Consider the following 122,952-nt stretch of genomic DNA (forward strand, 5'->3'; position numbering starts at 1 on the left):
TAAGTCATTCGTGAAATTTAATTGTGCTTTATAAAATGTTTTGCATTTAATTTTAAAGATAGGCCTATGTTTAAAAAAAACTGTGTTAAAAGTTCATATTTGTAATAAAACTTACGATCCAAATTAAGGGATTTTATAGTCACTTGCGGGGTTTAGGCTACTGAAGTTTGTTTATTCTTCAGTGATGCACATTCCGTCTATGTGCATCTATTCTGTTTATATGATAAACTTTCACTGTTGGTCCTCAGGTCTTTGTTTCTTTTCTTGCTGTGCTCGTTAGAGGAAGATATGTTATATGAGTAACGTGATATGTTAAGAGAAAATGTCCCGATGCTGAAAACAAATGTTGTGTAAGGTGTGCACATGTAGCCTATGTTTGTAATGCACACTGAGGTCCACTGAGGTGGGTTCGGTACGAGCCCAAGAGGATAATCGAGTATGATTAGGCCTATAATAATTAATGATCAGCCAATTGATCCCTATAATGGACATGTGATATGATCCGTGTGAGAAATGATGAGCTGAGCTGAAATGCAGAGCTGCTACAAAACGGTGTTGCAAAAATGAAAATTACATTTAGGTTAAATCAAACGAATTCGATTTTTCAATACAATATACTTGAATAGTAATTCAATACTGTGTTGATTTAGCCTACTTGATTCATGCATTATGATTGATCAAATAAACTTAATGAAAAAATACGTAGGCTATCAACCCAAATGTTTAAGAAGAGTCATTCCTACAATTGCTAACTTTATCCTTATTATTATTGGATGTAATACTGGATTGCATGTTGCAAAAGAAAATCTAAATTTCTGAGGCAATAATAATAATTTAGTTCCATTATTTACTTTATTGTCAATAAACAAACCAAACTGTTCACTGTCCAAACTATATCTCTCTGTCTATTGCTATCATTTATTTAATTATCTTACCTTATTATAATATTTATAATATATATCGTTTTATTATATTAATGGTGGTTGTTTTCGAATATGCGATTTTCATTTTATTCAGCTGTAAATCTGTATTTGTTTTCCAATTATTCTGGGTTACAAGCTCAAAGCAATAATGCGGGTGACGACTTACTACAAACTGGACAAAACATTTCCGTTTTTTTTGATTTCTAGAATGCGGATGAAAGATCGTAATGATCATCTCAATTTATAGTCAGCTGTTGCTGTCAGTGCAGATCATTCCCACATGACCTTTATTTCTTACACCTTCTCAATAATAAATGCAGGCAACTGTCCTCAAAATAAACTAATACAGTTCATTTATAAATGTCATTATTTTCCTATGCAAACATTTAGGCCAAATGTTTTATATCGTTCCAGGGTATTATTCTTTTTAGCTACTTTATCCAGTTCATTTTACAATTTTACTCTCTTTTATTGCCTGCTTTTCGGGGAAAACTATAGAGGTTGCTAGACGTTGACTTTTTATAATGTAATTTTGTTTTAGGTTTTTTTTTTTTTTTTTTTTTTGTAATATTTAGATTATTCTTAAGCCTTGCTCATAAAGAAAAACATGTTAACGGAGGCTGATTAAAACTTTTCTCCTATATGGGCCTAGTTTTGCATTCCTCAAAGAGGCAAGAACTTTCATTCTTCACAAAGATTCAAGGTTTCGATATGTGGCAGATTTATGGGCAGAGTAAAATAATAATAAAAGCAAAGCTGCGCGCTGGCACAGAGCAGCGAGCTGGGCTTCGAGGGAGAAATGGGATCTTGGGGGAAAACTAATGATGAAGAAAGATCTCCTCAATCCAAGCTCCTTAATTAAATGCACGGAAAGAACGAGAGAGGCACTGCACATCTGGATTCAATCTGCGCCCCTTTGATGGCATCAAGTGTTCTTTTCCCAGACCTAGGAGGCTGACGGAGGCTGCTTGGAGCCTGAACTCATGTCATTGCGACACATGCAGACCTCGAACCCCTCCTGTCGAGAGACTCTTTAAAAGCGCACGCAACGCTTCGATCATCTGTAAACCGAGTTTCTTCATCATCATGAACTGACACCAATACAGAACGCACGACACCCATATTATCCAAGAGCTTTGCTAGTGTGTAACTTTGATCATTTTGAGTGCTCGTGTTAACATCAGTTAAGCTTAACAAGACCGTTGCCCCTTTATTCAAGCTTGTCTTTAAGACCACAGTATATAAATTGGTGACAATTTTATTCAGCATGGAAAAAATAATAATAGTTTTTTTAAAACGAAGAAAAATAAAGCAAATATTTTTTAATGTAATACTTTCAGACAACAGGAAAAAAAAAAGGTTTTATCTAAAAAGATTTAAAGAATTACTTAATGACTTTGACAAATTCACGAGGATCTTCTGTTTTCTGGCTTTCTTGTCACATGACAACACAATGGCTTTCTAAAAGTTGGTTACGGCATTGGTTGAGTTTGACTATAAAAAATATTCACTGCTTACTTTTTAATAATAATAATAGTAGCATGGGAAACTATAGCAAATTTTCATTAGACATATTTTTTAAACTATATACTTTAAAGTTTAAACTACTACAGGCCCTTTATTATGGCTATAGCCTTAATATATATTTTTTAAACCCCAAATATCAGTGAGTTTTAATTCGGAAACTGCTACAATTCTGTTAATATAGGCTAAGAGTTGTATTCAAGTCTGTTTCTGTATGAATCGCATTTTAATGTAGCCTATTTCTGAATAACTTCATAGATCAGGACAAAAAAAATAAATAAATAGCGTAAATCACATCACGTCACTTTGACCCATTAATTATTGAGTATGTCAATGGGATGTTATGGGTGGATATAAGAGATATGACTTCGTTAAACTTTAGAAACGCCGACAAAAAAAAACAAAAAAAACATTTGTTTTGCCACGTAATTAGCTTCTTGTATGTCTATCATCCCTCTCCAGGGCTTCAAATGCTCGTGTAGCCTGTTTTGCTCTCAGGCTCCCCCCTCAGCGCCAGTGTGTGCCGTTTGAAGTACCGGAGAAAGACGCTGAGAGAAGCTCGCCCGACCTCCTACTACTGGGCGTAAGTCGTTCATCTGTGACATCAAACCTTCCTCGCAAGCTAACTCATTCCCTCACTCTCTGAACGAGAGGAGAAAGTCTCTGTTACAGAAACTAAAAGGGAGTCATCGGGTAAAAGGCGAAGACTTTGGAGTTCTTGAACTGGAGATGTGTTTCGGTGATGCCTTTTTTCCATAAAGACTCATGATTGTCCAGTAAAAGAGCGGTAATTACGCCTGTTTGGATCCACATGACACTGAACTACGGATGAAGAAATCAAAATCGATCTATCTGTCGAGCATAGAGTGATTGTTCATGGTCAAGACTTAACCCATGTTGGTTATGGTTAGAGAATATCTTTGGTTTCGTCAGTTTGCGTCATGACTTCCAGCTATGCTCATGTAATGGACAGACAAGCCACGCTACCTAACCGACTAGAGAGTCCGATCAGCGCAAATCAGGATCATTTACAGGCTAAGAAGAACTTTTCCGTGAGCCACCTGTTGGATCTGGAGGAGGCGCGGGAGATGGTGGGAGCTCAAGCGGAGGAGAGCGCAGGAGAGGCGGCCAGGAGTATGCTGGAGTCTCCGGGACTGACCAGCGGCAGCGACACCACACAGCACGAGAGTAAGTATCCTCGTGTCCCATAGATTCTTTTAATAGCTAAAACGTTAGTGGCATTTAAGTATCAGGATGATAGGCTAACGATTTTTTCCTAATTTAATAAGAAATGATTATAACTAAGATTTCAACTTTAAAAGACGTAGGGAAAAAATAAGCTAGTTACTTCATGAAAATGAGTTCTGTTTAGGGTCTCCCAGTTATAAAAGTAAATGCAATTAAACTGTTCATTCTAGTAATCTTTAGGCCTACACACTCTAGAAAGAACACAACACATGAACTAATAGATGTGATTAGCACCTTATCTAAACTGTCACGTTAGCAGATGTGTGACAGAAGGCCGTATATTAGGCGCTATAAGAGGCACGATTGCGTTCTGATTCATTTACTCCATATGCGTTTAGTTAGCAATTAAGATACTCAATTGTAGTGTGTAAAACTGTTGCTTAGTAATCCCGAACTGCCTCTCCAATGAAAATATATTTTTCATTGATATTAAGGTATGTTCGAATAAATCAAAATAAAATTTTAATATTTATTTATATTTATAATATATACATAGGCCTATTTTTTCTTTTTTTCTTTTCTTCTCAGTGAAGCCAAAAAAAAAACAAGAGATCTAGCTATAGAATCTGCAAAATTCATACGAAATAGATATTTTTAAAATTCTAAGGCTATTTAAAGATTTAAAGACTTAATCCAAAGTTGCAGTGAATTAATTATTTTATGAATGGGTCACTAGGTTAATAGTCCATTTCAAATAGTAAATTAAACATAAAAATTAGGCCGTCTACATTAAGACTGAACGAATGTATTTTGTATTTTGTTAGGCATCATCCGAAATTTGCAATTTAAAACATTACGAAAACTCTTGATAAAGCCACCATTACATTCTTTTATGTTTTGCGAAAGCTATATTTGTCTACATGATAGGCTTTATTTATTTATTTTATTGCACATATATTTTAAATCTGTCCCTTTGACTCAGCCAAGACACTAAGATTAAAATTAAATGAATTTTAATATGTAACAAAATAAACGTAAATAATAAATAAATAAATAAATAAAGTTAATAGGTTAGCGAGTGTTCAGCCTACCTCACGATCCATAGCATCACGATTTAAGGCTCGTGTGAGGGCATTTAGGCCTATGTAAACATTTTTATTAATATTTTGTGAACAATTTATTCAACATTTCAGATATGAGTTCAGCATTATTTTAAGAGAAATGACTTCTGAATAAGCATGACTGAAGTGAAGATAAATCTCGAGTAGGCCTAAGCGCATAGTTAATAAAAGACGATTTTAGTTCTCGCTAAAAGCACATCTGTGACGTGTAGAGCTGTTCATGCTCCAGGCCCGGCACTGATAACCTCTTCTTTCAACTTTGTTTTGAGTTTATGGCCTTTGAGGAATTGGGGCAAATCAATTCGTCACTGGGGTATTTTCTCCCTCATGGGAAGTTTTACAGAGCGATTTAAGAACTGATTGATGAATCCAAAGAGGAGTGAGTCTGCAACGATCTGCTTTTTCCCGGACCAAAACAGGCCCAAACATTATAATGGGCATTTTACTACTAGAAGAGGCCAGAATCATTTTAGAAATAAAGAAAGAACAAAAAAAAAAAAAAAGAAGAAGATGACAGAAATTTATATTATTTTTATATATATATATATATATATATATATATATATATATATATATATATATATATATATATATATATATATATATATATTTATATGAATAAATAATTTAAGTGGGAAACTGATAAATGTAGTTTTATTTCATAATACAATTTGGCTGATGGGGAGCTAATTCTACAAAACCTGATGACCACATATTATTTATAGTTTTATGTTCTGTATTATATTTCTGTAGGTGTAATATAATTTAACATGATCATATAACATGACTGGATGACATAAAATATTACAGAATGAATCATTTTCTTTATTTGATAATATTTTCCTAGCCTATAACTTAAATTGTCAAAAAGGCCAAGGATTTTTTTTTTTAAGTTATAAATAGCAGAGAAACAGTCAAAATCACATTTCTCAAAAGATCTAAAGAAATCATGAGGAAAAGTCATTAAATGTTAGGGAAAAAAATGTGCATCAAATAAATTATAGTGAATAAAAAAAAATTATTAATGGTCTGGAGTCATATTGACCTCAAAAATGATATTATTGTAGGCTGGGTTATTCACCTAAGATGTGTTTGTTGAAAATGTATATTATACAATAAAATTTTCAGATTTTTTTAATAAATAAAGATATCAGGTGTCCTGCTTACACAATCTTTAAGCTTTGATTGAGATATGGTTTTAGTAAGTTTCATCACTTTTGACTGAAGTATAATCAAACTGGAAAAATCTGTATTAACTCTCTGCAGCTCCTTTCCATTGAGCCGACTGTTATTAAACAGTTATAAATTTCCAGTTCTTAATATTAAAAAAAGCATCTTTGTTTATAATTCCATGACAAAAACTGTTTGACTAGTTTGATTAACTGTAACCCTATGAATGTAATGTCCTTTTTCAGGGTAAGGCTATTGAATGGGTACAGACCTACTATAATGGAGATATTCATGTCATCCTTATATCTGAGTGTGTGTGCTTGTGTTTGTCCCCCATAGATGAGCAACTCAACTCAGAGGAGAAGAAAAAGCGTAAACAGAGGCGGAATAGGACTACGTTCAACAGCAGTCAACTGCAGGCTTTAGAGAGAGTGTTTGAGAGGACGCACTACCCTGATGCTTTTGTCAGGGAGGATTTAGCACGCCGGGTCAACCTCACTGAAGCTCGAGTGCAGGTTAGCATTTCATTTTATCCTGAAATGGTCTAATCATGCTCAATGTCGTCACATCATGTGGATGCAGTAGTGGCACATCCCTGTACTTGACCTTCACACAGTGCTCCATTCTGATGGTAAGGCTGTTCTACACACTGTATATGTCGAACTGAGCACTGTTCATGATTTTCTAGGTGTGGTTTCAAAATCGGCGGGCTAAGTTTCGGCGAAATGAACGTGCAATGCTGGCCAGTAAAAACGCCTCATTGCTCAAGTCTTTCTCAGGAGAAGTAACAGCCGTAGAGCAGCCCATTGTCCCACGACCTGCTCCCAGACCCAATGACTACCTGTCCTGGGGCAGCTCACCATCGTACAGGTTAGATATCACCACATTTTTTATACCTCTGCATGCATTACCATTACAACTGCTGCTGTTTCTGTTAGTGTGGATGTTAATTGGGCAGAAGTTATAAGAATATTCCGGGTTATTTACAAATGAATGACAATGGACAGCATCTGCGGCATGAATGTTGTCATCCCTCATTTAACTAAAACTGTAAATGAAAGTAATTTACTTGTGAATTAATGTTTCAAATATTCAACTATAGCAAAAGTATAACCATGAGATTTAAATTTTAAACGTGTTAGTCTAAATTACAAATGTTACTTCTGACCTGATGGGATGCATGATTTAGACAAAATCTATACAATAATTGGTAACACTTTAGAAGAAAGTTCCATTTATTAACATTAGTTACCAAAGAATGAGCAATGAAAAACTATTTTAATGCATTCATTAATGTTAGTTAATTTCATCATATACTAATGTATTATTCAAAAACAAAAGTTGTATCTGTTAATATTATTTAATTGACATGCACTATAATGAACTGTTTAACTAATGTTAACAAAAATTAATAAATGTATTAATAAATTAATACTTATTGTTAGTTAATGCATTATCAAATGTTAACAAATGGGACCTTAATGTAAATTGCTACACAAATATTTGCAATGCAAGTAGCTTTGGATAAAAGCATATATATATATAAATCTATGTAACTATCCATAGAGCACTATTTACATGGACCTAAATTGCACAAACTCCACCTGCAGAAATTACATCAGTGATACATAACCATAAATTTGAAAAGTATATTGGATGATTTAGACAACCTAACAGCTTGGGCATTTTAGGGAAGATTTCATGAAAGTGCTTTAATCAAAATACCACCATACATATCTGTATTTCCTTTACTGTAAACATGTTTTTTTTTTTCAAAATAATTAAAAGTATTAAACTAATTATTTAAAGATATTAAATTATTTTCTAGAAATCAGAAATTTTGTGCCACAAATGCTATCCATACGAATGTAGTTTTGAGCATTTTTGTTTAAGTAAATAAAATGAACAGAGACAGAGCATGCATTTCAGATCATCAATATTATTGAATTCTTCTTTATTATTAACAAAAAGTGTGAAATCTCATCCTGACAACTTAACCCTTTCCTTACAGTGCCATGGCAACTTATTCTCCATCATGCGCTGCCAACAACACAGCCCAAGGCATGAATATGGCCAATAGTATCGCCAACCTGAGACTGAAGGCCAAAGAATACAGCCTGAACCAAGTGCCCACCGTCAACTGAAGTGGACAGCAGGGCTGTCAGAGACTCTGAGCCACATGTCAGAGAACAATCGCAATGTCCTGACAAAACCGTCCCCGTACTATTGACATTAATGTTGTTTTCTGTCCTCTTATATGTGTTGTACTCTTATCCATCAAGGAAAAGAGGCAAAGGAGAATTTCTTCAAGGTACAGAGCTTTCCTAAACCAATGATTTACATAAGGCTGTCATGTTCTTGGTATGTGGGAAAATGACATGTGGGAAAATTCAGTTTTGGAAAGCACAAAATGGAATCTTTCTCTGTTCACACTCACTGTGGCAGCATGAGTGTGGTCATCCCCGTCTGAAGACCGCGGCTTACTATAGATTGCTTTCTCGAGACTGTTGCCAACCACAGAGATTTGATGACCTCTGCGGAATCCATAAACTACAATCTTGTGGACATCAGGGAAGTTTTTAGGATTTCCCCTTGATTTTTCCTTGGAACTCATAAATATGCACTGAGGCCACAAAGTGGGATTTGGATATTTTGATTATTTGGAACCGGGTGAAATTTGGCTTCCTTGTTACCGTCCTCTAAAATCACTTTTCACTGTTTTCAGTTTAAAACATGCCGGGGTTATTTGTTCATTTTGGCATACACAGAACTCTAGCCATGTATGCAAGTAATGAATTTGGAGCCTAGTTGATTTTACCCATTTATATTGTCTAAATATATCTAAACATGTAATATTCCTTTGCAATAAAGATGTCCAAGCAGTGTAACAGCATTATGTTTCAGGGTTAGAGTGTCCTCGAATGTTTTCATGGCCTTCTTCAATTTATGCTGCCCATGTTTTTACCACAAATGTGCTCACTATTGAACATAGACTGCTCTTAATCTCTGATTTGTTCTGTTGCTGGCAACAGTTCCACATATCAGATATTAAATCCTGTTACATTATGCACTCGTATAGCCTTGGAGGAAGTGTTTTAGAATAAAGAACTAGATGAAAAGCATACTCCCACTATTGGCCCATTTAATTTACAGTATTACGCAATAGAAGGCAGGTGAAATCCTTCAGAAACCCAAGAGTAGTGAGAGTTAGAGACGCGAGTGCAGATGTTACGTGTGCTTTTCCAAAGCTAAACTTCTCAAAGTGTGTTTGTAGGCTCCCATAGATGATCGTTACTCTTTCCTCCTCTCTGTGTGAACATTTACCTTTAAACTGTAAAATAACTCTTCGTCAGGACTCCCGGGGGCTTCGTGAGAAGCAGCAGAAAGCTTTGCAAAAATTCCTGCGGCTCTTTTCTTCTCCACCCCGTTTTCCACTCCACTTCGCTCTTTTGTAAGGTATACAAGGCAAAGCAAGGAAATGACAAAATTTCGCTAATCAAACTGGCCATTTACAATGAGATCCAAACACTTCTAGCGCTGTTGTTCTTCCCCTGCCAGCTATCGTTCCATTAAAGTGCTTGTGTATTTGCTTTGGATTTGAAATCGTTTTAAAGGTTGACGAGAAAAATCAGCTGAAAAACAGCCTGTGCGTTTTACTGCCTGATGATGGAGTCTTTGGTGTCGCGTGGTGAACTTTGATTCCTTTAAGCAGTCTTCAGGGTCGGCGCTGTTAATTTTTTGTTGAACAGGAATGTTTACTTTCAAAACAGTCTGTTTATGGCACAGGAAGCGATCGTTTGAGTTTAAGTGGCCGCGGGCTGTTTTTGAATGGCTGACACTGGCTTGTTTATGTACCTGATGGCTCCCTTGGTCTGCTGATTACATGTGACCTTGAGTGACCTTAGAGACCATCAATTGGAGGAAGGGGGTGAGCCGGTGAGTTGTTTTTCTTTTCATCTGTCTTTCAGCTCCGTGAAAGAAATCTGTTGGCTGTCATCACTGTAATGTTACTCTTTAAATATGGCCCAGTGATTTGTTTACATCATGTTTTTGTCTAAGAATTGATGAAATTTTTAGACGTTATTGCACTAGGATACTTGCTTTTCATGTACTTAAGATTGTTTTTTTTAAATATCTGACTGCTATCATCTGCTATATTTGTCAAAAATATTGCAATGTACAATATATCAATACCGCATTGGTCATCAGAGGGTTTAGAGCATAGAGGGTTTTTTTATTGGTCAATATTATTGTTCATGCTCATTTTTTTTTACATTTAGACTACCTTTGCAGTCATCTAAAGGTTAATCAAGTTAATCTACACTACTGTTCAAAAGTTTGGGGTCAGTAAGATTTTATTTTTTAAGAAATTAGACAGAACAGCTTCAATCAGATGAGTTTGAACATTCCAACAAGTTTTAACATTCATTCCAACTGTTAAAAAACAGATGAAAAAGTAGCTTTACATTAAATAAATTGTTCTGTTGCTTTCCAAATACAGTTGGCAGCAGCCTCTTTGCATCCAATAAGTCCAGATTAGGTCTGTGTACTTTCCTGATTGGTTGACCTCTCTCAAGTTAACATTGATGGACAAGAAGCGTGTTTATCAACGATCCCAGTTTGAGCTTTTTCTAAAATTATGCATCTATATTAAAATTCCAGTCATTATTCCAATTGTGATGCCTTTAATGTGGCTTCTCCCCACAAGCTGGGCTCGTTCCATCCAATTTACAGCGGAATCTTTATGATCCAAGCAGTTCATGAGTCAAACCATTCCCAAATACAGCCGTACTCTAAGGACCTGCAATATACTGGATGTTCACTTTGGAGAGGGAGCCATTTCCTATTATTTCGAAGTTTTTTTTTGACTTGACACAGCCCTCTTTGAACCATTTATATCAAGGTCAATGGGCCTTGAAGGTTTCTTAACAAAGTGAGTCTCTGGTTGGAGGATTTTTAATGGCACATGCAGAAAACTGGACGGAATTGCTACTGTCCTCAAGCCAACATCAACCTAACACCTAAGAATGAATTTATGACTTGAAAAGTTTTCTCCTGTAATGTTCTCAGGTGGGCTTCTATGCTCATATATGTTTGCTCACACTTTTGATCCTATAAATAATAAAAAGCTTTGCTCATGTCCCTAGGAGAGTTGTTTGAGGAAGCCACTAGAAAAGAAAGAAAAAACAACTTTCATGTTGTCTCCTCTGTCCCCCTGCCTGGGCGTCCATCTTACCTTTCACAGCCTGGGCTCAGTGACCCCAAATGCTTCCAGATGTCTGGAACTCTGACCTGAGCCCCAGCGGCCCAGATCATACATCCACCCCACCCCCACATCCCTCTGCACCCTGCAGCCCACTGACAGAGCCTCCCCACGGACAGACAGCTCACCACCATCAACCTCCACATCTGGAGCCCATTAGGAAGGAGACAGTCAGAGAGAGAGAGAGCGCTAAAGAGAATGGGGTGGGGGTTCAGTTAAACTAGAGTTTGGCTGGAATTGCGGTTTGATCTCTCCTCATGCCATTACCTTTTATAAAAGACACTTTTCTTATGAATAGCCCTGTATAGTAATAATCACTGTGCTCTTGTGTTGATAATCTCAGAGGGAATGATAATAAAAAAAATAAAAAGTTATTAGAGTTATGGCCACATGGGTTATAGTCTCATGTATATATTATATATCATAGTCTCATGGGTTATAGACTTGTACAGATAACATAACATTTTAATGGAATAATTAAAAAAAGGAGTTCTTGCCATATAGCAATTTATTGTAATCATGGGCTGTCAAACAAAAACCCCATCTAGATGCACCACAGTGCAAAAATAGACTTCTTAATGCCTTTTTTAAAGACTTATATTCTAGCAAAAATGTCTAAAAATCATAAAAAATTACTTGAGAAGAAACACTGCATAACATGGAAAAAATCTGCCAGTTCAGTAAGACAGAAAACATTTATATTAAAGATCTAAAACAAGTTTTAATATCTTATGTAGTTTTGTTCTCAATTAAATTTATATTGTTTCAAAGATATTTAAATATTTAAATAAATAATGAAATATTCAAAATTAATGTCAGTTCTTTTTCTAACAGGTATTTTGATTATATATTTTAAAAGGAAAGACAAAGGACATAAGACATACTCATTGAGGTATGGAGTTTTTTGGAGTTCATGAAAGAATCATAAAAATAGTCAATTCACCCCCCACTACAGTTTTAGTTGACATCAACGTCCAGATTGAAAAATGGTGTGTAAATATCACTGACAGCAACCAAACTGTAGTGTAGTTTTAGTTAACCAGAACATGACACCTTTTCTGAATTCTGGGTGCATCGTAACATGGGTTACATGCAATTTAAAATAACAGCATGGAACAGTTTGGAACGATGATGATGACAGTTTTACAACTTCAGGAAAATTGTTTGGAATATAATTGAGCTTGGCCCATTCAGAAATAAAATAAAATGTAAATAATAAAATGTAAATGATAAAATCTGCTTTTCAAATGAATTATATGTCAGAATACAGAAAAAAAATAACTTGTTTTTTGAAGACGGCTTTCCAGATCATGTGAGTTATGAGTCTTTGAACGTTGTTATGAATTTTTCAAGGATGACGAATGCTGGAGATGATGAATGCAGGCCTGAAAATGACCCTGAAGATTCTTAAGCGTTGAAAAATATTCTCTGAGAGCCTCGAAAGTAGCCACTCCTGACCTCACGAGATATGCTGACCCGGCAACAGTCATGTCTGATCAATATGTTGTAGTCTAGAGAATATTTAATTGAATTTCAATTCTTTTTCTAATGGTCTGTCCTCAAACAACCTCTCCTTTCCTTGATGGAAGTTTTCCAAACTGCCTTCAGGAGAAGTTAGTTGAAAAGGACATCTCCAGTTGATAATAATAATGCCTACTGGAACAGTTCAAACCCAGAAATCATCAAAGCAAACAATCCCAACATTCTCTGCTCGGTCTCTGTTCTCTCTCAGAGGAGGAAACCTTTTGAAGCACACAAACCTGTCTGACTCTCATTTCCTCACCTTGAGTGAAGAGTGACGCTGCTCTTTGTCACGGTTCATTACTGATCACTCTCAGATACACAGGCGTTCAGGGCGAGAGAGTGAGCCAGATTTGAGGTGAAACTATAATTGTTCCATATTGGAGGAAATATGTCTGAAATGATTCAATAGCTGTAAGGAGCACAAGTTAACTAAGACATTTCAATCTCTCTCCATTTTGGATCTTGTGTATCTGAAGTAGTTGGATTAATGAATAATTATGAGAATAAACAGGTCGGCCATTTTTTTTTAATAATAATTAACATCCAGAGGTATCAGACGTGAGATTCAATTTCAATGGATAATGTGATGGCACTCTATAGTTCAGTGGGTCAAAGATTTTATTATGGATCTATGTATTACAGACCATTTGTATATCATATTATTATTATTATAGATCATTTATTTATCATTATAATTTACATAATTATTATAGATATTTTATTTATCATTATAATTTACATATTATTATTATAATTATTATAGATTTTTTTTATCATTATAACTTACATATTATTATTATTATTATTATTATTATAGATCTTTTATTTATCATTATAATTTGCAGTACATGTTATTATTAATAGTAATAGAAATAGTAATAATAATAATATAGATGTTATGTGGGTTTGCCATTTTGGGCTGTAACAATATATTATATATTATAGATTTTTTTAATATAGCATTATTAGTTGTTATTAATATGATGACTATTATAATAGATTATAAATAAATAAATATAATTATAATAAAATATATATTATATATTATAGCTCTTTTATTATAATGTATGTATATATGTATGTATGTATTATTATTATAGAGCATTTCTAAATTATTATAATTTACATATTATTATTATTATAGCTTATTTATATATCATTATATTTTATATATTATTATCAATATTTTATTTATAATTGTAACTTACATATTATTAATTATTATTGTAATTTTGTATAATTCTTTAATTTTTTTCCTCATTCCATCTTTCTCCGCCCACCACATTTTACACTTTTATTTTTATTAAATAGTAGCCTAATAATTTTGTTTTTTGTTTTTTGTTTTTACATTGACCGGGTCACCTCATGTTAGCCTCCATACTAAGATCACATGGCATGTCAAAAATGCTCACTTTATCTCCGTAACTGACTTTTGCCTTAAAACATATGCTTTTGTGTGATGCTGCATCCACCACACTAGATGCCTAGTCTAAATGATGGTACTGTAAATGGGCCAGTACAACATAAACAAAAAATACTGAGTATACCAAATGAACTTCGCCTTTCATTTTCTTCTATGTTGCTTTAAAGGCAACTCCCTCTTTCCCCAAGTGAAGGAAACAACACTACACTAAAACTCCAGGAGAAGGAAAACAGGTTGGGGCGGAAGACGGCATGAGAGAGTTTTTCTAACAAAGTAGCCACACCATAAATCTGCAGCACGGGCTTATGGAAGGAAGTAGTGATATTATACATCTGTCCCAGAGGCTTTGCACCTTCCTCCCCCGGCTGATTAAGTGGGCTCATTCATAAAGGCCAGAAACAGGCCTGCTATTGTGCTACCTTATCATAACTCATCCGTATATTCAATACAATCAGCCCCCTGCTGCAGGTAAAAAATTCCACTGATTTACACGCTTAATTACAGACCTAACTGGACCAAAGAACCTCACTGTTACTAAAAGGATTTGGGGAAAACTAGCACGTTATCACTTTCTTTTGAAAAATGCATTGACAGCAAATGATCATATTATGTAAAGTTATTAACAAGCAGACCCTGGAAAATGCCCCTGACTGAGATATGTTGAATCACAATCTTTAGAAGGTCTGTAATACAACTGAGGATTCATTTCAGATTCATTTTAATCGTCTGGTAGTTTGTGCATTATATTACTTTGTTCGATCTTGTTTTGTACCAGATGAATACTACTTTAAAGAAATTAATACTTTTATTCAGCAAAGATGCATTAAAAGGATTAAAAGTGTTGTTTGATCCAAAATAAGTACATCTGATAAAACGTTATTTTACAGTGTCCCTGTTACACGTTGGTTATAACAATAAATTATGCACAATTACATGCAACTAACCTCATCCTAACCCTAACCATACAGTAAGTACATGCAGTTAATTAACATTACTCAGTAATTAAAAGTAGAATTACACTGTAACAAGGACACCGTGAAATAAAGTGTAACCAGACTAAAATTTCTAATTCAACCAATGTTCTTTTAAACCTTGTATTCACTGAAGAATCCTGACTAAAATGAATGGTTCAACATTGACAATAATAAGAGTTGTTTCTCGAGCATCAAATTAGCATTTAAGAATGATTTCTGAAGGATCGTGTGACACTGAAAACTGGAATAATGATGCCGAAAATTCATCACAGTAATAAATGACATTTTAAAAATATTTAAACAGATTTTGCTTAAGCCTTAGTGAGCATAAGAGACCTCTTTCAAAAAAAATTCAAACAATTTTAACTTTTAAACAATATATAATTTGCCCCCTTAGGTTAATAATAATAGTTGTTATTTTAGTGTAAGAGCAACTTGACTGAAGTCGAGCTATTTTAATTCATGAGTATCTTGACAAGCTTTAAAAGTAACTTCCTGGATATGAAATCCATTTTAGGTTTCAGTCATACTAATGAGATATTTAATTATATAACATCCCGTGTATGTGAGTGTTCTCTCCAAACAGGGTCTGGTCAGGAGGCCGCGGAAAATCTGCCTTCAATTTCCTGTCTGGCAGCAAACTGACAGCACGTGGAAGTGAACCGTGATGTTTAGTTTTCCAATTACCAATTATGACTCATTGGCAGTGTGGCGAGAAGATCTCCATGATACTAAATGCTATTATCAAGCACTTTAGATCTGATAACACTAGCATGTTTGTAGATGCTGATAGCAGTCAGAGCTGATTTGCATCTTGTTTGGTTTTGCAGCAGTTTCCCTTTATTCAGCAAGTCTGATGTAGTGATTTTCCCATATTAAAATAAAAAAAGATTTTTTTTTTTTTTTTAATTATTATAGTCTTATAGTCTTTTTGAGTTTTTAAGGATTTAATGAATTTAAGAAAAGTTTCCTAAACTAGTATTCATAGTATGCAAACTTCTTTGTCATATGACTTACAGACTGTTACATCATAATAACAGTATCTTTGATGATTTACAGTTTTCATTCACTTTTATCATAATCAGATGGGAAGCAATTAGAAAGCCTGTGTAAACAAAAAAAAAATGTGTAGAAATTAATCTGGTTGATCTGGTAAGACGAAAACATGCTTGTGTCATCTGTTTTAAATCTGCTAGTAATTGAGTTGGATAGTATTTTAATGATGTTCACTCTCCCTTTCTCTTTCTCTCCTTGCTTTTTCTCACTCTCCATCTCTCTCTCTCTCTCATTTGGTTTTGATTAGGGTTGATCAGGATCTCTGCCAGAGTGTTTCACAAACACACTGGTGGGCAACCGCGGCAAGCCCTGCAACTAGATTCCAATGTGTGTTTTATTTACATGCTAGATTTACAAGATTCCCTAATTCATTTCCCAGTCCTCCCTAATTAGGGATAAAACTTTGGGTCCTCAAGCCCTTGATGGGGATGTCAGTGTCAGATCGAGTACTTTTCATGAAGTGTAAAGTTACACATAAAAAAATTGTAGTGAAATATAACACAAAATTCATTTATGAAATTAATGAAATAATTTAGAATAAGGAAAAGTTATTAATTAGAATTTTATGATAGAATGCAACACACACACAGACAAATTTTACATTTTCCTCCAAAGGGTGGAACACATTCAAATGTTTTTCTTTTCCTGAAAATTTGTGTTATTTGTTGCCAGTGTTTGTCTCAATCTAATTCAAAATGTTGCTTGTTATTGATGCTCATAAATGGACAATCCATCCAAAAAAATCTCTCATCATTTATTCTCCCTCATGCTGTCCCAGATGTATAAGAATTAAATGGACAATCCATCCAAAAAAATCTCTCATCATTTATTCTCCCTCATGCTGTATAATGTGTGTGTGAATTTTCTCCAATGCTAACCCTTCAAAAACCACACAAAGTGAACACAACAGTAACAACCTATTTTAATGTTTATATTTTGTGTTATGAAGATAAAGGTAAGGAAAATGGCGTAACACTGCGGTACACAGAAGGAAACCAGAGAGTTTTTTTTAATGGATGTCAGTGGAGTAGCTTTTCTGGAAAAACAGCTTATCAGCTAATCTTCAACATGTTTGCCATTAAGCAATCATTAACAAAAAAATAAATAAAAATAAAAATTTTTTTTTTTAAGTTAAGTGTATTTTTATTTTATGATGATTAAAATGATGTGATGTATGTGTTTGTGGTTGGTTATCATGGCACACATGATCCACGTTGACTGTTACACTTTCTCCATTGGTAGAGCGCCCCCCCAAAAAAAGACTTTTTTTTTACAGGTAGGATTTTTTTTTTAGAAGGGATGATGTGTATGTGTAATGTAATTGAGTGATTGAAAATGTCTACTGTTGGTGTGCCTCCAGGATCAGTTTTGGGAAACACTGGTAAGGTTTACCGTTGTGTCTGCTTTGTGTGGTTTTTGAAGTGTCAGATTTGGAGGTCCCATATACTTGCATTATATGAACTCACAGAGATAGTTTATTTCTCTAAAAAATATTCGCTTCGTTCATCTGAAGAAAGAAGGTTATACAAAGCTGGGATGGCACAAGGGTAGGTAAACGATGAGAGAATATTCTTTTTTGGGTGTATTATCCCTTTAAGAAACACACACACACACACACACGCACACACACACACACACACACACATATACACGCAGCTTTGGTCTCTCCACACAAATGCAGCCCCATTGCAAATCCTAACTACCACTATTGTTGATTTAAATTGCTAAGAAATTCATACTGACTCTTGACTCAGTGTGGAAAGAATTCCCTCCTTAAATCTGGAAACTCTGACTACAATGTCAAGGGGAATAGCTGAAAGACCACTTCAAGGGTGGAGAGTGAAGGCGTGGGTTTTTGTTTTCCATCACCATGCGAGTCCAAAGAATGACTAAAGAGTGGGATCAGTTATCCTTCGCCGCCACTGCACAGGAGAGGAGGTGTGAGGGAACTATTATTTATCCCACACTACAAATGCTAACAAACACTCTTCCATGCCTTAAGTCTTTAACAAACTGACTTGATATGTGCCACATGGTTTCTGACACATTAAAACACCACACACAAATGTGTACACAAACAAACGCACAGCGCTTCAGAGGTGTGGGTGCTTTGAACAGAACTGGGCTAAATACAGTTTAGACAAATATCATTTGGCTAAACCATTAATCTGAAGCCCAAATTCCAACTTTGAAGTTCATATAAATACAATTAACTCTGCATAGCAATTTAAAGTTAAACTGAATTAAGAAAAATGATGTTAGTGGTAGAGAGTGATTCTGAATCGCTCTTTCGTGCCGTGCTGTTTGAATCTGGCCCTTGTAACCATGCCGTGCGCTGTACATCAGTACTATCAGTTTTCAGCCAGTCCTCAGTAGGGATCGTTGAGGAATGCTGTGCATTTCCCCTCTCCGAGCCCAGCCTGGCTTCAGCCTCGTGTCACATGATCAGCTCCTCATCAGCCTCACAAACTCCAGCCAATGACAAATGATCTAAAATGAGGCAAATATTAACACACCGGAGCGAGCTGCTGGGTGACTCTTAAGAATACATTGGTGTTCTGTGGGATGATCAGACAGTATACACACACACAAACGAAGCGCAGAAAATGACACACACACACACACACACACACACACACACACACACACACACACTACTACTACTACTTAGTATATACTTAGTATATAAGTACTGTACAGCACCATCTTTTTAGTATTTAGCTACTATTTATAATGCTGTGTAACCTCAAAATCGGGCAGCAAGTGACCCATGTTTTAAGCATGCAGTAATGCTAAATACTGTTCGGTATGACAGGAATTGCATGTCCTTTTGAAATAATTCCTACTCCACTTTCAACATACAAATGTGGTTTAATTTTTTTTTTCTCTCCAAAATAGCACTTTTTACTATTAATAAACTGCTTAATATCATGCTGTTAGTTCAGCCAGTAGCTTAAAGACCCCACCCATCTTGACGATTATTTTTTCCTTTGTTCGTACGTAATTTAGTCATTTTTTTTACAATCACATAACTCTATTACATTTATCTTCTTTGTCTTCTGTCTCTTTTCTCAAATGATTAACTGAATCCAAAACAAACCTCTATAACAGTCCAGTTTGAGCACAGGAAAAACATCAACACACCCAGTATGTTCACATCCACCACGTTATTGACATCATTCATTTTTATATTAAGAGACAATGTACAGGTACTTGTTTATTATACACCTAGGCCAGGACAAAACGTAACTTTTTGTGGGACCTGGGGGCGCCGTGAAGCTTTTGCTGAGCTTTTGCGGGTGGGATGTTTGGCATACTCTTTTCAACATTCTATGCTTTGAGACACTTACTCTAATCTCACATACTATTTAGGATGGATAGTATGTACACTGGGACACTGAATCATTTACTCAACTGATTCATTCAGAAACTGATTCATTCAGTAGTAAAACACCAGTGCTGTGTGTTGCTTCTGCTGCTGTGCCTTTGTTTCGAAATATTTTTGCAGAGATAAAAAATGAAAATTTCAGTTACTTATCAAGGACATGTTTATTGAACTGTTGTGTAAAAGCAATTTCACGCTTGAAATAATGCTGTTGGTTTGAACATCAGTACTGAAAAAACTTAAGCGCCTAGAGAGGTGTCAAACAAACCAATCCAGTGAGGTATGGCTGCATGTCAAAGCATAACATGGTACTATACTTTAAAGAGACAATTATTATTCTGTAAGTGTTCTACAGAGATCTCTGTAAGCTTAACCAACTCCATAATAGAGATGATTTACGGCTATGTGGAGTGCATGTTTCTTGTCCACAGGCAGGTCATTTGAATAGCAGCTGTCTAAACACAACACACGTGGTGGATGTGACGATCCAGTGGCAGCATGCTCTCTTCCACTCTTCTCCGTCTCTCACTCGTTTTATTTCCCCGCCGCAGCAACAGTGAATAAAACATGTCAATTCCAACCAGGACTGATACTAAATCACATCAACAGAGACGTCAGATGACACAGATATGCGCGACCAAATCCAAACCTCCCTTCTCGAAACTCTACCGAGTTAGATAAATATGCAAAGTTTAAAAAGACTTACTTCATGACTAATAAAACAATTGTGTAGTTATCCATGGATAAGTTCCAGTTAATTTCCCTGTTTTTGTTTGTAGCATATTTTAGAACTGAATGTTGAATTCTGGCTTCAATTTGTAACATATGGCACCAACATGGTCCAAAGAGATTCTCCGGAATCAGCCATTGGAAATATGACCATGTTACTCATTGATAATCAGGCCTTGGGGTCTGAATCATGTTTAAGAAGGGGGATGAATACATGTCATTCTTGGAAAGCACCACTAAGTTCATGTTTTTCCCAGGCCCTGGTGGTTAGAGGTCCAGTATGATGAGATATCTAGAGGAGAGAGCTGCCTCCCTCTATAACAACTGATGATGGCATTGACAGCTTGTTTTCTATAGGGTCTGTCAATGCCAATTACATCTAATTTAAAAAAAAAAAAGCTACTGTCATATTCGAACATACTACAGAAGGGAGACTTTAAATGTAAATAATGTAAATAGCCTATCAAAGCCCATGATTGGTTCCTTGGAGTATGGTGAATCTCAGTTAAGTTGCAGTTGCGTTTTAGCCCAAACCAGTGCTGTTTTACACATTAGGATGCTGAAATGTGCACTTGCAGAGTGATTTTTGGAAACTGACCCATGGTGTTCCTCCTGGATCGGTACTACATCCACACCGGTTGTCTTTGGATGGAACAACAAGCTTTTATAGCCCTGGACAAAGTAGCTTGATGGATAATAAATAGATATATTTCTAAAGTGCAAGATGATGTAATATGATGAAAAATGAATATAGCCATATTTTAAATAGTAATTAAAGCATTGAAAGCTCTGAGCGAACCAATCAATACACCACAGAACAATAAATGAAGATGATTAACTCATTCATTACATGAATTCAAGTACAAGGCTAAATGTGAAGCCAAAGTTGAGTCCTTCTATATTTGCAAAGCTGAAACTATGAAACATTCAGTTTATTTGAACGTTAAACTATGAAACATTCCGATTATTTAAACTTTGAAACATTCTATTTATTTGAACTCCAAACTGTGAAGCATTCGTTAAACTATGAAACATTCCGATTATTTAAACTTTGAAACATTCTATTTATTTGAACTCCAAACTATGAAGCTGTATGTTGCTAAAGCACAAGTAAATTAAGCAGAGGTTGTATGTTCTCTCTCCACTTCAATACCATGACTGCCCTTGAGCAAGGCATCGAAAACTGCTCCCGGGCACCGCAGCATAAAAAATGGCTGCCCACTGCTCCGGGTGTTTGTTCACAGTTTAACAGTGTGTGTGTTCACTGCTCTGTGTGTGTGCACTTTCGGATGGGTTTAAATGCAGAGCACGAATTCTGAGTATGGGTCACCATACTTGGCTGAATGTCACGTCACTTTCACTTTCACTAAATGCTTGATCAGAAGAAACTGACATTATTTTAAAATTGAACAGAACAGAGAAAAAAAAAACTGTAAAGTTTCCTGCTGTTTTAGGCTAATTATTATCATTAATTTAGGCCATTTGTTGCAAAAGCCTCTCTTTTTTTACTTTCTGGACAACTTTGTTGATTTCAGTTTCATTCTAACTGCCAGACTGATCATGTTCTTCAACAGCTGGATTTTTTAATTTTTTATTTTTTTTAACAGCACCAACTGTTTCTATTTCCTGTTGTTGTTTTCAATTAGGCTATGAAGTCTTTAAATGTCCCTCACCATTTAAACCTGTCTGATCTGTTCCCCGTGATGTTTTTAACCATCTTTAATGAGTGTGTGCAGTAAATGTTTAGGACCTGCTACATGTTTGATTGCTGCCAATATGGATGTGATTGTGGCCTCTGGGATTCCCCCAAATAAAAACCATACCAGCATTATTATCTCTCTGAGGTTTCACCTCCCGGATTTTTCTCTTGCTTAACCAACAGGGCATTTGTTTGCCATCTGACTAAAAGGCTTTAAAGTGTTGTGTTCTAACAGGGGAGGAAAGAACAGGCCCTTTCTTGTCAGCTGTGAGAATATGCCGAAGGTTAAATGCTTGAATTCCAATAGCACACAATCAAGAAAACACCATTATTTAAGGGGTGTGAGCCTATATTACAAAGACTGAGATTATATACCTTACGATAAAACCAACTCACTATAAAGATGTCTTTTGTAGACTTTAGATGCACGCAAACCAGTATTATTTTAGTATAATTATAGTTTTTATTAATATTTTATATATATATATATATATATATATATATATATACTATATATATATATATATATATATATATATATATATATATATATATAATTACTAATACAGTTTATTTCAAATAATGTATGGTTTTAGTTTTAGTTAACTATAATAACCCTGATGCAATCCCCATCCAATTTGGCTTTACAAATATATAATATTCAAAATTTGGTCCAATTTTCCTGAATTCACCCATATTTGCAGTGGACCTGGACAGTGCACTGATTGACTAAAACATTTTAATCATGTTCTGGTATTTGCAAAATTTGCAAAAGTTGAAATCAGGATATGGCACCCTTCATAAACAAGCAGTTTTGGCACCACCCAAAGGCCATTAAGAGAAAGTTCATCTATCCCTTTCACAGGCACAGAGGGCAGGAGAAAATAAATGCTGGATAAAGACAGAAAACCTACTTAATCATATATTACACAACAGCAAGTTTAAGTGTAAACTCAGATCACAATGTTGCTTCCGCTTTCAACATAATAATAAATGAAATGCTCAGTAAACTTGGCTAAATAAGAAAAGAATAAAACCTCTACTGTATATTTGCCATTAAGTGACAGTATATCTTGAAAAGTAGGGTGAAAGGAAAAAAAGCAGTAATTAATAGCATCATTAGTAGTTTACTTTATAGAGTGTTCCAGGTCTTCAGTAGTCTAGTATTATTTCACAACGCATATTAGAAATACACTGGCTGACCGGCAAAGCAATATACAAATAAAGCAAATTAAAAGAATGGCTTGCCAGTAGATTTTGGTCTTCATTGCAAACAGATTTGTGCCCTAATGAGAAGCAGATTATCCCATGATTCTTGTGTAAATTAAACAGCAGGTGTAAGGGCTGCGGGAGGCACAAACTAATGTATTTTGTATAGATGTTTTTTAATGTGTATCAACAGTACTGCACTTAAAGCAAAAGTTCAGACACAAAAACTAAATAAATAAAAATAAATAAATAAATGAAAAATTGCTGAAAATGTACTCCTCAATCCTCAAACCATCCGAGATGTAGATGAGTTTGTTTCTTCATCAGAACAAATTTGGAGAAATTTTGCATTATATGACTTGCTCACCACTGGATCCTCTGTAGTTAATGGGTACCGTCAGAATGAGAGTTCAGAAAGCTGATAAAACAACACAATAATCCACATGACTCCAGTCCATCAGTCAACGTCTTGTGAAGTAAAAAGCTGCGTGGTTTGTAATAAACAAAACCATCAAGGCATTTTAACTTTAAACTGATGCTTCTAGCCAAAATATCCATGAGTCCATAATCCACAACAATGATTTCTCAATGATTTTGTAATTTCATATCATGATTTTCCTATTTATTTGTTCAGAATTGTTTTGGAATGTTTTATTTTTTCAGAAGTGTTTTGATCTGAGCGTATTTCTTTCCTGATTCAGACAAGATGACTTTCACTGGAGAAAGTGACAATAGATATTATAAATAATAGATAAAGGACTAATTTTAAGCTAAAAAAAAAAAAAAAAAAAACTAGAAAAAATTAATTTATTAAAAACATGCAGCTTTTCGATCACTGTAACAAGACATTAACTGATGGACTGGAGTCGTGTAGATTATTGTGATGTTTTTTAATTAGCTGTTTGAACTCTCATTCTGACGGCACCCATTCACTGCATTGGATCCTTTGGTGAGCAAGTGATATAATGCTAAATTTCTCCAAATCTGTTGTGATGAAGAAACAAACTCATCTTGGAAAGCCTGAGGGTGAGTAAATTTTCAGCAAATTTTCATTTTTGGGTGAACTATTTCTTTATAATGCAATGGGAAAACTAAATGTTTTCACAAATGATCCACAGATCAGAGATCAGTCCAAAAATACTGAAGGTTTCTCTGAAAGTACTAATAAAATGCTTGAAAAGGCAGAAAATAGGCTACATCTGTACTGACATGTAACTTCTACACAGCACTGTTGTTGTTTAAAGCTCAAAGAGAAGAAAAGTGACCACTTGTGTGCTGTGCCGTACAGCGTCTCTCAAACAATCTATTGTTACACAATAACATAATGGATAATTCACAGTGGTTTCTATAAATGCTGTTCCAATTAGTGATAATTGCCCCTTAATAGGATACAGCTGAAGGCATGGTTTTGATTTGTTTCCTTCACTTCAAAACAAAGATGTTATTAATAAATATTTGGTTGGATTTTCCCGTGGGCAATTTTGAGTAGTGTTGTACATGACAGGAGATGAATAGTTCAGGTGTAACTTGAAATGCTTTTCACATTAACAAACAAATAAACTCCGGTTTTGGATAAATAACCAAAAATCTCATGCCGCTTACTTCTCATTTTTTTGAAAGCAATACACACTACCCACACGGTTTTATAAAGAGAAATTACTCTTGTATACTGTCACAATACTCATACTTTTAAAGGGATACTCCATCCCAAAATTAAAACTTTTGTCATTAATCACTTACCCCACGTCGTTCCAAACCCATAAAATCTTCATTCATCTTCGGAGAACAATGTAAGATATTTTGGATGAAAACAGGTAGGCTTTAGACTGTCCCATAGACTGCCAAATAAATAACAGTGTCAAGATCCAGTGTTGAATCACTGATGACAGATGGAGTATTGTGACGATGCTTTTCATACTTTCCTGGATCTTGACACTGCTATTTATTTGGCAGTCTATGGGACAGTCTCAAGCCTAGCTGTTTTCATCCAAAATATCTTAAATTGTGTTCCGAAGACGAGCAAAGCTTTTACGGGTTTGGAACAACATGGGGGTAAGTGAATAATGACAAAATTTTCATTTTGCGGTAGAGTAACCCTTTAAGCAAACTTTCATTACTATTATTACAGTAATGCGTGAACAATATTAAAATAAATGAATGAGTCCATTTTATAATATGTGTAATAATGTTTGGAGCATCAGGAAATTAATGCAGTCACATAGCCAGCACACAACAGGCATTATTTAACATTTTAAACATGAGACCTTGTATCCACCTCTCGGACTCTTTCGCCACCTTGTGGACAAAAGCAACATATCAGGTACATACAGGATGTCACACTCCTCAAGGCTGCATGTATTTGATCAGAATGCAGCAAAAACAGTAATATTTTGCAATATTATTACAGATTCAAAATGATTGTTTTCTATTTGAATATGTTTTAAAATTTAATTTATTCTTGTGCTGGCAAAGCTGTATTTTCAGCAAGCATTACTCCAGTCTTCATTGGCACATACAGTAATTATTCTAATATGCTGGTTTGGTGGTCAAATAAGATTTATTATAATTTTTTTTAATCAATTATTATTTATTATCAATGTTGAAAAGAGTTGTGCTGTGAAATATTTTTTTCTGGAAACAGTTATAATTTTTTATTTTTATTTTTTTTAGATTTTATGAAGAATGGAAAGAGCAAAACATCATTTGGAAGAGAAATCTTTAATGTCACGTTTGACCAATTTAATGATTCCCTGCTGAATAAAAGTATTTTTAATGAAAACACTGTGTAATTTTAAAAACTCTTTTATTTAAAATTAGTTTTGAACAAGACAAAAAAACAAAACAAATGCAATTGTATGTAACAAACAATGATTTTGTCGATTGATTCCACTACAGTTGACTATTTAATTCATTCCAGTTACATTTGAGTGTCAGCCTTTATGGTTTATTTTAAGTGTTAAAAGTCTTGAGCAACACGCAAGATCAGCTGACCAGATGTTGAAACTACTCACACTGACACTGCATTCCTGCTAAACAGTAACTAGTTACAAAGACAGGTTACAATGTATCAACTCTAGATACAGAAATGTCTGTTCATAAAGAACATTTATTCTGTTCAGTAAATTATATGAGCAGAAAACATGTCAGACACAAATGTCTCACATATGAAAACATAATTATGCATATAAAGTTTTTTGGAAAGAAAACAAAGCTAGTGGATATGAGGTAAAATGCTCATTATTGACTCTCTGGTCCCTAACATGGATAACCCACGTATCTCAGAGCTGAAAATATGCCTCGAAATGACAAAACATGGCTTCATGTCCCCTGATTTAAAATAGCAATTCTTCCCTTTTCATGAATTTCCTTATGAAACATCAATATCATCCAAAATGCTGCATCCATAACAACATGTGCATCTTGCATTAACTTCATGGTAGCGTCAATAGTTTTGCAGAGTACTTAATTAAATTCCCTTATTTTTATGGATTCGATTTAAAAAACTGAACTAAATTTATAATCATAAATAAAAACAAACTGTAAATGATAAAAAAAAAAAGTGCTTAAGAAAAATAGTCCCTTCAGAAAAAAAAAAAGTGTCTGTCTATGGTGGGTTATGTGAGAACTATGTAATGAGAAGCCACAGTAGAACACATGAGTGTTATCAACTACTCAGGTCTAAAAATTCACCACATCTTTGGGTCTCAGTGAAATCCTATCGTGTGTCAAGATGTGGCCGCCCTATAGCAAATACTGACCTGTGTGAACCTGCTTTGAATTCTAACCTTCACCACTGTGAAGTAAGTGTCAACCAAGAGCTCTCTGCATCAGAACTGACGAATCTCTGCAGCTGCTGTGTGTTCAGTCGACTGACGGCTGCTCAGAGCTCTCCGAGTCCTCTCTATCACTCCCCAAAAGACCAGCCACCTCAGGCAGATCTGCAAAACAATACACACATTAGATATATTACATGTACAAATTCATGTACAGTGTACCATCGTTCAAATGTTTTGGGGTCAGTACTATTTTATTTTTATTTTTTTCAAAGAAACTGACATACTTATTCAGCAAGGGCACATTAAATTGATAGTAAAGATACTTATATTGTTACAAAAGTTCTGTTGTTTTGAGCTTTCTATTCATTAATGAATATTGAAAAAAATGTATCACCGTTTGCACAAAAATACTAAGTAGTGCAATTGTTTACAGTATTGATGATAATAATAAGAAACATTTCTTGAGCAGCAAATCAGTGCATTAGAATGTTTTCTGGATGTTTATGTGGCACTGATGTATTAAATGTTTCTTGAGCAGGATAAAGTTTTGTTGTAACTGTATTAAATTACATTTTAACATATTAAAATAAACTGTAATATTTCACAATAAATATGACTGACCCTAAACTTTTAAAAGGTAGTTAAAAAAATTAGTTTAAACCTATGGAATCAACCTTTTATTATCTGAAAAAAAAATAATAAATAAACCACTTTTAAAGGTGTCATAATTTAGTTTATCATGACCATTTTCCACCTTCTTCACCTTCAGAAGCACAAGGTTTGGCAAACGTTCCCACATTTTATCACTAGTTCTTCTGGGGTTTTTAACAGACGTGCTTAGAATAACTGTGTCAAAGTATTTAGAATAAATCTGGTTTATATGAATTCACACTGATTCACCTGAAATTTCTTACAATCCATAATCTCAAAACATTAAGGAAAATTTGCCTCATGGTTTGGCCGCTTCAAATTAAAGGTGGATGATTGAGGTTTCTGATTGTTTTGATGTTTCTGACATGTGGCCCTCACCCTTAAAGTCTTTGCTGTTTATTGAACAATTCATATGATTTTGCTTAGATACTGTAATACAAAACATCACGTCAGCCATGAGGTGAAGGGGTTATAGAGTAACACTATTAAAAAGAGTAAGTCAAAGAGGAAGTACATGTTTAAAAGTGAGAAAGACAGGAACTGTTGAGTTTCTTACACCGCACAATCTTTATAGGCCAGATAAGAATCGTGCAGAGGCTCAGTGCTGCTAAAACGCCCACTCCACCAGTGACGATGACCATGATATAGTGATAATACCACACGCAGCCTGGACAGCATACCATTGTGCTATAAGAGAGAAATCACATGTAAATATATTTATATTTAAATATTCATATTTAAAAAAATATGTTTTTCAATTTTTTTATTTGACTTATTTGACCATTAAGAGTCTTTCTCACTCACTTTAAATTCTAGTATGCATCCATGCAAGCATGTGCACACTTACCGGCAGGGGTGTAGCGTCTGAATAATCATAACTCCCAGCCCATTAGCCACCTTGTCTGTGAAGCTCATAGCTCCATAAACAAAAGCCCCACTTTGCTGTCAGGAGGACAAGAAAAGTCTTATTAGAACACTTCTTTAAAAGCATATTTTTAGTTCTCTGTGACTTTTTTACACGTTTGAGATGAGTCACTCTGAAGCATGTGTCTTTTTCACTTGTGCTGATGTTTGCATATCTTACTGGTTCAATCACGCGTTACTGTTGAAGCTGTTAGCGCTGAATAAGCTTAATAAAACATTTGCTTGAAGCGGTTCCTGCTCATTTTCAGTTCCCCAACACTGACTGATATCTGCACTTACTGTTTGGTCTCCTATGAGCTCAGCCGTCATGGCAAGTGACATCACCAGGATGGTAGCAGACCCCACCCCCAGCAAGACCGCTGTGCCGTACACCTTTTCTCCCATGTGTGGGTCCAGCAGCACCCAAAAGGAGAATGCCAGAATCAGCAACAGTCCCAAAAAATAGGTCATCTATCGATAAGGGACAATGAAACTTAAATGAAAACAAAATCCTTCTATCATACTGTATTAGCTTCCAATACTGTATTAAATATAAATGCATTTAAATAAAAATTTAATATCTAGTGAACGGTTTTTTCTTTAGTTTTCAGATGGTTCTTTAAATACTGGATGGGGAGCACCAGGTGGCCTTCAGAGGGCTTACAATGATTTAGAACAAGCTTTAAATAAGCTAAAACAACTACTGAGAATGACTACACAAGATATTTCTTATTTTAATTGACCCCCTCAACAGCTTTTTTTTTTTTTTTTTTTTTTGTGGAAGAATCAGGGTTCTTGAAAAACCTGCAAACTTATTTGGCAGTTACAAAATCAGTTGATTAAGAATAGAAGGGAAGTATTGCAACATGATCTAACAGTTATATTGGCCAGAATAAAATTGGCTTAATAGGCAATTTCCTATTTTGTTCTCTTTTTCACCTCTTAACGAAGAAAAGAAGATTTGTAGCACTAATGCAACATCATGTGTGTTTTTAAAATCTATAATTGACATACCTCCAACTCAAGCTTGGGCTCAAAGAGAAAAAATAAAAAATAAAATCACACATTTCCCCACTGGTAATTACAGCTTTATAGTGGTGTTTGTGTCTGCTCAACTCATAACTTTGATCACACGTATATGACGCAGCAAAACTGACTGTTAATCACTTCCAACAATGGGAAGAGGTATTTTAGCTTACATTTCAATCAAAAGACACATATGCAAACTCATACTCACACATTTGCCTATTAGCTTGCTGAGAGGCTTCATGATAAATGAGGAAGCAAAGCCACTTAGAAACATGACCAGGGGAATGGTGGCTATGTACTTCTGCAAGAAAGAGGTCCAAACAAAGATCACTGCCTTTTTTCTTCGATGCTTTTGTTGATGAACTGGGTGCAAACTAAGTGTAGTATTACTATAGTTGTTTTACCTTTGGCAGCAGTAGTGTGTAGGTGAGATACATGGATATGTATGTTTGCGACAGATTCACAATCAGTCTAGTGGACATATAAAGCACAGCCACCTGAATAACAGAGCAGGGTTTAGAGAGGTTATTAACTTTCTGATTCTCAGTTATAACAGACAGTTACTAAATAAAGTTCTGAACGTTTTCACTCCACTGTGATTAAGTGATAACATTTCAAGCCACTATTCAGATTAATCACAAAAGCTGAGAATTACATTACATGCCACTAAGGAGTAACACGGGTACTGGCTGCTAACCTGGTAGAATGATGGCTGTCGCAGCCAGTGCTTCCACTGCAGTAGACTTGTGGGAGGAGCAACAGTGGTCTTGTTAAGAAGAGGCTGGCACTCCCCAGGACTAGACCCCTCCTCCTCCTGACGGGGACGTGCCCCCTTCTCCCGTGTGCCCAGGTGAAAGAGCAGCGAGAACAGAGCTCCAATGCCCACTACTGTAAGACTTAGACCCTGAGTGTGAACAGATATTACCAGAGTCCCTTTAAGACAAGTCATGTCACTCGGTGGCCATCTCTGAAACGCCTCTCGGGCATGCAAGTGCAGCTCTTATCTCTTTGACTGGGGAACATCAAATTCTCCAAAACCGTTCGCCAACCTTTACGATTAAATTTCAAATTTGAAATCACCAATGAAATCTGACAACTGTCTCATAAATGTTGTTTCTTATGCTCCAATAGCGTTAAAAAAAGCGTATTTGTCAGGCGAGACCAGCCAATGTGCAGTCCTAAGCGTGCATCTCCAGAACGTTGACTGTTTCTATAGCAACCGGGACACTTCTAACGGCCATTCAAAACTATACGAGTGACACGTCTTGGGTATTCTATAGTCTTTGATATCACTGCATGAAACTTGTCAGAGCTGTTTTGACCAGGCCTAGATTATGCAACATGGTAGGTTAACATCAACATAAGCAAAGACTGAAAAGGTTGGTCTATAAAAAAATAAAAATTAATCAGCTGAAAACCATAAACTGCTGTTAAAATATTTAACTACTGATATAAAGAAACATCTGAGAGAAATTTGCTGGCTCATACAAGGTTCAGGGAAAATATGTGTCTTTCTGTCACTTTTGATCAGTTTTATTTCTTTTCATTTTTCTTTAAAAAATAAACTTTGCATGGTAGTGTGTGTAACAGAATGTAATTGTAAATATATTTATTTGATCAAATATAATTTAGGCTGGCCGCACACTAGACGATTTTAAGCCCGATTTTTATTATTAGGCCTGTTATTACTATTAAGTTACTTTTATTATTAAATTACATGAAATTATTGCCCCGCAATAATTTCATAGCACATCACTGCATGACACGCTGTGAGGATAATTAGGCTATTAGCTTACTCCTCATTAAAATTTTTTTTTTTTTTTTTTTTACAGGTCTATTAATTTATACAATGAATTATAGGCCTATAATTAAAATTATTAACACTGCGGTCACCAATGAAAATTAAGAGCAGCTTTATTTCGTGCACTGATTTTCAGAATCAACCTGTTTAACGCAAAATACGTTTCTTCATGTTTTTCATTATACGGGCCACAAGACAAATATTAAGGGAATGATTTAAGACGGTTATATACCGTAATCAGCATGTGTTGAAGTAGTTTCCTCTCTCGTTTCAGAGAATATGCAAAGTTAATGCAGCATTTAGAAAGCTCTATCAGTTTTTTTACTTTCACTTTCTAGTGAACATTCACCTGCATAATTCTTGCACAGTTTGCGCGTTGCTTGCTTGTGTTGCTTGACCCCTCCCCCATAATATCTATTGTTTATAGGCCACATATTAGGCACTTTTTTTTTTTAGGTTTTCAATGTTAATGAAAGTGACACCAAAAAACAGGAACATCATTAGGAAATCCTTGGGGGGCTGTGCCGGGGCTAAGCAAGTTTCTGATGGGGCTATAGCCCCATCAAGCCCCGCCCTAACGCCGCCACTGGTTGTAAACTATTTTTTTGTCCATGGTGTCATTATGATTATTTATCTGCTTCAGATCGAGACGGAGTGTCGCTGAACTCAAATCGTAAATATCAAACATGTTTGATATTTACGACTCTTGATCGGGCTGCCTCTGACGTGATCCCCACGATAGCCAATGAGAGCGAGCAAGCGTCACCTACCGGATGTTGCATGCATAGTTGCCAAGTCTTTGGGCTTCTTTTTTTGTAAAGTTGCGTGAAAAAATTCCTGGGTTGCGTTTTTTTGGGCTTATTTAAAAAAAATATGGTTGCTTGTTAGGAAAACCTGACAAGCAACTTTGTTTCTTTTAATTTATGTTCACTGTATTCTCCAATGCATGGATTGAGACTCTGTCTGCTCACAGTTAATAGCCAATCAGTGCAAAAATATAAGCGCTGTAGCGTAATTTGCCAAATATTCCGCCCTCTCCTCACGCGCCTTTTTTAACGTGATTTTTCTTCAATGAGGAATTGGAGAAAAATCTCTTTCAAAAAGAAGGTGTGATGCTGTAATCCAAGCAATGATAGTAGTAGACGTAGAGTGGGATGACTTTTTTCCTGCAGGCTCATTTATTGGTAATAAATAATTGATAAATTATATTGATGATAATAAATTATCAAAAAATATTGGGCTTGTTTTTGAAGCTGCGGTTGCTTATTTGTCTCGCGAGAGTTGGCAACAGTAGCCGAAACTTGGCAGCCACAAACTTGGCATGAAAGCAGAGAACATCACCCATATTCTTTTTTTATACTTTGTTTTTCAGTGTGAAACAGAACGTGCGCCAGGAGAGCCAGCTGACAGCGTTGATTGTCCTCTATTTGTTTTTCCTCTCTAGTCACGTTTGATCTCGCGAGTCCCTGTGAGATTAAGTTTCAGTGTGAAATCGTTCCTACAGTCATCAAGTGTGTGGTCTCATGGTCTGGTCAAATCGTCTAGTGTGTGCATTCAGAGGATTATAAGGCTAAAAATCTGTTGAACTGTCTTCTTGTCTGTGGTCTCCCATGGTTTTAAATCGGTTAAGATTTGAAAATTGTCTAGTGTGCAGCCAGCTTAAGGAGTACACTAGCACACACAGTCACAAAAATCTTAAAATCATGGGGTCTTTAAATTGCACTATTTTTAATGCAGGATGAAATGACAAAGCACAATGAGTTCAGCACTCACTTTGAAAACAGGGATGTCAACCAGGCCAAGGTTTTCCGTAATGGCAGGATCATCTCCTTCCTGAGTCTGAAAATGAAACATCAGCCAGGCCACTGCATACACTGTGATGTTGGCTATCACAGTAAAGGCATACCTAACGGATACAACCAAAATACAATAAAAAGCTAAGACATCATTCCGGTCACTACAGACAAAGTCCTCCAAACAAGCGTCACGAGAATAGTTGATCATTACACGCACACATCTGCACCAGTTTACCTGTACGCAGTGAGCTCCACTTTTTCATGTTCACAAGTCACCAGCTCGGGAATGAGGGAGAGATGGGAAATCTGGGTGGCCGCCCATCCAAACTGGAAGATGACGATGAAGGGGGTGAAGTAAGTGAGACTGACCCACTGTGGAGTGTCCAGATTACAGCCCAGGCACTGGTTAAATATAAAGGGGAACGACAGGAGGACGCTAATAGTTCCTAAATGAAGTAAAAAGAGAGTAAATGAGAATAATATATCATACATTAATATGCAAAAGATAAACCTTAAAGAGACAATTTACCCAAAAACAAATGGTGTCATAATTTACTAAAGACATAACACGAAAATTAAAGTGAATTCATCCTTGAAATCTTTTTTTGAAAGTCATACAGGTCTAGAACAACATGGTTATGACAGACTCATTTTTGTCTGAACTGTCCCTTTAAGTTCCTCGTCACTCACCGACTAAATGCCATGTTTTTCTCTTCCCATATGATCCACAGCCGGGTGTCTTATCAGACTCATAACCGATGAGCGGTGTACACACGCCATCCGCTATCTGTCCCACTAGCAGCAACACACCAGCATATGTGTTCTCAAAGCCCAGCACTGAGTGATAAAACACCAGCAGGTATGTGAACCACATAGAGGCGCACAGGTCGTTGAGAAAATGCCCCACTGAGTAACTCAAGCGCCTGAACGCGGGTAAAGAGGCTTCTGAGGAGTCCGGCATGATTAACGCGATACAGTCAACCCTCAGTCAGCTAAAAATGCGTTTTCCTTCTTAGCAACCTCAGCATATTGTCCTCTCCAGCGCCGGCTTCCACGCTGCAGGGAGAACGAGTCTGGTGTGAAGTTCAAGGCTCTTGGTCCATCGCTGTAGAAAAAGAGTCGGTTCCCTAAGGATTTGGTCAGCTGACTTCGTAAATGAATCACGATGGAGGAGCCGCGAATTTAAACTGTAACATTCTCTTTCATGGATCGAGGATTACAGTTTTAAATGTCATGTTGGTATATATTAATGCAACATGGTTAATGTTGAATTTGTTTAGTGCGAAAAACGTAGTATAGCGTAGCGCCTTATTTCTTGATTCGTGTTGTCATGACGTGTTTATTAGGCCACGCCCTCTCTCATCCGGCGTGTTGCCATATCCTCTTTAATACGAGCGACTGTGGTGGTCGCAAAATATGAGCAGTCATGGTTTTAAAAGTAATTTCCACAACACGCGGTGTTTAAGCTTATTTCCATAATACAGTCGCGTATTTTTTTGGAGTACTACTGTATGAGCCACATAACACAGTAATGTAGCAGTTGTCAAATCCTCATCTGCTGTTCAATCAGCTCTCTACATGTACTAGTATATTTCTTCCGTGTTTCTGCTTTGCTTTCCTCATCTCGTGCGCTCGAGAGATTTTTATAATTTATTTTAGTTGATTTAGGTTATTTTATTTTTAGGGAAATCTGGCAACACTGCATCCATTGATTCACACACACGAAATTTACTTATTGCGACTCAGCAACACTACATTCAGTGCGTATTTAGTTCATTTAATTTAATTCTCTAGTGTCACAACTTTAACCCCAAAATAAAAATTACTCAACTTCATGTTATTGCAGACCTGTATGACTTTTGGTTCCTGTTGACTTCCATTGATTCGTAAAAAAAATAAAAAATAAAAAAAATAAAAATAGAGAAACCTGGATTATGAGGTAGCCTGATTTTAAAAGCATGATTTCTATACCCCTTCTAGTCATGTAAATTATCATTAAGGTTCACAGACATTTTTGTAAAGAATACATATTTTTCTAGCTATTTCAAGCTCTAAAATATTTTATCAAAAAAAAAAAAACTTTTTCATGAATAACTGATTGAGAACCACTGCTCTACACTATATCTAAGAACAACCCATTCATGTTTCATGACATTGTTATAAAAAGGTTAATGATTGAATAATCACAGGATGTCATAATTGGTTGGCTTTTCTGGGGGGGGGGGGGGGGGTTTGAGTCATTTGGAAGTGAAACAATGTTCTGCTCTAGAAGGGTATGACACATACTAGCATGTGCACTAAAAGTTAAGGCACTTGCCCTGCAGCTCCATTTATATTTTATGACACCGCATCTGTTTCTGTATGTCACATGATGTTGACTGTATTGAAATAACTGTTGGCAGAAATAACTGCAATAATTAACCACAACCATAACTTCAAAACAGTGATTGTGCTCAGACACAACATGTAACATCTTATGAGGCATAGAAGAAAAGCAACATTTAATAGGCATGTAAATCAATACACATCCTCATTCTGAACCTCTGTTACTGCGTATAAACCCACAGACTCATGTCTTCATGGAGCTTTGCTGTGATGCACTTTACAACAGTGAAAAAGAAATCTAAGAAATGCCAACAGGCTCCATTAGACTGGCATGGAGCGCACAGTAGAGAACAAACAATCTGAGAGGGCCATGGTCACTTCACCTGGATAGGAATCGTAGAGAGGGACACATTAGTGTTAAATGTTTTACTTGGAAAGGCACAAACTATGATTCCCAGGTAAATTAATCTAAAGCGAAAAACAAAGAAAAAGCACAATTTTGACTGAGAGAATCACTTCTGTCCCTTTGGGAGAGACCAGCCTGCTGTATAAATGATCCAACGTCTGCCTTTATTTCTTTTGCTTTCTGTTAATTTCAATGCCAACCGGTTTGCTTTTCTCCCCCCAAAAGTGCAATTCACATAGGAGAGATCCAATGCATTTTTTTCTCTCCATCTCCCACAGTACCTGAGACCAGCCACTGTGCTACAACAACATCATCCACATCGACAGGAAAAAAGAGAGCAAGTAAAAAAAAAAAAGAAAAAAAGAAGAGAAAATAAAGAAACACTAAGAGCGGTTAAAAAAAATGTTCACACATTCTACAACATGAGTAAACCTGGGAAAGAAGATCTTCAAAACAACTTTTTAAATTACAAAACAAAAAGGAAAGACAGAATTTACATTTGTTGTCTGAATCGGTGTACTTTTCTCCATACGTCAGTCAACAACAAGTCTTTCCCCACCTATTTTGATCCCATAAAAAACAAAAACACCATGGAGCACATCACTCACTCATCCAGCCAGTGTCAAAGTGAACGGATGTCTGTGTGTAAGTGTGAGTCTGGTTGCCTTTTAGTTCTCAAATAACAGGTTTGCGTGTCATCTAAAATACAAGATTAAACAGTCCATCTGGGTTTAAGTCACATAACATATATCATCTTATTTCTGACCACTGAAGTCTCTTCTGGTGTCCCACATTGTACAAATATATTTATTTGTTCCACTGAATTGTTTCCTTACAAAGAGTGTCAGAGCCCGGAGTACTGATGTGTGTCCTCTCTGAGCAGATGCCAAAAGTGAGGCAGTGAGTTTCTGTTCTGAGGTGGAGCAGAGACAGAAAGGGAGAGAACTCCACGTTTCAGCTCAAGTCCTTTGCTTTTGTTTTTTACTTTAAACGCACCAGTGACTCTTAATGTTTCAAAGATGTTTTTTCTCCTCACTTGTGCCGCTGGAGCGTTTTCCTCTTCCTCCTCTTGAAAAAACAACAGCACCTGAAAAGAGCGAATGAGATGAGGACCGTTTTGTAATCTCCTTCCATCATTCTCAAACAGTCTTAGTTAGGCAGTTGAAAGCAAATTTAAAAAACCCACTAGGACAAAAACAGGCCCAAATTTCTCCTAATGTTAGCATGGATCAGACTGCACAATTGTGTAAAACTGCATTTTAGTCATTTTACTACTTAAGCTTATTATAGTTCAGTTAGTTGTCAAGGAATCATTTTAAATATTTTTTTAAACTTTAAAGTGTTGTTTAATCTAATATTTATATTTCAGCTTTATTTCAATTAGAAAAAAAATTAATTGACAATAAAACACAGATTTAATATAATAATGAATAAACTGATAATTGATTCCTAGCAATGAAACCAAAATCTTTATTTTTCTTTGACTGTACACTCCAACCTTAGTGGCTGGTGGGCAAATCTTTGCCATTTCTTTATCTTTATTGAATACACTTAAATAAGGGAAAGAAAACAGCACTGTATGGAAGATTAATTTAATAATAATAGAATAATTTAAAAGAAAACATTTGTATGGTTTTGTAAAAACTGTACTTACTTTGTATCATCAGCCACCTCTACTTCAGCAGGGGCAGTTATGGGAGCGTTGGAGTGTCCCGCCGTGGGATCGTCTGTATTCACTTCTCCATTGGTTGAGCTCATAACCTGAACATTAATTTAAAGCAGCAGGCAGTGAGTTTTTAATACAGATTGGCAAAGATGAGTAACAACACAAAACCACAGTACACACTGGAATTTATTTAATCTAAGGGTGCTCTCACACTAGCACTTTTGGTGCGCTCCCGGGTTCGATTGATGTCAGAGTTCGGTTCGTTTGGATGATGTGAACGCTGTCTTCCGAACTCGGGTTTGTAAGCTTTGTAAACAAAAGGAACGGTTCAAAAACTTAAATATATAAAAGTGCAAAGTCCAATGTGATGCATTTGCTGCCTTCTCCTGCGCCGTCATTACTATGCAAGGGAGTAAACAGCTTCTGGCTTGATGACGCAAACAAACCGCGGTTCGGACCAGAATAAAATAATACAAACGCAGTCCAGCGGGGGCAGGGGGGAGAAATCGAACACGGGTTCGGACAAGGCAAGCGAACCAAGTGTGAAAGCACCCTAATATACACTTCATATTTATCAGTTCATGTAACTTGGGTTGGGGCTTAGTAACCTATTAAGGACACTTTTTTAAAATAATTAAATGATTCAAATTCAGGTTGCTTAGCACCAACCAGGGAGGGTTAAGAAGAAAGTGGGGAAATGTAAAATGAAGGAACAGCACTTAGATAACGGAAACACGCTGACACAGAAAATGAGCATGTTTATTTGGAAATCTACTATATTTTAAATTAAAATGTACACTATGGATAACTAGAAGTACATAACCAAACATCCATTTGTCTTGCTTAGCTACTTATTTATAATCCAAGCAGTATTTTCACACTGAAGTCACCAGATCCCAAGCCTAACCATCAAGAGCGTGCAAGTGACGTGTGTTAGACAAAGGCAAGAGGAAAAGACCATTTAAGTGTTCACAGCTGGAAAATGGATAGAGGTGTCTCAAGTAAACGCGGATGACAGGAAACGAGAACAAGAACAGAGAAAGGAGGAGATCGACACTAACGGCATGCAGTACTGCGCAAACACCCAGTACCTGGACAGAGCCCCCCAGCCTATCGGCCGTGAGGTGCGACCCCAGGAGCTCCCTGTTGGTCACAGGAGTGGGCTGGGACTCACTTCCTTTAGGTTCTGGAGACTGGCATGACAGCGATGGGGGAAAGGGGTGGGGGGGTGGCAAAGGGCATAAGAGATGTTTTTGAAAAGAGGTGAGGGTGTGAAGAAAAAAAGAACAGAACGAGTTTAAAGAGGAACGCCTTCCATGCACAAGCAGACTACTCTAGCTAACAGGATAGAGGTGGAAATAAAAGTGAGTGAAAAAACAAGAGATCACGCGACATGCAGAGATGGAGAGGGAAGCTAAGCTCTTATCTTTCACAAAAAGCTCTAGCCAATCATATCAAAACTTAGAATGTAATGGGCATTTATCTAAGGGACTGTGACCAAGACATGGAAATACCACCGTCTAAAAGAATGACCGCATTTAAGGGAATTACAGATCTTCAGACTAGCAAAAACTACTCTGGCTGCAGGAAGCTTTCTTGGGATTCTTGATGAGTAAAACAAAAAGATACTGTCGACATGATTTAAAAGAGAATCATAAAACACTGAGATTACATTTCAAAAATTACACTGCATAAAGTAATGTTTCTCCAAAAATAACCAAAGAAAATAAAAAAGGGAAGCTGGTACTTAAAAGTAGTAACTGTGGCCGATTCTTCCTCTTTTACATCAACAAGGATTTGACCATAAAACTGAAAGTGAAGTATGTCAAATATATGTTAAATATAATTATTATTATCATATAAAATAAAGAAATAAATACTAAAATGTAAACTAAAATTACTTTGTCAAATTGACAAATAAATATATTTAAATTGGTTAATGTTTAAAAATAAAGTTAAATTAACAATAAATAAATTATTTTAAAATTATTTTAAAAAAAAAACTTTATGCAGTTTATGCATGAGTACAATAGTAAATTAGATTACAAAATAGAAATTATTTATTACAAAATAATAATGGTTAAATTAACAGTTTTAAATATGGATATTAGTCAATTTGAAGAGTTTTTTTCATTATTTAATTCCTTAACTTTATTTTAAAGTGGCACTCAAAGCAATTAAACTACAAATTATCGCTTGACCATATACTATAAAATTGCACAAAAAAGGGATGTGTGTAATTTATAATAGCATAAAAGTATAGTGACTTATCCCACCTGGTTTTTGGTCTGGGGTTGTGCTTTGTCTCTGCTGCTGGGCTGCAGAGGTGTGTCACTAGGCATGGGTCCTATTGGAGTCGGCTGTATAGACACAAAGAAAACTCAACATCCATGTACTTTTTTACATCATATACAAGCGGTTTACGATATGACATCCAATTAGACTTACCAGCGGCTTGCCGACCCAGTCATACTCATAGTCAAAGACATAACCATTTCTGTCAAAGAGGTCTGTAAAGAGCTTTCTCAAGTAGTCGTAATCCGGTTTTTCAAAGAAATCCAGTCTCCGGACGTAGCGCAGGTAGGTGGCCATTTCTCTGTGGAAGGATGTCAAAGTTAAGGCAGTGCACTGGAGATGAGACAGCACAAGTTATGTGGCCATTTAAAAAAGAACCTGCTTACCAGGGAAGCTCTCACAGAGCACTTCTATAGGGGTTGCCCTTTTGGTATCTCCAATTTTCTGATAGCGCTCCTTCAGTGTGTCAGCCTTAATGAACGAAGCAGGACACAACAAAAATAAGAACATTTTGGGAATCCATGAAGACATTTGTCCAGTAAATTGCTATCTTTTAAACTATTAGCATTAACTTTATTTCACAGTCCTGTTCAGCATGTACATATTATGCACTTATTACAGTAACTGCTAGGACTGTGTGATATGACGATATATATCGGATGAGCCAAATAAAAAGTCTATCGTTTCATATTATGCTCTGTTGTTTATTTCGTGGTGTCGCAAAATACATTATTTACGGAAATACTTTTGCATCATTTGGATGACAGCGATATTTACACGCCACCACGGGGCGTGAAGGGGAGACAGAACCAAGTGGAGAACAACCAGCCAGGACAAAACGAGGGGCCCGTTCTTAAACGGGGGACTACATCTGTAGCATGGACACGTGTTTTAAGCACTGCAGTTTTAAAACAACTTATATGCGTGCGCCGTCTCTGTTTCTGTGTGAGAGTAGCGAACATTTTTTTTTTTGCCGCTTTATTTGCTTTGTACGATTACATAAACACACATATATGCGTCAGAATCCCCGTCTTTGCAAGTATCCTCATAAACACAGTGATTTGGGTCTTAAGAGGGAGTAAACAGCTGAAAAAGAAAACGCATATGTAAAAGTATATTGGATCTTTTCTTCATTTTTATAGTGAATGGGGTCCTATGTTGGTTTCGTCTCTCATTCATAACAATCAAACAACAGTGAGAGAAAACCTCTCACTGCTCTTGACTAAATCACTTTTGTAACATTAATAAGAAGTTAAAAAATAATAATAATAATATATTTATATAGATGTATAGAATCTTTACATAACACACGTTAATTATATCTATCTATCCATCTATCTATAGATTAACACAGTGAAGACTAATTAATTTACACAATGCATGTAGCATGTCTTATTTTAGTTTTTGACCTATTGCTTGCAATTAGTTTCTTATCCTTATTTCATCACTGACTGTGAGCTTGAACTTTTTTTGGCTCTTTTTAGGCTTATATTAGTTTGATATTGACATTGGTGATAAGGATTATGAAGATTCTATGGTATCAAAGATTTGAATATATTATAAAAACCTTTTGTTTAGCCATTATTAAACAAGGATTAGATTGTGCAGTAAAGTGTAAAAACAACTGTCAGGCTGTTGGCGCCCTCTGCAGTCATTTGTTATAAAGCGTAACGTACATTAGTTCTATTGTTTATAAGACATTATGTATTTTAACAGTTTTGTTCAATTAAACCATAAGATCACTTGCTTTTGATACTTTATTTGAACTAATTATTTTTGCATCATTGCTATTATATGTGTATTTAAAGTCATTTTAAATGCTATTGTTCACTTGGGTCTATTTTTATTACCACAAAGAAATTAATATAATTATCTGATTAATTGTCAGAATAATCAACCGTTTACTCGATTACCAAAATAATCATTAGTGACAGCCCTACTCTAATATATACAAAAAACTGTGGTTTAAGATATTTAAAGCAATGTAACAGAATAAAACAAACTGCATTTTTCTAAAATGGTATGATTTTCACAGTTGATTTTTGTTTATGAAACAAACCCCTAAATCAAAGTGCATGAAGGCAGCAAACATTTCTTTCACTCCACCTACAACACTACCTTTAAACCTTGCCAGGGCAGACTGCCTCGTAGGAAGTACATAAACATATGACCCAGCGCCTCCAAATCGTCCCGTCTGCTTTGCTCTGCAAGATAAAAAGACATGCAAAATTGAAACTGCAGTCAGTCGGACAAGAAACTTAATTCAATGTGCAAAATTATTTTTTTTGCATTTAGCATAAATAAACAAAAAAGGCAAAATCTTACCAATGCATCATGATTAAATCTAAGTGCTGTGCCTGAGCATGTAGAGATTTGTCACTAACAGATAAGCTAGGTTTTAAGGCGTACTTTAGTCTTTATCCCCCCATGAAATTCTAATAACCCTAAGCCCTGACAGAGTGAATCTTCCCCGTGTGTGTGGCTCTTACCCTTCCCCAGGTGTGTGTTGATGCTCATATAGCGAGCTGTCCCTGTTAAGCTCTTGTGCTCCCTGTAAGGGATGTGTTTTTTGGTCTCAGGGTCAATGTATTCTTTGGCAAGCCCAAAGTCGATGATGTGGATTGTATGTTGCCTCTTGGTCCCTGGCCGGCCCACCAAAAAGTTCTCGGGCTTAACGTCCCTGTAGATCAGACTTCTTGTGTGCACATACTCCATCCGTGTGATCTATGATAGAGGTGTTATGTTTTATTTTTTGTTATCTTATGTTTTTTTTTGTTATGTTGTGTTATGTTGTGTTGTGTGTTATGTAATCGAAATTGCGTTCCTCTCAGACCCCCGGTGCATACAGATAACACGAACAGTAGAGTAAAAATCTAGATCAAATATAAAATATAAGATAAAACTATACAATAAGGGAATGTAAAAAAAGACATGATATAGAAAAAAATCCAAAATATAAAATAAGGTTAAATAGAAGCAGGGCAAGGCACATGGCAGATAGAGTGCAAACCAGTGAACAAACAGTGCAGATAAAAATATTTTTTAGCATAAAAAATATAGCTTATTCAGTCTGATTAAAAGTGACAAAGTGACAAAGGGCTCAAGAGCAGTTATATTATTAAACTGACTGATGAGGTGGTAGAATGATGTCAGTTCCATGGTGAATGAGTGAATGAGGTAGTGAGCAGACCACTGCTGCACAAAGTGACTGGTGCATGTCATCGTATGTTAGAGGGAGGGGGGGGTGGAAGGACCTGGGATGTGGGACCGGGGGGGGGGGGGGGGTGGTGGTTCATAGTTTTCAGTGGTGCCTGAGGCAGAAGAGGGACGGGGGGGCAAGTTCGGGAGCGAGTTCAGCTTCCTGACAGCCTGATGGATGAAGCTGTCCTTCAGTCTGCTGGTCCTGGCCTGGAGACTCCGCAGTCTCCTCCCTGATGGCAGCAGACTGAAGAAGCTGTGTGACGGGTGAGTGGGATCACCTGCAATGCAGAGGGCTTTGCGAGTGAGACGGGTTCCATAAATGTCCTGGAGGGAGGGGAGAGAGACACCAATGATCTTCTCAGCTGCTCTCACTATGCGTTGCAGAGTCTTCCGGCAGGACACGTTGCAGGCGCCATACCACACAGTGATGCAGCTGGTCAGAATGCTCTCGATGGGTGCCTCTGTAGAAGGTGTACATGATGGGGGGTGGGGCTCTGGCTCTCCTCAGTTTGCGGAGGAAGTAGAGACGCTGTTGTGATTTCTTGGCCAGTGCTGCAGTGTTGTCGGTCCAGGAGAGGTCCTCTGTGATGTGCACACCCAGGAAACTTGGTGCTGCTCACTCTCTCCACAGTCGCACCGTTGATGGTCAGAGGAACATGCTGAGTGTGCGCTCTCCTGAAGTCAACAACAATCTCCTTCGTCTTCTCCCCACGTTCAGAGAGAGATTGTTGTCACTGCACCACCCGGCCAGGCGGCTCACCTCGCTCCTGTAGTTTGTCTCATCTCTGTGTGTTCCGTGTGATCTATGATAGAGGTATGTGTCATGTTAGGGGTGGGTGCAATACCGGTATGAACATTACAACCGGTATTATGTTGTTCCATGATATGGATTTTTCTATACCGTGGATACAGTTATATATTCATGAATACAAATGTTACATTTATATCGTTTTGTTTAATTTGGTACCATTGCAAATTTTAACACAAATGATGATAAAGAGTCAAGGCTGAATGTTTTTGTCCTCTGTGTGCAACTCCGTACTACACAGGCATTAGTAATCAAACACATAGAGCATCATAACAGACCAAATTAAGAGAACAAATGGCCTACTCCAGTGGTTCCCAAACTGGGGAGGGCAAGGCTGAGGGATAGTGTACAGTCAGCAGATTATTTTGCAAAAGAAACCTCTGCAGGGTGATAAAGACTACACTGTGTAATTTTCCCACTTATGCGGCCACTTGCCTGATAAGTAAATAACGGAGTGCAAAATATTCAATTGACATATTTTCAATTACCTCAACATGACTCCCAGTCACCGCTTGAGCGCTCTGTTATCAGTTGTAGCAGTTATCAATAACAGACCACTAGATGGCGCGACTAAAGAATCTGAGTTGTACTGAAGGCAGCCATGTAGAAATATAAATTAATGATGCATGGTTTTGCTCTTAGCATGCAAGTTACAAGTTTGTTAAAGGAGTTTCAGTGCCAGGTAGACGTAAAGCAGATGATGAATATACCTAAGATTCACAAATACCAAAACAACGTGTCTACATCAGACACGAGCGGCGCAATGTGACAAAAGCAAAAAGAACCCAGTGATGTTCTCTTGAAACTGATGCCCCCGTTCAATTTCTGACAAACTCCAGCACTCTGACACAATGGACCATTTCAAATATTCATAAGAGAATCGTGAAAAAATTGTTTCCTCAAAAATACTAAGCAGCACAATGTTTACAACATTGATAATAATCAGAAATGTTTATTGGGCAGCTAATCAGCATATTAGAATGATTTCTGAAGGATCATGTGACACTGAAGACTGGAGTAATGATGCTGAAAATTCAGCTTTGATCACAGGAATACAGTAGTCTATATGTTAAAACATTTAATTTTTTAATTTAGGTTTACATTATTTTTTAATATTACAGTGTTTACTGTATTTTTAATAAATAAATGTAGCCTTGGTGAGCATGAGACTTTCCCAAAAAAAAAAAAAAAAAAGACAGGGTGGGGGGGCCTTGAAAATATTTTTCTCTACAAAAGAGGGGCCCGTCAGAAGAAGTTTGGGAAGCACTGGCCTGCTCAAACACACAAACAGTGGAAAACCAATGGCACAATAAAAAAAAGACTTTTCAGGTCTATATCCTATCCCTCATTTTGTCTATTTCTATAAGGTTTAAATATCTTACCTGTAATTTTTTTTTCTCATATCACAATATAATATAGATATCGCCTGGACAGTGTAAAATATTGTGATATGAATTTTTGGCTCATATCGCCCACCCCATGTCATGTTGAAACAAATAAATTCATTTTTTTAACATCTTTGTCCCATATAAGTGAGAGATCACACTGACCAGCTGAATTGCGATCATGAGGACGGTCTTGAGGGAAAAGGTTCTGTCGCAGAGGTCAAACAGGTCCTCCAGACTGGGACCCAGCAGCTCCAGCACCATGGCATTGTACTTCCCACAAGGCCCAAAGTAGTACACCTGAGGAACACCCTCTGAAAACATATATATGCAGTTAGAAAACAGATCCACAGAGCTCTGAAATGTAATTACAAACTGGTAAACTTAGCACAGCATTAACTAAAATGAGGTTACATAAGATTACATAAAGATAAGGAACGATAATCTTTTGTTAAGTGGTGTTCGGCATTCTTAGATTTTAGGAGTAATTATTAGGTCATATGAGGTAGACATGAATCTATTTTGATGTTTGCTACATTTTTGTAGATTTAAGGTACAGACTCTGAATGGGCTGGGAAATCTATTAGGTTTCTTGCACACTAGTGTTAAAAGTACCCATGTCGGTACCAGTCGGTGCTGACATTTAAAAAGTGATGATGCCAGCATTTCTGGTAGGGCTGCACGATATATAGAAATTACCTAAATATCGCAATTGTAAATATCGCAATATGCATATCTGAAAGGCATGTGATATCTGAATCATTTTAATAATAGGCTACCTCTCTATAAGTCGACGCATATAGCAGAGAATTGCTTGACGTTAAAAAGTGTTATTAAGTGCAATAAGTTACAGAAAACAACTCTTTGCCGTCTCGTCTTGCTATCTGACACACACCTGAAGCGTATGCACAAGCCGTATCTCGGACAGCGTCTCTTCTGTTTTCTGTGCGCATAGTCGCCGCACACACAGACGCGTTTCAGACAGCACCCGAACACAGAGTTGATTTGTCTTTTGCATCTCCTCATGTTTGAACAGACACATACACACAGAACTATGTCAATAGTACCCATCTCGACAAGCATTCTCATAAACGCAGCCAGTTAGGTTTAAAATGAATGTAAACAGCTGAGAAAGAAATCGGACGTGTATGCTCATACTGGATCCATGCAGTCAGTCTATAAAAAAGGGACAGCAGCCTATAAATACCTGCTGCTGAATAGGTCACTAACGTTAATCAAACAACAAAACACAGCTATAGCAAAGATTAATCTAAATTTAATTCATACAGTGAACACTATGCTGTGTTATTTTACACTTAATTATTAAATTTCTGTTCCTGAAAACTACTGTTTATCTATGCTTGTAAATTGTATTTGTTCTTTTTTTTTTTTTACTGACTGTTTACTTGCCTTTAATCATGTTTGAACTTTCTTGAACTTTCTTGCAGTGGTATATGAAGACGTAGGCTACGTAAAGTGTATTTTAAGTAATAAACAGAAAACAAAGTTACTACAGCTCCTTTCGCACTCCACGTTGGTCCCGGAAAATTGCCAGATCGTTATCGAGCGACTCTTTTACGGGTTGTTTTGAAGGCAGATCAAAGTTTGTGACGAAAAAATATGTGCAAACCCTAATGAAGCAGAGATCAGTAAGCTCCAATCGTGCTTAAGCTGAGATCGTTCACCAGCTTAAATGAAAGTTAACGTGCCTAGCATTTTCGACTCACATCCTGATGTCACGTGTCATTACGGGACCTTTACGGGTTGTGTGTGAATGTACCCACATATTCCGGGAAATCACTGGCAGTGTGAAAGGGGCAAAATCTAGCGACCCGGGAACAATTGCTGGGACACATTTCCCGTGTATTTTCCGGAATCGCAGTGTGAAAGGGGCTATTGATATAAAATTAGTGGCATTAATTTTTTTGTTTGTTTGTTGATGTTTGATTGATGTTAAAATTACATTTTCAGATTTGTGACATTACTTTTTATGTAAAACACTGCTGGTCACTTTCAGAAGTTGTCGTGATTCTCTCTTTTCCAAGAAAGAATGTGAAACATATATTGGTTGTATAATTTTCATTTTTAAATATAATTTAAATTGATTTTACACACTTTAAGCAATATCTTATCGCATATCGAATATCGCATTATTTATCAAGGTATTGCATTTTTTATTTTTTTTTTGATGTTTCAAATTTTTTTTTTATGTTTAGAATTTTTAGTTTTGTTGTGTGGTTTTTAGAGATGTTTTTGTTTGTTCATTGTGTTCTCGTGCTCAACAGATTTGTCTGTGATTGGCTACAATGATCAACGCTCCATGTCTTCATGCTTCAGTTGAGCATGTGAACACAATGGTCAATCAGAGCAGTTTAAGAATTCGCTCACCAGTGCTCAAAATGCTAGAGGGAAATGCTGACATTGTCACATTTTTTCAATTTCAGTACCGAATGGTAATGACAACACTATTTCACACACACTTTTTGTGCCTCATGAATACAGCGTGACAGTGTTAAACAAAAGCTATTTAAATATCTCTCATTTTCCTCAGGAGCAAAAACAGAGTCGGGAAGTTTAAATTGTTTAGGCTAACCATTTCTTTCAAACTGTCCATTTCAATGAATCAGTTGAACACATCATTTGCATCAACACTCAATGTTCACAGAAGTGAAGACATTGCCTAATAAATCAATTATCAAAAAAATGAATCTAGTTTAAAATGAAATCTAGTTTACAATAATGGCTGTTTGGTACAAAACGGTGGCTTCTTTAAAAAAAAAAAAAAAGAACTTTAAAGCAAATATTTAAACAGATACATATCAAACATTGTTAGAATGCTGAAAAATACCAAGTCATGATTTTTATCAATATCTCTGAGCCCTAGACGGGCTTGACACTTGAGTCAATCTCACAGTACCTTCGACAACAATCACAAAAACACAATACCTGAGAAACCACAAACACACACAAACAGATTCACAATACAACTTCAGCACAAAGGAAAGACTGAATATGAAAGTGTACAGTGTCATGATTTTCTAAAGCTCTCCTCATGAAAAATGCATAGCAGAATAAAAAGGGTCTGAGGCCTTAATGCTGGGAACAGAGATCTCTGGCTCAACAGCAGTGAAAGATGAGTGCTTTAACCTGCAACTGTAGGCTTTATTTAATCTGAGCCTTAATAGGCATTCTTTGTCTGAAAAAGCTATAGGTTAACCTTTCACATCTCTGAATATAAGTTAGCCTCTATCTGTCCTGCAAGTCTTATCAAAAGTTGTCTGAAAAGAACACACCAAGTAGAGCAATCGATGCACAGAAACCACAGCTTGTGCTGATTAAATTCGTCATCTGTGCTGAAAAGAGGATGTGGACAGGATAGGCTTAAAGCAACTCACAAATGTAAATAGGATGTGGACAGCATATGCATTGAAACAAAGAAAATTGCCCCAAACTGTGGTCTGAATATGCTAAATAATCTAATATGCTAAACAGAATGTTTTAAAGTGGATGTAATGTGTGTTGGATAATATGAGAAAAACAGACAGAAGATAAAAGACAGAAGTACTGCTTATTGCTTACCTGAGTTCCCCAGCTGTTTGTAAAACCTGTACTCGAGATGGAGCTGGGGTGCTCTGGATTTGATTGGCTCCTATAAAAGAGAAAAATTAACATAATTAGTTTTGGTGACCTGCTTAGGTAGCAACAAGAATCCAGTTATTAACGTTGTTTCAGCATAAAAGCAGTAAAACATAGATGGATAACTTGACATGGTACAAATTCTGTGTAAATATACTGTTGTGAATCTTCATATTTATGCAAACATCCAGTGGACAAGATAACTAATATGTGACTTCTGTCATAAGGATAATGCTAGGCATGGAAGACTCAGGTTATGCCATCACTAAGCAATCAATGTGAGGTGGTCCATTTAGCTGAATGCCATTATTTTACATAAATAATGTAAGTGAGAGAATGTGTGTGAGTGCGTTCAGATTAGTGCAGGATCCAGGGTTGAGTCATCTGTGGCACCAACAGCTCTGAACATGCGAAAGAAAAGCGCTACTAAGCAGGAAGCAGAATGGAAGAGCTAAATAAATATATAAAAACCAACAAACAGATTGCATAAAGACCACAGGATGTATTAAATACCCAGCAGAGGAGAGTGAGGAAGACAACAGGTTTACTCTTTTAGCACATATCTCCAGCAGGAGTTTACACTGATAAATAGTCAAATCAGAGCAACATCAAGACCTCTATTTAGTACCAGTAATTGGGTAATGCAGCTTCTCCAGAGAAGATATTTGTCTTGTTTAACAGAGTCAACACCATCAGGCAGACATGTATCTCGATCAGCACGTCATAGCAGAATGAAGAGCTCAAAATCAGTGTTGTAGCATCTCTATGATACTGTGTTTTCAACAGACCCATACTTCAATTGCTTCACTCTTATCAACAAATGTATTGGTACTTTTTATGTAAGTGTGATTAAGCATCTCTGTAAACGTGAGACCAAGAAGCTTAACAACATAAAAGTGACAATGTCTCACTTACATGATCACAGTCACATTTCTTTTAAAGCAGAGCAGTTGGCAACATGCTAAAAGTAATAAGGAGAGAAGTGAATTTGAGACTTCTGTAATACTAAAATATCCCTAGATAATATTCTAATCACTAATTCATCTTTCCCTGTGTATTTTTGGATATTCAGGCTTGAAACCAAATTCAATTAAAATATTGCTATGGAAGAACAGTTTTTAAATTGTTTTTGCATGGCTTGCACAGCAACTAACCACAAAAAAGTGGACGTTTTTCTAACCAAGAGGGTAAGACACCATTTCCAGAATATGACATTGACCAATCGTAAAACACATATTTACACTACTATTCAAAAGGTTGGGATCTGTAAGATCTCATATGCTTACCAAGGCTACACTATTTGATCAAAAAAAGTATTTAAATATTAAAAAATATATATATATATATTTGAACATAATTTATATTATTATAAAGAAATATACATAACACCAAATTTGGCAGTAGAATGGTAGTTTTATTTGTTATATATATATATATATATATATATATATATATATATATATATATATATATATATATATATATATATATATATATATATATATATAAATCTGTTTTTATTGTTTATTAAATCTAATTTGCTATTGAATTTCATCTACCAACAGAAGTGTAGCACTCATACATAGCATCCATTACACATTTTACTACATTGTCCTCAAATTCCCCCCAAAAATAACTGCAGAAATTATGATAAAAAGTATAAAGATCACATTTGGGCCTGCAAATCACTGATCAGATATGTGATCAGCAAAGGAGAAATACATCTTGCAGCATAAAAGTATGTCATAAAAGTAGGTAAAAAAAAAAAAAGAAGAAAAAATGTAAGTCATAGGATTCCAATTCAGCATGTTTTACATGCGTATTTGAGCATTCATACACTTGTATGATAAACTGTTATTGCATGGAAATATGCATTTTATCTCAAAGTCAATCTTTTGTTCATTAAGAGTATATTCCACACCACAGGTTAGGAAATAATTGTGTGTTGTGAAGAAAATATATATTGATGTTCAGCATATAGGTTTTTTAAGCTATATCTGTGGAATCTGTAAAATAAAAGGTACAAGGTAAAAAGATTTTTCTTCCAAATGGAACTGGGTGCACAAAAGCGAACACAAGCAATTAAATTAATCTAATGTGGTTTAGATGTTTTAAAATACTGTGTGTTTGTTTTGTAACCCAAAGGTTGCAGGTTCCGGCAGGGATTGTAGGTGGGGGGATGTGAATGACCAGAACTCTTCCACCTTCAATACCACGAGAGACTCTTGAGCGAGGCACCGAACCCCCAACTGCTCCTCGGGCGCCGAAGCAAAAATGTCTGCCCACTGTTCCGGGTGTGTGTGTGTTCGCTACTCACTGCTGTGTGTGTGCACTCGGACGGGTTAAATGCAGAGCAAAAACTCCAAGTATGGGACACCACACTTGGCTACACGTCACTTTTTTTTATGTTTAACAGCACACACGTACACTACAGGCAGCAGTTGAATTTCAGTGTGCATTAACTTCTAATATAAACACAATTTCAACTGTTTTTGTGAGGAACTTACCAGTTTAATGGCCACATATTCATTGGTGTAAAGATTTTTCCCGAGTCGAAGCTCGCCAAAGTTCCCGCAGCCGATCTTCTTTCCCACTCGGAAATTAGGGCCAACCATAAGCACCCCAGAGTTGGACCCAGAGCCTCGGCCACCCCCATGCCCTGTCCTGCTCCCACCAGTCTTAGACATTCTCTTTCCTTCCTCCGCCTCTCCTTTTCCTCCACCTCCTACTCCTCTCTTATCAAAATCCATAAGCTTGTGATACCCCGGCCTCTCCACGATTACTCCACTGCCATAAAATCACAGAGGCGCCAAAACAACTAACAACAGGGGCACGGGGAATGGGATGGAGGAGAGGAATTTAGAGAGAAAGAGAGTGGAGGGAATGGCTTATCCACAACACGGCTTTACACATATAGATTAAACTAGACATTAACTGCTTTTATAGACAGGGAAGGTATAGCAGACAATCCAAGGGTGATACAATTCAGGACGAAGACATCATATGGAAATCTTCCTTAAATCCAAGCATAGAGGAGCACGTTCCTTGAGAGAAAGACAGATGCACACGACCCTAGCTGGTAAAACTGAGGCGGTGTCTGGCATCGGTTTCCATCCTTTGCGTCCACTCCAGGTGGTTTTGCAGAGATATGTCAGGCATTCCTTGAGTCCAAGTATGAATGCAGAGCATATCAAAGTTTGCGTTGAGAGGAAACAGGCAGAACATCAGCTGCTTATCACTTTAGAATATCTGGGGCAGAGAAAATGCACAATTAGCACTAAATAGACTGCTTAAAAGTACAAACAGAGAACTGCATTGGAACATGTTCTACTATGGAGGTGAGGAACCCACATTGTACTTCCCATTTAAAGGGACAGTTCAGTCAAAAATAAATTCTCTCATTACGAAAGACAGACAGGTAGGGTTGCAAACGGGTGGAAAATTTCCAGAAACTTTCCAAAAGTTCCAGAAATTTTCCACCTTTTTGCAACCCTACATACAGGTTTGGATAGAAATATTATTCCTAGGTGAACTATCCCATTAATGTATTAATGATTTAAAATACACCTTAACAACTCTTAAATAGAAATATAATGAAAGAAACCCCCAAAAATAACCAAATTTTTTTTAGAGGCCAGGGCTAAATAAGAAAGCTTTCGTGTTACCAATTAAAACTTCTAAATCTATTACAGCTATGAACACAGCAGCTTTTAACACACTGTGTTTTAAAGCCTCAATCTCTTGTAAGACCTCAAATAAAACAGAACACATACAATAAATAACGCAGGGAGAAAACTGCACCATCACTGCCTCTATGAAACTCATAAGTCTGAACATTTGAGAGACACGAAACCGGAGACCATCTCCCTACAGGAAATGTTATCTAGCGTTTCTGACTTCCAGCTCTAAAAATACATCCCTCAGGAGCTCGAGATGAGGCCTGAGGTCATGTGAAGACAAGCCAAGCCGGAGTCATCTTGGATAGAGTGTCTCGGTTGTGTTGTTATTGGAGGGAGGCACGTCACCAGATGTTACAGATGATGCCATCCATGGTTTTTATTTTTCCTTTGATAGACATACAAAACTAGCCACTTAACCTGTATTATATTATAGCTGTATACTACTGACATACAGATACTACTCTGACACACTCATCTCTAAAAAAAAAAAAATAGATGTTGTCCTGATTGTACCACTGAAAATCATTTGATACCATTAATACACTTTCAGCAAATCTACTTTGAAAGAATATGTATTGTGAAATGCACTATACAAATAAAATTTTTAACAGAGAATGTCCCTTGAAAGAATTCATGCCCAGAAAACACATTCTTAACATTAAAATAGAGACAGGCAGATAGATAGATAGATAGATAGATATGTTACACTGGTGTCTTTACATCAAAACATTTTATGATGCACATTTGATATCAGTCTAAAAAAAAATCAATGTTTTTACTTTCTGCCTGTGGACTTGTAGCATTAATTCCACTTCCAATAACAAGGTATAAGTATCCTAAACTATGATTAAATGTTATAAAATCTATAAAGTTAACCATCCAGCTAAGACTATAATCCATCGTCTCATGTCGGATCAGGCCAGATCTACAGGCATCGACAACAAAACGGTTTTACAACGACAACAAATGTGATATCAGGCCTGCACAGTGGCCTTCCCTCTAGATTCAGAAGACTGTCTTATCTATGACCGATTCTTAGTACGCTCGAGAAATGAAAACTCGCTACACTGTCCGATATTTATTTCGAAACGATATCTAAAAGGCTAACTTACTGGCGGAAAATAAACTAGAAAATGTGCCTGCTAGCCTAATTCAGCTCGCCACCAAAGTATGAGAAACAAACTTGAGTTGCTAAGATGAACTCCGAACATGTTTTGGTACATTGTGTTCCCTTTGTAAAAGTACATTATACGAACGTAAAGACAGCAAAGAAGAGGCGTTCTTGTGAATCCTCGAGTGCTGAAGAGCTAATGTTGTCAGTTAGCCACTGAGTTGCCAACTAAGCAGCAGAAATGAGTGAACACGGCTAACGCGCTAACTAACGTTAGCCCAAAGAAGCTAACGATATGTGGCCTGCGCTCCAGCGAGCTAACGAGTTATTAAACCCGCGTAACAACACCAGCGGGGTGATGGAAAATAAAAGACAGCTTGTTATTGTCTACAACCACATTATACATCCGTCAAAGCAATATTTGTTGACAAGCATATAGATTTTGTTGACAGCCATTAACCGGGCAACTCCTTAATCCCAAACAGTCGAAATTGGTTTAAATTACGTGCACGGAATTTCCCATAAATCGTCCAGGGAGGAAGACGTATCAACAGATTAGACACTTTTACCTAGATCTCTGTATTATAAGTCGATGACAGTTCCCATTTTGTCGGTTTTAATGCTCTTTCCTTGAAGCCATTATCATTTTTTCTCCCTCTTCGCTGATGTCTCTTTAAGCCTCTCCGTACAGCTGGCGCGTTTCCTCCGCTGTCGTCGATCACATTACTAGGGCTAAGTTGAAAATCTCGCGTAGTTGGGTTTGGAGAATACCGGGTCATAAAATTCCGCGCTCTTCGGAAAAAATAATGCGCAGTTTCATTCAACGTAAAACAACGTGAGAAACTGAACCGGATGACGTAGAAACTAGTGTAGACCAATTTTACAGTACTGAAAATGTTTGTACTGTACGTGGATATTATGCACAATATTTTCATGTCCCCAGTATTGTCTTAGTATGATGGATAAAATACTGAACTCACTCAAATTATGTTAATTTGGTGTTTTTCGGTAATTTTAGACCGGAAAAAAATGTTTTGAAATTTTAAAAATCGCTACTTCATCAGAATGGAACCGCAAAATAAATAAATAAATAAAAGAAAGAAAGAAATGACTTAATTCGAAAAAGCTAAATGGTCGTAAAAAAATAGTAAAAAAGTGACTGCCATTAGAAATGAATGGGAAATACGCAAAAATAAGTAATTACAGAGAATTGTTTGTGTGCGTGCTACAAATCATTTACGTTGCCGAAAAAAGTGCACAGCAATGAAGGGGTTACACTCTATCAGGAGTGCAAAATAGATACACTGTAGGTTTGACTCGGTTTGACTGTAGTAAAATTATTGCAAGAACTGACATTTTAAATAAACATAAAAAAAAATCTAAACCTTTACAAAAAGTTGTCTTTGAGAATGTCTAAATACGTATATCTAAATCCACAACTTAATAAAATATGTATTTATGTCTTAAAAAAATTAATGGGAAAAAAATTATCATAATTATTGCTTAGATATTAATTAGTATCATGTAATTCTCTCAAAATACTAAATAAAAAAACAAATATTATTGAATAAAATATATTACATTGATTTCACTGAAAATAACAAAAGTTACATTTCAGGTGTTCTGTCACTTTTAACAGCGCACAACACAAGTGTGGCCATTTCTATTTTAAATAAATGCTGTTCTTTTTAACTTTTTATTCACTAAAGAATCCTGGAAAAGTATCACAGTTTCCAAAAAACAGACAGCACAACTATTTCCAACACTGACAATAAATCAGCATATTAGAATTATTTCTGAAGGATCATGTGACACTGAAGACTGGAATAATGGCTGCTGAAAATTCAGCTTTGCATCACAAGAATAAATTATATTTGAAAGTATATTAAATAGAAATATGTTATTTTTAATTGTAGTAATATTTCATAGTACTGTTTTTTCTGTATTTTTGATCAGATTAATGCAGCTTTATAAGAAAATTCTTTTTAAAAAACATTAAAAATCTTACTGATCACAAGCTTTTGAATGACAGTGTCTATATTAGTATGTCTACATAACGATAATTAATCATTAGCCTAAATTTAATAATCACAGCTGGTATGACAAGATGTTTTGTATGAATTGTGAATACATATACAAGTATTGAGATGTTTGTTTTTACATGTGATTTGTAAATTAGATGACCTTTTCATTAAAACCTGAAATTCTGAGGGATTTTTATTGCTTAATCTATCTCATGGCTAATCAGCTGATAAAACAAAGCCACAAGGTCATTTGTTCATGGCGTGTAAGTTCCTGTCTCTCTGTAGAGTCTGTTTCTACTCAAACCTCAATGGTCACACACAATTTATTTTGCTGCTGTTGATTCCATCACATACAAGTGATAAGATTTTAAAATATGTATGTAGTAAACTCTTTTTTACTCGGATGTATTTGGAGAGCTACACGTCTATCGTTGTTTCTTTTAGGTGGCTATCAGCCCAGCATCATGTGACTGGAGAACCAAGTGTTTGCTCCGCTCAAAACTTTACCATCACATGTCAGTTTGATTGCCGTGGACCATCAAACCATGTAAAACTGGTGAAAGAAGAACAAATTAAGCATAGTCTAGAATCTTCGAATAACTTCAATAATATTTGGTTTTTTTATTTAGTTATTCTGTGAATCTTAGAGCTACAAATTTATTTCTAGTGAGTTTCACAAATAAATCTCCATTGTCTTGTAACTGAATGTGTGTGTGTGTGTGTGTGTGTGTGTGTGTGTGTGTGTGTGTGTGTGTGTTCTTAGTTGTGTGTTGTGTGTGTGCTGAAGTGTGTGTGTGTGTGTGTGTGTGTGTGTGTGTGTCTGTGTGTGCTTCTGTCTTCATAAGGGGTGTTGGAACCAGTGCTGATATGGTACATTCTGTTCAAGACAGAGTTTTTTGTCATCGGATCATTAACTGCAGCACTGATATTTGTGTGCCAGAAGCACTGAAAAACGACCTGAATTTCTGTCATCTAAATTAAAAACTATGCTTCTAATAAATCATGTTCTCCATGCATCTTCTCTTGCATGATGTTATACAGAATTCAATATTCTTCTTGGGCTGAATTTTTAAATGTCATATAAATGCTACACTCTAAAAAATGCTGGGATGTTTCAACCCAACCTTGGGTCTAATATGGATTAAAATATTGGGTAATAAATGTAATTTAAAAACATTATTATTCTTAAGTCTTATGTCAGGTGCTCTTGTGGATCTTGACCTTGTTTCTGGACTAGTTCTTGACTTCTGAACAGTTACAGATGATGATGTATATTAAAAATGTTTTTTTTTTTTCACAGCTACAGCTTTGTGTATTTGATCATGTCCTCTCAGCATTTTTACTAACAACTAACAACTAAAATAAAACCATGTGTATAAATTCTCACAAGTCTCATCTCAAGGAGAACCTTTTATATTGATCTATTATATCCTCTCCATGATTCATTTCAACAACTCCCATTTGGTTAAAAAGAGTTTGTATAAGAAAATGTTTGTTCCATTTACTATTTGTATCAGATTTGTATTTTTTTGTTTGTTTTGTTTTGTTTTTGCATAATTGTCAAATTGTCAAAGACAATTTAGCAGCCTTCTATGATAGACAATAATGCTTTTTTTGTTTGAATTTTGAACTGAGCTTACCGCATCTCACATTTGCAACGAAAAAAAAAAGTTAAATGTTGTCCCTTTCCTTGCTGTAAATTTTATAGTATCGAAATAAGCTGTTTAGACAAAATAATGACGGGATTTCAACACTTGGGGGAGCTCGTGCTTAATTTCAACCCAACAGATTTATCAGATTGTGCTGTTTGTGTTTTAACTCTGATCAACATGAGGACGTAATATGAGCTATTCTGTTTTAATAGTCGCTCATCTTTAGAAAATATTCAGGTAAATCACATTCTGTAGTCTTGCCAACACGTCCTGCAGTATCAGTGACTACCTTTATGCTTATGGGGGAAAATATTTTAATAACATTCTATTTAATTAATTTTTGTAACACCATAATATACTACAATAATGGTAATCACCATTGAGAATAATGACCCAAAAAGGTAAAAGTAAAACATTTGGATATTTTACACTTGGGTCTATAGCCTATATTTTCCCTCGTTTACCCGACAGTAAATAAATCCATGTGCTGTTATTCAGAAACGTTCTCTCAAGTCAACATATTGAACGTAAGTGAAGGTCTCGCTGATATGCAGGCAGTAAGCATTACATTTGCAAGTTTGTGACCTGCATGCTCTGCATGTGAACTATGGGATAATGAAATGTTTACCAAAGCTGTGACATGAGTAGTTATCTTATCCACAATGTACGTAAAAAGGACGTCCGAGTGTGTTTACATGAAGGACAGAAGTTCAGTGATATAGAGACAAATGAACACAAGCATGTATATAAAGAGAGAAAAATGTAAACAAAAAGTCACTTGACAAGTTCCAGGAACATCACAGTGAGTTGCTACTTGGGGGAGAAAACAACACCAACCAACAACTCTTTCTATAAATCTTTAACTATTTATATTTATATGAAATGTGGAAAAAAGGCTGATCATTAAAACATCTTTATAAATGCAGATTTTATCTTTGAATACAAATTAAATAAAGGCTTTAAGGCCTTTATGACATGGATGCTGTTGGGGTCTAAGCAAACACAAAAAGTATGGCTGACAGTAAAACACACCCACATTGGAGAATTTATTTACACACACACACAGAAATAAACAAATGAAATTGTTAAACTATTATATTAATACTCATTAGGCATACTTACACGCACACACACACTTGCACATACATTTTGTTGCAGTTATAGATATTAGAAATAAATGATAGGCAACTTGCTTACTGTTCTTCTTCTTTTTGTAATAATTTATATATAATTTTCATGTTTAACTGTAAACATAATGTGGCTTAATAAAAAAAAAACTGATATGTCTGTATAAATTGGAAAACTTTGACTAAATGTGATTTTAAATCCTATAACAGTGATTTTATACTGTGTAAATGTAAATTGAAAAGTAAAACTTATGAAAAGCACTATATTAGTGAGTTGAATGAGCCCATTAGTGGTCGTCTGCTAGTGGTTATAAATGCAAATTCAGGGGAACTTACCAAAGAAATATAGGGCCTTATTTTAACATCTAAGCGCATGGTCTAACCCCTCGTCCAAATACCTACACTTGCGGCCTTTGCACTTGACTACTTATATGACTTATTTCCTGTGTTTGGTTCAAGTGTTCAAGTGAGCATGAAGACCACAAGTGTGTGTAGAACTTTTCATTACCTGATGGGACACACTTATAGTGTTGTAAAAATGCAAGTGTTTACAGAGCTTTATTTTCAGTGCTTTGCATTTAAAAATCAACTTTTAAATGTCTGTTCAGTAGTCCTTATATGTCAAATGACACAATTTAATTATGTGGTGCTTCTAATTAAGTGATAAAAAGCAGTTGCAATTTGCAAATGTTGTACAAAATAAGTATCACCACTACTAATTTGGACCTATAAAATGTGCAACTCTTTGTTTTACTACCAAATTTTATGTAATATCCAGTAATTGTTAATATTTTACATACACTCTCACGAGATCTCTGCAAAAAAAGTCTCATGATTTATTTCCACAACATGATGCATGATGGCATACACTAAGCCTCGAATACCACTCCAGAACGGTATTCAAGATTGTGTGGATTTAGTTTGCATAAAAAGCACTGTGCTTTGGCATTTTTAAGACCTGGGACAGTCTTGCGCACTTACTTCCTGTTGTGTGCACGTGCTCTCAAGTGGCCAAGACTGAAGGTGTGGGTATTTAGTCAAGGGGGCGGAATACCAATTTTCAAGTCAGGACTAAAGGATGCATACTTAGAGCTGTTTTTAAGCTTTTTCCCTGTTATAGCGCCACCAAGTGGCCAAACTCCACATTTTTAAAACTGAGCTCAAATTGTGCTCTTACATATGTGTTCTGAGTTTGGTGAAGATATCTCATTCTGTTCCATAGTAAAAGCCATTTCAGTAAAAGTAGCCCCTCGTCCTTCAAATGTTTTGGCCTCCCTTTGCAATGGGGAATCAAAAGTTCAACTTTTTTTGGATAATTATTGATATTCACTCTCCAGAGAATTTTTATGCACTGGTTTGGTTCTGATAGGCCAAAAAACCTAGGACTGGTTTGCAGAAGTAAGTTTTACAAAAAAAAAAATTCAAAAATTTTTGATCGAATTGAATTTGATGATTGTTGTGAGCCAAGGATTCCAATGACATAAGACACTTGAGTCTGCAACTAACGGTTTAAAAGCGATTTCATACTTTTGATTGCTGTAGTTCCCCCGTCAGGCCAACTGGGTCTTGGTGACGTTGAAGATGGTGTGAATATTATCATCCCTCCAAATTTCAAGTTTCTACAACTTATGGTTTGGTCTGCCCGATCAGTTTTATGTGGAGACTGCTGATCCTTGGCCATTCTAACAACTACATGCTTGAACCCCTAATAATAATAATAATAATAATAATAATAATAATAATAATAATAATAATAATCCCCTGATTTAAGGTAGTCAATTATGAGAGTGTTTTTACAAGAAAGCTGTGACCACTCTAGCTGAACAATTTTCCATGTTCTTTATTTTGGCCCCCCTGGGTCAGATGACAAACAATTGGTACAACCACATGAAAATACAAGATAAACATGAACGCTACACCACTGGCCCTTAAAATAAGTGTAGACTAGTAATTTTCACGTATAAGGGGGGTTCAAAAATTAAATGAAAATGCAATTGCACGTAAAAAAAATAAAAAATAATAACAAACATTATGTCTTTCTCAGAAAGAAAGACTAAACTCAGCATATTCCAAGGTGGTTTCCATCAGAAAAAGAGGAATCAACAGTATATGCATTTCAAGATCAAACCACTTGCAAACTTTATATAAAAAAAAAAAAAAAAAAAAAAAAAAAAAAACAACAATGACAGGCTTTGCTTCACTCAGAGTGAGTAGGAGCACTTGGTTTTGTTGCTGGTTGATCTGCATATTTACTGGTGACACTGTATGAGAAAAAAATTGATCAAACATTAAAAAGTGTCTACAGTCACCTTAGAAAGAAACTGCGGAAAAACAGTTTGCATCACTGAGGAGAAAAAAAAAAAAAAAGAAAAAAAAGGGGAGGGGGGGAATTCCTCACATTCTCTCATACAAGTTCAACATCCTTAAATTTTTAAAAAACAAATAAACAAGACACTTTAAAAAAGGAAGATGCAAAATCTCCCTTTCCAGCACACACACACACAAAAATTAATACAATAAAATCAAATGTAAAAAAGGGTGGGGGGCAAAATAAAATAGCAGTATGGCACATTGGTATGTCTGGAGGTTTCTTGCATATCTGAGCTTCACCTTTTGATTAGATATCGGCCTACAAGTACAAAATTGAGGCTAACAGAGAACTTAAGGTCTTTTCAAGGAATAATCACCTTTATTCAAGCAGTGAACAGAGTCATTGACAGAGATCGTGTTCACGAAACATTCAATGACTAACTGAATAAATGGTGAAAATGGTAGAGAATTTCTAAGAATTCGCTGCAGAACCTTGAAATGCACCTCTGGCAGTTCCTTAAACCCCCCATGGCATGGCATTTCAGGTCAAAAGGGGGAGGCAGCATGAGGAAATGAAAAGGGGGAGGAAATATGATTATACAACCAATTCCTGCTTTCCTGAGTGGCCAAGTACAAAAGTTGCACTGCACTGCTCGGTCTCCCTGAAAAGGGCAAAACTTTCCAGTGCGAGAACAAAACGTAGAACACCAATGAACTGACATAGTATAAGTCTCTCTGCTTTAAAATCTGCTTTGGTTTCTCATTCAGAGAGAGATCCTGAGGTTTCTGATGAAAACATTGATGAGATTTGCTTTTGGCAGAAAATAAGTGTTAACACAGCGGAGTTAAATTGGTAAATGAGGTCCTTGATAAATGAATTCAGACTAGAGAAACCCCACACAGCATGGCTGCAATTTCTGCCCTGGATAACTTGAATAAAATTAAATAATCATTTGCCACTTTAGTCCCAGCACTAGTTACATAGCCTTAGTCTGCCATCAATATCACCTTGTGAGTGACTGAAAGAGAAATAAGTCTCAAAGTGGCATAAGTACATATCAAATGTTTCGGCCGCTGGGAGTCCCATGTAAGCTCAAAAGGCAAAGAGCAAAAATGTTTTTCCTGATGCTTAGAAATTAAATAGCTTAGGTGGGGTCCAGTTTTAGATGAATGGAAGCAACTTGAGTCCTTTGGTTCCCAAAGTTTTTCATAAACATTGTTATATCGACAGATTTCTGGGACTCTCAGACGTCAACAAATCTTTTTCCTGGCCACAACAAGGTTTTTATCCAATCAATTATGTTTGCAGGGGGCCTTTGAGGTGCTTTAAGTGCTACAAACATCAGAGACCTTTCCACAAGAGCTTAGAGCCCACAAAGTAAGTGGGCAAAGAGGTCAGAGGTCAACACACTGCCTAGTTGAAGATTCCGATAGAGGTCGTCAGTGGAGAGCAGAGGCTGGAGAATGTGGTAGAGATCAGGCACAGTCGCCCACAATCACGAGTGGGCTGAGGAGCTGGCGTAGTTCAGCAGCACACACTGCCCCTCGGTGCTGGCTGCCTGCGGTCTTCCTGCGGTGGGCCAGCTTGGACCTGGAGGAAGGAGCCAACAGCATGGAGCCAGAGCTAGAGGAGAGGAGAAGTGGGGAGGAGAGCTCATTCTCTAGCTGCTGCTGCTCCTCACTCTCTTCCCTCTCAGCCAGCTGCCGGTTCATGGCTACAGCCTGCCCCGCAAAGAACGTCAGGTCCTGAGCGCTCCCACCCCTGGAGAAAGAACATTGAAGGTCAGGTAAGCATGATTAATGGTCTGCTATTTATGGTCCAAACTATTGCTGCTGGAACTTATAAATGTATCACTAAGCCCCCAATATACTTCAAACAAAGTTTAAGAAAACACTGGCATTGCGCAATTTCCAACAACATCAGGAGAAAACAAAGGTTCGCAAACTTTCCATAGAAAGTTTGCTCTGGCTGGTAAACAATTTTGAACTACAGTACCATTGCTCCAAGACTGTTAGGTGTGCTCAGGTATTTCAAACATTTTTCTATCCCCCTAGCAAAGAATGAAAAATAACTTTGCTGCAAGTATATCAGGACATTAGTATGCAATATACTCACCTCTGATGTAATATGGATGCAGACACAGTGTTGGGTGCACACTAAGGTGAAGAACAGAAATGGGTCACAAAACATGATTTACAGTCAAAGCAGTAAATAATTAATTGGGTTAAATAAAGTGTTAGAAGTCCTAGAGCTGGGAGGGAATGGACATACCCCCTTGACCCAAGGGTGCCGTAGAACTTGGGCAGCACTGAGGCGGTCTTTGGCATCCCGCACCAACAGCTTGGTGATGAGGTCTTTGGCTGCAGGGGAGATGTGTGCCCAGTCCTTCTCTGGAAACTCATACTTGCCTTCCTGAATACTCTCAAACAGCATGCACTGAGGACACATTGTGATGAATGGTATTAAACATCAATTTGCAGAAGTGATATCACTTTTTGGGGTCAACCCCAAGTTTTTTTTTTTTTTTTTTTTTACATTTTTTAAATTGGCAAACCTGTGTAAAAAAAATAACTTGGGTCACAACGCAACCCAATAGGGCTAGTGATGATTTTAGTCCTTACTGTCAAACCCTGATTATGAAACCAGATGGCTAGACCAGGTCATTCCTGCTATGATTCAATGGAAAGTTTTGAACTTTCAGTACTTTCGATACTGAACACTTTCCCAGAAAACTATGCATCTTGGCCAAGTAAGTGGTGTACCTGGCAGGCTTGACAGGGCTCTCCCCAGTCCCAACCACAGTCTGTTCCACAGCGACCCACAAAGGGTGGGTATCCACTCAGCATGATGTAGAGGATGACGCCAAGGCTCCACAAGTCACAGCGCTTGTCGTAGATGCTAGCTTCTTCACTAAAGGCCTCCACCACCTCAGGGGCCATGTATTCAGCTGAGCCACACTGTAAAAATAAAATAAACTTTTTATTACTGTTAAAGTCCTCAGACACGCGAGGAAAAGTCCACAAATCTCCCCGTGGGTTTTAAAGGCCACAAGGACTCGTGGGTAGAGCTAAGAGGAACAATCCTGGTTTCACTTCATGTTTACTACATACATGCTCATTATTGTCCCATCACCATGTCACCAGAGTGAAAGACGCTCAGGACAGTTGATGCCTTGAACGGGCAAATACATACAGAAGCATGTTAAAATACCCATTTTGGTGAGTAACGGTGTAGCTTTAACAATGAGTAATCAATATATAATTTATACAGTGTAGTACACATTTTTTATTTTATTTCATACCTACTCTGTTCCGTGCTTGCACACAAACTGCTTTGCAATAATTTTCCAAAATGTCACTTGTGTGGAAATATTACAAAGTCTGTAAACAGCCGTTAACAGAGACGCTGAAAACTGAAGCAAAGAGGACAAAATAGTGTAGCAGGCAGAGCAAACTCACTATTCATGATGCACGCAATATTGGAAAAAAAACCTTTTGAATTAGGTGGGGGTTTATATGAATGCATCTCTGAGGGGAACTGAATGTCATCAGAAAAGTTTACATGGCGCTTTTCATCTTGCATCTGTGATGCATACTGAAGTAGCATTTATAAGCTCAGTGCTGCTGTATTTACAGCAGTTACCAAGGAAACACTATTACTGCTGTTCCAGAAGCGCCACCTGCTGCCAGAGAGTGCATTTTCAGAACATCTGCTGTTTGTTTCATCCAGATGTGTTTTGTGTGCTATAATTTCACAAAGCTAATGTCAGACTATTCTGTTTTTGCTTCAGATTTTCAAATTATACAAATTAATTTGAATCAAAAACCACACGTTACGCATGTAGCATGCGTGACTAAAATGCAGTGGTTGCCTAATTTCAAATGGCTTTAGACATTTTCATTCTTTCTGGTTTATTGCTTAAAATAATTAAATAAATAGGACAATTTGTTTGTAAAAAAAAAGAAAAAAAAAGAAAAAAACTCATCAGCCATGAAAAATCAAGACTGGTGCGTCACTAAGTGAAGAATATGCCATGTTATTTTACATGTCATTATTCAGTTTCTGTCCCCAACCACCTACAAACCTAAAGCACTGTTTAATTTGTATCTCTGTTCCATCTACTTAATTGTGCGATTGCTTGTAATTTGTTCATTTGTTCTTATTAACTAACTGTTCAATTGTCTTTAATAATGTTTAAATAATTGTTTGGCTAGTAGTTTTTGCTGTGGTATCGAATTGTAAAATTTAACTGGCGTCTAAAACTTTGGTGTCATAAGCTTATTTATTAGAATAAAAGATAAAAGATCAAAAACAGTGATAACAGCAACCATTTTATTAGTTTTTTTTTGTGGCAGGGCCAGTTAAAATGTTCCCAGGGCAAGTAAATAAAAATAAATAAATAAATAAATAAAAATAATACTATATTTTCTCTACTGGCCCGATCAGGCCAGTGCTTCAATATATATATATATATATATATAGAAGCACAGCACTCCCTCGGCTTGGCCTCTCCTGTTTGTTTTCACCTGCAGGGCATTATCAAGTTCATTGTTCTGAGTTAAGCTGGGGTGGCCTGATCCGATTCAGACCTGAACGCATCAGCGGACAACTGTTCCAGCAGGGCCCACAGGCTGCTGCTGCGGTCTGCACTGCGTCATGTGGAAACTAGGCCAAAAGGTTGCTGCTTCTGGGGGGAAAAAAGGATTTAAGCCGCTCTACACCGGCTGGGGATAAACGAGTCCCAACCCTGTTCGAGTGTTACATAATGCACACACACGAATGGACACCCTGAATGGTGCACTAATACTTAATGCAACGAACAAAACCACGCAGTGAGAGCAAACCGTGGAGGTTAGCAGTTTAGCGGGACACGAGCAAACCCATTTATTTTTATTTTATATAAGTGCAGCTGTCTAGTAAATGACGGTTATACAACTAATGTATGAGTCACTGATGCAAACGGAGGAAGCTGATGATGTTATGCTGATGTTTCTGTGCAGACCGTAGGGAGGAGACTACATATCCTCAAATGACACTCCAAAAAACAAGCCAGGACTGCAATCTCTCCGACCCTGACAAATCAATGGCCAAGCCTCAGTAACCTCGCAAGCACACGCCACGTTCCCTCAAACCATCCAAGCTCTGTAAATGTGTCAGCGGCATCACTTTATAGGAAATGCAATAACCAACAATAATAGAGTGTGCTATAATAAAATGTGACTGTGTGGTTTTACCGTAAGTGGCCCTTGTAATCTGAAGTAAGATCTCTTGGCTAACCAATCAAAGCGAATACAAGATCACCTGATTGTGGGAGCACAATTGGAACTCTTCCACTAGGCACATAACTATAGTACTTGTCCCACATCAGGAAAAGTAGTACACTGTGATTCAACAAATCACAGACAGTCCAGCAATGATCCCCAATTGTCAGTTTATTGCCGGCTGGTTTTGCTTTCAGCATGACTGGGCTCTTACAGAACGCCACACCCACTTCCTCTCATCATTAGAAAGGAAAAACAGTGTTTCCAGACAACATGTAGATTACAGAGTAAGGATTTGCAAATAATTTGCTGGGCACAAGAGTGTAGCGGTGCTCAGAGCAAAAGACGGAAAGCCTGAATAAATGTACACTATGTACAACTTGTTTATGTCAGTGACTTCAGCCAATGCAAGTTGGCTTTGGCATTGAGTCACTCTCAATAACTATGTTCTTGGATGTTTATGAAGCAAATGTTATCATAGCAAGACAGGACTTTAGCTCTGGCAAAACCAGGGAGTTTCCCTGGTCACTATTCTAGCAAGCAAAACCACAATTGTGGGTGAAAATGCAACAGTATTCAAAGTGACCGTTCACCCAAAAATGAAAACTGTGTCATCTGTTATTCAATGTTCAAAACCCTTAAGACATTCATCAAACACGTTTAAGCTTCCATTGACCATATTTGATGCCTGTTGATAAAGTTTTAAATATGACTTAATGTCTAAATTAAATTGGTCCTCATACAAAGTGAGTGTACCTCTTTCATTCATTTAGACTTCTTTTAAGATGTCTTCATAAACTTTATCAACATTTTAGTGGTAATAACTTTTAATGGAGGAACGATCTCTCAGGTTTCATTTAAAAAAAAAAAAAAATAAATAAAATAATAATAATAATAATAATAATAATTGCATGTTTCAAAGATGAACAAATGTCTTATGGGTTTTCAGTGACATGACTGTTAGTAAAATGAATTTTGTTTTTATTTTTGGGTGAACTAAACCATTAACATGGTATGCCACAGAGGGAAAAGTTAATGCATCAAATCAGGTGAAATTAAATGATGAAAAGGTAAAATGCCATGTACCATCCATCCAACTTCACCATCCAAGTTCTGACCCACCCTCTTCCAGTTCTGACCCACCCTCTTCCAGTTCTGACCCACCCTCTTCCCGTTGCAGAAAAAATTCTCCAAGGGGGGGGGGGGGGGGGAAGAAGAAAAAAACCCTCTGTAGAAATCAGAAAGAGCAGACCATAAAAAAACCACAACCCTCTAGTAAGCCAGTCTGAGCACTTCAAAAGCATCTAAAAACCCCAGGGTGTGGTGAGAAGACTGAGGTATGGGTGAAAGGATCTCCATGAGGAATTTTGTTTATACTTTCTGTACATTCATATTAAAAGACCTTTGCCCATTCCATTCAGACTCAAGAGCTGATAAAACCGCTTTGTCTACTGTGTTCCTTGATCTGTAATCTTGAGAATTCTTTGACCCAAGGTAACATCAAAACATGTTCAACCCTCACAAAACTCAGTTACTGGAGGTGATCACTTGGAGGTTTATTGGCTGTGGCTTTAAATCAATAACCTTTATCACTGCTCTTCTTATTTTGACACCTAGGAAAATGGTCTAGTTTAAGTGCCTTGAATTATGGAACACTAAATTAAATGTAGGTGATGTAATATGTCCATATGGAAACATAAGTGTAAATAAGTCTTCAAAATCTTGAATCGAAATGCAAAACATTTGATCCTTTCTGGCTGAAGTCACAACTCCCCCTCACTTTTTCCTTGTCCTACAATCATCTGTCCTATAGGTCTGCTATTCACATTTGTAACATTTTTATTAATGAAAAATACTATAATTTCATAAATATTAAGTTTGAATAAATACAATTTCATTGCAGCATGTATTATTTGCCATTTATTTAAATTTAAATAGAGTGATGTCATATAGGTCATCAGCCACCCTGCTGTTTAAGATACCGGCAATCAAAAAGTCCATATCAGTCAAGCATTAATATAGGTTAAACTCACAGGAGTCAAGAGCTCAGGGGTGGAGATGGGAGAGCGGTCACTATTCAGTTTGATCCCGCTACCCAAATCAAAATCGCAGATCTTCACTGGAGAGATCTACAGAAAAGAAAAGAAAAATAAATAAATAAATCTCATAAATGCTACGGTCTGAAATGAAATGAGTTAAGACGTGGGGCCACTGAGTATTCCTAAACAGATAACCGGCTCAATTCATGTTTTTGTTCAAGAGCACAAAAAACACATAAAATGTTACTGTACCCAACAGATTTGTCAAAAATCTGGTCAGAAATGCAGTGCATGTGTTCTCCTCAGATGTCTCATGTCTCCTCATGCACAGAGAGAGACTCACCCTGTCACTATGTTCACAGAGGATGTTCTCTGGCTTTAGGTCTCGATGTGCCATCCCTATAACAAGACATAAACCGTCATCTATACTTGTAATATATAGAGTGCATGATAACATTATGTTGTATCAACACTAACAGGTCCCAACCTTTGTTGTGTAGGAAGTCCAGAGCACTGGCGATGTCCTGCACCACTATGCTGGCTTCCTGCTCACTGAAGTGTTGTCTTCTGTGTATGTGAGTCAAGATAGAACCTGGGAAATCGAATGGATGCATGGAGACTTAGGATTATAGATTTAAAAAATGAATACACACACCAGTTCAAAAGATTTTTTTTCCCAAATGTTTTTCGCTCACTAATGCTTTATTTATTTTTGCATTTTAAATACATAAATGTTGTATTTTAATACACAATATCAGCAGTACTAATTTCCATACACACACACACACAAAAACCCAACTTACCACCTCTCAGTTTCTCAAAGACTAAATAGAATTTGTCCTCTTCCTCAAAGTATTCCACCAATTCCAAAATGTTTCTTTGGTGAGAAAAAAAAAAAAAAAAAAAAAAACACATTAACATTATACATCAATAATACACATGGTATCTTACAGGAAGCTTTTTCCAATTAGTCTTCATGAGGTTCATAAGCATTGGTCCAAAACCTAGTAAGCAGTCTTGCGGTCTATGTAGGCAGCCTCCTGACAGTCACAATACTCAACCACAATTGATTTCAGTACCGTTTTCTTTTAGCTAAGCTAATTGCATAATACTTTAAGCATTAAAAAAAAAAAGCATAAATACTTGGCAAAATAATCAATAATTATATCAGAGCAATTTTCAAATCAATCATTTTAGAGTATTAAATGAAATTTCTCTCCCCTTTGACACCATGTTGGATTTATTTTTTCCCCACAGAGTTTGTTGAAATGCACTTTGGGATTTCTGTGGCCGTTACATGCAATTTTGCCTTAGAAAGGTTTTGAAGAGACCAGTAGTGTCACACAAGGATTCCCGTACCTGTGGCCCTGGCACTGGTAGAGCATTTCCACCTCCCTGAAAACACGGCTCCGACTGTGGCCTGGCCTCTTCTCAATTATCTGTATAACATTGAAACATCATATTAATGACCATCCGTGTCATCCAAGTATTCAGCCTGAGTGGACACATCTGTAGCTCCCTCTGTGGAACACCCACACTCTGTGCGTGTGGGAGATTAGCAAGCACACAGATGACATCTCAGACCACTGATTCAGCAGGTCACCACATGGTCATCAGGCTTTACAAGCTGGCGGACTAGACAGACGATCAGGTTTTACAACATACAGGGTGTCCAGACCATGTGCGTAGTACAAAGTAGTGGCAGGTTCCTCACCCCTAGTAAAGGGTTGATTAAATTATAATTAAATTCTCTAATAGAACCAACAATGCCACCAAGTTTCTGGATTTGTTCACTGTGTGCACAGCCATCAAAAGGACATCAACAGCTGGGAATGTGTTGAGTAGGGTATAGCAGTGAACTTAAATAGAATTTAAATAGCAGAATGAGCATTTATGCCACAGTATCCCAAAAGGTTAAGCAATAGCCAAAAATTTTACCCCAAGTACACATTTCACAGCTAATGGGATGCAAAATGACAAAATTAACTTAAACTTGCTCTAGCTTCCAGAAGAGCACCGGTTCATAAGACTCAGCCATGTGAGAAACCTGCTGTTTTCAATTTTGCGTTCCCTTTGGCAAGTTACAGAACATTTGCTATGAAATGCCACATGAACATCCTGCAGATGCTTCATTTGGCACCCATGGCTTCCTTTATATATTACCATTCCAACTTCTAGAGGTCAAATAGATGTAACGAGAGACACCACACTGCTTTTTCAAAGATTACATGTCCTGCTTCACAATATCAACAATTGAAAAGAGGAAGTTTCTCTGCTGAGCAGGCACTGTGGTCATTTATATTTTTGTTCCACAGCTGCAGCACCGTAGCTAGAAAGCCATTGTTCCAGAGAGAAGTACACATAACAACACATAAATAAAACTGCTTATAAGAACACAGCTCAAATGACCATGAATCAAAGCTAGTGTCAGGAAAGACATCACAATATCACCAATCACATTGCTAACTGCTTATAATTAACACCCAATTACAACAAGCTCCAATTTGGCTACGCTCAGAGATTCTGTGACAGCAAAGTCAGAGCAATAATCATGCAAGGAGGGTACGGCCTAGAATGATATTTTGCTATTGCAACTGGAGTTTAACCTGAACATAGATAAGACACTGATTATTTGATAGCTCTATGAGCAGTGAGCACTGACAACTGTTTGTTTAGCAATATGCTGCTTTAACTAAAAGAGGGTGCTGATACTTGCCTTTACGGCATATTCTTTATTGGTGATCAGATTGATGCAGGTCTGAACAACAGCATAAGCCCCTTCTCCAAGAATCTCATTTTGTAGTTTGTAAACATCTATAAATGAAAAAAAGAAAGAAAAAATATTTACCCTCCTTCGACAGTGAAGCTTTACTCCAGGCTTGAGCATTTACAAAAGACAAAAGGGCTTGCCTTCAAAACGTCCCGAGAAACTGTCAGTGGCTCTGCATCTTTTTTTCTTCTTATTTCTCTTCTTGGCATCAGGGATATCGATGGGCTGGCTGGATGGCACGTCTAAAAAAAAAAAAAAAAAAAGGTTAAGATGAACAATGTGTGCCAAGTCCATCACTCTAATCTGCTATGAACTTTGCATAACAAAGCTTGAAAGATAAGCAATATCTCCTCGATAAGTATTTCAACCTCGAAGACTGATAATGACAGTCAATATTAATTTAAAAGTAGGCAAAATAGCAGTACCAGGCCTTGGCGAGTGGTCTAACTTGAAGGACGAGTCAAGACGGGGTTCAGAATCTATGTATTCATCAGTCTTGAAAGGATTTTGCCCCTGGGAATAGGAAACAAGTGTCACAAATGAAAGTCTGCCATTTCACACTCACTCAGGGCATGAAACACTTTCTGGCAAATCAGAAGTAGTTGCCAACCTTGAAGGAGCGATGGAATCCGGTGACCTCCGTGATTTTGTTTTGCACCATGTTTTCAAATGGTCAGATAATGATGTGCTGCTTGGTGCTTTAAATTACAGTGCAGTGGCTCCTTTCAATCAAATACTGATCACTTCTGATCTGATCACATCAAGGTGGTCGTGCAACAGATGACTCCTGCTTACACAGAGACAGAAATATCATCATGGCCCTGAACAGATGCTCTTCCAGCAAGATAATCTCGAAGAGACTAAGAGAAGAGGAAAGCTCATGTGGAGACTTGCTATTTTTTTACATTGCAAGAGGTCAACAAAGTCAGTAAATTTAATATATATATATATATATATTAAAAAAAAAATAACTTGCTATTAAAATCGAGAAATATCAACTGAGAATATGTAACTTAAACAGTTAAAAATCTGTTTAATCTTAGTTAAACTAATTTACCAGTAGCTATTTTTATTCAAGATGACCGAGTAACCCATCTATGGACTGCTTGTGGTTGCAGTCAGAAATTATTCCTCTTTCCTTAAAAAGAGTTATAGGTAGTGGAAAGGGAGTCCTCTTACCCCGTTACTAGCCGTGATACGGCAGCGTTCACGCCGTTGCTCCAACCTGCCGCTTTATAGCTTTCTACTCTGTGTTTGTCAATTGTAAACTGAAGTTGAGAGCACAACGCATATATAAGGTCGTATCTCAAACTCCGCCCACTCTACATTCCACATCCAATCAAAATCATTGCTTTGAGAGTCAGAATTAAAAACTCAGAATACTATTGGACATTTCAATAACAGGGGCGGGGCTTCCCGTTCCTAACGTCACGTATTCAGAATCAAAACTGGACTGGCGCTTTAGTGACCGGACGTGTTTATTGCCCCATCTGCTGGACAGTGGAAAAATTAGTACAGTTTTAAAATGAACACACGTCATGAAACACACACACACACACACACAAAAAAAAACTGGACAGTGGAAAAATACATGAAGCTACAAACCTGGTCTGGAAAAGACTGACATTTGATGTCCAAAAACCTCATATAATATTCTAGTGTTTACTTTTCATGAACTATTGGAAAAGAAAATATCGAAAGGTGCAATATCACAACCCAAAACATAAAAGCTTGTATTCATGTTTAATATTTCCTGCATAATTACAGCCAGAGTAACACTAAATTTATTTGAAAAGGTTTTCCGGTAACCCTAAGATCTTAACTGAATGGTTTTATTCAGTCATTTCTTATGACTGTCACCCTGACTGGTCTGAATCACCCAACACTTAGTTACCCCAATACAAGCGGATGACTGCAACTTTCTTAAGTAAAATGGTGTTATTGTTTACTGTCATATAAATATGTGCAAAGGTTGATGTAAATATCGTTGGGAGCAGCTATTGTAGGGGTTTCAAACTGTTCAAGTCATAAATTAAATATCTAAGTATCTAATCTTAATCGTTCAGGGTTTTTTTTTTTTTTTTTTTTTTAGTATTTGTTATTGTTAGATTATGTTTATATAACAATGTAATGTTCAGAACTGGTCTGTAGTGAGCAGGGAGGATGAGTGGCTCATTGCAGCCATCTACTGGTCATTTCGGTCCATTAAAAAAAACCATAGGTTCTGTTACTTTAGGTTCAGTTGTTGTTACTCTTTCCTATAAATTAGAAAAGTAGTACCCATATTGTATATAGAGCATTCGAATCAATCTCTGCTAATAATTAGACTGGTCTGCCAGCATTTTAGGCTACACATATTCTGTGCAGAAGTTACATAGTTTTGTTTTTCGTGCTGCTGAGAGGACCGCAGCGAGTGACGTTTAATCCCTCGTCACTCACACAAGTGGGATTCACTTTCGAAATTGCAACGACAGAAAACTGTAGCATTGAAGAGCAGAAAAATATAATTAGTCAAAACAGATATCGATGGAAGGCCAATAAGGAAGCACAGAAAATGGGTTTAAGTGACATACATACTTCTCCTGTGTCAGCAATTCCTCCTTGGCTTTTCCCAATGCCTTTGATTGATATCCAGTTGCATAAAGAAAAACATAACAATGAAAGAAATGTATCAGAAAGTTTAGTTGTACAGAAGTATATAGATCTTACATGTTATAGTGTAGTACAAACATAAGCACTTAAGCAGCATATAGGAGAAATACAACCCAGAAAGGCAGTGACATGCACAGATTCTCTTTCAGCACTAACAGTTTGTCTTGTGGAAAATCATTAGCAAGACAAGACATGATAAATGAAGTCATGCAGAGTCTTTTTAGAATAAGACAGTATGGACTTCTGGTAAATACCATCACATATGGATGTGAAAGGAAATAAGGAGGCTGATCGTCTGGCTAAACAGACATTAAATCATTCACAAATAGACAATGAAGTGGCATTAAGTAAAACAGAAATAAAAGCAACGATAGGGAAATAAATACAGAAAATATGGCACAATTAATGGAAAAAAGGAACTGCATACAAGAAAACTGGTTTGAAATGGTTCAGAGAGAAGGATATTTGGAAACAGGAAAGAGGACGTTTTAATAGCAAGAATGCGTATTGGTCGTTGTTTATTAAATCAGTGCTTGAAAACATGAAAATGGAAATTGTGATAAATGTGGGTTAACCGAAACTGTAGAACACTTATAAAATGTCAGGCTTGTGAAAGAGAACGTTTCCAACTAAGTCAAGCTTTAAGATATTTGGAAATAAATGATCTGTCACTCCAGGTTTTGTTAGGTGATGGACCTAAACAATAAAGAATATATCGCGAATTAGTTATTTATTTAAAGGAAACAGGATTGATTAATAGGATTTGGGATACCGGTTTCTCCCTCCGGTTTTTGTTTTTGTGGGTTATTTATTTATTCATTTATTTAAATAAGTAGCTCTTGTTTCTAAATTTCCTATTCATTGTGCGCTTCACACTCCTTTCCAGTAGGTGGCGGGAATGCACCTTTTAAATTGGTTTGGCAACCGCCAGCAAATCTTAAAAGGAGAAGAAGAAGAAGACGCACTGACAAACGGGCACGTATGTTCTCGCGATATTTACCGATGAACGTAACGCACGTAGACAGGTTGGAAATTCAAGCCAGATAACCGCTTTCATTTGAATTAATTTCTGTTTTTAAAAAGAAGTTTAAAAACTTTGAGAAATCCATTCAAAGTAAGTGTCATAGTAACTGCACTATAAATAATTACTCTTGAACACAATTATTCTGCACAGATAATGTGATGTTTGTTGTTGTTTGTCTAGCTCGTGCGTCTGCTGGCTCTCTGCGCGCGTCCTTGATTGATTGTTGGTGAGATGTTCTGTTAGTTTGGATCAATAGATCGCTTATTGTTTAATGTTGAATTGATTGCTTATTATTCGTATTTTTTATTGATCAAGTGCATGTTATTCTTCTAATTGCTTTTAAGTTTACTGTGTTGTTCCTTTTGGGCTCCCACATTAGAATTTACCGCGTGCCATTCACTGAAAGTGTGCATGAGCATTACTGAACTATATCATATTTTATCATATTTATCTAGTCTAAATTAGGGCAATTGTTATCCTAGAGTGCAGGTCTGGCTGAAACAGGAACCATCTCACTACCTCAACTATAAGCAGTCATGGAGGGTATGTCATTATCATTGCTATGCTTTAATTTGCTGTTTCAAAGTCCATGCATATTAAAGCCCAGTATAGTAGAACTTGTATGCAATGTTCCACCAGGCTGTCAAATGTCCTGCTCGTTTTTTGGGTGCAAGCGGACCTACAATAGTCCAGAAGCACTGAATAATCATCTTCAGGACCATCAAAAGAACACTGACAAGTCTCTTCCAGGTATAACATCAACACTTTTTATCCTCTCTTTTGTACCAGTGCACTTGATGAATAAAAAGCTGTTTATAAACATTTAATCAATTCATTTATAACCATAAATGGTGTCAGATTAGCAATTTGGTGTCTAATGCACAGTCCTTTTATTCTTTAGGGAAAACTTTGCTGTGCTCTCATGTAGGATGTGATGGTTCATTCAACAACATGCAGCAGCTAATGGAACATATGAGGCACCACCACAAGCCAAATTATTTTTTCCTGTGAGTTCCTATAGCTTTGCTTTTAGGTTTCTTTCTTAATGAGGTTACATGTATTATTTTGTTTAATTTTACTCCTTTTAGAAAATAGGGTGAATTTTTATTTTATGCTGACTGTAAAGAGCTGTCTTAGTCATAATCACTTTATAAATCTGCTCAAAATCTCCAAAACCAGGTAGCCATTTTCTACTTTCTAACTCTAAATATTTCTCTTACTTTGTACTATATATAATTGCCTTAATCTTTTAAACAACTGAGAATATGGTGATCAAAATTTAAAAAAAAAATCACGTCAATTCCATTTTCTCCTTCTCTGAAAACAATGATGTAGTTAAAACATCCAGTAGTATGAGTTTTCATAAATACTACTTTTTTTTTTGACAGGCAAAATGTATAAATCAGTTTTGTTTTTTTTGTTTTTTGTTTTGTTTTTTAATTTGAGGGCGAGTACTTTTTCTGTTGTTTTTTTTTTTTCAACTAGCACTTTTGTCCTTCTCTAATGTTTGTTTCAGCTTTATGGTTCTTCATTATCATCATTTTTATGTCCTTCAGGTGTGAGAGCTGCAGGGCCAAACTGCGTTCTTACCGCACCCTTCTCAAACACCTGCAGACCTGTGCTAAAGTTGCTAAGAACAAGGCTGCAAAGGTCGAGACAGGAACAGCACCTGATGCGGATCCCACCAATGTTCCTCCCATTTCCAGTGACATGGAATCAGCTGGACCCCTCTTATCCCCAAATGTACCTGAGGACATGGAGTCTATGCCATCTATTCCCACTTTGCCCACAAATCCAACACCGGCAAACATGCCAGTGACCCAGCGGCCCCCAGACAACAATGCGTTTGCTAACCCCACACCTGCAGGGCCTGCAACTGTGCCCCTTGCCACTCTAAATCCTGCCTCAACCCAAAATCTTCCTTGCCAACCAGAATCTCCCTACAGCTCTTTTCCACCCACTCTGTCTCCTGTTCACCCAGCCTTCCAGGCAGATCTGGGCGTGCAGCAACAGAGGTCTCCTAGGTCTGGTCCTCCCAGTCTCACCGCTTCACCGCCCCTGCCATCACCACCAGGATCAAACGCAGTCTGGAGGAAGAACCAAGGTGAATGAATCTCATAAATCTTTCTTCTGTGAGTGAGGAAAGCTGACTAAAAGAAAGTGTCATTGCTCACAATGGGTTTCATTCACTAACTGTGCGTACGCACAAATTTGTGCGTGAAATCTGATCATGATTAAAACTTTCTAAATTTAATTTTAAATTCTAATTATTTTGAAAAAATGTGTGAAAAGAAAAAACAAAAACACGTTAGCATGACATTCTATAAACAGATACACAACTGGTCAAGAGTTTGTTGGGAATAATAAGAAGAAGAAAGTTTGGATTTATTTTAATTTTATTTGTTTTTGAAAGAAGCCTCTTTTGCCCACCAAGACTGCTTTTATTTGATCAAAAATACAATACAAACAGTAATAGTTGTCATAAATATCATTACAGTTTTCTATTTGGATATATATTAAAATGTAATTAATTTTTTTGATGGTAAAGCTGAATTTTCAGCATCATTACTCCAGTCTTCAGTGTCACATGAATCTTCAGAATTCATTCTAATATACTGATTTGGTGCTCAAGAAGCATTTATTGTCAATGTTGAAAACCGTTTTTGCTGCTTAATATTTTTGTGGAAAAGATACTTTTTTACATGGTTATTTGATTATTAGAAAGTTTAATAGAACCACATTTATTTTGCATTTTAATCTTTTGTAACATCATGAATGTCTTTGCTGTCACTTTTGAAAAATGTTATGTTAATGTGTTTTAAATAATTAATATTCAAAAAAAAATTATGCAAAAACTACTTACCCCAAACTTTTGAACAGTAGTGTATCATGATTTCTACAAAAAATAAGAAACAAAAACTTTGTTTTCGACACTGATGATGATGATAATTTTTCTTTAGCACCAAATCAGCCAATTAGAATACTTTTTGAAGGATCATGTTTTAAAATATATTCAAATAGAAAAAAGTTATTTTGAATCGTAATTATATTTTAAAATATTACTGTTTTTACTGTATTTTTATTTATTTTGTTAAATGCAGCCTTGGCAAGCATAAAGTTTTTTTTTTTTTTTTTTTTTCAAAAACATTATAAAATCTTAATTTTTCCAAACTTTTTTTTCCCCAAATAACTAACCCTGGGCATGTATTTCGCTCATTTAGAATAATCCAAATTCATTCAGCAGGGTAATGAACAAATTCATGTGTGTATGCACTTGTTGTGAACTAGGCGGATTTTTTTTATGAGAAAGTTCTCTTTTGCATGTAAATATGAATAATCCACAGAATTATTATTGAATGAGACCCAGTGTTCCTTAATCATCCTACATGTTAGACCCTGTTCACCTGTGAGTCCTTATGAAAGGGAATTTGTAAGTCACTTGGGGGGGGATGCTGCTTTGAGTGAACTGTGTTTTGTCATGTTGCACTGTCCTGCCAGACCCGCCTGCGCCCCTTTTGCACAGATGGGACTCTCCGAGCAGTCAGAGTTTAAATAGAGATGAAGCACAGGTGAGGCACAGAGAATCCACACACACATTGCTTGAGGGAACAATTAGATCTTCCCTAAAATGATGCTTTAGATGCTAATCCTCCTCCCTTCCCCTGCTCTAACCGGGTTCAGTGTTTCCCTGGGTGTGCCATCTAGCTGTATGACCCAGTCCACTCCCATCTGATCCTAAACACATATGTCCGGGTGCTTCACTAACATGTAATAAAACATTAGAGAGTGTGATTTCAGGGCCAGTGTTCCTTTACTTCACTTTTTCCCTTTCCCATTAGCATTTTTGATCAAAAATCAGGTGATCATTTCTGGCAAGAGATGGTGCTGTATCATCATAATTAACCATGTGTGGAGAAGTTGACAGCTCTTGCTAATTCCAACACCTTTGTACCCATGTTCATCTGTCTAAACTGGGTTCATTGCTTTTCGTTGTGTGAATAATATATTGTTTTTGTATATATGATCACTGGGGTTCTTTTTCCAGCTCAGTCTGATACTTTTACTGGTGAAGGTTTTTCTGTCTGTCTACAAACATTCTCAATGAATGTATAACCATGAATATAATAGTCTTTGAGTTAGTTTTCCCATGAATTAAATCTGTCAGGTCAGTCCTTCAACTGCCGAATCCTGTGGGAGCACACAAGAGGTCGCTACAGTTGCCTGCAATGTGGCCACTGCACCCCAGACCGAGGGGAGATGACCGCTCACATTGAGGGCCAGCACAAGAACCCAGGGGGCAAAGTGAACACTGATCAGCCTGATTCATGGTATTCTAAACATTTTAATAAATGAAATGTATTTTATTTCATGGGTTACAGGAATTCAACAACGGAAAATTCTCTTTATGACCCTCAAGTGATTCATTATTTTCTTTTTTTATTAGATATTTGAAAAAATGTGGGTTACAGGGATAGCCCAAAATTGAATTTTTTCTCTCATACTGTAGTACTCAATGGCTACCTCAAGTTGACCGTCAACTCTTGGTTACCCACATTTTTCAAAATATCTTTTAATTTTTAATTATGTATGGAATAATTTATTTATGCAGTATGGAAAAAATTTTTGGCCGAACTATGAAAAAGAGATGCATTTTGAAGAATACACAAGATATTTTGAAGAATGTGGGTGACTGTTTTTCTTTTCAGACTGTGTGTGTGGTTTCAAATTTGTGTAATGTATGGTGCCCAGTTTTTCTCTGTAAGCATTTACAAAATAAGCAAGTATATGATACATAGTGTTTTAAAAACTATTTCGATTTTAAGTCTTGTCGTGTAGTGAATTCCAGCCTTTAGCCTTTTGAAAGCAATCACACAATATAGTGATGCCATCTCACCAGACTGAACCTTCTGTTTATTTTACAGATACAGAGACTGGCACCGCATCTTTACTGCCTAAGACTTCACTGCACTCTGAGAACTCAACTTATACACAGCTCTAACATGAAATGAGATGCTAAACCTGCTGATTCACAAAGAACTTTTGTAGTAGCATTTTATACAGAGGGAGAAACTCAATGTTTTCGTTTCACAGACAGTGTGGACTTCAAGCATCTGTGGTCTGGATCTGTCCATCTCACCATTAAAACACATTAAGTGCTGCATTCCTTGTCTTCAGTAAGCATTTATGAGTCATCTAGACAAAAAAAAAAAATTCTTGTTAGGTTTCAAGTAATTTGGAATGGCATATAAATAAACTCACTAATATTATGTCACCTATGTTTTTATTTTACCTCTTTACAGTAGGCACTATCTCCAATAGAGAACAGTATTCATGTTAAAAAACTTAATGTGTTAGAATTAACATGTAAAATGATGCCAGATGTTCAGTCTATTTCAGTTTATTCAAGAGTGAACAATTTTTTTTTTTTTTTTTTTTTTTTTGCATCAGTTGTTTCTGTAGTGTTAACTACTTGCAAATAAAAACATGTCAGGTAAACTCTAGTTTAAATTGTGAAGTGAGTTCATCTTATTTTACTTTGAAATCTTAAATGATTATCTGTGAAGGAATGTGTTTCTTAAATTATTTAATAGTCTATACAATTGTTACAAGTTAATTAATTCCATTACATTATTTATATGTATATGTAGAAAGAAATACTTTCAGAACTGCGCGAAAGTGACTGAAAAACTTCCTTAAAATGTACAGTGAAGGGTGGAGTGACTTTTATTATTTGCATAGTGTATTAGCAAATACATAAAGTAGATGGAAGCTGTGGAAGAGAGAGACAGGTAGATAAGAGCCATTCTGCTTTTATTTTAAAAACTGTCAGTGTCGCGGCCATTTGTTCAAACTGTTCAGTTTCACCCTTCACACTCCATCAGATGTGTAACAGCGAGGATGTACATTCAATCTACTACAGCGCTTTTGTAAATAGATTAAACAACCGGAACATAGGCATCAATGGAGAACATGGTAATAAGACTTTACTGACTCTGCCAGACAGCCAGTAGTGAGGAATATGCATGGTGTTTTATCATTAAAGCATTTATATTGAAAGACGCGAGGCCAACGTTTCTGTGAAGATGGTCAGGATGCTAACTTAGCCAGCTAGTCTTTTTTACGAGGCTAAAAGCAGGAAACCCGCGGAATTACATCAGTGTTTTATTAACATTTTTGTTGTGACGAAGATATGCTTACAGAAACCAATATGTCCTTTTATAAACCTCGGCGTTTGGCTTAGAGGACAGAATGACTGTTGAGTTCCAGCACTCACTAGCTGTCCAGCTAGCCCGGACCTGTCTCAAAACATAGTGAACTGCCTACATAGACAGCATCTGGCGCGAACGTTCGAACGCGTCCACGGTTAAACATGCTGTGTAGGTAGGGTGCTCACTAGGGTCTGAGACAGTCAGCAGGACAAAATTCTTCCATTTCAGGGTTGGACGGATGAGTAATGTTGGTTTGTATATTAAAAGCAAAGTTTAGATTCTAAATATTGAGTGTCAGAATATTGAGTGTGCATCTGTCACTGATTAAATAAAAATCAAACAGCTCTTATTTGACATTGAGGTGTGAAATTAAGTTCTACAGTGGCTTTGAAGTTTAAGTAACTACATGGATATAATATAAATAATCACAATTAATTATGAAACAACATCTGGCGAATTTTAATAGAAATAAATACCTCAGAGGTCTGGTCAGAACAGAATGAGGACTGATTCAGTAACATTTCCTTATCTATGCAAAATCCCAGAGCTCTTATTGACTTGATTTAGCTAATCAAATGTTATACACTGTAGACTGATTATTTCAGTCCAATTTAAATAGCTAATTTTACATTATAATGGCATTATTGTTAGATATCAAAAATAGAAATTATAATAGAAATATAGTATATGTTATGCATGTTAATATACTATGGGATGTTGATTTACCTGCAGTGTTCAAACTTTAAAAACTACTACACTTTTTCTATCTATCTATGTATTTATCTATCTGTCTGTCTGTCTGTCTGTCTATCTATCTATCTATCTATCTTTCTATCTATCTGTCTATCTGTCTATCTATGTTTTTCTTTGTCTCTCTGTCTGTCTGTCTGTCTGTCTGTCTGTCTGGTCTCTCTGTGTGTCTCTCTCTCTCTCTCTCTCTCTCTCTCTCTCTCTGTCTCTCTCTCTCTCTCTCTCTCTCTCTGTCTCTCTCTCTCTCTCTCTCTCTCTGTATGTCTGTCTGATAGACTGCACAGCTTTAAAACTTTGAAACGTCAATCTTTTAAAACCTCTGGCCAGGCTTTTTCAAGCCAACATAAAGTATGAGTTGACAAACTTTTTTTATCTAGCTATTTTTGACATGCACTTCTTGTGTAGTTTTGTATTATGCAGTCACTGTAAAAATGCTTTAGCTACAGATAGGTTACAAACTCAGCCAACATTGGTGAAGAATTTATTAACCACTGAGCTAACGCATACAAGCCTTTCGGTCATTTTGTCTCCATACCAAGAAAAGCTGTAAACCATCACACACATGTAGAATGTCAGAGAACTGTGAATTTCCTTCTCTAGCTGTCAGAGAGCAAAAGCTGGTTGATTTCTCACAGATGTAAGCTGTCAGAATAACACTGGTGTTGAGAAGTTGGTCAAGAGCTTCTTTTAGTCTCACTCTGAGTTATATGTGTCACTCACAGATGAAGTATTGTAATTTTTTTTTATTTTTCCCCATTTCAACAATACTACAGTTGTAGGACACATATTCAGAATAGAGAAGACTGACCGATGCTTTCCTCTTGTTTCAGTGCACTGTGCAGGTGAAACTGGAGCTGGGACACAGAGCCCAGTTAAGGAAGAAAGTCACTACCGAGGGCTTCACACATGACTGGATGGTGTTTGTTCGGGGCCCAGAGGCGTGTGACATCCAGCACTTTGTGGAGAGAGTTGTCTTCCACCTTCACGACAGCTTCCCAAAACCCAAGAGAGGCAGGTTTTAATTTGAGTCAACTTCGTAACACTGTGACTTCATAGAGTACTCACAGCCATATTGGTTTAAGTCCCTTTTAATAAGAAGTAAAGAAACCATTTGTGTGTATGCCCATTTTCTTCTGTTGAGTTATCATGTTTAATCTGCCTGTTTAGCTCAGGCTGTTGCCCAAGCTAATATATTTTATGTAGTTCCACCATATGTCTCTATTATAGATCAGTGATTCAGATCTAAGTTTAAGATTTATGTTTATGAATTGCACATAGAATTTCCATCTATTTGTATTACAGAGTTTTTTAAGTCATGCAATGAAGCAAATGCACACCTTTGTTAGAGAAAGAATTTAAAGAAGACATATAACTTTTTATTATCAACATTTCAGCAACAAGCCTTTATCAAGGCACAAGAGTTTTATTACAAATTTAAAGACATACAATGAAACGGGTAGGATTTCTCCTCTTGTTATTAAAGGGGTCCTATTATGCTCTTTTACAAAGTCTTGATTTTGTTTTGGGGTGTACTAAAACAGGATCTCATACTAGGTTGTTTGAAAAACACATTCTTTTTCACATATTTTACAATATTACAACACCTCTCTCCCCAGTCTGGCATGAATGGCTGGAATAGTTCCTGTAACAAATGAAGGCCCGCCTTCTGGAATACGAGGTGTGCTGTGATTGGTTAGCTGGGCGAATGTGTGTGGAATGATTGACAGGACTCTGTGCCTGATCGGGACATGTCCTGCCTCTTACCATAGCTGCCTGCTGTGAGCTTCAGTGTAAATATTGCATCAAAATCAAATCAATTTGAGCGTGATTTAAACCTGGATGATTGTAACCACTTTAAGCTGTCTGCTTTGGGAAAGCTAGCGTGTCTCCGACATAGTGATAACACTCGTTGCCTTCTCTAGTGCAGCTCAACCAGGTCTTGTCCCATTCGTCGATCTTTGTGATATCACAAATCCCGGAAAATATTCGTTGTGGTCCAAATGAGTCGTTCGTTGTAGTTTTTGAAAAGTGATTTCTGTTAAATAAAATATCTCCTTTTGAATTGGACATTGAGCTTTGTAACTTTGCAGACCTTTGTTATGCTCAAACAGCAACATTACAGACTAACTAAAGTTGAAAAAGTGAAACAGTATGATAGCACCCCTTTAACTATCTGCATCTGATTTCATTTGAATAATAATATTTTCAAAATGCATTTACTCAAATTGCTTAGAATTACCATAAATCTGTTCTTTGTGAAAACAATTACATGTATTCAGTTAAAAGTATTAACGTGGTTAAATATGTCTAGCTGTGGAACAAGCAATATTCAGCTTAAATGTATAAGACTGAAACAAATTGGATTTATTGATGATAAATATATAAACCTGGTTATTGTGTTTTTAAAGCACATTCAGTTTATTAGTAACAGAAATCTTGCCCATTTCACTTTTGTAAGACAGACAAATATGTATCAAAAATTCTGTTATTATTTATAATTTATACCTCATGTCATATGATATTATTAAAGGGAGGGCTCATATGATGTTGTTAAAAAAACATTATTTTGTGTATTTGGTGTAATGCAATGTGTTTATGCGGTTTAAGGTTAAAAAAAAAACATTATTTTCCACCTAATGTACATTATTGTTTCTCCTCTATGCCCCGCCTTCTGAAATGCGTCGATTTTTACAAAGCTCATCGTTCTGAAAAGCGAGGTGTGCTCTGATTGGCCAGCTACCCAGTGCATTGTGATTGGCCGAATGCCTCAAGCGTGTGATTGAGATGTTATGCCCCTTTCTATACTGTGATGCCATGTGTCCTGGAGCGCCAAGACAAAAACATTAAAGCTCATTATAAACAAGGCATTTGTTGCATCCAGTGGGGACATTTATGGGTTATAATGACAGTACCAGTGGTTCTCAATTCCAGTCCTCGCGCCCCTCAGCTCTGCATATTTTGCATGTCTCTCTTTGTTAACAAAGCTGATTCAGATAATCAGCTCGTTAAAAGTGAGCTCCGTGCATGGACTGTGTTCCTGTTGACATGGTCCCTACACAGTGTTCGTTGCTCGCTACTCCCTGAGCAGGGGAAAACTGTTGTAGTTTACTTCACTTCAGAACATTCATTCACGGATTAGCGCTGCGCAACGTCTTCACACACGGACAAGTGTGACATCATATACCTTGGTAAATAAATACAACTTAAATTCATGTTTCACACACTTCAGTGCACTTTGAATGGAACATATACGTTCGCGTCAAACTGGAATCATGGCAGAATATCCTGTGATGTCCACTTCGTAGGGCACTTACATTCGAATAGAACAAATGTCTGAAGCGATAAGAGAATCATACAAAATGTGCAGAGCAGGGGGACGCGAGGACTGGAATTGAGAACCGCTGACTTATACTGTCTTTTTACCTGTTGTGTTGCATTGCGCCACGTAAACATAAAACCATGTCTGCATTTGTGATTGGAGAAATGTCAAACAACAAGCGCTGCTCTACACTGCTCAAAACTCACGTTTGAATGTCAGTGCCAAATCCTTTAAATATGTAAACGTACTTACAGGCTGTGAGTCAGAACAGCCGGCATTGTAGTCTTCTCTCCCAGGATCAGGAAACAGTCCTCCATAAAATGCGCTGCACACATCTGAATATTTGAGTTGAACTGTTCTCGAACAGTTTTATAAATACAACTTAAAGGGATAGTTCACCCAAAAATGAAAATTATGTCATTAATGACTCACCCTCATGTCGTTCCAAACCCGTGAGACCTCCGTTCATCTTCGGAACACAGTTTAAGATATTTTAGATTTACTCCGAGGGCTTTCTGTCCCTCCATTGAGAATGTATGTACGGTATACTGTCCACGTCCAGAAAGGTAATAAAAACATCTTCAAAGTAGTCCATGTGAGATCAGAGGGTCCGTTAAAATTTTTTGAAGCATCGAAAATACATTTTGGTCCAAAAATATCAAAAACTACGACTTTATTCAGCATTGTCTTCTCTCCCGGGTCTGTTATGAGCGCGTTCACAGCACATCCGGTTCGCGAACGAATCACTCGATGTAACCGGATCTTCTTGAACCAGTTCACCAAATCGAACTGAATCGTTTGAAACGGTTCGCGTCAACAATAAGCATTAATCCACAAATGACTTAAGCTGTTAACTTTTTTAACATGTCTGACACTCCCTCTGAGTTCAAATAAACCAATATCCCGGAGTAATTCATTTACTCAAACAGTACACTGACTGAACCGAGCCAGATAACGAACGAAACATTGACTCGTTCTCGAGTCAAGAACCAGTTGCATCGGTTTTTCGGATCACCGGTAGTGATGGGAAGTTCTGTTCTTTTCCGCGAACCGGTTCTTTCGGACAGTTTGATTCAATAAACCGGTTGCCGAAAACGGTTCACCAGTTCTTTTGCGCTTGACGTAATGACTTCATTGGCGATGATTGCCCTTGATTCAAGCCTTCGGTTTACCCGCGCTCATAACATTAGCACAGAATCAGTTCAGAATCAATCATCAAGAGAACCAGTTCAGTTCAGACGCGCTGTGTGTCAGTCTGCTTCACGCATGCGCAGTATCATCAGCTCCTCGGTTCTCGAACCGGACGCGTCCGACAGAAACGGTTCTTGACTCGAGAACGAGTCAATGTTTCGTTCGTTATCTGGCTCGGTTCAGTCAGTGTACTGTTTGAGTAAATGAATTACTCCGGGATATTGGTTTATTTGAACTCAGAGGGAATGTCAGACATGTTAAAAAAGTTAACAGCTTAAGTCATTTGTGGATTAATGCTTATTGTTGATGCGAACCGCTTCAAACGATTCAGTTCGATTTGGTGAACTGGTTCAAGAAGATCCGGTTGCATCGAGTGATTCGTTCGCGAACCGGATATCACTAAACTGCAGTGTTGTGAACGCGCTCATAACTGACCCGGACCTAGAAGACAATGCTGAATAAAGTCGTAGTTTTTGATATTTTTGGACCAAAATGTATTTTCGATGCTTCAAAAAATTCTAACGGACCCTCTGATGTCACATGGACTACTTTGAAGATGTTTTTATTACCTTTCTGGACGTGGACAGTATACCGTACATACATTCTCAATGAAGGAACGGAAAGCTCTCGGACTAAATCTAAAATATCTTATACTGTGTTCCGAAGATGAACGGAGGTCTCACGGGTTTGGAACGACATGAGGGTGAGTCATTAATGACATAATTTTCATTTTTGGGTGAACTATCCCTTTAACCACTGATATCTACTTAATCACTGATAAATACAACTTAACCACTGATATCTGTCCTCTTTTGGAAGACCAAACAAAGTATTTTCGCTTTCACAACGAAACAGCGTTTCCACGACATGGCGCCGGCGGCAACAGTGAGAATCAAAGTTACGCCTTCTTTCTTTGTGTGAACATCTGGGCGGCGTTATGCAAATCTTCCCCCATAGTGACGTAGACATGTGGGGGCATGTTAGAACGAGCCGTTTTAGGTAGGCGTGGTTGACTCTTAACTTTTATAAAGAATATCTCTTTTGATTTGAGACTTTAGTCTTTGCAACTTTATTCACCAACAGCTTGTAACATTCCAAAGAGTAAGGAAAAATTAATATCGCATCATGTGACCCCTTTAATGCAACCTGAGTAGTTTCTGTCCCTCTATTGAAAGTCCAGGTAACCATAACTTAAAAGATCAAAAAAGCTTATAAAGGCATCATAAAATTAATCCAAATGAATTGAGTCATTTAGGCTTTTACTTGCATCTAAACCATACCTTAAATTCCTTGTAGGTATGTTTCACAAATGAACGTTCAGCTATTAAACCATTTTTTTTGTCTCGTATATCTATGATTTGTTTATTTGCCACAAAATAAAAAAGCTGGATGAAGATTGTCTAAGTGTTGTGATTTTGCTCATTTTTGCCAGGTATTGTATTTGAAGGTGTGTCATTTTTTTAATGTTACTTTCTCCTATCCCAGTTAAATTTGCAAAGACAACTATAAGTTAGTCATTTGTAGGGTTGACTTCCCAAAATGTGTGTAAACTGTTTTCAGTGGTGCTTTCAAAATCTCTCTCCCTATTTGTTTGAGTGGTCTGATATGTCAGCCTCTGGCTAAACCAATGATGTGGTTTGGGGGCGGGGCTACCAGGTTATAGGAATGTTGTGGAAACCTGTTAAAAAAAAAAAGGCTATTTTTGCAATTCCATTGTGTCAGTAGTGGCAAAGAATCAGTACACTCTTCCATTTTGTAGTATGTACATGTAAATAGTACATTCTTGTGTCATATTTCTGTTTCAGTACAGATATTAATATTTGTGTGGATTTAACTATATATTTTCACTTTGTTTTCTTTTTTTATTTCACAGTTTGTAAAGAACCTCCATATAAAGTGGAAGAGTCAGGCTATGCTGGTTTTCTCATGCCTATAGAGGTCTATTTCAAAAACAAGGTGAGCACATCCCATATTTACAGCAGTATCTACATTTCTTTATCTTTGACATGAATAACTGTCATTTCAAGCTAAATGTTAGAAGAGTTAAGCACAGTGTTGCACTCAGTCTTTATACATGTGTGAGGCTGTTATTTTTAAGCGGTTTGTTGCCACAGCATTGGAAAAGTGTTGTGATGAAGAGTTTTGCAATTCAGTAAAGGTGACACAACTAGGTGAACTAGTTGGGCACTGGGAGCTAACAGATTTTACAGACACGTTAACAGAAAATTGACATGCAGCTATTGAAGTACAGAGAACTTGGAGGGGGTGTAAATGGTAAGAATATGTAATTTTGTACTTTTAAAAATGTTCTTTTCCAGAATCTGTAGTGGAATATTTACGGGGGTTTACCATTTTCTCTCTTGTTTCCTTTAATATAATCAACCCAAGAGCGTTTTTTGATTTAACTTTACTGTAAATGCTAGAATGAGGTTCAGGTTTGATACTGATGTTCATTCTTTTATCAACACAATATCTGTAATTTTTATTTATTTATTTATTTTTTTTTTTTTTATCTATAAAGCCTGTGCATGCTTGTCTCTTCTATCACAGGAGGAGCCTAAAAAGGTGTGCTTTAATTATGACCTTTTCTTGAACCTGGAGGGCAACCCACCTGTCAACCACCTGCGCTGTGAGAAGCTCACGTTTAACAACCCCACACACGAGTTTCGACGCAAGCTGGTCAAAGCTGGTGGGGTGAGTGGGACTGTCTGTCTTTGCTTTTTCTGTACCTCTACAATCAGCACTTTTCAATGGATTCTCACTCTCTCTCTTTCGGTTCGGATGTTTTTCTTGTCCCAGGCTGTAGTTATTCCTGAGGGAGCGGAGATGATGCCAAGGCCGAGTCCAGATTACCCAATGCTACCTACTATTCCACTCTCCGCCTTCTCAGACCCCAAGAAGATCAAGTCCTCTCATACGATAAAGGTTAGTAATAAAGTCATTCTTTGGTCAGTAAGTTATTTAAATGATTTTCAAAATATATTTAAGATATTCAATATCCTATGTTTTTGCTTATAGGGAAAAAATGAACATTCTATCACCATTCTTCCCATAGTTAGGTTTTATGTTATGCAGATTTTTCAGTCCCGTTCTGTTTTTAGTATGATTGTATCCCACTCTGGTGTCACAGGCTCCCACACAGATGACACAGCAGGCAAAAGGAAGGTGCTTTCCCTTGCTGCCACATACAAACAAAAAACATTGAGAATATCCAACCCTTCGGCTGTAACCTTTTTTTTTAGTACTGTAGGCAAATAACATTCTGTACTTTTAAAAATGAAATCAATTTGATTAACCATTAATTACAGAATGTACTTTTTTGGGTGAGCAACTTTTAAGTTTCCGTAAACAAGGTTTTGAGTGGTGCTTCTCGATATAAAACTCACTACCACAGTTGTATTCTGGGTTGCTTCTGAGTATTTATTCAAAGATCAGTCGTTTTAAAACTTTTATTGTAGGAGTCGAGTAAAGATGGAGGAAGTGGGAGCAGCAAAGCCCTCAAAGCCCATAAGGCAACCAAAGAGCACCGAGAGCACACACGAAAGGATGCAGAGAGCAAGGCCACATCCAGAGAGAGCGACCGCGAGAGTGGCAAGTCCTCACGAGACCAATCGTCATCCTCTTTTTCAAAGAAACCCCCAGACGGCAGAGGAAAAGATGAAGGGAAAACAGTGCCTAAAGCAGCCTTCAAAGAGCCCAAACTCACAGTCAGAGAGTCCAAGATGGATGGCATGTCTCCAAAAGGTGGAGGAGCAGTGACGGGCGGAGGGGGACAGCTGGACGCTCGGGTCCCAAGCAAGCGGCCCTCGACTGCCACAGAGTCTCCAAAGCTGAGTACCAAGAAACAGAAGAGGGTAGGCCCTGAGGGCGTGAAGGGGCCTGTGATCGGAGGCTACAGCAGCAACTCTCCCCGCATTACCTCAACAACACCCTCCACGTACCCTGAGAAGAAAACCCCTAAAGATAAAGGCCACTGGGCAAAGATGAAACCAGAGGTGCAGGAAGTGAAAAGGCGGCCAGACTCTGACGAATCCAACTCTGAAGATGAAGCTTCTTCCAAATCAGAGGTATGTTTTGGTCTTTCGATCAGCAGAAGATGGATTTGAATGGATTCGAATGTAATGAAGCTCAAGGATGTTTTTTATTTAGCAGTCGGCTCCATCCAGTCCATCTAGTTCCAGCTCCAGCTCCAGCTCTGATTCTGACTTTGAGCCGTCGCAGAAGCAAGGCCAAGGTATTGAGTTTAATCATGAATTGTATGATCAGTAGTGTCACCTCATTGAGTTTGGTTGAACGTGATGATTGTGTCCAGGGCCGCTTCGTTCGATGGTGGAGGACATGCGCTCTGAAGGCTCTGATGATGACAGCAGCTCTGAGGTTGAGACGCCCATGAAGGCAACTCCACCCAACCAGGACTCTCGGTCTGTGCCAAGGACTTTGTAATTTGATCTAATTTGGTCTTGTTTGAATTTCAAATTTTCTTGAAAAGGAAATATGAAAATCAAAACAAATTTCTGCACATTAATATTACACACAAGTTCATTTTCCTGTTTTCAGTTTAAGCATGGACAGTGAGAGTGATGGCAATGAGGAGTCCCGTCCCCCCAGCCAGGAAGCCCCCTCACCTCTACCCAAACTCAGCTCAGCAAACCTAAAGGTAAGATTGGCTTTGCAATGAAACGTTGGACTGGTTTATACACTGAAAATAAATTGGTGCAGGATTTACTTTGAAACAATTTTCACTTGGAAATTGCTAGTAAGTTAGTAACAAATGACAAAGAAATGGCAAGTAGCGCATGGAATTGAAAAATAAATTTTAAATAAGAAAGACTGGAATAGTATTTTTGTGTCAAATATGCTCTAATAATCTTTGTTTTATTTAAAACTTAGAAAAATCATTTTTACAGTGGATCAGTTTATATTTGAATTCGATTTGAAATGTTTGTATCCTTTGTCAGATGTTAGGAAAAAAGAGCCCAGATTCTTGCACCCGTGAGAAGGTGCTCAAGAGGGGATACGACAAGGTAGGAAGGGTAAATAACTGAATCATACTCATCAGTGGCTAAAATACAGATTTTTAATGCACATAAAACTACAGTGGAGGTTTTAAATGAGTGATCTGATTACAGGCTTATACAGAGGAGCTTGTGGACCTTCATCGCAGGCTGATGGCTTTGAGAGAGAGGAACATTTTACAGCAGGTAAAAATATCTTTTTCTATATTTGGGTGTATTTTAAGTGATTCTTGCGTTAGGGAAATGTTTCTGTAATTACCAAAAAAAAAAAAAAAAAAGGTAAAATGTTACCCCTTTAATAAAATTGTAAAAAGTATTATTTAATAAATAAAGTGTCCTTTAAATATATATATATATATATATATATATATATATATATATATATATTATATATATATATATATATTTATATTATCATCATGCCATTATACATGCATTATCAGATCCTTTTTTCAGGACTTAAAAGTATTTACATACACTACTGTTCATTCACTGTTTTTTTTAATGTTCACAGATGAGTAGAAAGTTTAAAATGGCAGCATTCATTTGAAATAGAAATGTTTTGAAGCAATGTAAATGTCTTTACTTTCATTTCAGATCAATTTAATTCATTCTTAAGAATTTCAAGTAGTGTCTCTCACTGTAGAACATCTGATATGTGTGGTTCATGACGCTTTTGTCAGATTTCAGGAGGGATGTTTGCTGCTTTTTGGTTGACATGCATTTGTTTTGTTTTTTTAAATTGTGAACCTCATAGAGAAGACTGGCCATTTCAACATCACCAATACAACCTTTGACTTTGACCTGTTTTCCTTGGATGAGTCAACTGTACGTAAACTCCAGAGCTACCTGGAAGCCACCTCCACATGACACAAGGAAGCTGCTCGGCCGTGATTTTCAAGAGTGTGAGAGATGCCCCCAAACTGACTGGGGGCAGAGGGAAAGGTATTGAAAGCAAGATACAAATGCACAGGAACAAACTAAAACAAAACGAGCAATCAAAAAAAAAAAAAAAAAAACTTTATACTGTAATAGAAATAAGCAAACAAAAGGACCAGGGGCTTAAAGGGGCGGTATTCAGGGTTTATCTTATAACAGCACTGCACATTGCACTAAAAAACAAACTGTTGGCACAATACTGTCCAAAATGGACAGGATCTCGCATAGGAACAATGGAAGAGATACCGAATTACAAGTAGGTACATTTCAAGACTGGTTTTGCACCAAAGCTGTAACACTGGTGGAAAGGATCCTTCACTCGGGCCTTTATGCAGGGGCGACGACTGAAAGACTGTGTCCCCTCTATACCCTGTCACTCTTCTGCTCCACGTACATCAACCACTCAGCACAGCTTGGTGGCGTGGAAAGAGCCCAGCATACTGTTTGTGTCCGCATAGCTTTGTAGCCCCATGTGTTGAATAAAGTAATACTCTCAAGCTTTGGTGATAGATGCTCCCGCGGATCAACTAAAGGGGAAAAGCTATCTGCCTTTGTAGTGCCTTTTTAAAAAATCATGTTTTTAATTATAATTGTTTGTGAGTCTCTCATTGGTCTTTGGATGACCAAGAATTATCTGTCAACATTAATATGCCTGAAATTGACATTCCAGGCCCTTTAAACACAGTTCTGTCTGGAGAGAACCATTCTGCATGTGTGATCTGAGAAGGTCTTGTGCATTATTCTATGTTTTTTGATGGTCAGCAACATGAAGTCAATTTGTTACGCATTTAAAGTTCTTTTTGTAGTTTATTTAAGTAACTGTGCACTTTTTCTGGTCACTTCAGTGCTTTGTAATTATCTAATAACTATATTTATGATTTTGTTTTTCTTTTTTTTTTTTTTTTTTTTTTACATAATATTGACTTGCAAAAATGTACAGATTTTTGTCAATGTTTTTAAATACATCTATTGAAGTCATATTGATTATTCGATCACTTGAGAGAATATGCACACAGATTGAAGGGGGGACTTTTTTGTCTGTATTCCAATGGTGCAATTGGAAAAAGAGTCTTCTGTTCACCTGAAGTATTATACAAGTGAAAATGTATTTGTGTCAGATACGTATTGTCTGATGACATTGCTTTTTTAAAAGCATACCTGCTTGACATGTTATTCTTCATTGTCGATTGCCAGTTACCCTTTTGATTCTGAATAATGTATGGTTATAAAGTAAACAATGTTTTCAGTGAAACGTGTGTGGCAGATGTATGTTACATCATGGGAAAATTGCAGTGATCTGTTTTTGGAATGATTAACACTTGAATAATCACTTGCAGGAATATCACACCAATATACATTTATCAGCTCTCCTATTGCAAATACAGAAGATGCTCATAATAAATCCACATATTACAAAACACTATAACTTGAGGTGAAATCTGGAAACTTCTAGTAGGTCTCTTCACTGTGTTTGCTTCTCTGCCATAAAAAGTAGCATATCCATAGCAAGGGGAATGGGATCATTTACAGTGTTTATGCAAACATGTAACGATGTATATTATAAAGGCCACCATACACTGAAGGCTTAAATTGTGGAACCATTAAAGCTCGTTCTCCATTTAGTTTATATCAGTATGTGTTTATAAATGGACTTTTTATATGCCATGCCTACAATTACTTGCCTTTCGGGATGAAAGGAAAAGTCATACATCTCAAGCTCATTATGTACAGCAACATTTTAAGCATGACTGACAAATTTTCCACCCTATTATGAACATATAATAGTCTAATAGATTTAAATAGTATGAACTTGGTTATAATTTTTGCTTTTTAATCGATAGATAATGTGTCCCTGATTGTAACCGGTTCATATTTAATAATATAAATGCCATCACTTGCAGTGGATAAAGGCACCAAATTATTGGAATGACCTAAATACATACTAATAACATCTAAAACTATGACATAAGGTGGAGGAGTGTACCGTGTAAATATCTAGGGTCGTTATAAGTAGTGTGATGTGATATATACTGTGTGAAAGCCATGTGTGTATAGTTCTTCGCAGCAATATGTCAGCGACCTTGTCATGTTCACGGATTCGAATAAAGTGGATTCCGGATTCGATTACTTTTATTTTGAAATTCGAGGCAGGAAGTGACTAACTGCACCTAGATTCCCATTGACGCTACTGGTCGATTTGCCGGGATACGAAACGGATGGAGAGTGCAGGCGTCGTGTTTACGGTAAATCTGCGATTTTGCATTTGTAAACACAACGACGCTGCTAGAATAACGTTTCCGTTGCATTCACATTCCTACAGTTTCAGAATTAACACCGTTAATGAATATCTGAGAGAAATGATAATTTCTCGTTGAAATGACTCATAAGATCTTTGGGCTACTAGTAGCCGCGACTGTTTTGATTCATAAAACTCATTCTTTTATTATATAAAAGAAAGGTTTATGTTTATTTACCGGTCTGTATTTTAAATTAAACTGCGTGTGTGTTTTAACATCTACGTGATGGACAGTAAACTCACGAGCCCATCCAGGAACAAAAGCTGCTTGGTTTGGTGTCCTGACAATCGTCAATGTTACAATCAGCAGCTTTCAGAAATAATACAGCCAGTTTAAATGCGATTACTTTGCTATAATGTGGTGTTGAGTTCGTATTTGTCGTTATATTAAAGGTTATCTAACCCTAGTAAACGTATTTCATTGAGATGACACTGTTGTGAGAAGGACATTTCTGTTTTATATTTGTGACTATACCTTCACATCGGGTTATTTTGTGGTTTATTCATCTTAATAGTTATTGTTTTGGGGTTTATAACATACTGCATGTAACGTAACTGTCTGAACACAAGATACTGACTGGTTTGGTACAACATTTCTCTAACGTGAGCATCTCAGATATCTAGTAATAACCTGCAGCCAATGTGATGTAGTCTTTTGTTTAAATTAAACACATTTATTTCTATTCCTAAGCATGTTAATTCTCTATTGCACACTGCATTATGTCCTTTTTACCCTCTGATTTTTCAGGAAGAACGTGAGAGGTCGTGAAGATGAGTTCTCAGCAGTATCAACATCCAGGACTCCCATCTGGCCTGGGACAAGGACAAACACCAGGCAGCAACACTACAGGACTTCCAGGAAGTCAGAAGAACACAGGTTTAAGACACATTGACTAATACAGACTAATATAAAGAACTAGACTGTAATGTTAGTGAATGCTTAATAGATCATTAGTAAATTCAAAAGTCACAAAGAAAATGAAGTGGGCTCACTCACCATTGAATAACATTTTAATACCCTTTTTAGAAGAGCATACAACTTCATATTATATTAGAAGGAGAAAATCCAAGATCATCCAAAATGGAAGTCCATAAAGAAGTTTAGAAGAAATTCCAAAGTTAAAGTGAATAACAAATCAGAAACTTTGACCAGTTGAGATGCCCTTAAAATTAAGTAGATACAAAAACCCTTAGGACAAAACAAAACAAACAATACAACATGAGATTCAGCAAGCAAAATACATTTCCCACTAGGGCTGGGCCAGAATATTCGATTATTCGAATGTTTGTTCGGTGGGTTGGCATTCGATTTTAAATTTTGAGAATTGAATATCTCAGAATATACATTTAATTCTAGAATAATTTTTCAATGATGTTGAGCTTAAGGTCTGTAAACTCCCCCTTCCATAAGCCTACTCTGCTCTGATTCGTCAGCTGGCCAAGCCTGTTGTGATTGGTCTTTCCCTATAAAATGTGTAATGGAAATGAAACACCCATTACCATAATACTTTTTTTGCTCTGGAGGGTTACTTGTAAACAAAGATGCTATAAGCTTACAAAAATGGCATCGATATTATCTTATCAATTCGAGCCCGAGTCAGAGGATGATACCGACGCAGTCACTCAACGGCAGACTCCATTGAAGCACGACTTGATCAGGACGTTTAGTGGTTAGTTTGAACTTTAAATGTGGTACTTTACATGATGTGACAACACTTTTATTGTTTTCATTATTATCATTTACTTATTTGAGGTGCACATGTGAGAACTGTGTTAGAATGCTCTGTGAGGCTGAAAACACAGCGTCTTCTCGACCTGATTTAAACACATTAACTAGCTGAAGTGTTTGTGGGGAGATCAGAGTTCATGTTTCATGGGCAAGCGAGGATTATACAAATGTATATTACCTTGAGACGTATATAGGTAACAGACAGAAGATTAAAAAAATATAACGACTCGTTAAGGCGGATCAGAGTCGACTCTTTCTTTTGAGAGACAATATCTTTGTTTATCATACACTTTTTTTGATTAACAACTTTGCAGACTGTTTACATTGAAGGATAGCTACGTTAAAACCAGCAAAAAATATATTTTTTCCGAAAACCCATATGACCTGCTCTTTAATGTTTCTGTGGAAACTAGAATACTTTGTTTAATAAAGTTAAAAAGAACAGCATTTATTTGAAATTCAGTGTTTCCCACAGCCTTACACTCTATTTGTGGCGGCACTCCCCCGCCCCCATATATACACATATATGCAAATTCATTTTCTGCCAGCAGGAGGCGCTTTAAGAGCGGGAGAGATACAGGATTCTCCGGTAACGGCTGCAAAGCAGCGCTGAGCTCACAAACGCTGCCTTATCAAGCATTACATGCAAAATGAAATGAAAATGAAATCGAACATTTTCTAAATACGGTCGGTTTCCTTCTGAAATACAGTGATATAAAAACACCCGCATCGGTTTTTGATTTTATAACGTGCAGTGCTCATGTTTATTCAATGAAGTCAAAGGCTTTTGGAAAATCCAGAGGTGGAAAGAGTAAGAAAATATTCTACTCAAGTAAAAGTACCATTACATGAATGAAATTTTACTTAAGTACAAGTAAAAGTACCAGTCTAAAAATCTACTCAAGTAAAAGTAAAAAGTAGCTCATTTAAAATGTACTCAGAGTAAAAATTACTTAGTTACATTTTAACAGTGGGCGGGAGGCAAAAATGGGATAGACCAAGGGTGTCAAACTCAATTCCTGGAGGGCAACAGTCCTGCACAGTTTATATATAACCCTAATTAAACACATCTGATCCAGCTAATCATTTAGGCTTATTTGTGTACAATACATGGTAGGTGTGTTGGAGCAGGGTTGGAACTAAACTCTGCAGGGCTCCAGCCCTCCAGTAACTGAGTTTGACACCCAGAGATAGGCCTTTAAATCTCAAACCAGTTGAAGGAATCAGTTTTTTATAATAATAAGACATTTGGGCTGTTACCAGGCAAATTAAATCAGTATTAACAAAATTAATCTTTTCAATACAGAGAAGTTGCATGTGAAGTAGCATTTAGATGTATTTACACACTGATTAATGCAGGACATGAATGCATTTAACTTGCAGTTACACATGCAAAAATAATGTTTTGATATACAAGACATAAAATGTTGAGTACTCATTTGAAATTATAAAAAATATTAAATGTGAAATTAAATTCGCCAGTAGGTGTCAGCACTGTTAATAAGTGAGTCATTGTGATTGAACCAAACCATTTAAACGGTTGATTCATTTAGGAACAAAACACCGTCATTCCTCAGAGACAAAACTGTGCTATGGTGGCTGTGTTTGGATTTATATTTGTTGTCAAAAAACAGGCAATATGGTGTCTAAACCGCAAGTCTCTTAATTAACTTCTTGTTTATTGAACTGTTGTAAAAAAAAAAAAAAAGAAAAAAACCCACTCTTCGTGTGATACTGATTTAATATATATATATATATATATATATATATATATATTCGTGTGATACTGATTTTATATATATATTCCCCCAATATCTTCAATTTTGTGATCATTTTAAATGCATTTTAACAGACTCAATCAGGCAGTGAAAGAACGCACTCTAAATGCGCGCGCACTAGTCTTATCTACTAGACTTCACGGCACTCCGTGTTTTGTTTGGTTTTTGGCAAAATACTGATAATGTCAAATCGCACATCGTTAAAATAACAATTACGCTATTATCGCAGATCGCACACCCTGCACCACTGTCTTTTTGGCTAGGCTACTTTGTGCAAAACCTTTTGCTAAACTGTCAAGGCTTCATTTTAACCACCAATGCAAGTATTAACCACATGCTTGCGAAGGATTGATGTCGGGATTTTATAAGCTGCTAGTTTGGTCTCCCTAGGCAAACACAGTTTAGGCTACACTGCATAATAGAACATAAAAATATCCATGGGGTTCAGTTCATTTCCTTCGAGTTCAACTTCAACGTTTTCAGCGGTGTCTGCACCATATCGCCTTTCTTGTACGTCTGCATCTTTCTTGTGATTTTAGCGTCAGTTTGCTTTCCTGCCCATTATTTACTGCAGTAGTTTCCAGGGAGCGATTTTTTTTTTTTTACTCAGTAATTAATGCGTTTTAAAATGTAGCGAAGTACAATACTTCAAACAAAATATACTTAAGTAAAAGTAAAATTACAGATTTTAAAAATTACTTGAAAAAGTAGAAGTACACAAAAAAGCTAATCAATTACAGTAACGCGAGTAAATGTAATTCGTTACTTTCCACCTCTGGGAAAATCTATTTGTGGCGGTCAGTTTTGATATTGTGGCGGCCCACCACAAATAAATCAATGTGTGGGAAACCCTGAAATTTAAATCCTTTTTAACATTATAAATGTCTTTGCTGTCACTTTTGATCTATTTAATGCATCCTTGCTAAATAAAAGTATTAATTAAAAGAAAAAATCCTTACACATCCCAAACTTTTGATCGGGGGTGTAGTTGGAAATAGACACTTGGTTAAAAACCCTGGTGTTAATGCATAACAAATGTAGATGACGGCAAGCTTTGGAAATGTTGTGCTCTTTTAGATGATTATAAACAGTCTTGAATTTATCTTCCATATGTCTATATGTCATTAAACTGTTTACACCATCAACTGACTTAATGTGGTTCCTTTAGGAGGACATGAAGACTCAAATCATACTCCACGTGAGCTGATGTCCAGCGGAATCACAGCGTTCAGAGATGACAAGCAGGAGACGGTAGTGGTGCGACCCTACCCCCAACCCCAGACTCAGCCCCCGCCCCACGGAACAGTTCAGTCTCTGCTCCCTCAGCACCTTCCCATCCAGCCAGGCACGCCTGTCTCTGTGTCAGCAGCACCATCCCACCTCCCTCAGGGTCTTTCCCTAGCCTTCACTGAGGGTCCTCTGAAGGTACACCAGTATTTTTAAAGTACCTTCAGTATATTAAGCTGATCCCCCTTCTCAACTCCCTGAAAAGTCAAAAGTAAGCAAATCTAAAAAGGGATGTCCATGTTTGCCTACAACTCTCTTCTCTTCACTCCAGTCTGCTCTGAAGACGCCCATGCCAAGCCGTGTAATAGCTCCAGCACCTGTGTCAACACCGGGCCACCTCACTCTCCCCCCTAAGGTGTCTGGTCATATCACCGCTACCATGGAGTCTACACAGGCCTCTGGTATTCCTGTGGCGACCATCAGTGGTCAGCAGGTTAGTACAACTTTTAAATGAGACAAATTTGAATCAATCTTGCTGCATTAGAAGTTATTTGGCTTATATATATATATAAGGGCTTTTTTAATCAAACGCATTGTTTTCTGTAATTAATTGTGATTTATCTCGCATTACATAAAAATGTGAAATTATTACTATATTTTCACATTGAATCTCCAAATTAATGTATAAAAAACAAATACAGTATTTTAAATATCTCATAACCTAAGGATATGGGAAAAAGACAATTACTTCAGGAGCAGTTTCTGATTGTTTGAATACATTTTTAATGTGTTAAAATGAATTTCAGAAATCAACACACTACTATAATATATATAAATATATATATTATTTATATTCATATATATAAATAAATAAATCATTTAAGTTAATTTTTTCCTCATTAATGTACACACAGCACCCCATATTGACAGAAAAACAGAATTGTTCACTCCTGGATTTGGGGATCCTCTGCCATTTAGTGTTGTCACGATACCAAAATTATTGTTTCGATACCGATACCAAGTCAAGAATTGCAATTTCGATACTTTTTCGATACTTTTTTCTGAAAAGGGAAAATACACTCTCAAATATCATTGCTGTGCTTTATTTTAAAACCGGGACAACATTATAATCATATAAATGAACATATTATGACGAGTCAGCTGCCTCCCCCCTAATTATTATCGGCACCCCGTCCTAAATCGCCGCCCTTCACCAGGCTCCTGACAGGACTGGGTGTGTGAGAGGGGAAGGGCGCTGGATGATCCAGGGCTGGCGGTGTGTGATGGGGCACACCTGAAGGAAATGGAGCCTAATCACCGCCACTGTTTAAAGGCCAAAACGTGCCTCTCCATGGGAGACCGGTCTCTTCCCCGTGCATGCACACTGGTGTCCTCTTGGGTCCAGGAAGGGTGCGTTGAGGGACTCCCGTGCCACCAGAGACGTGAGCTGCCGGACCTGCGGTCCGGACGAGAACCGCACGAGAACCGCACCCGTTTATACGGCCCTCCGGCCAGGATCAGGCTGTCGATCCCTGTCAAGCGCCGCAGCCAGCGTGAAGGATGCTGCAGCTGGAAGAAGCCGCCGCCCCTCGCGCCCCGGACCGAAGAGGGGAGCGCGTGCGGGCGCCGGACTCCGCCCCTTACCTGGACCTTTCCTTCCAGAACACGGCGAGGACACCAGATCCCCTGTTTGTTTTTGACACTCTCCCCTTTGGACACTTTTATTCCTTCTTGTTTTATCTGTTAATAAAAGCCTCTCCGAGGCCTGACGCCACGCCCACTGTGTCTGTCGTTTGCTCCTCCCATTAAACATTTGAGCAAAATATGAAATATCAAAATATAAAAAAAAAAATTAGGGCAATGACATTCAAGGTAATAAAAAAAAAATAGAATAAATTTAGCAGCATTATCTCAGTTATCATAAGAAACATAAGAGTAATAACTTTATCTTGATTCTGAACTTTGAAAGTACTTCCATATTTCACTCCTCGCGTCATCTTTTTCTACCAGTCGTGGACCGGCTGCCACAGTATCACTTGTGCTCGCACATGCAGCCATCTCACTGTAGTGTTTGTCACATGACAGCTGCAGCTTTTTTGCTGCGTGCGTGAGGAGAAAAAACACAGATGTCCATAGGGAGGCACTGGAAGTGTGCGTTGCACACACCAACATGAAATACGTCTCTTACAAATCTGGAACGCGGTTATTCTTTAAAGTATCGATACTAATAAATTTAGGAATCGTGACGTTTTTAATTTCCGAGAATCGCGATACTTTTGAAGTATCGGTGCACCGTGCAACCATACTGCCATTCCTTCTTGCAGATCCTCTCCAGTTCTGTCAGGTTGGATGGTAAACGTTGGTGGACAGCCATTTTCAGGTCTCTCCAGAGATGCTCAATTGGGTTTAAGTCAGGGCTCTGGCTGGGCCATTCAAGAACAGTCACTGAGTTTGTTTTGAAGCCACTCCTTCGTTATTTTAGCTGTGTGCTTAGGGTCATTGTCTTGTTGGAAGGTGAACCTTCGGCTCAGTCTGAGGTCCTGAGCACTCTGGAGAAGGTTTTGGTCCAGGATATCCCTGTACTTGGCTGCATTCATCTTTCCCTCGATTACAACCAGTCGTCCCGTCCCTGCAGCTGAAAAACACCCCCACAGCATGATGCTGTCACCACCATGCTTCACTGTTGGGACTGTATTGGACAGGTGATCACATACCGCTTAGAATTAAGGCCAAAAAGTTCTGTCTTGGTCTCATTTACATTTACATTTAATCATTTAGCAGACGCTTTTATCCAAAGCGACGTATAGATTCTATGACTCCTCAGTCCATAGAATCTTATTTCTCTGTTTTTTAGCAAACTCCATGCGGGCTTTCATGTGTCTTGCACTGAGTAGAGGCTTCCGTCGGGCCACTCTGCCATAAAGCCCTGACTGGTGGAGGGCTGCAGTGATGGTTGACTTTCTACAACTTTCTCCCATCTCCCGACTGCATCTCTGGAGCTCGGCCACAGTGATCTTTGGGTTCTTCTTTACCTCTCTCACCAAGGCTCTTCTCCCCCGATAGCTCAGTTTGGCCGGACGCCCAGCTCTAGGAAGGGTTCTGGTCGTCCCAAACGTCTTCCATTTAAGGATTATGCAGGCCACTGTGCTCTTAGGAACCTTAAGTGCAGCAGAAATTTTTTTGTAACCTTGGCCAGATCTGTGCCTTGCCACAATTCTGTCTCTGAGCTCTTCAGGCAGTTCCTTTGACCTCATGATTCTCATTTGCTCTGACATGCACTGTGAGCTGTAAGGTCTTATATAGAGAGGTGTGTGACTTTCCTAATCAAGTCCAATCAGTATAATCAAACACAGCTGGACTCAAATGAAGGTGTAGAACCATCTCAAGGATGATCAGAAGAGATGGACAGCACCTGAGTTAAATATATGAGTGTCACTGCAAAGGGTCTGAATACTTAGGACCATGTGATATTTCAGTTTTTCTTTTTTTAATAAATCTGCCAAAATGTCAACAATTCTGTGTTTTTCTGTCAATATGGGGTGCTGTGTGTACATTAATGAGGAAAGAAAATGATCTTAAATGATTTTAGCAAATGGCTGCAATATAACAAAGAGTGAAAAATTTAAGGGGGTCTGAATACTTTCCGTACCAACTATATATATATATATATATATATATATATATATATATATATATATATATATATATATATACACACACACTACTCAGGGCTTGCAAAATTTCTAAATCCCTGGTAGCCCTTCGGACAGGAATTCGTCAGATTTTGGTAGCCCAAAATGAATTTAATTAGCCTGAACAAAAAAAGACATCAGCAGAACTCTATTGCGGACAAATCAGCATGATCTGCAAAAACTAATAGCATATAGGGATGTAACGATTCACTCAATTTATGATGCAATAAAATTCATGATACAGATTACACCATACAATTTTATTTATATATTAATTTTTTTACAAAATGAGATTTAAGACAAATTATAAATGAAAAGGTGTTATTTTATTATTTCTTAGACAGAATGCTGCATATTTTTTTGTGAAATTTAAATGTCAAATAATAAAACTAATACAAATAAAAGAAATCTCTTCATATGAACAAAGGCTTTGCCTGTGCTAAATTTAAAATCAGAGGTAACCACTGCATTTGAATTACGATCCAAAAAAGATGCTACATACATGTTATTTAAATTGTATAAGTTCAAAATTTGAAGCAAAAACAGAACAGTCTGATTTTAGCTTGTGAAACAGCAGGTATTTATAGGCTGCTGCCCCTTTAAGACCAAATGCATGGATCCAATATGATGCACAGGAGATTTCTTTCTCCACTGTTTACGTTCACTTAAGACATAACCGACTGTGTTTACAAGAATACTTGCAGAGACCGTTATTTTGAGATAATGTATGTGTTCATTCAGAAGCAAGAACACGCGAAAGAGGAATCAATTCTGTGAATGCGCATTGTCTGAAATGCGTCTCTCTGTTTGCTCTTTGAATGAGTGCGTGCGAATGGTTTAAAATGCTTGAATGTTTAAATCAGCAAGGCTTAGAAACAAGTGCAAACAATCAGCTACGATCCGTTTTACCCCTACAAGTGATTGAACAACACGAATCAAGGAAAGAATTTTATATCACTACTCAAGATAGCCCGTCGGCCAGGGCGGTGATGAATTTTGGTAGCCCGACTGGAAAACACAATAGCCTCGGGACATCGGGCTAGCGATTTTGTGTAGTAGAAGCAGGCCAGGGCTCACATAATCACTAGCTCGATGTCCCGAGGCTATTGTGTTTTCCAGTCGGGCTACCAAAATTCATCACCGCCCTGGCCGATATAATATAATATTTAAGATTTATGAACCGTTTTGTGGTGTTGTGATTGATAAAATTTTGTTCTGCGAATAATAATGATTTGTGAAATTACATTATGTTGGATATGTTGGACACTAATTAATTTGATTTATATGGTAATATTTTATTTGGTATTTTATTTATTTAATAGCAAAAAGTTAAAATTGGAGTATAGTAGTATTTTATATATGTGTGTGTGTGTGTGTGTGTGTGTGTCATTATTATTCCTTCATAATTATTTACCTTAAATAAATGAGTACATTTATATAGAATAATAGAATATTTAATCTATTATTTTACATTAATGCACATTTTTCAAAAAAATAAAAAAAATACATATTTTATATATTCTAAAAAAAAGGGACTTATTTCCCCATTAGTAGGTCTTGCTGTGACAATTGGTTTGGTTTTAATTGTTGTTTTTGGCACAATAGGTCACACCAGTAACCTGCATCATCTAATGACCAACGTGCAGATCATCCGCAGTGGAGCCCCTGCGCTGCAAATCGGCTCCTCTGCTGTTCCTCAGCATCCCTTCACCTCCCATTTACCCAGAGGCGAGTTACAGATTTCAACCAGAGTTCCATTTCAACCAGTTGTAATGTTGGCGCACTGACTGATTTGTTCTGTCATCACAGGAGCAGCTGCTGCAGCTGTGATGTCAAGTTCCAAAGGAACAACAGTGCTGAGACCAGCAGCCTGTCCGAGCTCCGCCATGGGGCAGCCTACAGTCCAGCACATTATCCACCAACCGATTCAGGTTAATTTAGCTAACGCGTGTTGGGAGTTCTATTGAACACAGATTCATTAACAAATCTTTATGCATTTCATACATATCTGTTTGTATTACAGTCTAGGTCTTTAGTCCCTACCTCTACGGCAGTGCCGCCTACAGTAGTGGCTCCAGTGACTGCCACCAGACCTCAGTCTCCGGTTATCACCACAGTGGCTGCCCACTCTGGAGACATGTTACATGGGTAAGATGCATCTGCTTTAGAAATTATGACAGTTATTTAGCACTTCTTCTATTGTGTGTTTTGACTCTGATTTAAACAAAAAATGTAATTTTGCCACAGCGGCAGTGCAGTGCACACATGAGCTAAACATCTATTTCTCTTTACTAGTTATAGCAAGAAATAAACGTGAATGAACATAAGAAGATATGCTGAAAGATATAGAACAAATTCCTGAAATCATAGAACAACTTACTGTATCATCATGTAATCGTTTAATCAGTGTTTCAACCGTGGAAAGACGTAAATTAAAAAAACTAAATGTATAAAATAAACATTCTTCAGATAACAACTTCTTGATTCTGTAATCCTATTATGGGATTTTTCACTAATAAAGAAATATTTAAATATATACATGCATATATATATATTTGATATATATAATGCTTTGGGAATAATATATATATTTTTTTTTTTTTTTCAAAAAAAGCCAAGGCAACACTAATTTTTTCATACAGCACACAGTGAAAATGACATGAATATGATAGCGGCCAGATAAATAAAGCAAAGCTTCAAATCACAAGATTAAAGTCTGTCAATCGCGCGTCTCCAGTGAAGCTGAACACTTCACAAGATCTCACAGCTGGATTCGACTTAGTTTAAAGCAAGGTTTGTGAAATTAAATGTTTATTAGATGTTTAACAGCGACAGCAAACAATGACTAGAGAGAATGTGAGCACTGTGTGCTCAGGCAGTGCTGCCGTTCTCAGGGCTGTCAAAATAAATGTACTGCCTCAAACACATTGGCAAAACAGAAAAACATATCGGCCAATGCGATATTTGAAAAATATCGGCCGATATATCTGCCTTGCCGATATATTGGTTGACCACTACATGGAATGTTTGGTATGCATGTGGGGTGTAACGGAACACGTATTTGTGCACATTTACATACACATATGTGTACTGAACAAATACAGCAATGTTTTAATCACTGCATGAGTGGAACTTCATTGGAAACTTCCAGTTTTATATATTGTTCGTTTTGATAAGAAACAAAGTCTCATCTTTCAAAATATGTCCTTTTTTCAAGTAAATACAAACAATAAATGCTGTTTTGATGCTCTTTGATGTAATCATTTCTATGCATCTCTGTAATTTATAGTAGTTGAATTGTAGAAAATATTAAATGTTCTGTCTTTTTTTTCCTGGATTTTTCTGGATTCCAGACGCTCAGCGGTGACGATTCACCCACCCCAAGCGACCCTGAGTATCCAGCGCCCTCCGCCCTCACGGGACACACCCACACGAATCACTCTGCCTTCCCACCCTGCCATTGCTGCTCAGAAAGCCCTTTCTCACTCTGTTGCACAGGTTGACATCATTCTGCTCCATCCTTTTGGAAATATTAAAAAAAATAAAAAAAAACAAGGAAGTAACACCTCCCATTTCCTCTGTCGTAGAAGCCCATTTTCAGCACCGTGACACCTGTTGCTGCCGCAACAGTTGCTCCAATTCAGGCCACCAATACTGCACCATCACCCACTACAACAGGTGGGTGATAAATCTACTCTAAACACCGGTGATTCAGAGGCATCAATGTAAATTGCATAGACTATTATGTTACATATGTATTACAGTACTAAAGACCTGCTATGTCTTTTTAACACATTTTTAAAGGCTCCAACCCCCACACTCAAATGTCCAGTAGCAGCATTGTCACTATGACTGTGGCCTCCCACTCCTCTCATGCCACAGCAGTGACCACATCCACCATCCCTGTGGGTAAGTTACCTTTAGCTCATCTGCTCTGGAATTGTTTTTATTTCTAGTAGCACAGAAGTATATAGGTGTTGTATTGTAGCAGGTATTGTCAAATACTGTAAATATATCAAGTAATGCTATAGATATTTCATACTTATTAGTCAGATTAGTTAAACTTTGTGACATTCAGTGTAGTATGATGTAGTATACAAAAAGATTACCCCATTTTACCCTTTTTTGATCAGTTTAAGACTTTATAGTAACAGTTTGAGCAGGTTATTATTTGCTTATTACTAACATTTTGCACCCAGCGAGGTGTTTACTGATTTGAACTATTAAATTTTACTGGTGAAATGCGGTCAATAATATTACCTAAGGGTATAATCAGAGACTGTGTAAGGCAGAGACAGTTCAATCGTACACAAATCACAATGTCACGTGGTCAATCGGCTGTTTGATTACATAAACTACCGTGCTAAAGTTTACAGTCAGAATTAAAAGATTAATACTTCAATTCAGCAAAGAATAAACATTGTTATAAAAATAACTATTTCTATTCATCCAAAAGTCCTGAAAAATCCTGTATTACAGTTTCCACAAAAATATTACTCAGCATGACTATTTTCAACATTTATAATAACTTATTTATATTAAAGGGGTCATATGATGTTGTTAAAAAGAACATTATTTTGTGTATTTGGTGTAATGAAATGTTTTTGAGTTTTAAGGTTCAAAAAACACATTATTTTCAACATACTGTACATTATTGTTTCTTCTCTATGCCCCGCCTTTCTGAAACGCGTCGATTTTTCCAAAGCTCATCGTTCTGAAAAGTCAGGTGTGCTCTGATTGGCCGGCTATCCAGTGCATTGTGATTGGCCGAATACCTCAAGCGTGTGACAGAAATGTTACGCCCCTTACCATACTGTGATGCATGTCCCGGTCAGAACACTGGCGCCACAAGACAAAAACAATAAAACCCATTACAAACGAGCCATTTGTTGCATCCAGTGGGGACATAATTACGGGTTATAATGACTTGTACTTTTTTTTTTTTTGCATTGCATCGCATTGCACCGCACCACGTAAACAAACCCATGTCTGCATGTGTGATCGAAGAAACGACAAACAACAATCGCTAATCTACACCAGCGGTTCTCAATTCCAGTCCTCGCGCCCCTCAGCTCTGCATATTTTGCATGTCTCTCTTTGTTAACACAGCTATTTCAGATAATCAGCTCGTTAAAAGTGAGCTCCGTGCATGAACTGTGTTCCTATTGACATGGTCCCCTACACAGTGTTCATTGCTCCCTACTCCCTGAGCAGGGGAAATCTGTTGTAGTTTACTTCACTTCAGAACATTCATTCACGGATTTGCGCTGTGCAACGTCTTCAGACACGGACAAGTGTGACATCATATACCTCGGTAAATAAGTACAATTTAAATTCACGTCTCAATGCACTTTGAATGGAACATATACATTCGCTTCAAACTGGAATCATGGCGGAATATCCTGTGATGTCCACTTCGCAGGGCATTTACGTTCGAATAGAAGTGATAAGAGAAACATACAACATGTGCAGAGCAGGGGGGTGCGAGGACTGGAATTGAGAACCGCTGCTCTACACTGCCTAAAAACTCGAGTTTGAATCATCAGTGGCAAATCCTTTACATATGTAAACGTACTTACAGGCTGTGAGTCAGAACAGCCGGCATTGTAGTCTACTCTCCCAGGATCAGAAAACAGTCCTCCATGAAATGTGCTGCACACATCTGAATATTTGGGTTGAACTGTTCTGGAACAGTGTTATAAATACAACTTAACTTCTAGTTTTGTCCTCTTTTGGAAGGCCAAACACAGTATCTTCGCTTTCACAACGAAACAGTGTCACCACGACATGGTTACGCCTTCTTTCTTTGGGTGAACATTTGGGCGGCATTATGCAAGACTTCCCACACAGTGACGTAGACAGGTGGGGGCGTGTTAGAACGAGCCGTTTTAGGGGGTTGTGGTTGACTCTTAACTTTTATGAAGAATATCTCTTTGGGTTTGAGACTTTAGTCTTTGCAACTTTACAGATCTTCTTTATGCACCAAGAGCTTGTAACACTTCAGAGAGAAAGGAAAACTTGAAATTGCATCATATGACCCCTTTGAGCTTCACATATCTTTATTGGAGAGGGTTTAAACAATGTTTCACATGTTTAATGAACCATAAACAATTTTTTAACTGCTGTAATGGCAGACTGAACAGACATGCTCAAAAATGACTTTAGTTGAATGCAGGAAACATTGTGCATGTATTCATTTAACAGTCTGACTATTTCGATGCCAAAGCTTTAACACTGGGAATGCACCTATGATGCCTTTACATAGTTGCAACAGAGCTGTTGTTTACATTGTTTTACAAGCAGATTTTCCAGGAAGATTTTGCTTATAAAAAGGTGAAAGCTTTAACTGATGGAATTTACTGTCGATTTTGCCTCGCCTGTTTTAGCTAAAGTGGTCCCGCAGCCCATTACACACACGTCACCACGTATCCAGTCCGAATACACTGGAGAAAGGGGCAGCCTCATCCCTATCTCTGGTCATCGCTCTTCTCCCAACCCCATCACTATGGAGAACCGCACTGACAACAGGTATAAATCCTATCTATTCAAAATGTTAAAGGACATAAGCTTTTTTACATTTAAAATGTGTTTTTGGCAGCAAACTGGCTATTTTCACATCAGGTTTAAGGTTCAGTTAGGACAACCATATGTCTGTTTGCCCTGCTTTTAATGGGATGTTTTATGGTTCTCCACAGACAATCTGTTCCAGTGCAGTTTCAGTACTTCCTTCCCACCTACCCTTCAGCACCATACCCGCTGACCCACACATACACCCCCATCACCAGCTCTGTGTCATCCATACGCCCTTATTCAGGTACCATGGTGCTTAATCAAAATAGATAGAGAAAAATGATTTCCTTTTATTGCAAACTTGATTGATATTGGTGGGTATTAAAAATGTTGGCTTTAGATTATTAATATTTGTTTGTCATGTGGACACAGTAACAGCTCAGACACCCAGTGCAGCCATGACCGCCCAAGCCGGTGTAGGAGTCGCATCTGCGGTTCATCTGAACTCTATGCAGCTGATGACGGTGGACCGCATCACCCAGATCAACACTCAGAACATTCAACCGACTGCCATTGCAGCGCAGGGCATGCAACCAACGCCCATCCCAGCCCAGGGCCTGCATACGTCTGCCCAGATCACCGCCCCGAGCATTCAGCCTACGCCAGTCAATCAACAACAGCCCCCAAAAGAGTCTAAAGCTTCAGGTGAGGCACCTCAGATCAGCTCTGAATCCTGAGAGCCACCTTCAGGTCTCCACATGTGTTCATACCAAGCATCATTTCTTCAAGTTAAAAAAAATAGTATTGATGAGTGTTTCTGTTTTTTTTGTTGTTTTTTTTTGCAGTTGTTCTGGCCGATGGTTCCACACTAGTGGCTAACTCTATTAGCAATGCATTCAACAACAGTCAGTCTGCTACCACTGTGGCCCAGACACACAATCAGAGTGCGAACGCTGGAACCCCCTCACTTGTGACGTCCCCTCGACCCAGCATTTTGCGCAAGAAACCTGCCAATGAGGGGTGAGCATTAAAAACCCATTACTGTCAAGTGTAAATCTCACTATGTGATGTCCACGTCATATTTACCAGCAAAAAATACAAGAGAGTCCTGCATCAATTTATATATTTAAAAGTATTTCCTGTGTGCGTAGATTAAATTCACATTGTAGAAAATAAAAAGGAATCCAGAACCATGTCATATTTCACCCCTGAATTACCAACAAAAAATAAGAAATTCCATTTTGGAAATGAAGAAAATCAATTTAGGAGTACAACAGTTTTGTTTTGCATTGTCAAAGTATTTTCCTCCCAAATGATATCTTCTAATTCAAGAAAACATTTTCCTCACTGTAATGCAGTAATGAAAATCATCTTGTCCAGAAACAATGATTTAAAAATAAATTAACGACTACTACCTTAATTCTTCCTTTACTGCCTAACAATTTAAGCAAATATTGTTTTCCTTACGTTACTGAATTCTGTTGCTAATTAGTTAATCATCATCATCATCAAAACAGGTCATACTGCAAAATATTTCACAGAATTTGGGTCCTAAATGGTGTTATGTGTTAGATTCTTTACTTGGAATATAATTTAATTTATATAATTCAGAAAGAATTGTATAAATATATGACCAACACTTTTCTTTTCATGAGAATCAGTTTTTATGTTGGTATTGTTTATATATTGTAGTGTTTTTTTAATGGTTTGAATTAGATTTTTTTATTTTGTTAATTTTCATTTTAATTTTAGTTTAGTTTTTTGTGCTTTTGTCATTTATATTCATATAGTTTGTATTATTTTTATTTCAGTTTTAGTCATTTTAGTACTTGTTTAGATCAAACATGTATATTAGTCAGTTGCCAAATGATTGTATTTTAATTTATTTCAGCTTTAATTGAATTACTGAAAACAATTTTGAATCATTTTCGGTTTAATTAACAATTGCAACACTGATGAAAATCTACCGTAAATAGTTTCTATGCCAGTCTAGTATGTTTTTAGTTTAGTAGTTTAAAAATCTTTTTGAAAAAAATGTATTGATGTTCTCAAAAGTGTCATTAATCTGTCTCTGTTGATTTATTAAAGTGCTGCTGTTAGGAAGAACCTGATCCCAGGTCCACTCAGTGACTCCACAACCACCAGAATCGATGGACCCATCAGGAGTGCATCAGGATCACCTCGTCCTGCAGGGTATGAAGTTATCAAATTGATCTTACAAGATCTCTCGTCTTATTTAATACATTTTTCCTTTCTCATTCTAGTATTACTTGGTCTTTAATTCCAGCTTAGTTTTATAAACACTAAATCCCCAAACTCTTTGGCAGAGTGAAGCCCAAACCTGACATCCACATGAGTCTGGCCCCATCAGTAACTGCAGCAATAGAGGCGATTCCTAGCCACGGAACTGAACCGCAACCTCAACACGTGGGACCACCTCCCTCCCAGCTGGCTTCTCAACCTCTCACCTCCATCCTGACATCAGCAACACCCCCCTCTCAACCCACTCCTCCTCTTTCAGCCATACCTGCTGCCATGGCAGTCACCCCGGCAATCCCCTCCATGGCCAATGTAGTGGCCCCGCCTACTCAGCCAGCAGCCAGCACTAATACAGCATGTGCCATCAGCTCCACCCTCCCAGAGATGAATATTAAGCAGGAGGCGGAGCCTCTGGATAGTACAAAACCAGGTGGGATCTTCATACAAACAAGATTTTATACTAATAGTCTATATAAAATATATATCTATATAAAAATATTGTACTTTTGTCTTGTATTTGACAATGAGATTAATTAATTCAACCAAAATTTTTAGATCTTTAAAATAATGAAAAGATGATGTAGAATAATGTCATGCTTCAGAGCAACACATATCAGGAGGCAGAAGTATCAGTCTACTTGTGGTTTAACTGATGAAGCAGTTTTTTTCCCTCAGTGGCATCAGGGCCAAACAGTGGTGCACAGATGTTGGCAGTCCCTGCCACAGACATCACCCCTGGAGCCTCACCCAGAAAGAAGCCCCGCAAGCAACAGCACGTCATCTCCACTGAGGAAAGCGAGATGATGGAGACCAACAGCACAGATGAGGAGAAGTTCCCACACAAACCCCTCAGCCAACGTGCAGAGAAACGCAAGTCCCCTCCTAAAGAATACATTGGTAAGCTTTATTACTATGAAGCTGTTTCTTAAAGTTTTCACTTTTTAGAACAATGGTGTTTTCATTATTATTTTTATTTTATTAAAATAGAATTTTAGATTTATTGTTAGATTTTGTATTATTTTATTTTATTAGAATCAGCACAAATTAAATAAAATAAAAATACTTCTACGATATTTCGTATTACGGTGACGCATAGCTGCCACACACATACATTTTTTCCACTCAATTATGTTGTAATAACAACATCTTTTCTCGTAACAACCACATGTTTTCTTGTAAAACGAGATGTTATGTTGTAAAAATGATATAATTATCTCATTAAAACGACATCTTTTTTGGTAAAAATTAGATGTTATGTTGTAAAAACTGTATAATTATCTCGTAAAAACAAATTTTTTCTCGTACTAATGACATATTATGTGATAAACTATGTTTTCCCATTATAATAGATATATGGTACATTATGTGAACGAGCTAAGGGATTGTCCTGACTGCTGTTGCCACAGTCTGAAAGAAAACGAGGATCTGCACGCTACTGAAGTTATTGAAATACACTATTTATTTGTATGTATTTTTATTTGTTTTTTTTGTTTGTGGATGTTTTTTATGTTTTATCTCCAATTTGTCTATAATATAGTGCTATCAAATAACTGCACTCAGACCCATGACTCCTTTAGGCTATGATCAGATCAAAACAGTTATTATAAACATCTCGTTATTACGAGAAAATATGTCGTTTTAACGAGATAATGTTGTTTTAACGACATAACATCTCGTTTTTTACGAAAAAAGATGTCGTTTTAACAAAATAATGTTGTTTTAACGACATATCATAACGAGAAAAGATGTTGTTTTAATGAGATAATGTTGTTTTAACGACATAACATCTCGTTTTTATGAGAAAAGATGTTGTTTTAACGAGAAAACATCTCGTTATTAAGAGAAAAGATGTCGTTTTAACAAAATAATGTTGTTTTAACGACATAATATCATAACGAGAAAAGATGTTGTTTTAACGAGATAATGTTGTTTTAACGACATAACATCTCGTTTTTATGAGAAAAGATGTTGTTTTAACGAGAAAACATCTCGTTATTAAGAGAAAAGATGTCGTTTTAACGAGATAATGTTTTAACAACATAACATTTCAGTTTTAAGAGAAAAGATGTTGTTTTAATGAGAAAAGATCTCGTTATTACGAGAAAAGATATCGTTTTAATGAGAAAAGATGTCGTTGAAATGCGACAACTTAATTTTATTTTTCGTGATATATCTCGTTATTATGACATACTGTAATTGAGTGGAAAAAATCATATGTATGTGGCAGCAATGCCACCATATCAAATGTTACTTCAGAAGTGTACTTTTATCATTTAAATCATTTTTCATGTTCCTGTGGCTCAGTGGTAGAGCATTGCGTTATCAGCGCAAAAGGTTGTGGGTTCGATTCCCAGGGAACACATGTTAGGTAAAAAAATGTTAGCCTGAATGCACTGTAAGTCGCTTTGGATAACAGCGTCTGCTAAATGCATAAATGTAAATGTTATGTAAATGTAAATGTACAGTTATTATTGAATAATTTAAATCTTTTTTTCTACATTACAGTAATGAGAATGAGGTTTTTGCATTTTAGAACTGCTATTTGGTGGAAGGTTATTTTAAATTAAAATTAAAAACCAGTACAAAAAAACACAACAATTATACTTACAAGTCTGATTGTTGTTTCTCCTATGTCTGAGAAAAAGTTTGACTTCTTTTCTTTGTGGAATCTCTTAAGACTCCTTATTGCCTTCTACCTGTGAAAGTCTGCCAACCTTTGCTCTAAATAGTACATTATGAAATGGCAACAGTGACAGTGTCGTAACATAACTGAACAGAGGCCAAACTTAATAAAGTTGTTGGAATAAGATAAAAGACATAGAGATAAAGATCAGAATTATCCTTCCAAACCATTTGTAAGCTCTCCTGGAATTGAATGGCAACTGCAGTTGCTCTGATGGGAGCAACTGTGGGAATGTACATCTGTAAATTTTTGACTTATTACAAGTTATGTAATATGATTTGATATTGAAGTTTTCACTTTAAGAAACCCAGTTTTATCACGAAGACATTGTAGCCTCTAATGCCTATATTAGAGGTGCCTATATTTTCCCCGGGTGCCGCCGCATAATTGGCTGCCCACTGCTCCATGTGTGTGTTCATGGTGTGTTTGTGTTCACTTCTGTGTGTGTGCACTTTGGATGGGTTAAATGCAAAGCACGAATTCTGAGTATGGGTCACCATACTTGGCTGTATGTCACCTCACTTCACTTCACGTCACTATATTCAGTGTATCTTTTTCTTCATCTGTTTGCAGATGAAGAGGGAGTTCGGTATGTTCCTACCCGAGTTCGGCCTCCGATCACTCTACTGCGCCACTACCGTAACCCCTGGAAGGCAGCATACCACCACTTTCAGAGATACAGTGACATCCGTGTCAAGGGTTTGTCTAAGCTCATCACATAGTATCTTATTCACCATTTTGCTTTAATACAATTATATAGTCCATCATCATTCATTAATACCAGCTTGTGTTATCCAATCAGAGGACAAGAAAGGCACCCTGCAGGATGTGGCCAATCAGAAAGGAGTGGTGTGCAAAGCCCAGGGCTGGAAAATTCACCTCTGCGCTGCTCAGCTCATGCAGCTGGTGAGACTCACTTTTAATTCATTACCAGACAGTTTTTATGTCAAGCTTATGTCATAATGAGTGTTGTTTTGTCACCTGTCTGCAGACGAATCTGGAGCGTGATGTGTACAGTCGTCTGACGACTCTCCAGGAAGGTCTTGTTCCGAAGAAGAAGGCCGGAGCCAATGATGATCTTCACCGTATAAATGAACTCATACAGGTAAAAGCCACTGATTACTTTTACCCACACATGTTCATTTTCATACAGGTTATAATGTGTTTTATTTCATCGGTTTCAATCAGTGTTTACATTTAGATTTCCTTTGCCTACATTGCAGCGCTCACTTAAATTAGTCTTTAAAACACCAATAAATTATTTAATACATTTTTTTTTTAATAATGATTTATTAATGTAATAACCTTGTTAAATGTCATCTTCAACATATCAAAATAATTATCAGTTTTTCATACTATACATTATAATGTTGTGATGCCTATATTCATATGTAGCATAATTTTTTTTTTTATGCTTTTAGTTTAAATAAAAAACAAACAAACGTAAAACTGTTAAATATTATTTTCTATTTTGAAATACATCTTATTATTGATGTTGAAAACGGTTGTGCTGCTTACCTGGAAACCATGATACATTTTATTCAAGATTATTTGCTGAATAGAAAGATCAAAACAACTTCATTTATTTGAAATAGGAATCTTCTGTAACATTGTAAATGTTTTACTGTCACTTTTGATCAATTTAAGGTGTTCTTGCTGAATAAAAGTATTTTCATTTTTGGGAAGAAAAAGATTCTTACACCAAAATTTAAAATGATATTAATTATAATACTGTTTCACTGCTTAGGGGAACATGCAGCGTTGCAAGCTGGTGATGGACCAGATCACAGAAGCCCGTGACTCCATGTTGAAGGTGCTGGATCACAAGGAGCGTGTCATGAAGCTGATCAACAAGAACAGCAGCACAAAGAAGCTCAATAAGCTGAAGCGTAAGGACAGAGCTTGAGACAAACTGATCTGATATCGGACAGAGTTCAGCACGACCACAGACCCCTCCTGCACGTGTTCATCTGGCAAGCCCTTCCTTTACCAGAAGCTGTAGGGAACAACATTTAATTAACCACAACATGCATCTTTAATGGTATCTTCATTGAAATACAAATGTCTCCATTTTTCATTGCAATCAAGATGTTTTAAGTCAACAAAGTAACAAAGAGGTTACTTTAGAGAAGTTGTTGGATGTTGAAGATTCTATTTTATTCAAAGTTATACATAATCATCCATGGATGAACCACAGATATCAGTAAAAGCAATGCTGTACCTCTTCAAGTCTATAGATTATATTCACCACTTTTTCATTTGGGTGCCTTGAATGATGACCTGGTATTGACAGTCTGTACTGTATCAAACACCAAATGGCAGTATTACGTAATGGCCGTTCTTTGAACGGAAAGGTTTCCGTTTTTTATTGTAGTGATCGAAACAATAAGAATTGAGAAGCCATAACAACACCATCCTCTCTGTCCTAGGTGAACAAAGACTGAAGTTTTTACCATGTGTATTTTGGGAAGCGTTAAAGATGCTTTGGTGAAATTGAGTATTGTGCCTTTCCGTGTGCCTCATATGACATGGGTTTTGTGTGATGGAAGCAGTTCCTTTGTGGTTCCTCTGGTTTAATGGAGTCTGAATGTCTGCATCATTACATTCTCACGTCACTGCCTGTCGATTTGTGAGGAATGTTTCATGTATCAGCAGTCTTGCAAGCGCTGCTCCAGCTCCAGGGAGGGTGGGGGTATTTCATTCAAGCATTAAAGGTGGTGAAAATCATGTTCAGATATGACATGTCTAAAATTTAGAGGAGAGATTTGATTGTGAATGTGCACATGCACAGAGTTGTGTATCCAAGTTAAACACAAGTATATAAAATAAGCCTGCTTTTTTTCTTCTTCGTAAATTACCAATATTATGTTTATTTTTCCAGTTAAGCACTGTCATTTGTTGCAAAGATAAAACATTGTATACTGTTTGATCAGTCCATTTCATTTTGAATGACATTTCATGTTGCACTCCGCTGCTGAAGTAAAGACACTTTGTACATGAATCTGGATGCTTGTTTGTTTTTCTACAAAGTCTAATTCAATCCAAGGTTGATATTGAAAAAATAAAAAACAAACAGAACCAAACCAAAGCCCTCCAGAATGGGCGAGGCCATCTGGCTATACAAGTGGGCACTTCGTCATAGGATTCAGGTTACTTTGACTGAAGCAACGACTGGGTCGTGCAGCTGCATAGCACGGCTAGCAACACAGTACTCGTTCCCGTATCTTAGGAAACCGAGGTTACGTTTGTAACCGATTACATTCCCTATCAATACTTCACTCGTACTGTGTCTGCGAAGAAACTATGGGAACCAGTACAATCATGCCATGCTATGGCAGAGGAACAACTACAAATGTATCCTTGCCCTAGGCACCTCAGGGCCCAAGTGGACAAGAATAGTAAACACCTCCCAAGGCGAACGGGCTAAGCTCACAGAGGTCACGCCCGGCCTGAGTGATCGTTCCAGAATACTTGCACAGCCCCGGCACCCATGAGGGCAGAGAGCACACAAGTAAAGCCTCTGATGGGTTTGAGCATGCTACGCCAAACTCCTGCTCAGAGCAGTACTGCATATGCAGGTGCATGCTAGTTATGCAGAAAGAACCCTAGCCTGCAAGGCAGGGATGTCCAAGTTAAAAAACCTAGCAAATGTGGATGGCGAGGCCCAACTGTCCACTGCACAAATGACCACAATGGACACACTGCTAGACCATGCCCAAGAAGAGGCGACGACTCTAGTTGAATGGGCTCATACTCCAATGGGGCATTGCAGGCCCAAGAGTATCTGCTTAGTGACCGGATGCCATTTAGCGCAGCCACCGAAGCAAACAAGGAGCTGTTCAGACTGCCTAAACGGGATGGGATGCTCGATGTAAACATTCAGCGCCTGACGGGGCAGAGTAAATTCAACTCCTGGTCCTCTTCTGAGGGCGGAAGCGCAGAGAGTATAATGACCTGTGCCCTGAATGTAGTAGAGAGCACCTTAGGTATATAACCATGCCTCGGTTTCAGGATGACCTTGGAGTCGCCAGGCCCGAACTCCAGGCAGGTAGGGCTCACAGAGAGCGCCTGTAAGTCTCCAATTCATTTGACCGATGCTAAAGCTAGCAGCAGAGCGGTTTTCAACGACAGGGATCGAAGGTCATCAGACTGCAGCAGCTCAAAGGAAAAACCCTTCAGGGCCCTCAGAACAGTGGAAAGGTCCCGAGACACATTGTGTGATTTTCGGCTGTCCCAGATGAAAGACTGGCATTGTGAAACAATCGTGGTATATCAGAAATCGGCATGATTTTTTCACGATGCCAGTCTTTCGAAGTGTGTCTCGGGCTTAAAGCAGGGCACCCTCCTGCATTCTCAACACACTCTGAGATGTGCACGAGCGCATTTAGGTGTCTGTAATGAGCAGATTTTGTGTATGAGTATAAAAGCCCTATGACCACAACTACCATCATTTGAATTGTCATAAAATTATGAAATTATCGTACATTATGGGATTTTTTTTCATTATTGATTGTACATCGTACAGAGGTCAAAATTATCGTACAAATACGATAATTATCATACGCCTGGCAACACTGATCGCGATTTCAAAATAAAAGTTTCTGACTTTGCATGTGGCCAAATATTTAAATGAAATGGATTTAAACGTCATTGAATCACATGAAACTTCACCAGGCCGTTGCCGCCCTCTGCAGGTATTTGTTATAATATAGGCATATTACATTATGTATTTAACAGTGTTGTTCAATTAAAACAATACAATTATTATTGATACTTTATTTGAGGCCAATTATTATTGCCTCATCGTTACTTTATATATAAATATAGTCATATTAAAGCCTGTGTTTCCACTTAGTTCTATTTGTATTACTAAAAAATATTAGATTACTTGATTAGCAAAATAATCATTAGCATTGTTTTACTTTTTGTGATTAAAAGACAGATTTTTGTCATTTGAAAATTTCTTAAAGTATTAAAACATTGTCTCGTTCTAGTGAACCAAGTATCTGCATTTTGTCTCCCCTTGTGAGCTAAGTTTGTCACACTGTAAGGACGCTGAGGCGGCGTTGGAATCCATGTGCAGTGTTTTAATGAAATCCACAGCAAACAAATCCAAAACAGCAGACAGTGAATCAGAAACGTGAGGCAGGCAGGGGTACATACACAGATAGGCAGTCCAATCCAGGCAACAAAACAGTGGGCAATCCAAAAGGCAGAAAACAGGGTAACCAGGCAAAGATCATACACAAGAAGGCAAACAATGGCAATGGGAATAAAGCTCGGTAAGGCAGACAGTCTGGCAATACTTCGTGAAGTAACTGTGGCTAAGGCCATGCTTAAATGTCCACCACACAGGAAATGACAGGTGAAGCAGAGGGAGCGGCACACAGTCAGTACTCAGGCGAGGGCTCTCTCTGCTGGCGTGGCGTTACAGAATCCCCCCTCCACAAGCGACTCCTGGCGCTCTGCGAGGATGTTCCCATGGTCGCAGTGCTGGACGATCGGGTCTGGCTCAATGAAATTCCTCAATCAATGAAGGATCCAGGATGTCGTGGGCGGCTATCCATGATCTCTCTTCTGGTCTGTATCCCTCCCAGTCCACCAAGTATTGGAGCTGACCCCCTCTCCGTCTGGAGTCCAACAACTCCTTTACCGCATATGCCATGGGTTCCATCAGTGTCCGGCGGTGGAGGTGGCTCCCGGTTCCTGACGTTGGGGTCAGCATCCGGGTGGAACGGTTTCAGGAGGGAAACATGGAAGGAGGGAGAGATACGATAGTTAACGGGAAGCTCAAGTTCATAAGTGACCGCATTAATCTGTCTTAAGATCTTGAATGGGTCTACGTACCGTGGGCTGAGCTTCCTGCTAGGCAGCCATAACTTAAGGTCCCGTGTGGAGAGCCAGACCCTTTGTCCAGGTTGGTAGGGAGGATGTGGGCGACGTCGTCAATTAGCTTGAATCTCCTGATTCCTGACAGCTCTTTGCAGACGTACATGAGCACTGTCCCACACCCTCTCGCTATGACGAATTCAGTCGTCGACTGCAGGTTCTAGTGATGGTTCTCCAGACCACGGGAACATGGGGGGGTTGGTACTCTAGCACGCATTGGAACAGTGTAAGACCAGTGGATGAATGCCTCAATGAATTTTGCGCATACTCTGCCCATGGAAGAAACTCTGACCACTGATGCTGTTCACGTCCACAGTATGACCTGAGGTATCTGCCAATCTCCTGATTCAGCCTCTCCACTTGCCCATTCGATTGCGGGTGGTAACCTGAAGTTAAACTGACATTAATGTCCAATTGTTTGCAGAATGCTTTCCATACCTGGGACGTGAACTGGGTTCCTTGGTCTGAAACAATGTCTTCGGGGATACCGTAAATCCTGAAGACGTTGTGGAACATCGCTTGAGCAGTATCCATAGCTGTGGGAAGAACTTTCAGAGGTATGAGTCTACAAGCCTTGGAGAAGCGGTCAATTATTACTAGGATTGTGGTACATCCGTCAGATGGGGGTAGATAGGTGACAAAGTCTACTGATAGGTGTGACCAAGGTCTCTGAGGTATGGGCAATGGTTGTAACAGACCAGATGGAAGTTCTTTGGGGGTTTTTGACTGTGCACATACAAAACATGACTTGACGTAATTTGTTACAACTTTAACCATAGCTGGCCACCAGAAGGAATTTTGCGTGAGATGTAGTGTGCGAGAGATACATGGATGCCAGGAACAAAGTGACGTATGGACCCACTGCATGACACGTAGTCGAAGCCTGGAAGGAACATATTGTTTGTTAGCGGGACAACCCTGAGGTGCGGGTTCGTTGCGTTGTTCTCTCTGAATTTCATCCATCAAGTCCCAAGTGTCTGGTGCTATGATAGATGGTGGCAGGATAGATTCAGGTTGGTGATCTGTCAGTCGATGGTCATGTCTCCTGGAAAGAGCATCTGCCTTGCTATTTTTACTGCAAGGATGGCAGGTCACGGTGAATTGGAACCTGGTAAAAAACAAGGACCAGCGAGCCTGGCGAGGATTTAGTCTTTTAGCACTCTTGATGTATTCAAGGTTCTTATGATCAGTGATTACCTGGAAGGGGTGAGTGGAAGCCTCCAACCAGTGCCTCCATTCTTCAATGGCCGCCTTCATAGCCAGTAGCTCCTTGTTTCCGACATCATAATTATGCTCAGCGTCCGTGAGTTTTCTGGAAAAGTAAGCACAGGGAAAAAGCTTGCCTGGTTGTCCGTAGCGTTGGGAGAGCACTGCACCTATTCCGCAGTCGGAGGCATCAACTTCCAGCACGAATGGCAAGTTGGGGTCAGGGTGTTTTAGGATTGGTGCAGTGGTAAAGCTGTGCTTGAGGTTAGTGAATGCTTGTATAGCTCAGTCAGTCCATTTCAAATTTGACAGTTTACTCTTCAATAGTGATGTCAGAGGTGCTGCTGTGATGCTGTAGTTCCGTATAAAGCGTCGGTAGAAATTGGCAAATCCCAGAAAGCGTTGAAGCTCCTTGACTGTGGTGGGTTGTGGCCATTCAGTGACTGCCGTGATCTTAGATTTGTCCATCTTCACACCTTGATGGCTGACATTGTAGCCTAGGAAAGATGTTCATTGCACATGGAATTCAATTTCTCCGCCTTGACGTAGAGTTGATTCTCTAACAGCCTGGTAAGTACCGTTCTGACATGACCCTTGTGTTCCTCTTCTGACTTGGAATAGATCAAGATATCATCTATATAAGCCACCACAAATTTGTTCAAGATGTCTCTGAGAATTTCGTTAATGAAGGACTGGAATACCACAGGTGCATTGGCCAGCCCATACGGTATAACCTGGTATTCATAGTGCCCCCTAGTGGTCAGAAATGCAGTCTTCCATTCATCACCCTCCTTGATTCTAATGAGGTTATAGGCACTTCTCAAATCTAGTTTGGTGTAAATCTTAGCTTCTCTGAGCTGTTCAAGTGCTGCAGGAACTAGTGGTAGTGGATAACGAAACTTGACTGTGACATTGTTCAGACCTCGATAATCGATGCATGGGCGTAGTCCTCCATCCTTCTTCTCCACGAAATTTCACTTTGCCACTTGGTTGTCAATGCGTTGAGATTTTGAGATTGGGAAGAGTTTAACATGAAATGAGGGTTTCGCTGTGTCACAGTCTCTCCGGGCCTGAGTGAAAGTTCAGAGCCATCTAGTTGGCTTCTCCACGAAAGAAAAAAGTGGATGGACGGATGAAACCAGAGCTGAGAGCTCAAGAGGACACAGAGTAATTTGGTGTCCATCCTGGGCTTAACGTCACTGGGCTCAGATGACAACAGGGGGTCGGGGGTGGCAGTCGAGCCTGACAGCTCTGCGTCCGAGGCTGCTAATGACATGCTGTCATCCAGCAGTTTGTCATCACTCCCACCAAACGAGACCAGATTGCTCACGCTGGCAGAGGGACGTTGATCAGGATGGGAGAAGAGGACAGGGGAAGCTTCTCTATGTGGAGAGAGCGAGGCACGTGGGACTTGAGGCGATGTGAGCTCGCTCGCATCCGAGCGCTGCGATCTCCTGCCCTGCACAGGCTCCTGGAAGGAAGAAAGCGGGGGGCACGAGGGGCGGAGTCGCTCTCTGAAAAGAAAGCTATTCACTAGCGCAGAGGGGCAAGACTCATGTTCTCACAGTTGCAACAATCCATCTGGGGGATGTTTAATGTTGTAGAGGTTGAAGAAATATGTTCTCACAGTTGCAACAATCCATCTCAGTGATCGCTGTTTCCATGTGGGATGTCCCCAAGCAGTAAACACACTCATGGTGGCCATCATCGGTGTGCAGGGAAGACCTGAATGTGCCGCAATAT

The 122,952-nt window shown here is 37.5% G+C and overlaps 7 protein-coding genes across 17 annotated transcripts; 4 read left to right on the forward strand and 3 right to left on the reverse strand.

The window, feature by feature from the left end:
* Window positions 1-2,942: 2,942 nt before the first annotated feature.
* On the forward strand, window positions 2,943-8,811 carry LOC109053026 (paired mesoderm homeobox protein 1-like). Its single transcript, XM_019070458.2, has 4 exons — window positions 2,943-3,635; window positions 6,266-6,441; window positions 6,615-6,796; window positions 7,938-8,811. The coding sequence occupies exons 1-4, from the start codon at window positions 3,389-3,391 to the stop codon at window positions 8,068-8,070; spliced, it is 738 nt and encodes a 245-aa protein (XP_018926003.1). The 5' UTR covers window positions 2,943-3,388; the 3' UTR covers window positions 8,071-8,811.
* Window positions 8,812-25,974: 17,163 nt separating this feature from the next.
* Window positions 25,975-34,476, reverse strand: LOC109053025 (major facilitator superfamily domain-containing protein 12-like). Of its 2 annotated transcripts, XM_019070457.2 has the most exons (10): window positions 33,835-34,476; window positions 33,380-33,590; window positions 33,122-33,254; window positions 30,245-30,451; window positions 29,952-30,044; window positions 29,756-29,848; window positions 28,819-28,989; window positions 28,463-28,557; window positions 28,172-28,302; window positions 25,975-27,126 (listed from the first exon to the last, which is right to left on the reverse strand). In XM_019070457.2, exons 1-10 carry the CDS (start codon window positions 34,103-34,105, stop codon window positions 27,050-27,052), a joined length of 1,482 nt encoding a protein of 493 aa, XP_018926002.1. In that variant the 5' UTR covers window positions 34,106-34,476; the 3' UTR covers window positions 25,975-27,049. The 2 variants fall into 2 exon arrangements, with proteins under 2 accessions (XP_018926002.1, XP_042628034.1); XM_042772100.1 differs by lacking the exon at window positions 28,819-28,989 and having other exon boundaries at window positions 33,835-34,475.
* Window positions 34,477-35,621: 1,145 nt separating this feature from the next.
* csnk1g2a (casein kinase 1, gamma 2a) lies at window positions 35,622-54,429 on the reverse strand. 4 transcript variants are annotated; one of them, XM_042772112.1, is made up of 12 exons: window positions 54,227-54,429; window positions 51,374-52,115; window positions 48,810-48,879; window positions 45,396-45,544; window positions 42,326-42,560; window positions 41,955-42,040; window positions 40,223-40,307; window positions 39,990-40,135; window positions 39,818-39,901; window positions 38,633-38,734; window positions 37,530-37,636; window positions 35,622-36,962 (listed from the first exon to the last, which is right to left on the reverse strand). In XM_042772112.1, exons 2-12 carry the CDS (start codon window positions 51,614-51,616, stop codon window positions 36,908-36,910), a joined length of 1,362 nt encoding a protein of 453 aa, XP_042628046.1. In that variant the 5' UTR covers window positions 51,617-52,115; window positions 54,227-54,429; the 3' UTR covers window positions 35,622-36,907. The 4 variants fall into 4 exon arrangements, with proteins under 4 accessions (XP_042628046.1, XP_042628051.1, XP_042628061.1 ...); XM_042772117.1 differs by lacking the exon at window positions 54,227-54,429 and adding an exon at window positions 53,803-54,196; XM_042772127.1 differs by lacking the exon at window positions 51,374-52,115 and having other exon boundaries at window positions 54,227-54,425.
* A 5,845-nt stretch (window positions 54,430-60,274) lies between these two features.
* Window positions 60,275-72,176, reverse strand: mknk2a (MAPK interacting serine/threonine kinase 2a). The gene is made up of 14 exons (XM_042772137.1): window positions 72,021-72,176; window positions 71,452-71,628; window positions 71,267-71,354; window positions 70,982-71,083; window positions 70,788-70,885; window positions 69,431-69,510; window positions 68,875-68,948; window positions 68,559-68,663; window positions 68,415-68,470; window positions 68,066-68,161; window positions 63,534-63,728; window positions 63,043-63,207; window positions 62,887-62,927; window positions 60,275-62,532 (listed from the first exon to the last, which is right to left on the reverse strand). Exons 2-14 carry the CDS (start codon window positions 71,500-71,502, stop codon window positions 62,247-62,249), a joined length of 1,437 nt encoding a protein of 478 aa, XP_042628071.1. The 5' UTR covers window positions 71,503-71,628; window positions 72,021-72,176; the 3' UTR covers window positions 60,275-62,246.
* A 2,269-nt stretch (window positions 72,177-74,445) lies between these two features.
* On the forward strand, window positions 74,446-80,018 carry znf414 (zinc finger protein 414). Of its 2 annotated transcripts, none has more exons than XM_042772207.1 (8): window positions 74,446-74,607; window positions 74,698-74,743; window positions 75,000-75,060; window positions 75,157-75,267; window positions 75,419-75,524; window positions 76,074-76,621; window positions 78,683-78,833; window positions 79,438-80,018. In XM_042772207.1, exons 3-8 carry the CDS (start codon window positions 75,054-75,056, stop codon window positions 79,514-79,516), a joined length of 1,002 nt encoding a protein of 333 aa, XP_042628141.1. In that variant the 5' UTR covers window positions 74,446-74,607; window positions 74,698-74,743; window positions 75,000-75,053; the 3' UTR covers window positions 79,517-80,018. The 2 variants fall into 2 exon arrangements, with proteins under 2 accessions (XP_042628141.1, XP_042628135.1); XM_042772201.1 differs by lacking the exon at window positions 79,438-80,018 and adding an exon at window positions 78,016-78,086 and having other exon boundaries at window positions 78,683-78,837.
* A 278-nt stretch (window positions 80,019-80,296) lies between these two features.
* On the forward strand, window positions 80,297-93,371 carry mllt1b (MLLT1 super elongation complex subunit b). Of its 5 annotated transcripts, none has more exons than XM_042772166.1 (12): window positions 80,297-80,490; window positions 82,307-82,487; window positions 87,860-87,942; window positions 88,537-88,680; window positions 88,786-88,911; window positions 89,445-90,053; window positions 90,139-90,220; window positions 90,299-90,407; window positions 90,544-90,643; window positions 90,945-91,019; window positions 91,116-91,187; window positions 91,743-93,371. In XM_042772166.1, the coding sequence occupies exons 1-12, from the start codon at window positions 80,479-80,481 to the stop codon at window positions 91,869-91,871; spliced, it is 1,722 nt and encodes a 573-aa protein (XP_042628100.1). In that variant the 5' UTR covers window positions 80,297-80,478; the 3' UTR covers window positions 91,872-93,371. The 5 variants fall into 5 exon arrangements, with proteins under 5 accessions (XP_042628100.1, XP_042628115.1, XP_042628093.1 ...); XM_042772181.1 differs by having other exon boundaries at window positions 90,945-91,010; XM_042772159.1 differs by having other exon boundaries at window positions 80,302-80,490; window positions 90,136-90,220.
* A 680-nt stretch (window positions 93,372-94,051) lies between these two features.
* On the forward strand, window positions 94,052-117,115 carry LOC109103392 (histone deacetylase complex subunit SAP130-like). 2 transcript variants are annotated; one of them, XM_042772145.1, is made up of 21 exons: window positions 94,052-94,183; window positions 94,985-95,113; window positions 98,912-99,168; window positions 99,302-99,464; window positions 104,268-104,390; window positions 104,472-104,593; window positions 104,686-104,810; window positions 106,016-106,160; window positions 106,250-106,340; window positions 106,467-106,571; window positions 109,049-109,190; window positions 109,358-109,476; window positions 109,605-109,877; window positions 110,018-110,192; window positions 111,261-111,365; window positions 111,500-111,861; window positions 112,107-112,328; window positions 114,688-114,813; window positions 114,917-115,020; window positions 115,106-115,219; window positions 115,862-117,115. In XM_042772145.1, exons 2-21 carry the CDS (start codon window positions 95,008-95,010, stop codon window positions 116,018-116,020), a joined length of 3,138 nt encoding a protein of 1,045 aa, XP_042628079.1. In that variant the 5' UTR covers window positions 94,052-94,183; window positions 94,985-95,007; the 3' UTR covers window positions 116,021-117,115. The 2 variants fall into 2 exon arrangements, with proteins under 2 accessions (XP_042628079.1, XP_042628086.1); XM_042772152.1 differs by having other exon boundaries at window positions 112,116-112,328.
* Window positions 117,116-122,952: the final 5,837 nt, after the last annotated feature.

Source organism: Cyprinus carpio, chromosome A2 (genome assembly GCF_018340385.1).
Source record: "Cyprinus carpio isolate SPL01 chromosome A2, ASM1834038v1, whole genome shotgun sequence".
Taxonomy (NCBI): Eukaryota; Metazoa; Chordata; class Actinopteri; order Cypriniformes; family Cyprinidae; genus Cyprinus; species Cyprinus carpio.

Coding starts and splice junctions, on each gene's coding strand:
- LOC109053026 (XM_019070458.2), top strand. CDS start 3,389: ATGACTTCCAGCTATGCTCATGTAATGGACAGACAAGCCACGCTACCT. Junction 3,636..6,265: donor CGACACCACACAGCACGAGA/GTAAGTATCCTC, acceptor TGTCCCCCATAG/ATGAGCAACTCAACTCAGAG. Junction 6,797..7,937: donor GGCAGCTCACCATCGTACAG/GTTAGATATCAC, acceptor CTTTCCTTACAG/TGCCATGGCAACTTATTCTC.
- LOC109053025 (XM_019070457.2), bottom strand. CDS start 34,105: ATGCCGGACTCCTCAGAAGCCTCTTTACCCGCGTTCAGGCGCTTGAGT. Junction 28,558..28,818: donor AGCTCATAGGAGACCAAACA/GTAAGTGCAGAT, acceptor TCCTCCTGACAG/CAAAGTGGGGCTTTTGTTTA. Junction 27,127..28,171: donor GCCTATAAAGATTGTGCGGT/GTAAGAAACTCA, acceptor ATTGTTTTGCAG/ATCTGCCTGAGGTGGCTGGT.
- znf414 (XM_042772207.1), top strand. Junction 75,525..76,073: donor AAGCCAAATTATTTTTTCCT/GTGAGTTCCTAT, acceptor TATGTCCTTCAG/GTGTGAGAGCTGCAGGGCCA. Junction 76,622..78,682: donor AGTCTGGAGGAAGAACCAAG/GTGAATGAATCT, acceptor TAAATCTGTCAG/GTCAGTCCTTCAACTGCCGA.
- mknk2a (XM_042772137.1), bottom strand. CDS start 71,502: ATGGTGCAAAACAAAATCACGGAGGTCACCGGATTCCATCGCTCCTTC. Junction 68,664..68,874: donor CTTTGAGAAACTGAGAGGTG/GTAAGTTGGGTT, acceptor TCGATTTCCCAG/GTTCTATCTTGACTCACATA. Junction 63,729..68,065: donor CCCCTGAGCTCTTGACTCCT/GTGAGTTTAACC, acceptor TTATTTTTACAG/TGTGGCTCAGCTGAATACAT.
- mllt1b (XM_042772159.1), top strand. Junction 82,488..87,859: donor CTTCCCAAAACCCAAGAGAG/GCAGGTTTTAAT, acceptor TTTATTTCACAG/TTTGTAAAGAACCTCCATAT. Junction 90,644..90,944: donor TCAGCTCAGCAAACCTAAAG/GTAAGATTGGCT, acceptor ATCCTTTGTCAG/ATGTTAGGAAAAAAGAGCCC.
- LOC109103392 (XM_042772145.1), top strand. CDS start 95,008: ATGAGTTCTCAGCAGTATCAACATCCAGGACTCCCATCTGGCCTGGGA. Junction 109,878..110,017: donor AAAAGAGTCTAAAGCTTCAG/GTGAGGCACCTC, acceptor TTTTTTTTGCAG/TTGTTCTGGCCGATGGTTCC. Junction 114,814..114,916: donor CAGTGACATCCGTGTCAAGG/GTTTGTCTAAGC, acceptor TTATCCAATCAG/AGGACAAGAAAGGCACCCTG.
- csnk1g2a (XM_042772112.1), bottom strand. CDS start 51,616: ATGGATTTTGATAAGAGAGGAGTAGGAGGTGGAGGAAAAGGAGAGGCG. Junction 42,041..42,325: donor CAACACACACCTGGGGAAGG/GTAAGAGCCACA, acceptor TTTATCTTGCAG/AGCAAAGCAGACGGGACGAT. Junction 38,735..39,817: donor AACCCCAGACCAAAAACCAG/GTGGGATAAGTC, acceptor CTGTCATGCCAG/TCTCCAGAACCTAAAGGAAG.